Source organism: Stomoxys calcitrans, chromosome 3 (assembly GCF_963082655.1).
Source record: "Stomoxys calcitrans chromosome 3, idStoCalc2.1, whole genome shotgun sequence".
Taxonomy (NCBI): Eukaryota; Metazoa; Arthropoda; class Insecta; order Diptera; family Muscidae; genus Stomoxys; species Stomoxys calcitrans.
This window is the reverse complement of record NC_081554.1, coordinates 125,063,061-125,207,239: the sequence shown is the minus strand read 5'-3', so window position 1 is coordinate 125,207,239 and position 144,179 is coordinate 125,063,061. Positions and strand designations below refer to the sequence as shown.

The 144,179-nt window shown below is 38.5% G+C and overlaps 6 protein-coding genes across 13 annotated transcripts in view; 2 read left to right on the top strand and 4 right to left on the bottom strand.

Moving 5' to 3' along the window:
* LOC106083665 (beta-galactosidase) overlaps positions 1-7,694 on the bottom strand; it is an 18,867-nt gene extending 11,173 nt beyond the window's left edge. Inside the window, exons 1-3 of the mRNA XM_013246815.2 lie at positions 7,605-7,694; positions 5,917-6,086; positions 1,556-1,706 (exon numbers count right to left, since the gene is read on the bottom strand). Of these exons, the coding sequence (XP_013102269.2) occupies positions 1,556-1,706; positions 5,917-6,086; positions 7,605-7,685 (402 nt within the window). The 5' untranslated portion in view covers positions 7,686-7,694. The remainder of the gene's footprint in view (positions 1-1,555; positions 1,707-5,916; positions 6,087-7,604) is intronic.
* A 29,139-nt stretch (positions 7,695-36,833) lies between these two features.
* On the top strand, positions 36,834-39,694 carry LOC131995849 (uncharacterized). 3 transcript variants are annotated; one of them, XM_059365049.1, is made up of 3 exons: positions 36,834-37,684; positions 37,784-39,393; positions 39,470-39,694. In XM_059365049.1, the coding sequence occupies exons 2-3, from the start codon at positions 37,830-37,832 to the stop codon at positions 39,688-39,690; spliced, it is 1,785 nt and encodes a 594-aa protein (XP_059221032.1). In that variant the 5' UTR covers positions 36,834-37,684; positions 37,784-37,829; the 3' UTR covers positions 39,691-39,694. The 3 variants fall into 3 exon arrangements, with proteins under 3 accessions (XP_059221032.1, XP_059221031.1, XP_059221033.1); XM_059365050.1 differs by having other exon boundaries at positions 36,839-36,903; XM_059365048.1 differs by having other exon boundaries at positions 36,834-39,393.
* Positions 39,695-42,345: 2,651 nt separating this feature from the next.
* On the bottom strand, positions 42,346-57,828 carry LOC106083668 (tetraspanin-5). 3 transcript variants are annotated; one of them, XM_013246818.2, is made up of 7 exons: positions 57,618-57,828; positions 57,345-57,539; positions 57,201-57,281; positions 56,860-57,138; positions 45,435-45,545; positions 44,826-44,942; positions 42,346-44,693 (listed from the first exon to the last, which is right to left on the bottom strand). In XM_013246818.2, exons 1-7 carry the CDS (start codon positions 57,702-57,704, stop codon positions 44,625-44,627), a joined length of 939 nt encoding a protein of 312 aa, XP_013102272.1. In that variant the 5' UTR covers positions 57,705-57,828; the 3' UTR covers positions 42,346-44,624. The 3 variants fall into 3 exon arrangements, with proteins under 3 accessions (XP_013102272.1, XP_013102274.1, XP_013102273.1); XM_013246820.2 differs by lacking the exon at positions 44,826-44,942; XM_013246819.2 differs by lacking the exon at positions 45,435-45,545.
* A 16,938-nt stretch (positions 57,829-74,766) lies between these two features.
* On the bottom strand, positions 74,767-75,540 carry LOC131996130 (uncharacterized protein K02A2.6-like). Its single transcript, XM_059365581.1, has one exon. It carries the CDS (start codon positions 75,538-75,540, stop codon positions 74,767-74,769), a length of 774 nt encoding a protein of 257 aa, XP_059221564.1.
* A 7,338-nt stretch (positions 75,541-82,878) lies between these two features.
* On the top strand, positions 82,879-104,310 carry LOC106083680 (COP9 signalosome complex subunit 2). 2 transcript variants are annotated; one of them, XM_059366080.1, is made up of 7 exons: positions 82,879-83,039; positions 83,124-83,318; positions 83,386-83,511; positions 83,578-84,059; positions 103,143-103,475; positions 103,753-103,898; positions 104,146-104,310. In XM_059366080.1, the coding sequence occupies exons 1-6, from the start codon at positions 82,986-82,988 to the stop codon at positions 103,895-103,897; spliced, it is 1,335 nt and encodes a 444-aa protein (XP_059222063.1). In that variant the 5' UTR covers positions 82,879-82,985; the 3' UTR covers position 103,898; positions 104,146-104,310. The 2 variants fall into 2 exon arrangements, with proteins under 2 accessions (XP_059222063.1, XP_013102301.1); XM_013246847.2 differs by having other exon boundaries at positions 104,137-104,310.
* LOC106083682 (protein rolling stone-like) lies at positions 104,044-143,801 on the bottom strand. Of its 3 annotated transcripts, none has more exons than XM_013246848.2 (6): positions 143,659-143,801; positions 117,056-117,166; positions 116,781-116,994; positions 116,619-116,720; positions 104,401-104,587; positions 104,044-104,260 (listed from the first exon to the last, which is right to left on the bottom strand). In XM_013246848.2, exons 1-6 carry the CDS (start codon positions 143,755-143,757, stop codon positions 104,080-104,082), a joined length of 894 nt encoding a protein of 297 aa, XP_013102302.2. In that variant the 5' UTR covers positions 143,758-143,801; the 3' UTR covers positions 104,044-104,079. The 3 variants fall into 3 exon arrangements, with proteins under 3 accessions (XP_013102302.2, XP_059222065.1, XP_013102303.1); XM_059366082.1 differs by lacking the exon at positions 143,659-143,801 and adding an exon at positions 123,786-123,852; XM_013246849.2 differs by lacking the exon at positions 143,659-143,801 and adding an exon at positions 122,075-122,111.
* Positions 143,802-144,179: the final 378 nt, after the last annotated feature.

The window sequence follows — 144,179 nt, the reverse complement described above, 5'->3', positions numbered from 1 at the left end:
TAGACATACACAATGCCATATAGCAAAATAGGTCCGACCACTGCAGTATATACCCAGTACATGACACGTGGTCTAAACCCCTCAACTTTTGTCGATGGGTCTCTTGCAGGTGTATAGGGCAAGGTGTTTCTGAGGTGAGGTGTTACTCTGCTGACCCATCTTTTAGATCCCGGATCCCAAGCCTGCCGTAGAGTAGATGTCTAGAAATTCCAACTTATTCATTATTGACGTCGGTTTTACTTTTTTGAAAGCACCTGCAATGTCAAGAATTGTATATTCCTTGACAGCTGGAGAACCCTCTATGTAGCCGACTAGGTCGTGAAGGGCTGTTTCAGTGGACTTGCCTTTACTATATGCATGCTGCTGGCGAGACAGGCGATCTACAGGGATCTTTGACCTAAGATATGTTTCTATCGACCTCTCAAGAGTCTGCAGCATAAAGAATGACAGACTAATAAGACGAAAATCTTTCGTCTTGGTGTGGTAAGACTTTCTTGCTTTCGGAATGAAAATGGCGGTTTTGAAACCCACATTCCCCGTGTGATGGCTGCTATCTCCTTGTTTTTCGTGTATAAACCTATCTAACACCTCAATTTTTTATTTGATTTATTAACAACTTGAAACGCTAATTTTGTGACTATAATCCGGGTAATAAAAATGTATGCCTTCTCCATTTCTCGACAAATATTTTTCCAATCGCTTTTAGATATCGATTTTGTTAACTGATTAGATTTGCTGAATATTTTAGCATTTTATAAATATTCCTCCAGACAGGTGACTCATAATGTCAATAATCAGTACTTGTAATACTAGATTACCAAAGTTATTAGCTCATATTATACTAATATTGGAAATTTGGAATTAGCGACCAAGGTTGCACTCATCATTATGGATGTTTGCACATAGCAAAAATTGGCTAAAACTTTGACTGATCAAACAACATGGATTCCTAATAGCTTGCCAACAATGCTATTATTTGTCACACAAAAAGTCGATATTCAAAAAAATAATACAAGTGGTTGATAAATCGGCCTTCGTCTCATATCACATTTTGGTCATAAAAACGGAAAAAATCATCAAATGTTACTGATTGACGTTTAACCATATCATGCTGTACGGTGTTCACAAAAAGACAAGCTTAATTCACGGTATCAATTTTTCTACCACCGTGTATAAACCTATCTAACGGTCTTAATTGTACTCCTGAAACATTATAGAGCACAATTTCAAGTGTTAAATTGAAGATCTGAAAGTATGTGTGCTTCGCTACTCATACGGAAGAACAATTCTTCCAAAATTATGAGAAATGTTTATAGGGTTATCACAGTAGTGATCTATCCATTGTTAAATAGACATCGGTTTTCTTAATAGTCCTCATAAAAATATAGGTTAATTGGTTCGTTTGGTGACTATAAACCCAAAAAGCTCTTAGCCTCAATAAGTATGTAAAAATACCGTTTGGTGACTATCTCTGTGGTTTTTTCTCTTTGTGCAGTTGCAATACAAAGAATTCAGTCCTACCAAAATAACTATTGAAATTACTGAATCTACTCACATTATCTCTTTCCGCACAAATATAGGGACCAGGTCGTAGAATGACATGAAATCCTTCACCCTGTGCCAATTGGATAAATCTTTCCAAATCCGCAATTCCGCTCCATAAGTATTCTCCGTCTCGGGGATTGTGCAAGGACCATTCCACGTATCTGCAAAACAAAAACATCTTTGTATTGAATAAATTAAAAGAAAGAAACAGACGGACAAAATTTTTTAAATGAGCTATTGGTAAACGCGGGAAGTACAGGTAAGCTGACATGGAGTGTTACCAATTCAAACGACCAAATTTGTTTTTGTGGAAATATATTTTTTATCGATTCAACAAGTAAAAGCGTGATAAGTTCGCCCGGGCCGAATCATGAAAACCCACCACCATGGATTCTGCTAAATGTTTACACAAAGGATTTGGACCGTAAGTGAAACGATTGTTGAAAGTCGTAACAGAACACCACGTACAAAATGTCAGCCACATGGCATAAAAATTGAGCCTTCCAGGGGCTTGAGATGTCAAATCAGTAGATCGGTTTATATAGGTTATACACCGATTGGTGGTCACGATTGTTGGAATTCATAACATAATTTTACGTGCAACATGTCAGCTCAATCGGATAACAACTGCCGCTTTTAGGGGCCCAAGATGTCAAATCGGGAGATCGGTTTATATGGGAGCTAAATCCAAATCTCAACAGATATTACAATCCCCAACGACCAACATCAATAACAAGTATCTGTGCGTATCGAACAGCTAGCTCTATTAGCAGCTGAAGGCCTACCGGCGAGACCATCAGATACAATTTTCAGCGGTGGTTTTCCCCTCCTAATGCTGACAACAATTGTAAGGTACAATGCTATGTAAAAACTTCTCTCCTAAGAGGTGTGGCATTGCGGCACGCCGTTTGGACACGGCTTTAAAAAGTTTAGTTGAATCGGAATGCAGTCATTGATATGTAAGAAGTTTGCCCCTGTTCCTTAGTGGAATGTTTATGGGCAAAATTTGGAAATTTTAGCTCTACAAGCTCGATCGCCATCGTGATTTCCACAGACAGACGGACGGGCATGGCTAAATCGACTAAGAATGACAAGACGATCAAGAATATATCTTAGACCGGGTCGATCGTATAGTAAAAACCTAAACTACATAATGTATAAGCATGAAAATACAATATGTTTTTTACAATTGTTTGACATTCGACATTTGACATCGAAATATTGCTCTAGGACCCCATAAAGTATATATATTCTTGATCGTCTCGACATTCTGATTCGAACTAGCCATGTCCGTCCGTCTGTCGAAATCACAATAGCGGTCGAATGTGTAAAATTTTGCACAGACACTTAAAATTGATGTAGGTCGTTGGGGAATGCAAATGGGTCATATCGGTTCAGATTTAGATATAGCTCCCATATAAACCGATCTCCCGATTTGACTTCTTGAACCTCTGGAAGCCTAAATTTTCATCCGATTTGGCTGAAAGTTTGCATATAGTATTCTGTTATGACTTCCAACAACTGTGCCAAGAACGGCTATATCGGTTTATAACCTGATAGAGCTCCCATATAAACCGATCCCCCGATTTGACTTCCCCTGGCCTAAAGCCTAATTTTCATCCGATTTGACTGAAATTTTGCATATAGTGTTCTGTTATAACTTCCAACAACTGAGCCAAATACGGTCCTAATCGGTCTATACCCGATATAGCTCCCATTTAAACCTAAATCCCGGTTTGACTTCTTGAGTCCCTGGAAGCCTCAATTTTCATCCGATTTGTCTAAAATTTTGTATATAGTGTTCTTTTATGACTCCCAATAACTGCGCTCGGTCGGTCGGTCAAGAACATGATATAGCTCCTTTATAAATTGATCGCCCCATTTGACTTCTTGAGCCCTTACAAGCCGCGATTTTTATCCGATTTGGTTAAAATTTTATGTTATGACTCTCAACAACTGTGCCAAGTACGGCCCATATCGATCTATAACTGGATATAGCTCCCATATTTTAGCAGAATCCATGGTGGTGGGTTCCAAAGATTCGGCCCGGCCGAACTTAGCACGCTTTTACTTGTTTAGTATTAAGACACCCGGTAGTGGCAACAGGTGCAATACAGGTTGCCAAAAATATACCACTTTTAACATCGTTTGCTTTATAGGAATTATAAATTTTGACGTATGTACAATACCAAACAACTTTTTTCTTGTTTGAAATCAAAAATATAAACCTTATTGTGCATTATATAGAGAGATATAAGCTTCCATGTATATGTCGCCCGACTTGGACTAAAATTGCTTTGTTATACACAACTGTCTACCAGTCTCCACGAAATTTGGCACAGACTATACTATAAGATTCCTAAAATATCCGTTGAATTTTATAGAAATCGGTTGAGATTTAGACATAACTCCCATGCATATGTACGCCTGAAGTTTACTTTAAAAACCATAGCAAGCGTATAAATCAACAAATATTCCCGAAATTTTCAATATTCTCTTCTTTGGCATTTATCACTATGCGACGATAGAAATCGGTTCAAATTTGGTTATGGCTCCCATATATACTATGCACCAAAATTTCTCTTATGGATCCATAACACGAAATTTCCTACATACAACAACACATATTACACCTCCAACAACACATGAAATTTCGTTGCAATCGGTACAGATTAAGGTATACCTGCATAGGCTTTTATTGACAAATCTTTACAATATTTACATCATTTATAGTCTTGCTACCCCGTTTTACGTATTGGATGTCATAAATCTGCATTAAATGTCTAATTTGAACAAATAGGCGGAAAAGTAATATTCAGCTTATAGTGAGAAAAATGGCAAAAAAAAGTATTTTGATAACCTTTGAAACCGTTATGGGTACCACTGCCAGCATCATTATACCCTACACCACAACTGTGGTACAGGGTATTATAGATTTGTGCATTTGTTTGCAACGCTAAGAAGGAGACAAGGTAGACCCATTGATAAGTATACCGATCGGCTTAGAATCACTTTTATGATTCGATTTAGCTATGTCCGTCTGTCCGTCGGTCCGTCTGTCTGTCCATGTACTCTTGTAATCAAGGTACAGGTCGCATTTGTTGTCCGATTTCACAAAATTTTGCATAAGTCTCTTTCCAAGGTCCAAGGACGAACGCTTTTAATTCCGAAAAAACGGTACAGATTTAGATATAGCTCCCATATATATCTTTGCTCTTTTAAAGCTGTAGAAGCCATAATTTTGTTTCGATCCTTACAAAATTTGGCACAGAGTGCCAATGTGTGTGCAAAATTTCATAAAAATCGGTTCAGATATATAACTTTCATCCCATACATATAACTTTCATCTGATTTGACATATTAAGGCTGTAGAAGGCACAATTTTGATCCGATCTTTACCAAATTTGGCACGAAGTACTTTTTGTGACGTCCTAGAATGTGTGCAAAATTTCATCGGATCAGATTTATATATATCTTCCATATATATCTTTCATCCGATGCGCCCTTTTAAAGCTGTAGTAGCCACAATTTTGGTCCCAACCTTACAGGTTGCAGGTAATGTTTTATTTGACGTCGCACTACATGCAAAAAATGTCATCAAAATCGAACCAGATTTAGTAATATTTCCATATATATCTTTTAATCGTTTCGACCTTTAAGGCTGTAGTAGCTAAAATTTTGGTCCGATCTCTGCAAAATTGTTCATGGGATGTTTTAATTGATATCCCTATACGTGTGCAAAATTTTGTCAAAATCGAATCAGATTTAAATAAAACTCCCAAATACATCTTTTATGCGTTTCGACTTTTAAGGATTCAGAAGCCACAATTTTCGTACCATCGTAAGAAAATCGTAGAAATTTTTATTCGATATTTCAATAGGTATCCAAAATTAAAGTCTGACTAAATTTGGATATAAGTGCTATAGATTACGTATTACGTAGACTCGTTGGTGTAGGGTATTATATAGTCGGCTCCGCCCGACATTTGCTTTTCCTTACTGGTTTTTGCATTTTATTCCTTTCAAAATTCTCTAGAGAAACAACTAAAATTTAAACGACTATTCCCAAAGGGGAACAAAATACCAACCCTATTTCGGATAATAAACACGGCTTTCATGGTCGCAAACTCTTAGATCGGTCTATACGGGGACAGTAGTCCATGGTTTCAAATTAAGGCAGTGCTTAGCGCATTCGAGAGGATAAAGTGTTATGCAAATAAAGCAATCCGACTTGGTTAGCCCATGTGTTATTAGAATGGAATAAGGTATTCCTGCCGGTCGTCAAGCTATAATAACCCAGGTTAGTAAACCAAGACTCTAACTCAAAGTATTAATTTGTTCAGTTTTTAATATTGTAATGCTACTACTTACGTGTCGACTACATTTAAGCCGGCAGCTCTCATGGTTCGCAATCGTTTTTGCCAAGCATTTGGATGGGCTCGGAAATAGTGGAATGAACCGGCAACATATTGAAATGGTTTGCCATCCAAAAGGAAGGTGTTCGCCTCATGATCGATGGTAAAACTGCGTTCTACAATTTCCTAGGACGATACAAGCACAAAAATTCCCATTCTATTATTTGATAGATTAAAAGTCAAATATACGAAAAAACTTGTTTCAACTCTAACGAATTTCAAAGGTATCAACATTAAAACAAGTAAAAGCGTGCTAAGTTCGGCCGGGCCGAATCTTATATACCCTCCACCTTGGATCGCATTTGTCGAGTTCTTTTCCCGGCATCTCTTCTTAGGCAAAAAAGGATATAAGAAAAGAGTTGCTCTGCTATTAAAACGATATCAAGATATGGTCCGGTTCGGACCACAATTAAATTATATGTTGGAGACCTGTGTAAAATTTCAGCCAATTCGTATAAGAACTGCGCCCATTGGGGCTCACGAAGTAAAATAGAGAGAACGATTTATATGGAATCTGTATCGGGCTATAGACCGATTCAGACCATAATAAACACGTTTGTTGATGGTCATGAGAGGATCCGTCGTACAAAATTTCAGGCATATCGGATAATAATTGCGACCTCTAGGGGTCAAGAAGTCAAGATCCCAGATCGGTTTATACGGCAGCTATATCAGGTTATGAACCGATTTGAACCTTATTTGACACAGTTGTTGAAAGTAAAAATAAAATACGTCATGCAAAATTTCAGCCAAATCGGATAGGAATTGCGCCCTCTAAAACCTCAAGAAGTCAAATCCCCAGATCTGTTTATGTGACAGCTATATCAGGTTACGGACCGATTTCAACCATACTTGGCACAGTTGTTGGACATCATAACGAAATACTTCGTGCAAAAATTCATTCAAATCGGATAAGAATTGTGCCCTCTAGAGGTTCAAGAAGTCAAGACCCAAGATCGGTTTGTACGGCAGCTATATCAGGTTATGGACCGATTTAAACCATACTTGGCACAGTTGTTGGGTATCATAACAAAACACGTCGTGCTAAATTCCATTCCATTTGGATAAGAATTGCGCCCTCTAGAGGCTCAAGAAATCAAGACCCAAGATCGGTTTATATGGCAGCTATATCAAAACATGGACCGACATGGCCCATCTACAATACCAACCGACCTACACTAATAAGAAGTATTTGTGCAAAATTTCAAGTGGCTAGCTTTACTCCTTCGGAAGTTAGCGTGCTTTCGACAGACAGACGGACGGACATGGCTAGATCGACATAGAATGTCGCGACGATCAAGAATATATATACTTTATGGGGTCTCAGACGAATATTTCGAGTAGTTACAAACAGAATGACGAAATTAGTATACCCCCCATCTTATGGTGGAGGGTATAAAAATATATATATATATATTATTTCCTTTGCTACCGTCATTTTTTTCACACTTAAGGCTTTTTTTCAACTTTTATTCTACGTAAACCTCTTCGCTTTTAATTCAATGGCACACTGATTGCTTGGTTTCACTTAGTGGCTTTCTCTCAATGTAAAGTTTCAACTAACAATTTTATTCTTTTTGACAAAAGCACTTCTTCAAAACTGGATTTGGGTGTTTGTTTCGATCGCTTCAATCACCGACTTACTTCATCTGCCCCGGTATAGCGCAATACAACACTGCCAATTAAGACAACGATCAATGCCCCTGCTAGTCCGGACACTGCCATGGCTAAAATATCTCTGCACCGTAATTTCATTTTTCAGTAGCAAGCTACCGTTTGTTGTGGTGCAAAAAGCTTTAATTGAACTTTGTTAATTAATTCAAAGCTCAAAATGTTTTATTTTGGTTTGTGTTTTTTATTTATGGTTTTCGCCTTATAGTTTGGTCTGATAATTTGCCCATCCAATTAAAAGGTTACGGCGATGGGTGTTTCATTTGTCCGTGGGGTTATCTAGCCATCGAACAATGGTGGTAAATTACAATTCAATCCAATAGTTACCATAAATAATATTTTACAATAACGTTAATATGAATATTGTAATTATTCTATTCAATCGACAAATTTGAATGCTCTTGAAAGCAACAAGTTTGCACTTAACTTGGAGTGTTAAAAAGTTTTAGTTCAAATGCTGATAAGATATTCTCGGCCACAACTATGCAACATCTGAACAGTATGCGCTCGAATATTAAATGTCAGTTAAACTTATTTAAATTTTTAACCGCGGACAAGAAGACAGGGAAAGCAATCCGGGGCACGACAAAGGAGACTGAGGAGCATGCACCGGCAGCGCAATCGGGCGAAAGTGCAGGATGCTGGAAAGGACAGAACTGACATTCCAAGCACTTCTACGGATGCTGGAAAGAGAATCAGACCTCTCGAGGAGCGTAACACTGCTAAGATGACGAAAAAGGAAAAGAGCTATCCGCTTTCAAGTACTCTGGGAAATCCAAGCCAGCCCTCCCGCAATGCAGACCAGACAGTGTCCTGCGCAGCGAGATAAAGTCGGAACAGGAACGAAGGATGCGCGCACGGTCTCTGAGTCTTCATGGAGAACTGTGACTATCAAAATAATGCCGCAGCCTTCACGAAAGGGGAAGATGTCACTGAAAGAGACAAGGAGCCGTACTGATATGACAAATTGGCGAGAAAGCAAAACAGATATGAGCTGACATATGCTGTCATCATACCGGCAGTGCATCCATTGGGATTTCACCGGTCCCAGGTAAAGCAATTGGTAAACGAACAGGTTATCGAATATGTGTTGATCTCTGAAGGGGGTCCACCTATACGTATTATGAGCTGCGAGTTAAGAGGGGACATCTTAACGCTGCGCTTTACGTCAGCGGAATGTATTGATACCGTCAAAAAGCTCGTTGGAAGTATCCATACTCCCTGGGGCGCAAAGCTCGACCTGGTGAGAAAAATTGACATCCACCAGCTCACAAAGGCGATTGACCAAGGGAAGGGGCAGCAAATTTGCGATGGAACGCAGGGTGGGATTTTAATGCAAGCAAATGCAAGGTTTGGCATCGAAAGTCTTGGACCAATTAAGTGCTCATTTTTCATCCGATTTGGATATAGCTACCATATAGACCGATCTCCCGATACAGAGTGTTGAGCATAAAAGGAGCATTTTTTATCCGATTTCGATGAAATTTGACATAGTGGGTTTTGGTTGACCTCTACACCTTTTTGTTGAATTTTGTTCAGTTCGGACGATATTTGGATAAAGCAGCCATATAGACCAATCTCCCGATATAGAATGTTGAGCCCATAAAAGGAGCATTTTTCATCCGATTTCGATTTAATTTGGCACAGTGAGTTTTTGTAGATTTCTACAATTTGCAGCAGTAAGATTTGGTAGACTCATCACATTGATCCATATTTAAATATAGCTGTCATAAAGCCTGGAGGCCACCGTAGCGCAAAGGTTAGCATGAACGCCTATGACGCTGAACAGTACACAAATTTTCGGCGGTGATTAACGCCTCCCAATGCTGGCGATATTTGTGAGGTGCTATGCCGTGCATAAAAGTCAAAGAACTGCCATACGGTGGTACGCTATTCGGACTTATTGATATGTGAAAAGCTTGCCCCTGTTCTTCTCATGGCAAATTTACATTTTTGCCATATATCTCCTAGATCTCATGACTTAGATTATTGAGGCCATAAAAGGAGCATTTACTACACAATTTTGTGGTTTTATGATTGCCATTCAGGTAAAATTTTAACTAATGAGATAGATTTCCGAATGTTTTTTTTTATTGTATTACTTGATTAGTTAAAATTAAAACAAGTAAAAAGGCATTAAGTTCGGCCGAGCCAAACTTTGGATACCTATCACCTCCGATATATATATATATATACGGGCATTAAAAACGTTTCGTCATAATACAGTGAAAAATGCATTATTTATGAACCCTATATATATATAAGAGTCTAACACAACTCATTGTAACACATGCATCGGTTAAAAAATTTACCTTTTATGGGCCCAAGAACTTAAATCGGGACGGTATATGTATATGGGAGCTATATCCAAATATAGACTGATCTGAACCATATAGAACCCTAATATCGATGAGCTTAACAAAGCTCGCTGTGAAAATCAAGTAATAAATGTGCTTTTATGGCTTGACCATACTCTGTGCGAATGTCGAGGGTCCTAACGGTTAATAATTTCACCTTTTATGGGCTAAAAATGTAAAATCGGGAGATCGGTATATATGGAAGCTATATCCAAATCTGGACCGATATGGGCTGTATTGAACAGAGATTTCAAGAAGCCTAACACACCTCGCTATACAAAATTTCAGCGAAATACCTTAAATCGGCAGATCAGTCTATATGGGGGCTCTATAAAGATGTATTCCGATATAGCCCATTTTCGAATTTAACCTGTCTATGGACAAAAAAATCTGTGCGCCAGATAAAAGAGAGGTTTCGGAAAAAAGGAGAGAGGAGAAACGTCTATTACGCAGAAAGAAAAGGGAAATGGAAAGACGTGCGGGTGAGCGAAATGTACAGGAATCAGAATGAAGTCCGGAAATTCTTCCAAAGAATTAAACATAAATTAGATGGCTTTGGTGCAGGCACATCCTCCTGCAGAGACAAAGAAGGAAATCTGGTAACTGGCACAGATAGCATGGAAAGAATATTTTACCCAACTGCTTGTGTCCCACGTTGGCGGCGAAGAGGATACCGCAGAACTAATCAATGATGATCGTATAAAATGTTTATCTCCTAGTCAGAATGAGGTCCAAGTAGCAGTGACCCGACTAAAGAACAAGGCAGCAGGAGCCGACGGTTTACCCGCTGATAAGGCGTATGCATGATTGGAACATCAGCATACTATGTCCCCTACACAAGAAAGGAGACAAGACGGAATGTGCCAACTACAGAGGAATAAGTGTTCTCTTCATCGAATACAAGATACTATTAATACCTAAAGTCAATGAGATAATTGATGCCTATCAATGCGGCTTTAAACCTGATAAATCCACCCTGGACCAGATTTTCACACTGCCCCAAATCCTGAAAAAGACCCGGAAGGACAAATCACCACTACCATGTCTTTGTTGGCTATAAAGTCGCTTCCGATACCCCTTCACTTTTAAAGGTATTTGAAGCCATGTCTGAGTTTGGTATTCCTGCAAAATTAATAAGAATCTGCAGGATGACACTTGCTGATACACGTTCCTCCGTAAGAATTAGAAAGAATCTCTTGGAACCTAAACGAGGTTTCAGACAAGGAGACAGCCTACCGTATGATCTCTTTAATATCCTGCTGGAGAAAATTATACGAGATGCAGATGTGAATAGATATGGCACACTTATCACAAATGAACACATGCTACTCGTATATGCCGACGACATCGACATCATAGGTCGGTCACCGGAAGAAGTAACTACAGCCTTTGAAAGAATCGAAAGAGACAGTGAAAATGGATCTGGCAATAAATGGAGATAAAACGAAATGGATGGTTTCAGCTCCCAAAACGTCTTGTACAACTGAGCAGATAAAGAAAATGGGGAAAGTTGGGAACCACAACTTTGAGATAGTCAGTAACTTTATCTACCTCGGCACCGCCGTAGCCGAAACGAATGACACCGGTTTTGAGAACAGATGCTACTTTGCAGTTTAGAAACACCTCTCGACAGACGAAGATTGCACTATACAAGACACGGATATTCCCCGTGTTGTTATTTGGTTCTGAGGCATGGGTACTTGTAAAAGCAGATGAGGCAGTGCTTGGAGTATTTCATTTTGCGTTAATGGAGAATACAGGCGTCGTATGAACCACGAGCTGCATGGCGAAAGCATAGTATACGTATCAAAATACAACGGCTGCGTTGGCTAGATCAGGTTGTCAAAATGGATGAAGAAGCTCCAGCAAAGAAGTCTTTTGAAGGCAAACACGGTGGCACACGTAAACCGGGAAGATCAGCTATGCAGAAGGTCGTACGGGGTCTTGCAGATGGCATACGGCTGGGCTACACCTAGGGGTCTCAATGTTAACCCAGAGAAGATTGAAGACTGCCTGTTCACAAGGAAGACGAAGGTGGGCCAATTTGACGCACCACGTTTCTCCAGTCGAACGCTTTTGATATCTTACAAGGTCAAATACTTAAGATTGATCTTGGACAAGAAACTAAATTGGAAGTGTCACATTCAGGAGCGTACCGACAAGGCTCACAGATGTTATGCATTATGTAGACGGGCCGTAGGTTCGCCTCAGTAGTTTGGTGGACTGCGACGAAGAAAAATTGCAATGTATCGATAATAGAACAGGTTCAGAGAACATGTTGTCTTGGCATAGGAGGAGCGATGAGGATCACGCCGACTAGGGCACTGGAGACTACTAGATATCCGACCCATTGACATACAGATTAAGAGTGAGACAGCAACTGGAGCTATGGGACTTAAGACTATTGGAGAATGGATAGAGGATAGGAGCAGGACATACCATCGCGGTATAATCGAGGCAACAATAGGAAACCTGAGATCTGTTTTAGACTGTCTGACCATAATACGGTCTTACAGGAGGAGATCCAGGTGATCACGGAATGCGTGAGGTGGTGTGGTATTCACGCGTGGACGTTGAGTATAAATATATTTACGGACAGTAAGCTGGTCATCAGGGTAATAAGAACCAGAACGGTAAGGTTACGAACAGTCTTGGAGAGTAAGAAGAAGATTAATGCCTTCTCTGAGGATGGCACGATCCGCATCACTTGGGTGCCGAGCAATAGCGGAGTAAGAGGAAATGATGGAGCAGACGAATTGGCAGTGTAAGCCAGAGGACTGCCGTCAATAAACATGGTTAACCCGAAGCCTACCGGGTCGACACAGTCCGAGTTAAGGGTGTGGGCGTCGAACACATTTGTAACACTGTGGAATATTGAAAAGGCCGGCAGGACGATGAAAATCTTATGGGTAGATCAGTATCATGAGAAACGACGCCATCACTGAAAGGCATTTTTTTTTTTGAAAGTTTTTTTGATTTTCTCCTACTGTGCGTTGGAACATTTCCTATCTGCACCCTCTTTTTAACCTAACCTAATCTAACCAAATTGCTGTATTCCAAAAAATTGGAGACAGAGCATCATCGAAAATTGCAACAAGTTGATATTTAATAAATAAAAGTAATAAATTTAATAAATAAAAGAAAAGGAAAGAAGAGAAATGTATATTCCACAGAAATGCAACAGTTTACAAACAATGCCACCTCTCGATAGACGAAATTTACACTATACAAGGCGTGGGTAATCTGAAAGCAGAAGAGGCAGTGCTTCGGGTGTTTGACCAGTATGCATTGATGGATAGTATCGGCGTCGTATGAACCACCAAAAGTATGACGACGTTATCATATTCATATGTATGAAAGTGCAACGTTTGCCTTAGCTACGTGAAGTTGTCCATAATGACGAAAGAAGCTCCAGCGAATAAGTCTTTTGAAGGCGATCACCACGCTACACACAAACCGGGACGAATATAGGTCCGAGGAAAAGATCAAGCGGTGAAAGACATCTCGAAACTTGGTGTCAGAGATTTTAGTAGGAACGCAGAAGATCGAGGCGCCGGGAATGCTATTCTAAGTCTTGCTAATGGGACAAATCTTCTGTTTTAGCCTATTAAAGTAAAAGAAAAGTAAAACCACTGTCATTTGGTAGCAATTGTTAGAATTTTTATTTATTACTTTTGTTTTGTTGTTTCTTATACTAGTTTACATTTTAGATGTATAAAACTATACTTGGCAGGGTAAAGAAAAAGAAATTCGAATGGTTAAATATATTTCGTTAAATCTACTGGGTCATTTAATACACTAGAATATTGTAATATAATAGTAATTAAATGCATTCCAAACACTTCATTTATATGTTATAATTGTTCTGTATTTTAATACATCGATTCTTTTGTAGTACGATTCTTTAAAGGGCGAAGAGAATCCTTTGTGCTATTACGACAAAAAAATTTGATTTTCATATATGAAAATAAATTTACTGGCATTTAAATATGTAAGATGAATTAACATTAGTAACATGAGATGCTGCTCTCATGTCAATGATTAAATATTATTTAGCTCAATGATAATAGGTCTACTTCTTATAGATGAACCAGAACGGGGGCCTCAAAGCACCACCACTTAGTAGAGTAGTTTTACACTACTGAATACAATACAAATGTCGCAATTTGGTTATAAAATACCCCCTTTATGTGCTAAAAAGAGTCAATTCGGGAGATGATCGGCTTATATGGGAGTAATATCGGTTATAACTAGTCATAATGGAAGACATTGCGTAAAATTTCAGCCAAATTTGTTAAAAATTGCGCCCTCTATGATATAACTTCTAATCGGGAGATCGGTTTAAATGTATCAACATGGTCCATTTACAATATTAAAAGACCTATATAAATAAGAAGTAAAATGCAAATTTGCCCATGAACATTCCACAAAGGAAATTGGGCAAACGTCTCACATATCAATGATTGCTGTCCAATTCAAGTTTAAGCACATTGATAAGAGGCCTTCTTTTTATAGCCGAGTCTGATTAGCGTGCCGCAGTGCGACACCTCTTTGAGGAGAAGTTTTCACATGTACCAATAGTACCAATGTTTGCAAATTTGCTCATGAACATTCCATTAAGGAACAGCATGAATAATTCTCTCACATCAATGAGTGCTGTCCGATACAAGTATAAGCTATATGATAAGGAACCAGCTTTTTATTGCCGAGTCCGAACGGCTTGCCACAGAAAGACACCACTTAATAGAGATGTTTACACGGCTGATTACCTAAGGTAAATATCTCACAAGTGTCGATCGCCAGCACAACGAGGGGAAACCACCGCGGAACATATTTTCTGGTGTTGTCGCCGGGATTTGATCCGTGGCGTTCAGCGTCAGAGGGGGATATGCTAACCCCTGAGCTAGGTGAATGTCCATAGTGGCATGGGGTGGATTAATATTAATAATTAATAATAATAATTAATAATTAATAATATTAATATTTTCAACCTTACCTAACCTCACAAATGTCGCCAGCTTTAAGAGTGGATTACCAATACAGAAAAAATTTCTAATGTTATTGCCAGATTTGGAACATAGGGGTACAGTATAATAAGCGAATATGCTTTCCTCTGCGCTACGGTAGGAAAAAGAAGTAAAAGCGTGCTAAGTTCGGCCGGGCCTAATCTTTGGAACCCACCACCATGGATTCTACTAAAATATGGGAGCTATATCCAGTTATAGACCGAATTGGACCGTACTTGGCGCAGTTCTTGGGCTCAAAAAGTCAAATCGGGAGATCAGTTGTTGTTGTTGTTGTTGTTGTAACCACATTTTCATGTGATGTGGAGATGGCGATCCTCGTCAAGCTCCTGTAGATGAGCAAGTTCGTTCCGGTGGACTCAAGAAGACAAATCAGGAGATCGGTTTATATGGGAGCTTAATCATGTTATACACAGAATTGGACCGTACTAAGCTCAATTGTTGGAGGTCATAATGGAACACTATGTGCAAAATTTCAGCGAAATCGAACAAAATTTGTGGCGTCCATGGGCTCAAGAAGTCAAATCGGGAGATCGGTTTATATGGGAGCTATATCCAAATCTGACAGTTTATATGGGAGCTATATCCAAATCTGAACCGATATGGCCCATTTGCAATCCCCAACGACCTATATCAATATATTGTTTATTTAAAGGAGCCAAAAACTCGATTTGTCATAGGCACTCAGTATTTATGCAAGAGCCGATGCCGCCCGGCCTCTCACTGAGACTCTCCGCTCGATACCGTTTACAGTCCGCGAATGCCGTTACTGAGTATTTTAACTTAGTGCATTTGTTTGTAATACCCAGAAGGAGGCCAGCTGGACACACTGATAAGTATACCGATCGACTCAGAATCACGTTCTGATTCGGTTCCGCCTGTCTGTCCATGTTAATGTGTGTACAGAGTTTTGGCACAGACATTTTTTTATCCAAGAGACGAAGTCTATTGAAAATGGAAAGAATCCATTCATATTTGGATATAACTCACATATACAAGGTTTTTTCAGGGACGCTACAAAAGTAGACCGATAGGGACAACTACGACGCCATATTTGTTGCCACTCTTTGACATTTCTCTTCAGTAAAGTTTTCCATTTCATAATGGAAAGATATAAAAGCCAACAACGAGTCGAAATTATTAAAATTTACTAATGAAATTCGGAGTCAATGGACTCATCGCTTTCATCGAAAAATCATCTGCAGCGATGAGGCTCCTTTCTGGCTGAATGGCTTCGTCAATAAGCAAAATATGCTTTATTGGTCGCACACGTACTCCATGAGTCATCATTGCATCCCGAAAAAATTGTGTTTTGGTGCGGTTTATGGGCCGGCGGCGTCATTGGGTCGTACTTTTTCAGTGATTATCAAGACCGGCACTTTACTGTGAATAGGAATCGCTACCGTTCAATGATAAGAGAATATGTTTAACCCCAATTGGCCGATATGGACTTGGAGGACATGTGGTTCGAACAGGACGGCGCCAAAAGTCGCACAGCAAATTTCACAATCAATTTATTGGAACCCAAGTTTGGAGAACGTGTTATCTCACGAAATGATCCAGTCGATTGGCCACCCCGGTCGTGCGATTTGACGCCATTAAACTATTTCCTATGGGGCTACGACAAGTCTATGATCTATGCCAGCAAGCCAGCGACAATTGATTAACTTCGTACGAATACCGAACGCGAAATTGCAGCAGTATCGGCCGATTTATGCTTGAAAACCTTCGAAAAGTGTCCGTGGCGGCCATGCAAAAGAAATCGAGTTCCAGGCATAATGGTATCCGTATTCGTGCTCTGTTTAGAAAGATTCAAAGAAAGAAATTGTGTTTAGCGACGAAGCTCATTTTTGACTCAATAGGTACGTAAATAAACAGGATTGTCGATTTTGGACTGAAGATCAGCCAGAAGCATTGCAAGAGCTACAAATGTATCCAGAAAACTCACAGTTTGGTGCGGCTTATGGTCTGGTGGCATCATTGGACCGTAATTTTTCAAAGATGATGTGAATCGTAACTTAACTTTGAATAGTGAGCGCTATCATATGATATCCAAACTTTTTTTGCCCAAAATGCAAGAGCTTGACTTGCATGATATTTGGTTTCAACAAGACAGTGCCACATACCACACAGCACGCGTAACAATGGACTTATTGAGAGGCGAGTTCGGTGAAGCATTTATTCGTGAAATACCGGCCAAAATGTTGGAAATAGTATGCCAAAATTGGACAAAGCGGACGGACCATTTTAGGCCCAGTCACGATCAACATATGCATGAAAAAACATCACACATTAAATTAATATATGGACCCGACTATAGATTCAAATGAACATTTTATGTATTTTTCTAAATTTTATATATATTTTTTTTGCAAAACTTTCCTATAGCTAGTAAAAAACCATCCTTTATAGACGTTCTTTCGATTTGGACTTATATTGCAATTATGTGGTCATTTGTCAATCGATTCACTACAAATTTGACAGGAAGGATTTTCTAATGACTCGGGCAAATTTCATAGAAATCGCTTCAGATAAAGACATAGCTTCCGTATGTATTCATCACCCGATTTTCACTTCTAAAGCTACTGCAAGCGCATTTATTTTCAAAATTTTGTTCAAAGCTTTTCTCGGCGATTTCCACAATATCTAAGGAGTTTGGTCGAAATCGGTTCAGATTTAGATATAGCTACTACATAAATGTTCGCGTAACTTTTTGTAATTTCTAAAAATGTGGTCATTTTTCAACCGATTGTCATAAAGATTGACACATAAAATTCTCTTATGACTGTTGAAATATTTGTTAAATTTTACCAAAATCGGTCAGATTTATATTTAGCACTCTTCATATATACATCGCCCTATTTTCACATACATATATGTAGTTATTACAATTTGAAAACATTTGCTCGAAATTTAATACGGGAACTGTCTCATCTGTAAACCTCTACAGAAGTCCATTAAATTCGGTTCAGAATTAGATAAAGCTCCCAATTTCTGCTTATGGGGTAGGTGTAGGGTATTATATAGTCTGCACCGTCTGATTTTTGCGTTTCCTCACTTGTTTAATATTATTTTTGTGCCTAAAGTGTGGTTTTAGTGCGAAAATTAATATTTGCTGTGTTCTTATACTCTTCACCATAGTATGGGTTCCCCATGGAATGTTCCTGGGCAAATTTTGCATTTGCATTACTATACGATGGGGGGTATACTAATTTCGTCATTTCGTTTGTAACGCATCGAAATATTGGTCTGAGATCCAACAAATCATATATATTCTTCATCGTCATGACATTCTATGTCGATTTAGCACTTTCCGGCCGTCTGCCGAAAGCACACTAACTTTGCAAGAAATAAAGCTAGACACTTCAAATTTTGCATGAATACTTCCTATAAATGTAGATCGGTTGTGATTGTAAATGAGCTACAACGGTCCATGTTTTGATATAGCTACCATATAAACCGATCCCGGATCTTGACTTCTTGAGTCTCTAGAGGGCGCAATTCTTATTAGATTTGTATGAAGTTTTGCATGAGGTATTTTGTTGTAACTTCCATTAATTGTGCCAAGGATGGTTCAAATCGTTTCATAACCTGATATAGCTCCCATATAGACCGGGTATTGACTTCTTGAGCCGCTAATAGGCTGAATTATTATACGATTCGGCTGAAATTTTGCTCGAAGTGGATTGTTTTGACTGCCAACAACTGTGCAATGGGCAAAATCGGTTAATAACCTGATATAGCTCATATATAAACCGATCTCGGATCTTGACTTCTTGAGCCGCTTCTAGGCGCAATTATTATCCGATTTGGCTGAAATTTTACACGAAATGGTTTGTTTCGACTTCCTACAACTGTGCCTGGTATGGTCCAGATCGTTTCATAACCAGTTATAGCTTCCATATAAACCGATCTCCCGATTATACTTTTTGAGCCTCCAGAGAGCGCAATTCATATCCGATTTTGCTAATATTTTGTACAATGATTTCTTCTATGACCTTCAACATATTTGCCAATTATAGTCTGAATCGGTCCATAACGTGATATAGCTCCCACATAAATAGCTCTCCCGATTTTGCGTCTTGAGCCTCTATAGGGCGCAATTTGTATCCGATTTGGAGGAAATTTTGCCCAATGACTTCTACTTTGGTATCCAACAGCCAAACCAAGCATGTGAGTTATAGCTCCAATAGCATAGCATTTTTTAAAACCCACTACCATGGGATGGGGTTATACTAATCTAGTCATTCTGTTTGTAACACCTCGAAATATTGATCTAAGATCCCATAAAGTATATACTCTCGTCTCGACATTCTTAGTGAATCTAGCCATGTCCGTTTCTTTTATGGCCTCCAGCATTCTTGTCAAGTATAGTCTCAATCGGTCAATATCTCCCATATAAACCCATCACCCAATTGTGTTTCTAGACGGCACATTATTTATCCGATTTGACCGAAATTTTGCATACGACATTCAACATCCTTGCCAAGTTTGGTCTAAACCGGTGTATAACCTTATAAATCTTCCTTATTATCCGACCTCCCGATTTTACTTTCTAAGACTAGAGGGTGCATTGTATATACAAATGGATTTATTATTTTTAATTTTCGTAAAGCAAGTTATGTTAACGGTTTTTTTTCAATAAAATCAAAAAAAAAAAATCCAACAATAAAGTACTTTTTGTTTTAATGGTGGGGCACAAAATATTTTGTAGAAAATTAGGATCCCACCTGGATAGGGTTTCGGCTACGAAGTATAGAAATCGAAATGTATTAAAAACAATATTTAAGGAAAATCAAGGTTAGCGTTTGGATATTATTTTCTTGAAGAGCAAACAAATTTATTGAGCTTGCCAATTTGGTTCGGACAGCGGGAAATCTAGTCCAACTGACTTTTCTAAATTGCTGCGAATTAGAGAAATACGACTCTTCATGGGTTTAATACCCTAAATCGGTAATCAGTCTAAATGACAGTTATCGTAATGTGATCCGATCTGGGCCATGCTCAATTTCAGATTTAGCCTTTATTCAACATTTCATTGGAATTTTGCCCTTTATATATATATTTTTATACCCTCCACCATAGGATGGGGATATACTAATTTCGTCATTCTGTTTGTAACACCTCGAAATATGCGTCTGAGACCCCATAAAGTATATATATTCCTGATCGTCATGTCATTTTAAGTCGATCTAGCCATGTCCGTCTGTCTGTCGAAAGCACGCTAACTTTCAAAGGAGTAAAGCTAGCCGCTTGAAATTTTGCACATTACTTTATATTAGTGTAGGTCGGTTGGGATTGTAAATGGGCCAAATCGGTCCATGTTTTGATATAGCTGCCATATAAACCGACCTTAGGTCTTGACTTCTTGAGCTTCTGGAGGGCGCAATTCTTGTCCGATTTAGTTCAAAGTTAGCATGAAGTGTTATGGCATGACTCCCAATAAATGTGCCAAGTCGGGTTCTGATCAGTCTATAACCTGATATAGCCGCCGTATAAACCGATCTCCTGATTTGAATTCTTGTGCCTCTAGAGGGCACAATTATGTAAATATGGTATGACTTCCAACAATTGTGCTAAGAATGATTGAAATCGGTCCATAACGGGATATAGCTGCTATATAAGTCGATCTTGGGTCTTGACTTCTTGACTTCTTGAGCTTCTAGAGGGCGCAATTCTTATCCGATTTGGCCGGAATTTTGAATGAAGTGTTTTATTTTGACTTTCAACTGGTCTAAGTCAGTCCACACCCTTATATAGCCGCCGAAAAAAATCGATCTCACGATTGGACTACTTGGGCTTCTAAAATTTTGCATATGTCGTTTTGGTCTGACTTCCAACAACTGTTTCAAGTACGGTCTAATTTGGTATATAACCTGATATAGCTGCCATATAAACCTATTTTCCAGTTTGACTTTTTGAGCCTCTGAAGGGCGCAATTATTACTCGATTTGACTGAAATTTTTGAGGTGGTGTTTTTCTATGAATGGTGTTTTTCTATTTGAAAAAGTCATTCAAAGAACTTTACAAATTCGATCCATGGTGGAGGGCATATAAGATTCGGCCCGGACGAACTTAGCACGCTTTTACTTGTTTTTATTTAGTTTTGGGAAGCCGTTCTTTTCATCCGTTTTCGGTGAAGTTTAGAACGATAAGTCTTACTAGTCCCTTTGAAATCAGTGGTAAGTGTGGGTTTTACCTTCGGTATGGCTGCCATAAATACACACTGTTGTCATTTGTTAACCGTAGTTTTTACAGTTCGAACATTTTAGCTCGAAATTTGATACGGATTTTTTAATAACCCATTTGAAAACACCCGCCGAGGTCCATTAAAATTGGTTCAGAATTGGATGTAGCTTCCACATTGTACTTATTGAGTATGTGTAGGGTATTGTACAGTCGGCACCGCCCAACTTTTACCCTTCCTTATTGGTTCAGTCCTATCTCTTTATATCAATAGAAAAATTTCTGTGAAAAACTTTAAATTTCAATAAAATTTCGTTTATTCCACATTTCATTGGAATTTTGCCCTTTAAGAGGTTTATCTAAAATTTTAGTATAGATTTTAAAGAAATTACGTTAAGGAAATTTTGAATTTAACTTTATTTTTGAAAAAAAAATCATTGATTAATGAAAATTTAATTGAAATTGCGAAATCTAAATGAAAAGGGGAATTTAGTGTTTTTTCAAGGTTTGACTATTTTGACGATATTTTTCATATTTTTGTCCTATTTTTAACCAATTTCTTGAAAATAAAGGAAAATTGGTTGTTTACGATAGTCGATACTCGTACATTTCTGTTCGAAGTTTAGAATAGAATTATTCGCATTTTTTAAGAGATGACGGACACCATCTTTTAAAAAATGCGAAACTCGATCTAATAAGTCGATTACGGATGAGGAAATTAGACCAAGTGGTGTGCTCTAAAGCAAATAAACAGACAAACGGATGTGACTCAAGTGCTTCGAATATACAAAGTTGATTTTACACTTCTGATATTTGTGTTGCCTCCAAAAGTCGGGATTTTCGTCTAATTTTTTTTCAGATAGTCGGGAGTCGGGATAGCAACAGAAAGTCGGGATAATTCCGACTATCTGACAAGCATATATGTATGTGGAAATGCTGAATAAAACCAATAGAGGTTGGTCAATGTGTAACATTATTTTGGAATAATTTCAACACACACAAACAATATTTGTTCTCATAAAGGGCATATTTTTGACACGTTTTCGCATATATTCGAGACAGTATATTAATTGCAATCTTTATCGGATGACATTTAGATAACACTGCTCTTAAAAGGCGTATTTGCTTGCACTCGATTTAGCTGAAATTTGAAATTTAGAAATAGTTCAATTATTTCGCTTAACACTTATGCCGCAATTATTAACCATATAAAGGCATATCTTTTACTCGTTTTTCATGAAATTTTAAATAATGAGTTGTAGGTACTTCAGATATGTCGACATTTTGATAAAATTGCAATGCAAAGCGATCTCACGGTTGAACTTCTAAATATGTATATATGGACGCATTGTAGGATATCAAGAATGGTGATGAATGATGAGCATTTAGTTCACAGTTAATAATTATATGCCATAAGTAATGTGTCCGTGCTTTAGACTCTTCTACTGCATCTCTATCATTCTAATATATAAAATTTCTATTTTTCAATATTTCATTAAAAAGATAAAAATTTATTCCATGAACGTTGAATCTCATGCCAAAGAAAATATAAATAAATTGATTCTATATTTTTATTTCCTTAATTATATATAAGTATACACTGGTATGACTTGTATTTCTACATATTGAATATTTTATCTTAAATCATAAAATAAGCAATTAAGATATGGAATGCATTTGTGTACAAGCAAATTATATATAAGTTTACAAAAATAAACATTTTTGCTAAAGTTATTTAAAATCCATTTTTTGTTGCATTATTTATATACAGCACTTTTTTAATATACAATATCGACATTCAATCTAAATCTTAATTAAATGTTTTTTGATAAAATTTTATTATCCAAATTGAAGGTTTACTATGATAATCCAACGAAGGAGTCAGCTTAACATATCTTTTTGTTTTTTATTATCATATGTATTTCATTTTCATAAATTAGTATTTATGAAAAACTACCCGAGTCTTTTGACATTGACTTGTTCGGATCTTAGTATACTACTTAAATAAGATATAATAACAAAAATTGTTAGAAAAATAAATTCATATAGGTCCTTAATGTAAGATGCATATGTGAGAAGTTTTCCCCTGTTGCTTAAAGGAAGGTTCATAGGAAAATTTTAATTTTGCAATCTAAGATGCATAAGGGAAAATACCTTTTTTCATACATATCAATTCTTAATTTAACGTTGCAGACCTCTTATTAGGTATTAATTGATTTAACTACAAAACTTAACAACATAGTATTTCAATAAAAGTACTAATTTCGAGTTGCTTACAAACAAATTCAATTTAAAGAACTAAGGAGATTTGCAAAGAATACAATAGATTCTGTTTTAAATTAAAGAGTATTTAGTTTTAAACTGTTGTTATTATGATCATTATTTTCTTTTAACGGAATGACTTTTTGTAAATCTTGTTAATTGGTGTAAATCGAGTTAAAACAAGTAAGAGCGTGCTAAGTTCGGCCGGGCCGAATCTTATATACCCTCCACCATTGATCGCATTTGTCGAGTTCTATGCGCGGTATCTCTTTTTAGACAAATAATAATAATTGAATAAGAACTGTTATCCTATTAGAGCTATATCAAGTTATAGTCCGATTTGGACCATAATTGAATGCTGATTGACATTGTAGAAGTCATTGTGTAATATTTCAGTTCATTCGGATAAAAATTGCGCCTTGTACGGGCTCAAGAAGCAAAATCGGGAGATAGATTTATATGGGAGCTGTATCAAGCTATTGATCGATTCAGACCATACTAGACACGTATATTGAAGGTCATGAGAGAAGGCCTTGTACAAAATTTCAGCCAAATCGGATGAGAATTGCGCCCTCTAGAGGTTCGAGAAGTCAAGATCCCAGATCGGTTTATATGGCAGCTATATCAGGTTCTATATCGATTTAGGCCATACTTAGCACAGTTATTGGAAGTCGTAACAAAACACCTCATGCAAAATTTAAGCCAAATCGGATGAGAATTGCGCCATCACTTGGCTCAAGAAGTCAAGATCCAAGATCGGTTTATATGACAGCTATACCAGATTATGAACCGATTTGAATCATACTTAGCATAGTTGTTGAAAGTAATACCAAAACACCACGTGCAAAATTTTAGTTAAATCGGACGATAATTGCGCCCTCTAGAGGCTCAAGAAGTCAAGACCCAAGATCGGTTTATATGACAGCTATACCAGATTATGAACCGATTTGAACCATACTTGGCAAAATTGTTGGATATCATAACAAAATATGTCGTGCAAAATTTCATTCCAATCGGATAAGATTTGCGCCTTCTAGAGGTTTAAGAAGTCAAGACCCAAGATCGGTTTATATGGCAGCTATATCAGGTTATGGACCGATTTATACCATACTTTGCACAATTGTTGGATATCATACCAAAACACGTCGTGCAAAATTTCATTCAAATCGAATAAGAATTGCGCACTCTAGAGGCTCAAGAAGTCAAGACCCAAGATCGGTTTATATGGCAGCTATATCAGGTTATGGACCGATTAGAACCATACTTTGCACAATTGTTGGATATCGTACCAAAACACGTCGTGCAAAATTTCATTCAAATCGAATAAGAATTGCGCACTCTAGAGGCTCAAGAAGTCAAGACCCAAGATCGGTTTATATGGCAGCTATATCAGGTTATGGACCGATTAGAACCATACTTAGCACGATTGTTGGATATCATAACAAAATACGTCGTGCAAAATTTCATTCAAATCGGATAAGAATTGCGCACTCTAGAGGCTCAAGAAGTCAAGACCCAAGATCAGTTTATATGGCAGCTATATCAAAACATGGACCGATATGGCCCATTTACAATACCAACCGACCTACACTAATAAGAAGTATTTGTGCAAAATTTCAAGCGGCTAGCTCTACTCCTTCGGAAGTTAGCGTGCTTTCGACAGACAGACGGACGGACGGACGGACGGACGGACGGACGGACGGACGGACGGACGGACGGACAGACGGACGGACATGGCTAGATCGACATAAAATTTCGCGACGATCAAGAATATATATACTTTATGGGGTCTCAGACGAATATTTCGAGTAGTTACAAACAGAATGACGAAATTAGTATACCCCCCATCCTATGGTGGAGGGTATAAAAATTATCTTAAGTACATTTTTAAACTGCCATCTTTTGTGTTATATATAACAATTAAATAAATGTGTTTTTTCTCTTACTTATACAGTATTAAGATTGACTGTTTGCATTGCCTATATTCACCATTAGTGCATTTTTATTCAGTTTACAGGTTTTGATTATTTTTTTTATTGATTTTGATAATAAATTTAGTTTTTATGAGTTTTGTTTCTAGCATATATATTTTGTTTTTTTTTTAATTGAAGAGAATAGTTATAAAGAAACAGATTCGTCTTACTTCTTTTTTTATCACAGCTGCATTTCAAGATTAATTCGCAAATGGAAAATACATAAAATAATCAATTTAAAAATTTGCGCAATTAGGTCATAATGTCTTATTTAAGCATATTCATATAGACTTTATTTATGTATAAAGCTCGGTTTTAAGGGACGCTCTAAGATACACATTTGATATTTGAATGTTTGCATTTTGTGAAAGGTGGGCGTAGAAATGGCAGTTCTAATAATCACAAGTTTAAATTACATTTATTTTCAGAGAAACTAAATTTGTACTATTTATTCTATTTTCTAATTTGTAGTGAACATGAATTTCCTACCAAAAATACTAGAAAAGAATACCACTTGGCAGTTTATCCATTCCATGTTCATTGTCCGTGAAAATGTAATCTTGGTTTCGTACTCAAGATATATGACATAGTTTCAGCATATACAAACCAAATATTAACATGCCATACGACAAACTAATGTATGAAAAATAAACGTTTAACCTCTACTAAAATTATAATTTTCCAGAACAATTTTATCCTGGAAATTTTTCATTTAAAGCGGGAATTAAGTTCGTTCACCAGTGGAATTTTTCATAAAACGTTGTTTCAATAATTGAAGTTCAGTAAAGTCTACTCTCAATTCTGATTTTGGCATCATCATTATCTTCAAGCAAAATACTATTTGGCAACCCATCATATGTTCCACTACCAACATTTATTTTGATAAATTAAATTGTTTGTGTAGTTATACTATAAAAAATGCTAGAGCTACATTTGCTTACAATTGCTATTTGTTGACAACAAACGAAAATGCGACTAATGGTACGTTCAGATTAATAAAATATTTTATCCTATCAAAATATTTGATCTAATGAGTCACATTAGACACATTTTGTTTCCCCAAAATCAAATCAAATAGCGTTAACAATTAGATCAAAAAATGCTTTTTATTTGCCTTACACTATTTAATGGTTAACGCTATTTGATTTGTTTATGGGCAAACAAAATGTGTCTAATATCAAGACACATATTTTGACATATTTTGGGCGAAAAGTAACAAAATATAAAGGATCCGATATTTAATTAATCTGAACTTACCTTAAAGCTTATTTGTTAATGATGTTGGCTCCAATTGAAAAACTATCCGTGCACACTCTTATTGAATGTCATATTTCCACCCTGTGAAGAACTTGACAGGCGGTTATACATATCGGATTGCCCCGATGGAGTTCTTCATCGGCAAGCGCTGCCGCCTCAGTGTACAACACATTTCTACAACAACAACAATAACTTTTTTTTAATTGGAGATTCACTGTGATAACTGAACTTAATACCCACTTTTAATTAAAAATTGTTATTACTTTAATGTTTTAATCCTGTTTTTGTTTCTGTACTAACATTATGTTCATAGCGGTACCAAATTATTAAGGTATGAGTCTTGTTGATACAGTTTACGAATTCCTCTCAAGAGAAAAATTTCGAGAATTTCATATCAAGCGATAGTGATGTATATTCCCCCCATCAGAGTATTGACTCGAAAAAGATTTTGCAACCATCAAAAGATGATATTGCATTTTTGAGCCAAATGGTGAGCCAAAGGGTGTCAGAACAACATTGGCAGTTTCAATTACTTACATCGACAATTTTAAATGCGAATTCAAGAAGGAAATTAATCAGTCAGAGTCAGTATAATGATTCGTATAAGTTAATCCGAAACACCAGGCATACAATGGTGACCAAGCCGGTCAACCCGAAGCCCGTAGCAACAAATTGCAACAATACAAAGCCAGCATGATGTGCTTTGGGACCCGCTGACGCACCGATCTCCCAGCAAATGACTGACACTCAACATCAACGACAGCAGCTAACAGAAGCAGCAGTGAACAGTGATGGCAGCGAAAACATTTAGGCTAAGCTAGAATTTAAAGGGTGCAAACATCGCGCACTCCGAACCGAGATTACCAATGCGATAAAAGTTGTGAATGCGAGAAAACTAGTTACGTACAAGTCAATAGAAATAAGCTTGTAGATAACTTAGTGAACGCCAAACAGGGCAGAGAGCAAAGCCGATTGAGTGCAAGAAAACAGGGACCGAAGTACCGCATACGTGAACGAGTAAAATGGTTCGAAAATTTTTGTTTTTGGCATTACCCCATTCGTTAACGAATAAAAACTTTCTACATTCGAGATTATGACATTCGTTAACGAGAGTAAAATTGAGTATCAGCTGTTCGAAATCCACTCGTGAGCTCTGGAGCAATCGAATGGAATTGTTACGTGATATAAATAGTTAAAATAAAAGTAAAAATGTAAGTTTTTGAGTGTAATTATAATATGAAATAAATAATACATATTTTTTCGTATTAAGGAATAATGTATGCAAAATCAATGGGCTACAAAAGGTTGAAATGACTCAATTCATGGCCATCCGAATTTGGCAAAAAAATCTAAATTGTAGCTTAGGGAAGGCAACATCTAAAGAACAAATGATGCCAAATTTTGGAGAAATGTAAGAAAGGCCAATTGCAGCTTTGGTGGTACCGTGGTGGACATGAATGAGCCCTTTGAAGTTTAGCTCAAATCAAGTCAAGTCATATATTTCGGTCGCAGACCAAGAACGTACCAATAAGACTCAGCATCGTCACAACAAGACTCGGCACCGTGCTTTAGCACGTGTAAGCCAAGAATGGCCAAAAAATCATGTTCCGTACTTCATTTGGTCCACAAAATGGCTGTCCAATTCGCCACACACCAATCCGACAGACGTTTTTTATTAAGGCGACTTTTGAGAGCAAGGTAGGAACTACAAAATAGGCCCGTATGGATGCGCTGAAGAAATACATTGTACGGGAATAGACCAGCATACCGGCAGATTACATTCGTCTCCTTGCAATTCGTTTCTTTAACGACTCAGAACAAATGATAATGGAAAATGTGGTAATATCGCGCAAACGTGAATGGATTCAAAATTATTTCCACATATTTTCGTGCTTGAATCAATAAAAAATATTTTCACACTGAAAATGTGATCGTTTGTCAGCTACCCGGTAAATCTAACAAACATGCATTTGTTATTAATAATATAAATGTTTTTTTTTTTTTGATTATTTATTTACGCTTTCTTCGACAGTGACATTGCATCACTTTTATTTACCATTTCTCTGCGAATATGCACAAAGTTATTGTCCTTTTCAAAATCAGAGGACGGCAAGCACAACAAAAGCATGAAAGCATGCTTTTTTACTTATAAACTCTCTTTTGTTTCTAAAAATTTCAATAGATTCATATTTTTTACAAACGCCGGATAGATGTTATTTGTGCATTTGTGTTGTTTTGTTTTGCCACAAACATATGTTAATCAACTCTGATGCAAAAAATAATCGGTAGCCATTTGGAAAATTTCGATACGACAGCTTTCGATTACGGTAATACATCCATTCGATACGTGACGAAATCTCATTCGATACAAAAGCGTACTCGCTTACGTATGCCGTAATTCGGCCTTAGTTCCAAAGCGTTTTTCGCGCTTGTTTGCATTGTTTATGTTAAATTTTAGCATGCAGTAATGTTTTCTATTGTTTTGAAAAATAAAAAAATGCATGTCGACCAAACGATAAGTAAAATTTTTTTCGGCTTTTTATAAACAATAAAATTTACTAAATTCGCTCCTTTTTAGTGTAATTGTACATCATCAATTTTAGAAACACAAATTAACAAAAAGATTATATACATAAAAACAAAACATGTATAAAAAGAATTTTGACGCCGATCAGCGCCGATTCTCGCATTCACTGTGGAATAGACAAATTTTATTCTCGCAGGAAAATAAGCGCTAATAAGCTCGGTTCGGCTCCGCTCGGCGTCTGCGCACTCTGTTTGGCAATTAAATAAAAGAAGCACCAAACCAAAAATTAATCAACTGTCAAACATTTTCATTTTATATAAGAACAAGAAATTCAAAGTGTAAACAAAGAGAATATGAAATTACACCAATCATCAAGTAAACGCTAGTCAATGGATAGGCCGTAGTTGATATAACACCCTCCTGAACTGTTTTTGCTGGCGCATGCAATGGGCAATTAAATGCGTTATAAATTAATGTATACATTTGTGTGCAATAAATAAATTTGTATGCGGAGATGTAGAACGGCTTAATCGTTACCTTTAATTGAATGAGAGCAACTAAGTCACCGCCTGTGTGACGCTGAAAGTGCGGTAGGAGAAGAAGTGCGTCCAAATTTCTGCCATTTTAAAAAAGATCTTAAGTTGGACCGGAAGCAGCCAATAAAAGAATTTCATGACTGCATCAAAAAGCGTCTGTCAGCTTTAAGAAATGTCGTCTTGCAGGTTGTCAACTGGGTTCCATTCTTATCGCAGTTAGTAATTAGGAAATTGAGTCGTCGTAAAAATGCTTGCTTGCGATATAAAACCGTCTACAAAAGGGATAAGAAGTTATGGTAGCGAATTCATTCACCAATATGAAATACTTGGAAACAAAAGGAAGATCGATACAAATAAAGTTTCCCGACCACATTGCTACATCCCTCATTATGATGGTCATGATTAGAACTTAGGATTTCAACGTGGACAGAATGCTGAAGGTACAACTTAATGTTAAGATCTACGTTAAGCTTTTTAAATTAACTATGTTATATAACCCAGTCGAGTCGTTGACTATTTTCGGCAAATCAGCAGTTTAACCGGTTAAATTAATAAACACTGGCATTTCTTGAATTATACAGTCATACTAAAGTGTGCCCCTGTTCCATCTAACTAAAGCAGAGTTTACTATTGGTATTTAACAAATTAACTTTTCTGAATATTCAAGACATCTTACAAAATCCTCAAAAAAGAAGTTCCTTTAGAATGGACAGAAGATTATGAAATAAAATTCACAAACGTGAAGAGAGCACATGCAAACATAGAACCTATTTTTGGATCAGTAGTGACTACAGACCATTATCGTATTTATGAAGAATCCAAGCTCAAAGATAACACGAATGAGGCTTGATTTGGAGGAATACGATTTTTCTATTGAATATCTTAATCGAAATGACAATCACATAATCTACGTGCTATCCTGAATAACAATAAATGACTTGAAAAGCATGAATGAACAAGAGAACTACGTACAAAGAGTCATGACGAGATCGTTGACAAATAAAAATAGGAGAACTACAAAAAGAAATCCTTGAAATAATAATTCATTCATTCATTCATGTCGTCTGTGGCCAGTCATATATTATTTTGGCCTCCGTACTGATCAACAGCAATTACGATTTAGCAATGTTGCAAATATGCACCAACATTTAAAAGCACATTTACACTCACAATAAATAATGCAGATAGGTGTAAATTATGATTAATTATAAAAAAGCCACACCTAATAAGCAGCAAAATAAAAAAGATTAGAACAATAAAGAACATGAAACATTTAATTAATCCTTCGCTCAATTATAGCTGACGTCAGAAGATGTTATAAATTGAATATAACAACGGAAAGTTGTTAAATCATGAAGGGTAAAGTTTCAATAGCATATATACACATTAATGATTTGTTTATAAGTGAAAAATTTTACTTAGGACAATTGTTTCCAAGGCTCGATTAGTTAACCTGTAAACACAACATTAAAAAACAAAAAAAAAATAAATAAAAAATATCACGATGCCCAATCGAAGGAGATCATTGCGAAATATCAAGAACGCTTGAAGAAAAAAGATGGTATTTTATAGGAAACACATGTCCAAAGATACATACAGCGGTCAAAAAAAGTATTCATCATTCAATGTTTTTATTTTAATAAGTCTACAAAAGACAATTGGAATAAAAACATATTAAACTAATGATGCAGTAGTGCTTGTGTGATATATATGTACACAATTTCATTGTTTTTAAAGAAAAAAATAGTATTTATTGGAACAAAAAGGGCCATTTTACAGCTGAACACAAAAAATTAAACAAAAAAAGTATTCATCATTGCAAAAAAACAAAAAAATAAATAACATAATTTAAAAAAATTAATACTTTGTTATTCGACCACCGCGTCTTATAACTTCTTTTAAACGGTTTGACATCGATTGGACTAATTTAGCGGTTATATTTTGGTCTATATTAGTCCATTCCTCCATTATCACCTGTTGCATTTGACTCTTGCTCGAAAAATTGCGCGTTCTCAATTTGCGTTCGAGATGTTCCCAAAGATGTTCAATTGGGTTCAAGTCGGGACTTTGAGGAGGAGTTTTAATGACTTTGGGGCAGTTATACAGCATCCACATCTTGGTATTTAAAGCAGAATGTTTGGGGTCATTATCTTGATAATATTGAAAGTTATTACCAAGCCCAAGTTTTACAGCACTATCTTTTAAATTCCTCTTTAAAATGTCAATGTAATACTTATGATCCATTACTCCATTAATAATTTCAAGATTTCCCGCTCCTGAAGCCGCCATACACCCCCAAACCATTAAACCACCTCCACCATGTTTTACAGTAGCAACTGTGTTTCGTTCTTCAAGCTCTGTATTTGGTTTTCTGTACACTATGACCTTTCCATCGCACCCAAAAAGATTAAACTTGCTCTCGTCTGCAAAAATGACTGTTTTCCAAAATGATTCGGGCTGTTTTACATACATTTTTGCGAAGTTTAGCCTTTTCACTCGGTTTATTTTATTTATAAAGGGCTTCTTACGTGCAGTTCTTCCTCTGTAACTATGCCTTTTGAGTGTATTTCGAATTGTTTGTGTAGTAACTTCCTTCCCTAAATATTCCATAGTGTTTTTACGAAGAATGGTCGCATTTGTCTTCGGAGTTTTCTGAACTTGCCGCACTAACCAACGCACATCTCCAACTGAAAGTGCTTTTGGTCGACCAGATCTTGGTTTATTGTCAACAGTTTTCGTTTCTGTCCACTTTCTGATGATGGATTGTATAGTAGATCGTGGTCTATTTAATATTTCACTGATAGTTTTTTGAGTTAAACCATTCCTGTGGTGTTTTATTATCAAAACTTTTACCTCATCAGAAACCTCGTTTTGCTTACGACCCATTTTGACAAAAACTATATTTTCAATGAAATTAAATATTTGCTGTCAAGGGCAAAGCCTCCTTTACTAAATAAAACAGAAAAGGGGGATTCCCAAATAATATTTGAATTTGACTTTGATGATAGCACATCAATGATGAATACTTTTTTTGTTCTGTTTTTGGTGTTATTATATAAAATTGCATTTTTTGCGCTAATTAAATTTATTTTTTGAATTTATTTTAAAACATATTACGAAAAATAAACTATTGCATAAAACTGCATTATTTGTTTACTTTAAATTTTCTTCAATTACCCAAAATAAGTGAATTTATTATCAATTTTGCTAATGATGAATACTTTTTTTGACCGCTGTATAAAGAATTATGCCAAGTCATGCCCTTAATGACAAAAAAGGCAAACAACAAGGCATCTGCAAGTTTCAATTTCACTAATGCAAACTCTGCAAAAATAATTCAACACCGTGTATTCTTACACCAATAGCCAATTTCCGAAATCGGAAAAAGGCAGTGACGTTAATGTTAAGTCTTTGTAAGGTATTCAATACTTTGTATGCAATATAATACCCATAATTGTAATTCATGCCCACATATTTTCTCAAGTCAGCAAAATGTGCGAAAACATTTGACATTTTACATTCGGTGGCCCCGACTTTTGTTACGAACATCAACCGAGAGGACTATTACCCAGCAACCAGCATAATCCTGATCATTACCGAGCAACCAGCATAATCAATCCCGTCTAAATTTCAATTTTCCCCCATCAGAAATTGCAACTCTTACTTTGGAGAAAAAGGAAAATAATTTCTTGACATCATGCAGCGTGTGTCCAGAAACACCTAGGCAATAATAATTTCCCAACAGGCCCAGTTCCACACAACAATTCTCGAAGACAATATTTCCAGAGGACAATCTTTGACGACATCACTTCTAGGCAAGAGTCTTTAGGAAAACCTTTTGTTCCAAGCAGTTCCAGTCAGGAGGGCCATATAGCAGGAGGGAGTAATTGCCCAATTTAGACAGACAATTACGAACATAGAAAAGGCTCCAATTGACAGGATATCAGTGGAGTTCTACAAGAAGAGGCTTAGAGAGATGGAAGCAATCTGGGCAGATTTTGAACGCAACGAAAACAAAATACGATTGGATCCGACCGCTGAGTCACATCCTCATGTTGTACAGAACGTGTACCAAGCGATAGGAGGGGAACACGAGCAGCCGTTGCTGCTCGTTCCAAAAATGTGGTACCTCAAGGCAAATGGAGAAGCTAATCAGTAATTAAAAATTCACTGAGACCAACTACGACATCGCCCGAAGGTCACTCATGTAGAGGAACGACAACAAGAGGATTTAAGTTTCCACCGTCATTGAGATGATTCTGAACCTACCCAATATGTTCGGCGATTGCAGGTCAGAACAAGAATTCCATGGCAGAATCCTTGTTGGCATTGGAGAACCTGGAAATGAAGCCGAAAGAGTGAAATCCGCTCTTAATCCAGATTTTGACAAAGAGGATGGACAAGATGAGCCATGTATTATATGAGCAGTCGATTGCGAACTCTAAGGAACTCCAGACAATGGATCACTTGCTGAAGGCCCTGAAGTGTCGGGTTGAATCGTAGAAAGCCGTAAACGGTGTGCACAGAAGTAAATTCACCGTAACAACTGCCTTAACAACAACACGGAAATGCCAGATGTGTAAGGGAGATCTCTACTATATTATTGATTGCAAAAGCAACGTCAAAAAATACAAGCAGTAAATTGTCGTAAGCAGTAAAATGTGTATAAATAAGACATGCTAGAAGTGTCAGCAAGAACACAATACACTTCTTCATTTTCAAAGCCAATAGGAGCCAGGGAACTCATCCCCCTCCAATATAGCATCAGTATCATCCGCAGCAGCAGGTTATTTGTCTGGAGACTAAGGTTAGGCCCTCCTAGCCACTGCAAAAGTGATCATTCGATCTGCAAATGTTAACACAGATGAATTCACACCAATTCTGGATTCCAGATCTCAAATCAATATTGTTTCTGAGCATCTAGTTCAAAAATCGTCGCTTTAGTGAGAAAAATGAAAAAAAGAGCCACACAATCTGTGAATATAGAAATGGCTTCAACAGATGGTCGCTATACAACAGACTTGGAGGCTTATATCTTAACGAGGATAATTCGTCCTCAACCAGGTCACAATTTGGACGTGACTGATGGAAAATTTCTCGTCACATCCAGATGGTGAATGCACACTTCAACAAACAACAGAGAATAGAAATCATGATTGGAGCTGAATACATCTTAAGTCTGATGTAATCTGAAAAAATAACCTTTCAGACGATTTACCTGTTCTTCAAAACACTTTGCTTGGCTAGATAGTGGGTGATCAACTAAAAATGAACTGTAGCTATAGACTGACTAGTTATAGGAGATGTGTGAATTTCATTACTACATGCAAGTTAACACATCTCAGTCTCCACAAACCACTGGGCTGCCCTGCTTCTTCCATTACACGTGCCGCTAAGTGAGCACTTTCAATCCATTTTCCACCTATTGTGAAACTGCAATATGATACATTCACACAGCAACTGAACCTGTGCACCAGACATCATCATTTTTAACTTAGAAACTAAATCTAAATTTTGTAAAGTTTTTGCTAAAATGAAGTTGCCCCTCGTCTAAAAGAAAAAATACTAAAATTGCTTTTGTCACAAAATAAGAAAAGGCAACTGGAGTGGAAACTGATAATTTGTGAAGTTATTGATAGAACCTCTCCCTCGTCTAAAAGAAAAAAGATTAAAGTTGCTCTTGTTACAACATAAAAGATAGTACGTGTGTGGTAACTGGTAATTTGTGAAGTTATTGATAAAATGAGGTTGCCACAAAAGAAAAAAAAGATACAAATAGCTCTTGCCACAAAATAAGAAAAAACAACCGGTGTGGAAGCTAGTAAGATTAATTGTGAATGAAATTGCCCCTCACCTAAGAAAAAATATAAAGCTTTTGTCACGAAGTAATTAAAGATAATTAGTGTAAAAAAAAATTGACTAGACAACAATTTCAGTCACTGTTCGCAGAAAACATACGCATGCAGTTGTCTAATTGTCAAGTAAGTTGCTTAAAATATCCTTTCCAATGAATTATATAAGAAGCCAAAAGGGAAAATTCTCAATATTATAAGGTGTCACGTTTAGTCACTTTAAAAACCGCCGCAGCTGCGGCCCCAACTAGCAGGCTCCCACAACCATAGACGATACCAGGGAAATTAGTCGTCTCCCTGATTGTGTGAAGGAGCTCCAAGTCGTTGATGGGAACCCAGTACAATATGTGTCCTGGGTCCATTTTATTGAAAATATTTTGGCGGAATTTTCAATGGTTAGAACCAAACCCTTGTACCTCCCGATCCTCCAATACATAAGGCAAAAAGTTAGGCGTGCAGCCTATTCCGCACTTATATCCTTATATCTTATATATAAAACATCTTCGACAGTAACTGGGCAAGGATGAAGGAATGCCTATTATTACATTATGCGGATAAGAGGAACATACATCTTGAGCACCATTTGCAACGTCTCGACCAAAGAGGCATGAAGATTGATGAGTTTTACGCTAAAGTAAACCATCAATTCCAATTAATCGTGAACAAAGTGAAGATCGAGTCCTGCGCGGAAGAGACAGTTCGAGTTCTCGTGGAGACATAGCGTAATAGGGCATTAGACGTTTCTATTCGCGATCTCAATGGGGACATGCCCAGAATGCAGCTTGTACAACGTCCAAAGACCTTACCGAAGCCTATTCTTTATGTTTGGAGATTCAGAACGTTGACCTGAGGAATTCTTCGATTCATAACCCCTCGGTTAATAATCGAGTCTCGATACCTATTCACAGTTTGCCAAACGCTACGTCTTATCAGGCCAGGAATAAGCCTTTGCAACTGCCAACGAAACTGTACTGGCGCTCCTATGATTATCATCACCAAAATATGGAAGAACATCGCTATTCACAACGTGGAATTCAAAATCCAAACAAAAAATGTGAATTATTTGAACAGACCAAACCCTTTCAAAGGTGGTACCATACTCTTTCGAAAAGGAAAGAGGAACAGGACATATGTGAGAAATCTGGTCAAGGGACGAATCATTCGGCTGTTCAGACTAGATACCGCATGTAGAGTCCCCAATAAACGTACTCAGAAATCAAATAACCCTACGGCGCACATTGGTTCAAGAGTGGCCGAAATTCATTTTTTTCATGTTCGCCGATTTGGATAATTTTTTGGTATTTTGTTGTCAGATAGTTGAATATTATGATTCCGTAATATTAGGCTGATATATTTAGTATTTCTTTGGACAGACACGCTCCAAGTTCATATATGTTCGCTTGTTTAAAATGGCATGCAAATTTACTGTATATTCAATCTTTTGGTACAATCACAGTAAACTTATCATTTGACTTTGTTGTATATTTTCGTAAATGGCAATTGTCATAGATGAGATTTGCATTAAAAAAAGTTGGAAAAAGTGCCACATAAAAAATTTCGTAGAACAAAATATAAACAACATCAAAATTTCAATGTTCATCAACTTCAGTGGACTGCATGTTTTTAGCGCTGTGGAGCGCTGTTTAACGAAAGACGTCAAATTACAGCTTGAAGTCTCAGCTAAAAGCTAAAAAAAAATTCAGCTGCTCATACCTGCTCCTTTCCAAAAGAAACAGTAAAAACTATAAAGTGATAAAGTAAGAAAACGTGAATTTTCGTTCATGCTTGTTGTTGTTGTTGCCATAATTCTTTACTGTTAACAACAATAGAAGATCAAGCGATAGACTATTAGGTGCTGTGTTATCATTCATTTATTATGTTGTTGCATGCAATAACAACTACACATTATGTCTTGCTCTCTTTATTGCACAAAATCTTTTCCGTTAGAGCTTAATAAGTAATACATTAAGTACCAACAACAATATACAGTTTCTGATTTAAATTTCTGCTTTTGGGTATACATTTCTAATATTATTGATATGCTAATTGACATTACATTGGCAAGTGCAGTGATAAGAGGTGTGTTTTTAAGTGATATCAAGATTTAATTTTATTAATTATGGAAAATGTAACAATTTCTTATTTAAATATTTGCGAAATATTAATTGATAACAACAGTGATATTGATGTTACTGTCGAAGTCATTGCAAATAGCAATGAAGGAATGACTGCTGAGGATGTTGAAGTCTTTACTGGATTTTTGAAAAAAAACTTTTTTACAAAGTTCAAAGATAGATGGCAAAAAGCAAGACGCATAAAAACCAGATTTCTTGATCTTAATGAAAATTGGCTGAAAAATGTCTACAAAGTGTGCAAATATACCGCAAACAATGAAGCACCAAGCTGTTCAAATATGGTTAAACGTGGACGTCCAGCAAAAGCCTTCGAGGATTGCCAACCGCGAACAAAGAGGACAAAGGTACAAGATTTTTGTGAAAACACCTCAATGGTGTTGATATCGTCTGCCGCAAAAAAAAGTGAGTGTTTAGACAAATCCATTAAGGCGTTCACCCCGGAGAAGGCACTTGGGCTGATACTTGATGCTTCGTTGTCAAAGCATCAATATGAGGTTTTGCGCAGTTCAGCTAGAGAAATTGGATTCGACATTTACCCATCCTACCATCAGGTACTGGAAGCAAAAAAAAAATGCTATCCTGCAAATGTTCAGGTGCAAGAAAGTTGTAGCAAAGTTTCTCTACAACAGTTATTAGATCATACAGTAACCAGGATTTTGATGACAAAAACCGAGAATGAGGTGACAGAACTCCCCAACGAACTGCAAATGTTCTCAAAATGGGGCTGTGACGGAAGTTCGGGACACAGTGAATACCATCAAAAATTCACAGATCCAAATGACTCCGATAAATATATGTTCTTAACGTCACTTGTTCCATTGACCCTCACAGAGCGTAATAATATGTCAACAATGTGCTGGAGAAATACAGAGCCATCATCAACTAGATTTTGCCGACCGTTAAAATTTGAATTTATACAAGAAACAGCTGAAGTTATAAATTCAGAGGTCAGTCGTGTTAATGACGAAATAAAAAATTTAAGAAATACTGTCGTTGAATTGCATAGCAGAAACTTCAATATTTCTCACACACTGAAATTAACAATGATTGATGGGAAAGTAGCTACTACGATTTCTGGAAGTTCATCTATGGCGGTTTGCTTCATATGTGGAGCAAAGCCCACAGAAATGAATAATTTAGATGCGGTGATTTTGAGGAAATGTTCGGAAGAAGCAGTTGCGTTTGGTATTTCTCCCTTGCATGCGAGAATCAAATTTATGGAGTGCATTCTGCACATTTCTTACCGTCTAAGTTTCAAAAAATGGAGAACAGATAGTTACACAAAAATTGAAATGGCGGCAAATAAAGCTGAAATTGGGAAGAGATTAAAGTTGACACTGGGCATAAATGTGGACGCGGTGAAGCAAGGTATGGGCACAACAAACGATGGCAATACGGCAAGAAGGTTTTTCGAAAATCCAGCCAAAACTGCAGACGTAATTGGAATAAAAGAAGAGTTAATACATAGATTTAAAATTATTTTGGCCGCAATAAATTGTAATGCAGCAGTCGACACTAGCAAATTTCATATATATTGCATGGATACTGCCAAGTTGTTTGTTGATCTCTATGGCTGGTACTACATGCCTGTAACTGTGCATAAGATTCTGGTGCATGGTAGCAAAATTATAGCAGAAGCTATTCTGCCAATAGGTATGTCTCTATTTAAAGGCCCTTATTCAATGATTTAATTTTCATTTTTTACATTTTAATTGATTGTTTGTATCAGGTATGCTGTCCGAAGAAGCTCAGGAAGCGAGGAATAAAGATTATAGAGCCTATAGATTACATCATTCGCGAAGAATTGGACGTGTAGCCACTAATGAAGATGTAATGCATAACCTTTTATTGTCTTCAGACCCATTTATAAATAGATTTCGCTCAAAGCTGCAAATCAAAAAATTGGAGTACGATAATGATGTTAAAAAATTATTAAAAGACTATGCTTAATTTATTTATTCATGTTTTTTCTATGGGAGGTGGCCGTAAAAGTGGGCGGATCAGGTATATATTTTCAGGAGCCCATTCTACAATTATAATAATTACTTTTTGTGAAAATTGAATTGATGCATTAAAAATTAAAAGTGGGCGGATATTTTTCAAATTTCACACAAATGATTCTGAGTGTTTAAAAATGCTATGTGCCAAAAAACAATGCCGTAGGTCAAAATTTAATTTTTACTTTGTATGGGAGGTGGGCGTAAAAGTGGGCGGATCATTTTGATTTTTCCATTTTTTCTTGATTCAAACAAAAAATGCCTATGTGCCAAGTTTCATTGTCCTTCGACAACTTCTTCTATTTTTAGCCGCTCGTTCAATGAACTTGAACCAATGTGCGGCGGGGGGCGAGTTTAGAGTCTAGTCAAAAGCCACACGAGGGTTACAAAAGATTTTTTGTGGCATTGCCTATAATGAATAGTGAATCCCCAACTAATGTGCCAAAGAGAGTTTGAAATCCCAAAGTAAAAAACGGCATCAAGACTCCAAAATTCTCCATTCCCTCACTACAGAATGCTTAAACGAATCACCAAACAAAAGTGATGTAACGAGTAATATCTTTACTCGTTAAAATAACCCTTCTGCGAGTTTAAAAAAGGACTATAAATCCTTACTAAAATAAGACACTTTCCGAGTTAGAAAAAAAAATAGAGAAAAAAGGAGTTCATATATACACTCGAAGAAGTTCTTCAAAAAAAAAAAAAAGGAAATTTTGTTTTCTGCACCTCCAACAATTCCACGCAAGAAAAGAAGACATAAAAAACAGCAAAAGAACGAGTTCTAGTGATTGCAGAAAAGAACACATAACAAACAACAGAAGGACGAGTTCTGGTGATTGCAGAAAAGAAGACATAACAAAAAGCAGAAGGACGAGTTTTGGTAATTGCAGAAAACAAGACCATAATCAGAACCAACTTCTTATACTGATACTGATTACAACTACAATGGCACAAAACCTAGATATTCAAGACCTGACTAATAACAATGGACGCATACCAATAAAAGCTGGAGAATTCAAATCAATCTCACACTACAATAAAATTGTACACATTGTGAACCTGACCGCATACCAAAACATATTGAACACTATCATGGAAAACATCAACACACTCAAAACAACTACATAAGATAATAAACCTCTAATTAACACTATTGGTAAAAATGCCGACCTACTTCAAGGTAAAATAGACAGTCCATATCCCCATTTCAAATCAAAACTGGGATTAGCAAATATATTAGGAAAGGGATTAAAAATAGTAGGAGGAACCATGGACAGTGACGACGGAAAAGAATTCGAAAACAAACTTAAATATCTTTTCAATGGACACACAAACTTAACTGACAAAATGGACAAACTTACACAATTTCATGATCTTATATCCTCACATATACATAAATCATATTAATGAACAACAATAAAAAATAGAAAAAATATTGAAACAATTTCGAAAAAACAATACAAAACAAAATAAGCACTTTAGAAGACGAATTTACATATATGACGCAAGTTTTTTAAATAAATAATGACATTATACTTTTTAAAGTCCATATAGACGACATAGGGCAAATCATAATTCCATATTACATATTAACTAAAACCGAAATAGACCTCATAACAGACTTTGAATGTTATAAAGAAATTAAAGTTCCAGTCGCTTTCATAATGAAAACCTCCTTATCATTTTACAAATACCAAAATTGTCTAAAGAATATTTTTCAAGAATCCATTTTGAACCAATTTCTAATGAATAACAAAACTATGGTACTCAACACAAAAGAAATTTTAGTCGATTCCAAGAATAATATTTATGAACCAAATGTTGAAAACAAATTAATGAAAAATATGATAAAAATTAACAATAAATGTTTAACAAATATTTTAGTGTTTAAAGAGGCCAATTGTTATGGCAAAAATTCCAGCTGTCTTAGTTTTTAAGAACTTCTATTCAAATATCAACCAAAATTGTAACAAAATAAAAATAAATCAAACAGGAAATTGACAAAAATCAAAGAATTTAAAAACATTACAATTAACGACATAGAACTTAAATCTCTTACATTAAAGCAAAAACAATACGAAAATAATATGAATGATATAATACAACACAATAACAAAACTACAGTAATAAGCTTAAGCATTGACGCGATGATAATAGTATTCATAACAACCATAAGCATTGTGTTTATAATGAAACCTAAGCAAAAATTTCAAATTTCGTCGGAGCCTCAAACTAACGATGGGGGTGTTATAGTTACACCTATGTTTGTCATATAAATAATTACGAACCACCCTATTATTTAATTTTCTCTTTTTCAACAAATTGTAAAAAAATTAAATTGAACTTCCGTTCTATACTCATGTAAAAATAATTCCTCATGTATTCCAAAGAATTAGGTCACCATACCCAAATTCTTCGGAATTATCAACCAATAGTTAATGTAGTTCTCACGAATTCTTAAGAACTAAATCACCATACCGAAAGTTCTATGGAATTGCCAATATTACCTAAGCACTTATTCTACATAAAAACTAATATTACCTTAGCAATTATTTTACATCAAAACTCATATTGCCAATATTACCTAAGCATTTATTTTACTTAAAAAATTATATATAAACACAAACATAAATTACGATACCTCAAAGAGTGAAAACCCTGTTTTTTATAATAAAAAAAATAGGGAAAGCTAAAGGGTTCAACTGGTAGTAGTCTTTTAAGGCTACGAAGTCTGACTAAGACTTTAATCTGGTACCACGGGTGTCAGGATCCCCTGGAACGTCGGTTACAGCCTGACAATGGTGAGGCCCCAGTGGGGAGCAACGTGGTGGCTGTGGTTTGTTCCCAAATCGCGGGTAGAGCATAAGCCCAGCGTGGAGTTGCGTTTTCAACTGGGTGGCGTTACCCATAGATCGGAAGGTGTCTTAGGTAGTGCTCCGCACCTAACCAAGCAGGTGAACACGTCCAAATATGTGGGATCAAATTGGTACTCATGTGTGGGTTACCACATGTGGGGGCGTTGGTAAACGCATTGTATTCACCCTTGGGTCTCGCAGGTTTCGGCCGTGATGGCAGCCATATACGTTAAACACGACATTCGTGTTACGGATGTCCTTAGGATACAAATCAGTGCTGAGGCGCTGTCGGTTGAGGGAATGATAAACAAGGGGAGTATATTCTGGGCGATTAATTCGTTCGAGCCCTACAAGTCGATCGGACTGGATGGGATATCACCTGCCGTGCTGCGAAGGGCGGGCCGTGTGCCATAAGGCTTCTGGGGGATTTATTAGGGTTGCGTTTTGCTTGGCTTTGCGACAATTCCGTGGCTGGTAAACCGAGTCACTCCCGGCCCAAGAACTTTAGGCCGATCAGTCTGTTGTCTTAAAGACACTCGAGAGACTGTTGCATGCGACTACTCCAAGGGTCGGCCTGTCGATAGTGCCCTTTACGACGTGGTGGGTTACCTAGAGGGGAACTTGGGTACAGTCGACTTTACTTTGGCGGCCTTCTTGAATAAAGAAGGGCCTTTTAATAACGTTGAGTTGGGGGGTTTATTCGCCGTTCTCTGTTTGATATGCGAGTCCCCTCTTCTGGTGAACTGGATTGATGTTACAATCAAAGGTAAATTTATCAATGTATTACTGGCTGAGTGTTTGATGAGGAAGATTGTGACCAGGAGGATTTATCCTTCCTTCTGTGGATCCTGGTTATCAATGGTATTCAGAGTAAGCTGTCGAGTTAGTCGAGTGTCAATGAGCTTGGGATTAATCCCAGGATGACAGCTGGTATTGTTCACGAGAAGATATCGCGATGTTTTCTTCCTGGGGAAGGAGCTTTGGTCCGCCATTTTTTGTGCCCTTTATCTACCCGGATCGGTCCAAGCTGGATAATGGCAGGGGTTTTTGCTAAATACCTAGGACTTAAGGAGGCACATAGACTTCTGGATGGGTACAGTGTCTTTCAGGCAAAGGTTTTCGCAATCCTCATGGCCTTGAAAGTGATCCTTAGTCAGGAGCGGCGGCCCTCTCAAACTGTCACAATTTATGGGGATAATCAGGGTCCCGAGAGGTCAAGGCCTGTCGGAAGATACAAGGAGCGACCGAGGTTAGAATAAAATCAGGATTTTCATATAACAGGTAGAGGGAACTAAATTTTAAGTGTCAGCACGGATATAACAAAAATTGGTTGATCAATATTACACTTCGTATGCTGTACATCACCTGGAGAGGACGGTCGTATCAAATTAAATCGCGATGGTGGCTAATCTAGACTTTGAGGGAGCCTAAGTAGCGACGGATGAATAAAAATGTAGAGGAAGTAATTTTTTCACATATACTATCGATAGGAAGCAATTAAAATCAAGTCTGAATATTATGTAACTTACATATGTTAGAATTTGTAAAAAGGATAAATTAGATCAAATGTTAGAAAAAGTGTCTCAATCAAATTACAAAGTTTTTTTAAATTTTTTGATGCTAAGCTATTTGTTTTTATAATTTCCACCAAAAAGTTTACTGCAAACATTCAAATACACAACCGTGTGCATAACCATTGATTTTCAATTAGGTACACATAACTAGAAGATAAGGGGCAGGTAGTTGTTTAAGTACATTTTGTAAAATATGGATTGTTTTTCACTTATTTCTTAGTGGTTTCTCATTTTTCAAGAGGTTTTCAAAGTTAGACTATCAAAAAGTTGGCAACGTAATTATTTTTTTACAGACATTAGATTTGCTTACGTACTCAGTAACATTGTTTCCAGATTTTTCCAGGATTTCCACATAGCTATAGAAATAGATCGAAATCGTAAACAAAAACATTAGAAAAGGCATGCACATTGCCCTTTCAGACAGCAACAAGCCTTTCTTAAGGTATATTGGGTAATTGTCAGTGCCATTTGGATTTTTGAGCATTAATGTCAGATCGTAGATTTTGGGTAAATATGACAAAGAGGATCTGCAATGAAAACATGTCGATTAGCACGAAGTAAATAATATGTATATTATTTTTAGAATCAAAAATAAGGGTTATCTAGAACCAAAAAAAAAAACAAATAAAAATAAATATTAAACAACTCATAAAACAAACCTGAAAGAAGATTGCAATAATAGCGCTGGTTAATATTAAAATAAGATTTCTTTCCATCCACTCCTCTCCAGCTTGAACACAGCCTTTATCGTAAATAATCTTTGCAATCTCAAAATTCTTAATTAAACAAAAAATGAAAAAACCAAAAATAATTAAGTCACACAATAAATAATATAAAAATTAGCAATAAAGTAGTAAAAAAAACATAACAAAATATTACTTTAGGTAGAACTAGGGAAATCCCAATGTTTTTTTATGGAGTTTACGGTCACTACAGGCTTCTATTACAAAATAATAGCAAATATTAATAAGCATGAATTATTAAGAATCGTGATAAATCGTCATATCAAATAATAGTAATACTCTTGTCGTTTTTAACTTTTGCATCGAATAACCTTTTTTTGTTTTTGACAACATTAAAATTTCTTTGTGTGTTTTTTACTGCTTTTTAAATCCGGATTTAATGGGTGATCATCTGTTTTCCCTTTGTAAAATCAGCTTACGAGAGCCTTAAATCCGGATTAAATGAGCAGTGTAAACGGGGTTTTAGAGCATGCGTAGACCATAAGCCCCATATTCTTAACAACACCATGTATTATAAATAATGACCTGCCAAAAAATTGTTAGCATTATATATATCCAAATGGAAACAATATGCATTTCCAAATACTCCTCGCCAGCCCTTAAACAACCCCGTTCATAGATATGTCTATCAACAGGCTGTACATTTAAGATTATGTGTTAGATTGGTTAAGCATGTAGTTAAGAATAAATAAAATAGAATACAAATATGACATTAGTTAAATGTATACATAAGATATAATAATGGGTTGAAAATAAATAATAACAAGTAAGAGCGTGCTAAGTTCGGCAGGGCCGAATCTTATATGGCCTCCACCATGGATAGCATTTGTCGAGTTCTTTGCGCGGTATCTCTTTTTAGGCAAACAAAGATAAATGAATAAGAATTGCCATGCTATTGGAGCTATATCCAGTTGTAGTCCGATTCGGACCATAAATGAATTGAATGCTAAACATTGTAGAAGTCATTGTGTAATATTTCAGTCCATTCGAAAACTAATTCAGCCTTGTAGGGGTTTAAGGAGCAAAATCGGAAGATCGGTTTATATCGGAGCTGTATCAGGCTCGATTCGAGCGACGATTCAGACCATTTTTTAAATGTATGGTCATGGGAGAAGCCAATGTTCAAAATTTCAGTCAAATTGGATAGTAGCTTCGCCCTCTAAAGGCTCAAGAAGTCAAGATCCCAGATTGGTTTATATGGCAGCTATATCAGGTTATCAACCGATTTGGACCATACATAGCACAGTTGATGAAAGTGATACCAAAACACCACGTGCAAAATTTCAAATCGGACGGAAAATTGCGCCCTCTAGAGGTTCAAGAAGTCAAGACCCAAGATCGGTATATATGGCAGCTATATCAAAACATGGACCGATTTGGCCCATTTACAATCCCAACCGACCTGCACTAATAAAAAGTATTTGTGCAAAATTTCAAGCGTCTAGCTTCGCTCCTTCGACAGTAAGTGTGGTTTCGACAGACAGACGGACGGACGGACATGGCTAAATCGACTTAAAATGTCATGACGATCAAGAATATATACACTTCATGGTGTCTTGGACGCATATTTCGATGTGTTATAAACAGAACGACGAAATTAGTATACCCTTATCCTATGATGGAGGGTATAAAAAAAAATTTGCGCCTTCCATAAACAAAGATTAACAACCGTAAGGCTGGTACTATTGTATATTCGTTTTTCACAGTTGAAATACTACAAAAATCTCAATGAAAACAAACTTTTAAGAAAATTTGTTCATAAGTAATGAAGGAATGTCCTGCTAAATGAAATCAGCAAGCAAGTAATCACGAAAAAATATAGCGAAAAACGAACATAGTACCAGCCATTAATCACAAAACTTAATGTTAATTTTAAATAGATTTATTTGACAGTTCTATGAAGGAAATCTGTCAAATAACAGACAGTCAGGCAGCCATTAAATCCCTGGAGAACGTATTTCTGAACACATAAACCGCCATCGACTGTCGCAAATCTCTCAACGAGATGGCTGCACAGTTCAAAATTCACCTGAGTGCCGGGCCACAGAGATACCCCAGCGAATTGTAAAGCGGACGAGCTTGCGAAACTGGGAACTATCTTACACACTCCAAGGGAAACTAGAATCTATGGCACAGTTCTATGAAGGAAATCTGTCAAATAAACCTATTTCAAATCTACATTAAGTTTTGTAAATAAGGCCGTAAACGAACAACAATCGCTCGAAATCGAATTTTTTTCGGTTTGTGTATGTTAAATTCGATTTTTCGACTACACATAAGTAACACCATGTTCACACTTGGAGCAGTTCTAGATTTGGGACGCGATTTTGGAAATCTCGTGTTTTGCTGAGAGGTTTGCCATACATTTGTCAAAAACATCCCTGTTGACAAACGCAAATCACTTCAATCGTAGTGTAAACTAGAACTGGCAAACTATCGATAATCGCAACATTCAATATTTTCTATAGTTTCAATAATAAATATCGATAGTATCGATAACAAAATGCTAGTCTAATCAGATGAAAATTGGGCCCTGTATAGGCGCAATGGATACATTCGGTGTCGGATTGCTTTTTTTGCTAAGTTTTGCAAAAAAATTACTTTTGCGATAGTATCCATCGGAAAAATATCAATCGATATTCAGTCAAAAAATTAATTATCGATAGTGCCATCAATATTTTGCCAGCTCTAGTGTAAACGGTCGTTGGGATTATCTCAAATCAAGTAGATTTGGGCTCTAGTGTAAACGTGATTTAAGTCAATGTTTTCATTTTCACATGCTAACGATTTTGGGATTGTCATATGGGTGTTTTTTTCGATTTAACCTGATCTACACTCAAAAAAAGGGGTATCGTAGTATGTAGAAACAATAATAACCCAATGTTGGTATAACAATTTTCCTACGCTTTATGAGAATATTCTCACGAGACTAATCTATTGGGTTGCCCAAAAAGTAGTTACGGATTTTTCATATAGTCGGCGTTGACAAATTTTTTCACAGCTTGTGACTCTGTAATTGCATTCTTTCTTCTGTCAGTTATCAACTGTTACTTTTAGCTTGCTTTGGAAAAAAAGTATATTTGATTAAAGTTCATTCTAAGTTTTATTAAAAATTCAATTACTTTTTGGGCAACCCAATAGTTTTATTGGAAATTTCGTACACAAAATCCAACAACCACCTTTTTTAAATTTCTGATGCATCAAATACAACCAAAAGCTGAAAACTTCATTTAAGGTAAGTTGTATATAAATTTATTTTATAAAGATTGATTTTTAAGATATTAACTTTTTCGTGACACTGGTTTAAACAGCTCACGTACGTTTGGTCTATAATTACCCATGAATCATCTTACAACAACGCTTGCAAATTTTTGAATTTTATTATCAAAATGCGTGCTCTGTTAAGAAAGTTCATCACGCGCTTCTTCCATTTTACGAAGAAGCTCATAAGGTAAGATGATATCCACAGTTTTTTGTCTAAATTCCAAGAGCTTGACTTGCATGACATGCGGTTTCAACAAAACGGTGTTACCAAACGGGGCAAAAAAAAATGTAAGCGCCAAATCATGGTCAACTTTATTCCAATTTAAGTAAATTTTCATTCATTTAGGGTTCAGTTTTTGTGAGTGTACTACCAATTCGAATGTCCAATTGTGCCACTGTATTATGATGTTCTTTATTTCAAAACATTATTAACATATACAATTGTGTTGTGTTTAATAAAAAATAAATGGAATCATCCATTGGAGGCGGATGAGAAGGGGCCGACATTCGAGGTAGTTGTCAACTCGATGCACAAAGGAACGAATGAGATTCATAACTTCGTCCACAGTAAATTGAAATGGCTCTCCAACGGCTCTATATGTCACTCTCGGGATGCACAATTAATAGACGGTTGAACAAGCTGGCGCACCTCTCGGATCATCCACAGTTACGTCGTCAAAAGTAACTGAGGTCCCGTCGTCCCGTCTACCGGGGTTTGAGAGTGACTTAACAGTAGACCACATCTTGCCTTAACAGGTACCTAAGTAATATTGCTTTAAGTGTTCCAGCCACAAATTCCGCTTATGATCGTCGACTACCCGGTTTATTTCCAGATTCAGCTCGCTGATTCTGAAGTTAGTGTGGTTCTTGCAACGAATCCCATCACGCTCGTCTGCGTGCGCCACTGCGAACGAGCGAGCGGCTGCTGCGTTAGTGAAATCTCGGAATTCCCTCCCTCTCGGCAACTAGCACATTTGAGTAGGTGCCAGCTCACTGAAGCACTAAAGCTGCTGGTATATACTCTGAAGCCGATCAAATCGGCTATTCATATAATCTCTTAATCTCTCTCAGGCCCAAATCCCTCTGGAAGCAACCACTTCAGTCGCAGAGTTCTTGGATCTGGATATTCAACAGAATCAAACAGACGAAAGATAGAACGAAACCCACTGCTACAAAAACAACAACAAAAGAAAAAAAAAAAAGACTTTTGGAGCTCCTAGAAGCTCTAATTTTAGTCAAAATTTGCAGAAATATGCATAAGAGAGACGCCCGTAAATTTTTATAGATAGCCTTTCTTGGCCCCTTATTTTATCATAAAATCCGTGGTGGGCGTCTAAGATTCTTGAAGACTAAAGTTTGTATTATTTTAAAATTTCACTTGTTTTCACTTTATCAAGAGACTGGCTTGACATTTGATTCCTATTTCCGACAACTATTTCGATATACATTAACCCATTTTTGAATGGTAATACTTACGTTTTTGTTCGACTTGCCTTTTTTTTTTCGTTTGCAGGCCGAACGAACACCCACGTTCCACGTCGACAAACAGGCTATAAAACAAAAACTTTAAAACGCACATACGTTTAGCTCAAGCACAGGCTAAACAATTTGAATTTTAAAATTGTTCGCTACAAGAAAATAAGCTCAGTTTAAGTTCAACACTTTTCAAAAATTTTAAAATGTTGGTAGATTTCTTTGCCCAGCTGAATCCAATAGGCTTTGCTTCCATTTACAACAGAAAGTAAAAAAAACCCTTTTTAAAAATTAAGGCAAGATTTGGTGTGCTTGGGGAAAAGTCAATGTCGACTTTCGCTGCTTAAAAAAGACAAGATAATCGACTTTAAGTCGAAATGTATATAGTTTCAAGTCTATTTTTAGTGCCGATTGCTTCGACTTTTTTAGCTATGTATGCAATGCTTACAAAAGTGATCTTTGCAGTGAAAAATACCACAAGACTCAAATTGCTCCACACATGCTACCGTTTTCACAAATTGTGCTATCGTACTGAAACTTGGTACAATTCTGATTTTGGTCCCGTTTTATTGTATTTAGGAAAGTAGTATTTTTTATCCTTTTTCGTTGGAGCTTAGAACGTTAAGTTGTATTAACCCTTTCCATATCAGTGCTTAGTATAGTGCCGCATAGGTCCAGCTTTCCTCCCGATGTAACATCTTGAAGGCACAAAGAGTACGTTATTTATCCAATTTTCTGCCCTCCTTTTTATCGAAAGCACAATAACGTTTGTACGAATGAAGCTATCCGCCTTCAATTTTCCAAAGTTACTTGTTACTGATGTGGGTCACTGGGAATTGCAAAATTGCCATATGGGTTCAGATATGTATATAGCTCCTTTATAAAATGGGATTAACTTTAAGTCTCTTGAAGCATTATTGTACCCACCCCCGTAGGATAGGAGGTATATTCATTCAGTCGTTCCGTTTGCAACACATCGAAATATCAATTTCCGACCCTACAAAGTATATATTTCGGATCGTCCTAAAATTCTAAGACGATTTAACGATGTCCGGAGACATCGTTATATTGAGCTGAAATTTGGCACAGATACGTCTTTTTGATGAACGCTGGTTAAGTTCTTGAACGGGCCAAATCGGACCATATTTGGATATAGCTGCTATATAGACCGATTTTCCGATAAAGGGTCTAATGCCCATTATCCGATTTTGCTGAAATTTGAAACTGTGAGTAGTTTAAGGCTTCCCGACAACAAAGCCAAATATGGTTCAGATCGGACTACATTTAGATATAGCTACCATATAGACCGATCTCCCGATAAAGGGTCTGAAGACCATAAAAGATTTATTTATTACCCGCTGAAATTTGCAACAGTGGATTATTTTAAGCCTACCGACATCTGACCCAAATATGGATTAGATCGGTCCATATTTAGAAATGTTGGTTGCCCAAAAAGTAATTGCGGATTTTTTAAAAGAAAGTAAATACATTTTTAATAAAATTTAGAATGAACTTTAATCAAATATACTTTTTTTACACTTTTTTTTCTAAAGCAATCTAAAAGTAACAGCTGATAACTGACAGAAGAAAGAATGCAATTACAGAGTTACAAGCTGTGAAAAAATTTGTCAACGCCGACTATATGAAAAATCCGCAATTACTTTTTGAGCAACCTAATAGCTACCACCGATCTCCCGATAAAGGGCCTGAAGGCCATAAAAGCTTTATTTATTACCCGATTTCGTTGAAATTTGCAACAGTGGGCTATTTTAAGTATCCCGACATCTGGCCTAAATATGGTTCAGATCGGACTATATTTAAATATAGCTGTCATATAAACCGATCTCCCGATAATGGGTCTTAAGGCCATAAAAGCTTTATTTTTTATCCGATTTTGTGGAAAATTTTAATAATACCCAGTTTTAAGCCTCCCAACATCCGACCCAAATATGGTACAGATCGGACAGCTGTCATATAGACCGATCTACCGATAAAGGGCCTGAAGCCCATAAAAGCTTTATTTTTTAACCGATTTCCCTAAAATTTGAAACAGTTAGGTCCTGATACACGACCTAAATACGGTTCAGATCGGAGTATATTTTGATATAGCTGCCATATAGACCCATCCGCCGTCCTTAAGTTATCCAATTTTTACCGGCTTGTGACGAAATGGGATTTACTGTAATTCCTTACTTAAAGTACACTTAAACCTCCCAATAAACACAAAATATATTATAAACCTTATAAATCTTATAAACCGATCGCACGATATGATTGCTTGAGCTGCCAGTGGTCTTAAGTAATATCCTACTTTATTTCTTCAAAATAAACCAAAGAACGGGCTAAAGTGGGGCGAGTTGTCGAATTTAAATTTGATATGTAGAATTTCGATCAAAATCCGTACATATTGTAAGAGCCATAGAGTATTATTCAAAATCGGACAATATATATGGGAGCTATATCTACAATATATCTGAATCGATTTCTATTAAATTTAATAATAATACCGGGAGTCATGAGGGAATCCCTTGGTCCAATTTTCGTGTGAATCCGTTAAAAAATTACCAAATTATTGCAATACTATCCCAAATCGAACGAAAATATGAAATTTCTATGAAATTCACCAATAATGTCGAGACTTATAAGAGAATCTCTCGTGCAAAATTTCGTGAGAATTTTACAAATCGTGAGAATCGTTTCATAATTGCAATTTAAGTCCAAATCGGATGAACATATCAATGGGAGCTATATCTAAATCTGAACCGATTTTTTCCAATTTCAAAGGGTTGCGTCTCTAGGCCCAAGAAAAAAAAATTGCGACCTGTACTTTGTACGCAAATGAACATGAACAGACGGACATAGCTAAATCGAATCAGTAAGTGATTCTGAGTCTATCGGTATCTTAACAACGGGTCGGAAAACATCTGGCAGCTGCATACAACGATGGTCAAATCTGGTCTACACTCAAATGTTGAGGGGTACATGCATCTCGCTGTAACAGCGAAAATGGGAAGTAAAAACGCATTTCTGCGCTCAAACACTTAAATCGGTAGGTCGCTTTGTCCAAACTCGACACGGTTGTTCATTGAAATCGGGGCAAAATAGAACTTTATGAACTCAAGATTTCTTATCGGGATATCGGTATAAAGAGTGTTATATCAAAATTTAATCAAACAGATGATTTAAACAAACAGATCGACGGAAATGTCTAGATCCTTTATGAATAACGAGGATCTAGTGCTTTGTAGCGTTGAAAATGTATAATTTAATGTGTTGCCATGGAAGGTCAACTCTCGGTGGTGGGTATAAAAACCTATACCCCATTTTTGGCTTGCGTAATATTTGGTAGGATTTTTCTTGAATTTTGGTAGAAAATAATTTTCTTGAGGGGCAACACTGATCCCGACTTATAGTATAGAATTTCCCGACTTTAGGACCTGGCAAGCCTATACTCAAATGAAGGGAAGTTGGGAGTAGATTATGAATAAGGCATTAAAATTTGTGTACAAGTATCAGAAGGGGAGTGGGAGACATAGTTTGTATTCTTGCAAAGTGTAGTCTAATGGTTTTTCTTCCTCCGTCGCTAAGCACTGATGATTCAGTAGTAGTCAGCCTTAAATTAAAAAGTCCCATTACTGGCTTGCTTCCCTATATATGGCACATGATTCAGGTATGCGGCCTTCAAACCTTAAGTTACTGGTTGAAACTGCTTCGTAGAGAAGAAGAGCCTTCTTGTAGGAAGTGATGCTAATGCACATCACCAGATATGGGGAAGTCAACCAAAGGGGTGAGCTGCTTATAGAATATATTATAAGTAGCAATCTGGCGATTTGTAATAAAGAAGATAAACCGACCAAAGAAGTCATGCGGTGCCAAGTCAGACCTATACGAAAGATGACTCATCAAATCGATTTTTTGAGTACTAAAAATGCAGTTGTTTCGTATTTTTGGAGCATTTCGTTCGACCAATCGATACAAGCCTTTTTTGAGCGATTGACAAATTGTGTGAGATCCAATGCGAACTAATTTTTTGACGGTCAAATGTTCATGCAATATTGCATTTATGCTGGCCCCACTAATGCCTAAGATTGTCTCAATCTCACGATAGATCCATTGACGATCTTAAAATATCAGTTGGCGCATAGTACCAATGGTTTTTGGGAATAACAACTGATTTGGGACGACCTTCATGAAATTCGTCTTGGAGTGAACTACGAGCTCGGTTGAATTCACCATACCATCGATAAACACTGGTCCTTGATGGAGCTACATCGTCAAAATTTAATTAAGTTCATCGATGCACTGTTTTTGAGTTAATCCACGTCGAAAGTTATAACAAAATTATCGCGAAAATGTTCACGATTGAATTTCATTTTTTGAGCGAGATGAGTCTTTTAAGTTACTGTAAACAACACAAATAGCACTCGTATTTCAAAACGTTCTGAGTACGTATAACCTCTGCCAGTTGGCAGATAGCAACACAAGGGTTGTCCAATCCCGAAATTTTAAATTCAACCCTCGTATTACCAGCTTCTCTGATCATCGTTATATTAGTTTCAGCCTTGGAGAAGAAAATACTGCAGCTGCGGATTAGGATAAATTTCGAAACAAATTCTGCACGTCTATCTCTTCTAGACCAGAAAAGGAAGTGGCAACTGCGCAGGATATAGACATAATGGTCGAGTGGATCATGAAGGCCCTGAATGACTCGTTTGTTTCAGCATGTCCTAGTGCAAAGCCCAGGGGGCAAACAGCGACCGCCATGGTGAAGAAAACTCTTCAACAGACTAGGCTCAAAGTAAATTTGGACAAAGTACTATAAATATTTATAAAGCAGTAACATTCTTCCCCCCTTGAATCAATCTGATTCACCTATATTCATATCAATAACCGCTAACGTGGAGATCGGTCTGCGTTTAACGCCACTAAATGTTTTTACTTCTCTTATTTGGCCATCCTTAGGAGGAAAAACTTTTATAATTCTGCCTTTTAACCATTGACTTCTGATAAGAGTTTTGTCGAGTATAACTACGAGATCGCCAACTTCAATAGGTATTGACTTATTTCTCAATTTTGTGATACAAACAGAAGCAGATATTCTGTTATTCATCTGTTCCATAAACCAAACATAATCCGATTTAGACCAAATTCAGCAAAAATATCAAGACATCTAATATAACTCACTTTTTTAGATTCCATCGAAATCCCGAAATAAATGCGCCTTTTGTGGATCCAGAGCCTTAAATCGTCAGATTGGTCTATATGTATGTCAGCTATACCCAAACACAGTTCGGTCTGTGCCAAATTCGACATCGATGAAAAGGGGTGTAACGTAACTCACTGTTTAAAATTTCACCGAAATTTATTAAAAAAAATGTATGGGCCCAAAAACCTTTTATCGGCAGATCGGTCCATATATAATTCTAATGCTTCAATAACTGATTGTCAAATTCATATTGTACTCTCAAATACCTATCATTTGAGGCACATTTTGACCCGATCCGTCTGATTCAGTTTGGGATGTGGCCTTCCTCCAATAGCTTGATCGTAAATTTATTTACCAGTTTCGTGTTTTTTGGTTACTTTAATGGCGCAAACAAAAATTTTCTTATTAGTTCACCCAAAAAATGCGAAATATGCAAACATGCAAAATATGCAGACATTTTTTTATCGTTTTCTTAACGTACATTCAATGAAACGAATTTCTGCATTTCAAGTTTTTTCCCATGCTCCAAAAAATATATGCATTTACATATGTATCCGTTGTCTACTCATCATCTATTCTATGATGGCGGGTATAAAAATATGCACTTCATTTCAATAATTTAAAGTACTTTCATTTTTCCGTTTACTCCCGATCGCCGTGGGAACAGGTTGGTTATTTAAAGGCGCTTATAACTCGCCTTGTCATATCGAGCATCATAGGCAATCAGTATTTGTGCAAGACCCGGTGCCGCCCCACCTCTAACTAGGGTTCTCCGCTCGATACCGCTGATTGTCCGCGATTGCCGTTGCAGCTACTCCGTATGGAGCATTCCACTATCCGCAACCTGTGAACGTGCCCGGTAGCTCCCAGCTAATACAAAATTTCAGCCAAATTGGATAGGATGTTTCTCACCGGCGAAATTAGTCTAATCAAGCGCCTTTTTAAGAGCTATAACCTTTCATGTGCTCAAGATATTGACGGACTGTCGACTTAGAATGACAAGACGATCGAAAAAACATATATGTACTATATTATTAAGAGAATGGCGATGTTAGAATAAACCCAATACTATGGTAGAGGGTATATAATTATGAAAATTCAAAATTTTCTGTAAACATTGAATTAAGGAATGGCGGGAAGATTTAAAACCTATTCAAGTGCCGTTGAGTGACGCCTCTTCGAGGGGAAGTTGCCAACGTTAGTGAGGGGTTTACCACCGCTTGATAATATTTCCAATGTGATGGTCCGAATTCAAACTAAGGCATTCAGCATCATAGGCATGCATACTGACATATTCGGCACGGCTATTCAGGTGAAAACACACCATAAAATGAGAACATTAGCAAAGTGGCACGCAAGAGTGGAAAAGTGGCCCAAAAGCCAAAACGTATAGCGGACGGCTCAATAAACGAAAGTGGCACACAAGGGCGTTGTCGGAAGTGTCAAATTTGATACTAAAGTGGCCCAATGGTAACATTGTTCGCATTGAATTAAGAAGCTCCAGCGAAGAAGTCCGTTGAAGGCGAACATTGTGGTCCACGCAAATGGGGTAGATTCAAACTTCGCTGGAAAAATCAAATGGAGAAAGTCATCTCGAAACTAGGTGACAGAAATTCGAAAAGAAACGCAGAAGATCGAGACGCTTGGACATTTATTCTGAGTTCGGCCAGTGGAACGAATGTTCTGTTGTAACCAATTAAAGTCTTTCAAGTATTTCTCGGATTAAAATCAAAACAGCTCATTCACCTATCTGGCATCGAAATCAAATGATTTCCATGCAATTGCAGGATTAGAAATACGGGTATTTATGGAAGGCCGACCATCTAATATGCTCGTTAACGTCTATCCCGGTTAGAGCTGGACAACTTTCTTTGGACATGGCAATTTTTTGAATTGATTGTTTAACTACACCTTGTTTTGGTTATTGCGCACAATTATCTTATTCATTTCCAAGCCATTTCTATAATATATAAAGGGTATATGCGAGAAATCCTGAAGTATACTTACGTATCCTTCCTTGCGGACATCATAACCACATTGTTTATTTTTTATCAATTCATGTGTCTGTCGACGGCAGCATGAAAATGGAACTCCACAGGCCTCTCGGCTGCCTATTGCACTAGAGGAGCAATTGAAATAATTATTACTATCCCAATCCTTGGGTCCTTCGATGCCGCAACACTGAAGCCAGTCTTCCTGGATCCAGTCAATGAGATTCTGTTGATCAGGATCTTCACGGTAGTGAATAATGAAGGCACGCAATCCTTCAGTGGCTTGATCCTTTATCTGGAATCAGAGATAATATTTTAAAGGAACTTGTCAATAGGTTCAGCTACGGCCAAACTTACCCAGCCTTTGTCCTTGAGAACCAAATACATAATGCCAAAACATACTTCTACCACAAGCAGAACGCACACCAATATAATAAACTGTTCAAAAACAAATCAAACATAACTCATATGTACGTTTAAACTAGATCTCAAATTACTCACCGTCCCTAATAAACAGGTGTTTTCACGTAGAGCACCCACACTGCCCGTAAAACCAATAAGAAAGGCAACACTACCAATGCAAATAAGAACAAAGGCTGGATCTAACACCAACAATGTAATTTTATTCAAATTGCTGAAGGCATCCTTTTCATTCCACGCCCAAATACCAGCTGCCAAAATAACCAGGCCGGTCATCTAACACCATGCATATGAAAAGAAATGCAAAATAAAAATGTTGTTTTAGCGAATTCCGCAAATGTGGTGTCACCATACCCATAACGCAGTATTGCAAACGAATATTAAATATTTCATGCAGCAGCTAACTTCACGGGTCTCATTACGATATTTTCGGACGGGCATCTTCTATTCCTATGGCTACGACTATTATTGAGATTGCTGCGTCAAATGTGGGTAGAAATTCGGGGCTTCTTAACAAATCCCTTGAAAAATATCATCAATTGTTGTAAATGAGTAAATGACAATAAGCAATGTTTATTTCAACTGACTTGGCAGCACTTATGTACACTAGGTGTCTAATTAAATGCGGAGGACCAATGCCTTTGACAGTTGTGAGCAGCGAGCAAAAAATATATATCTCAAGTAATCTTGTTGATTGAGCTGGTACAATATTCATGTTTCGTGTTTCACAATGAAAATCAATAACATCCCTATTGATTTTCATTGTGAAACATGAAATGATTACCCATTATAGCTGGGTATTCTTTTCAGCTATTCAGGAGGAATGCTGTCAAACTCCAAGTAAAAAATAAAAAACGTCGGCGAAACGCTGGTGGAAAATAGGAGAAAACGTAGTACTCTGTTTACAATGAGGAAAATGGCAAAAAGAAATTTTAGTGGCAACGCTTGAAACCATTGTCGGCATCATTTTTGTTTGTTTTATTGATTTTAATGGTTCGTTTTTTCTTTTTGTTATTTCATTTCTTTACGAAAAAAAGGTTCATAACTTTAATACACACACAAAACCAAAACCAATGTAACTGCTAGCAGTAATGGAAAATCTTTTTGAAAAATATTCGTTACGCAAATAATTATTATTTTCTGGCTTTTCCCCGCACATCTTGTTTACTTTTGATTTTTGATAAACGTCAAAATTTATCAGTGTTAAAAAATGGTCGATTGGCACAGCAAAATGAAATTTTTTTTCGCCAGTGTAAAAAACAACCCCTACGTAATTTTTACATCTCACTCAAGGCTGATTTATAAAGGTGGTCTCTCGCGAACAGCTTTTTACAGCTGGCCAGGTTTGACGGTATTAAGTTGTCAGATCTTCGTTTGCATTCTCTTTGTTGTTATCATCTTTCTCGCATATTCTCTGCTTATGTACGCACATGTATACACACAGGCACATAAATTTCTTTGAATCTGTGGCAAAACGTCGATCAGCTTGATGGCAGATTGCATCATATGATTTATGGTTGTTGTACAAATGAGAATACCTGTAATTGTTTCGCCATGTATCTCACCATGGGAGATTGCTATCATTCGACACACGCTCTATGTCGTTCATTGTCTTTTAAATAAATAACAATTGTTAGCAAATATAGCCCTTCCACTTTTATATTTTGTGAACACACTACGCAAGCAACACAATTTACCAAAATAATGCTGGTGGTAAATACATACCTTTACAAACAGTGAATTAGTATTCAGATCTGTTAGAATGCTTCCCTCCGAACTTCGACGGGCTGTCTCCTCAGTTCTCATGTGGACCACATCCATCGGGAGACAAAGATCCTACCAGTGCGAAGACATAAATACATGCTGTGTAAGCAATGCCTTTTGGGCTGTTATCGCAGAGACCATCCAAATCCCCATCTTGTGGATAGATATCCACCGTCCTAAAGCCTTAATGTAGATCTACATACACGACACCTGTTTAACTGCGCAGCCCATTAACTGTGGACGCACCCCATCTGGGTCTTGACATTCAACATAATCAAGCAGTCGAAAGATAGAACACAACAAACTGCTACAACAACAACATACCTTTACTCATGAAAAAAAGTTCATAAAGTTATTATGTTATCATTCGAATCCAGATTTTTCTGAAAATCGAAATTTTGAATCCTTTATTTTCCAAATGCGGTGGATGGCTTCATAACTTAGATTCTGCATGCATATATGCAAAATACCAACGCATTTCCCAAATAATTGGTGGCAAAATTTCGATTTTGCATAAAAATCCGGAATATAGTTATTGAGATTTTTGCAATGTTTTAAAAAAGTAATCTTGAAAAACATGTTTTTTCACCTATGAAAAACGTATATAGTATAAAACCCCGTTTACACTACTCTTTAAATCCTGATTTAATGGCTCGATTACCTGTTTTCCCTTTATAAAATCAGCTGACGAGAGCCTTTAACCCGGATTTAATGAGCAGTGTAAACGTGGTTCAAGCCTTAAGCTGGAGTTACATACCACGAACATCACTCATGCGTACTTAAGCAATCTAATGAGCCCTCATGCTTTCATTTTGTTTGAGTTACATACCAGGCGCCTTTTGGTGCGCACAAATTTCTAAAAATCAGTTTATTTATGTCATTTCTATAGTCAATTTCAATGGAAATTGGCAATAATGTGGTTTAATATGATTTTAATAAAAGAAATTCTCTAATTTACGGACTGCAAAACAATTTTTGAACAGTAAACATATTCAAATCATGTTTTGCGCCCTGAAACCCGTTCAAAGTTGAGAATTGTGTTACGCGCTATTTTTCATTCCAATCTGGAATATTGTTTAGTATAAATCTGCGGGAATCACAAGCTGTGGCATGTTATGATGTAAAATTGCCCTGGCTAGCTCCACCAGGATGTAGGGTCTCAACCCGTAATTTCACGCGCGAACATATTTTTTTCTTAACGTTTCATGTGTTACATGCCGTATTGGCACTAGGAGGAGCTCGGGGACCAGCTAGCTTAGACGGTCTCTCCTGGGGTGTGTCCATCCCAACCTCTAGCCCAACGACATCCACAATTAAAAATATCAACACTACACACAAACATCTACATCTAATGCACACATCCAGATAGGGAGGAAGGTGTTACCTCCAGCCGCCCGCCCGACCTTGGTCATAAAATTTCCAAATATTTATGTTTTTAATTTATGACCCCTCAAACCGCTCACCCTTCACTTACCCGCTTATAAATTAACCATATTCCCCCTTTTAATAGATTTAGACCTCCATAATATCTTTTACGTTATAAAAATTATGAAATCATTTATTGCTATTAAAATAAAAATTACTAATCTAAACATTAACTAACCATCTTAACACTAATAATAATCATGTGATAATAAATAAAATGTAAATAATGTGTTGGATTACCTAATAATATTTATGTAAAAAAAAAATTTTGTTATTGATGTATTGTATGTATATATGATTTTTTTTTTTGTATCTTTCTAGGTTTTAACAATCTTTCCAAAGCGAGTCCTGCCAGCAGGATATAAACCAAAACAGAAGAGCGGACTGATGGCGATAGATTACGTTATAGCCTTTCTTTCCCTTCTACGTTCTCACTTTAACCGTCACATGTATATTAAAAAAAACTAACTAAATATTTATAAAGTAATACACAAAAGTTTGAATCAATAATACTATGATTTAGCCTAGATAAACATACAGGAACAAAAAAACATCATTATCATAATTAAGCCTTCCATGGCCTTCAAAAATCACTTGAGGGTATAAAAAAAACGCAAATGATGGCAACCCAGTTCTAATTGCATTCGTCCATACAGTCCGGGGAATGTGTTCCACAGGACGTCCCACTACCTGACCTGAAGGAGCTCCCTAAAGTCGTAGAAGACCGTCACTAATTACCCCCTAATATTCTACTGCGTTGAACTAACGCGACTACAACCGTCGTTGACCGCGCTCGAAGATTGTTATAAAAACGGAAATGTACATATTATACCCAATGGTTTTTTGTTCACTATTGACAACAAATATTACAATGATAATAACATCTACAAATTAGACAATAACTTTAAAATATAATAAAAATTAAACCTAGCTAAATCCATATCAAGGCTTGCTTTGCAAATTTATATCAGCATTAAGGTATACTATTTTCTGGTTCTGGGTTCTTGGTCGATTCGGTGTCCTTGATCACAATTAGAACAATGTAGACGTAATATAAATGTGGTTACCTGGGAATTCCGGACGATTCCGTACAAATTTCAAGAGAATCCTCGTGCAAAAGCTTGATGAAGCTAGCACTCTACAATTTTTCTTTTCTCCTCTAGCTTTCAAGCATATAGAGAGATACCCTTTCGGTCTTCTTTGGACACCTGGGCACTAGCTTCTGTCACCATTTATCAGTCTATTTTCCCAGGATAACCTATAAAATCGGAGTTGATTGTTTTACTCCCAGAGTCCACTAACATTCTCCAGTACACTTTCGTCATTGCAAGATTAATCGTTAATTATAATTTCTTTCACTGAATTAATCTTCATATCGATCATTTGCTTATAACTTGTTACAACAATTCCTTGTTTTATTAACTTTTTTATTTCTTTAGTTGAACGATTACTCTTGCAACCACACTTTTAAGCTTACGTACCTTTTCTTATTCTTTTATAATCACTTAAAGCACGTTTACATTAAAACAAAACCCGTGCCTGATGTAAGCCGTCACTGCACTAGCGTAAAATTTCTATAATTTTCTGCTCAACCAATAACTTTATATTTTCACTTTCACTCGTCCGTCTACACTTGCTGATGGAAGATTTTGCAATGGCTCCAATTCCACACATGAGCGTGCGCTTGGCCAAAATTTCCTAAGTCGGCCATTTCTGTCAAATATATATATTATATACCATCTACTATAAATAGTCCACAGTTCTAGCCGTCTCATTCTAGGAGCTATTAGTATGTGTTCGTGCTATTCTAAATTTTGGCTTTAATCCCTTCTCTCGTTCCCACAATCCTTATAGCAGTTTATAGCAGTTTACTCATTATAGCAGTTTACCCAATATAACACAAATGTATGTATGTGCTAACGATTATCCAAATACACAATGCTCTCAACTCCAGACATTCTCCTGAATGAATCAATTCACAATACGTGGCGTTACGATACGCTACTACGTAGTGGCGGAACGCTTCTCATTTCGATGGGGTGTCAAACTGAACCAATCAGGATCCACACACTAAAACATATGATTGGCGGTGCACGCCAATCTCACAAGTATTCTTTTATCCTTAATTTAATTAATTTCTTTCTTTTCTTTCCAGATGGAGCGGCCCCCATAGCACCAATGAGGAATTGAGGAGACCTGGGATGGGAGAAGTATATCCCTCCACACTGAGCATCCCCCTCTCCGCATCGTGGGACATGAGAACAGGGGTGGGAGAAGATCATCCCTCACACGGCAACCCCCCTTTCTCCATCAAGGCATATGAGGGAATTGGCTGACAATAAGGCAACAACAATAAAAATGTCATCCCTCCCTCCTACGTGGGATAAAAATAAAAAAAATCATATTCGCAGCGTTTGGTGGTGGGGGGGGAGCATACAAAAACAAACAAAACAACGCAACAAAAAAAAATCCCCCTCCCCAAATTTGCTCAAAACAAAAAAAAAATATAAACCGAAGGTGGTTTTGAGGCCTCCACCAGGGAGAAAAAGGCCTCCCCCTAGCGAAGCTCCACGCAAAATTTTTTTCCTTTATATTTTCCTCTTCACGAACTCTGCGTTAGACTTTGACCGCAACAAAACTCCGGACATGTCTATTCCCAGTCAACAGGGACGGTGTGCGGGCGACGCTGTCTATAATGATCTCACGTGGGGAACTCCCACACCCTGAGATCCTCAAGCCGGGCATATATGAAAGCAACATTAGGGAAGTGAACTGCGTATCATATCATAAAGATCCAATTACTTCGTGTCTGTTTGTAATACATTGCAGAACGTTATCCACGGGATTCCCCCTGCCGATGGCCACATGACTGGAATCACTTCACCCTAAGGTCAGTCACGGTATCTCCTGGCCTATTGCACTTCGTTTTGGTCAATGCATTATATTGTACGAACGATGGTATTGGCTACACGTAGAAAAAAACTGCATACATTTCGTGGGCATAGTATTCACCACCCTCTATGATCCCATATCCCCATGCAAACATCACATCGAGTGTAGTCTCGATTGAACAGGCGAGAAATAATAAGTCCGAAAGGAAGTCTATTGTCCCCCTGGTACATGGCAAGAAATCTTTAGAATATATCATACACCGAGAAAAAAAAATGCCACTGTGAATTTGATAGTAGATTCAAAGTCATTGATAAAAGGTAACATTAAGTAGAAAAGGTATAATCACTAAAAAAATAAAAACTAACTAAAAAGGATTTATAATTACTAGGGACTGTATAGTCATGAAAAGAAATAATTACAAGAAACTTGGTGTATAATTACAAGTACATAGGTGTATAATTACGATCACCGACAAACATTTTTGGACATAAATTTACAAAAAAGGTAAAATATCACAGTGGGGTTCAGTTATTTGCACAATGCTATCCAGATATAATCAGGTACTCCACAACACGTATGGGACGGACACTCTTATGATAGTTTATCATCTAGTATACCTAACCCTAGTATTGCACCTTAATTATATCACAGTTAGTATTATTGCACTTTATAACTTTATGTCCTTGGCATGATATATTCCAATGGATTTGCCATCCAGGGATTCCAACTCAAACATATTGTTCCCTACCGGTCGGACTATTCTGCACTTTAGGAACCTTCGACAAAACTTTGCATTTCGATTTTTTCCAAAATCGCTTAAAACATTATTCCTCCTATAAACTTCCTGACCCGGTACCAATTTGAGATTTCGAGCCCTCTTATTATATCTTTCGGCGCTCCTTGTATATGCATCATGCATGTTCTTCTCGATCTTATCACGAATCAAATCCATTCTTTCATTTTGACTCAAGGTGGTAAGCTCATGATCGGTCAACGATTGAAGCTTTCTGGTCAATCTATAATCAGATCCATTCGAAAACATGTGAAACCCGAAAAGGGCGAAAAACGGGGTTACCCCTGTCGCTGAATGGACAGATGTTCTCAAGGCGCATTCTATCTCTGATAAATAGAAATCCCAGTCGCGGTGGTCGTTCTCCGCGGTGGTCGTTCTCCGACGCGTTGGATTGAGGAGAATATACTGCCGTTCTAAGGTGCTTTATTCCATACGTTTCAATCATTTTCTCAAAGCCTTTTGCCACAAATTGTGACCCATTGTCACTATGTATCACCTCAGGGACTCCGAATTTGTGAAATACATCCTGGACTAAAAATTGAACAACATTATTGGTAGTGGCGTCTTTCATCGCCTTGAGAAACACAAATTTGGAAAAATGATCCAACACCACAAATATATAGCAATTGCCACTCCTTGACCGCGGGTACTTCCCCAAAAAGTCAATGTACAGCTTTTGAAATGGTCTTTCAGTTATGACCTCCTGTCCAATCGAAGGCATTAAGTTCTGATTAGCAGATTTTGTCTCTTTACACACCTGACATGACCTAATATAATCTCGAATCTGGCGTGTCATTCCAGGCCAATAGAAGAATCTCTTCACCCTTTCTAGGGTCTTAGCAATCCCTCCGTGGGCCGATGTGCTAGCACAGTGTGCCTTTTCTATTATGGTACTCGTGAGATTACCAGGAATCCATAACTTCCATATGTTCTCCATCTCATCTTCGCGATCAAATTCTGTTTTTTTGTATATCATACCATCAGAAACTTTTAAATCAGGAAGCCTTTCTGCGTTTTCTTCAATGGTCTTTATCAATTCTTTGTATTCATCACATCCAAACTCTGTAGTTTCAAAATCAAGTAGATCTTCTTTACTAATCTCTTCCACAGATAAACAAGGCACCCTTGACAACATGTCTGCCACAACATTTTCACTTCCTTTGCGATGTTCTATGTCGAAGTCAAAAATTTGCAATTGTAATGACCATCTGGCCAGGCGACCGTTTAAATCCCTTTGTGACATAAGCCACTTCAAACTGGCGTGGTCGGTTATTACCGTAAACGGCATCATTTCTACATAGGGTCTAAATTTTTTTATGGCCATCACTGCAGCCAGACATTCTTTTTCAGTGACCGTATAATTCTTTTGGCATGAGTTGAGCTTTTGTGAATAAAATGCTATGGGATGTTCTTCATTCGCATTATTAAGTTGATACAAAACAGCCCCAATTCCGTAATCGGATGCATCGCATTGGATGTAGAACCGTTTTGAAAAATCCGCATGTCGTAATACAGGGGCAGTTGTCAAAGCTTTTTTTAATTTTTCGAACGATTCAGTTGCCGCGGGCGTAAATACAAATTTCTTTGATTTCTTGAGGGTGTCTGTTAAGGGCGCTGAGATGGAGGCAAAATCCTTAATGAAACGCCGGTACCATCCCGCGGTTCCTAAGAAACTTCTGACTTCACGCGTGCTTTTGGGTAATTTTATTTTCTTTATGGCTTCGACTTTCTCTGGATCGGTCTTTAGATTACCACCGCCAATGATAAACCCTAAGTATTTAAGTTCCTGAAAGCAAAATTGCGATTTCTTTAGGCCAATCGTCAGGTTGGCCTCCTTCAAACATTTAGCTACCTTACTCAAAAGTCGTAGATGTTCCTCAAATGTGCTCGATATGACCAACAGGTCATCCAAATAAATAAAAACGTTTTCCTTGAGCATCTGCGGGATAACCTTATCCATAAGTCGACATAATCTCTGAGCGGCGTTACATAGGCCGAACGGCATAACTTTAAATTGGTAAAGAGGCCGTCCTGCCACAGTGAAAGCCGTATAGGGTTTACTCTCATCATCTAGTGGGATTTGCCAAAAGGCATATTTCAAATCCACACTACTAATGAAATGTGTCTCATCAATTCGACTCAATATCCCGTCAATATTTTGGAGCGGATATGCATCTTTAATAGTGAGCTTATTAATCTTTCGTGCATCCAGACAAAATCGATTTTTGCCTGGCTTTCTAACGACTGTAGTTCTATTCGACCAAGGGCTCTCACTTTCTTCTATTACCCCTAATTCTAGCATGGTATCAATTTCCTTATAAACTATTGCCTGAACCGCTGGAGAAATGGGATAGTATCTATCTTTTACTGGAACTGCTCCTTCCACCAATTTGATAGTATGTACTTCTCTTGTGGTACGACCAAGACCTTTCTCTTCAAACGAGTCAAAATTTGTAATAACTTCATCCAGCTGATTCTGTTGTTCGGCAGATAACACATGGGGTTTCAACTTATATTCTGATTTAGGGTACAAAAATTCCTTATTAACATGATCAATATTAAGCTCGTCCACGCCAATCACATCAGGAGCTAATCTAAATTTCCTCCAAAAGTCGATTCCTAAATATAAAGATTGTTCCAAGTCAGGACATAGATACAGTAACAGTTGATGCTGCTGCTCTTTGTATTTTATTGTTAAGTCTACTTTACCCAATACTCTATGTTGCTGGCCACCGGCAGTTTTCACGTTGGTCAACAAGGGGTGAATATCGAGATTGATTTCCTCTATAAATTCTCTACAATTTCTACCTAGTATGCTGACTGAAGCACCGGAGTCCAACAATCCTGAAATCTTTCTTCCTTCAATTTCAACTTCAGCAAAAACACGGGGATCAGAACCAACCTCAAATGCTCTTCGAACCGAGTCTACTAGTAAGCCTATCTCAATACGTTTTCTGGCAAACTTTTCTCTGACTTTCCTAATGCGATTAGAAATCTTAATGTTACCGTCATAGTCGTTAAATATTTTATCTCTAGTTTCTTTATAATTCTTCTCTCTCACATTAATTGGCAAATAGTGTCTTAAGCCGGGTTCAAACTTCTCTGGGATTTTCTCCACTTCTGGTACGATAGCATTATCATTTTCCTTATTAATTTTTGCTAATATTACTTTTCGACCGTTACAGGTACTTCGGTCTGGCGTAGGGTTCCTGTTCTCCCCACACCCCGCTTCTGGTTTCCCGCAACAGTACAAGTAGGACATGTAGGAGTTGTTACATTGGGCTTACCACCTCTATAACAAAACAAAGATCGCTTCTGTGATGGGCAGTCTCTAAAAATATGTCCTGGAGTGTGACAGTTCCAACAATTCACCATTGTCTTTAATGCACCTCTTTCCATGTTAATTGCATCCAAATCTTCAGTTGGCATGTACCCAGGTATATCATCTTCATCATTCTCGTCGTCCATGTATACCTCATTCACAAATCTATTAGTGCGTGGTGGTGGCATTGCGTTTCTTATCTCTCTACGGGGAAAATTCCTTTCCGCCTCGTTGCACTCCATTCGCAATTGCTCTACTGACGATATCATCATAGGATAAACAATTCTTCCCAGGCTCTCTTTAACGTTTCTTTTTAGAATCTTGATCATGTCGTACTCTGGTATAGGTTGCAAGAGTTTGGATCGTAGCTGACACATTATTTGAAAATATGCATCAATTGACTCGTTATTTTGTTGCCTTCTATCCGACAGATCTCTCATCAACTCAAACGTGGACCTTACAGTCTGATATTGACTGAATAAAGCATGACGAAGTGATGGCCAATCAGTAAAAGTACGCGATTTAGTGTTAAGCCAATACCATTCATATGCTGTACCCGATAATAAAACACGAAAATCACGAACTACCTCGGACCATGGAATGTCATATTGTGCCTGTAGGCACTCTAGACGAAAAACAAAATCATCGATACTCATCTGAGAGGTATTCCCATTGAATAGTAACCCAAATTTATCTATTCTGATTCTAATTTGTCCATTATTACCATCAGCATTACTAGACCCTGACTCTCTACTACAAGATCGTCTCATCTCGTCATTTTGAACGTGCTGAGTCATTGGCCGATCAGCTGGAAAAGGCATTACATAAGGATTCATTCCGGCCCTCCCATTTGGTAAGCAATTAGAATTCCCTACCTGTATATCTTGTAAATTCATACTAGGGTTATTAACCGATGAAACATCTTGACCCCTACTCGGAAAATTATTCGGGGCACTCGAATCACTACCATCTTTTCTGGTCTTAGATAGCTCTTTCACCATCAAAGTCAAATCCCCTAAAGTCTTTCTCACATCTACCATCTCATCGTTAACCAATCTTCTGACCTGGCCCTCTAAGTTCCTTTGGATCGACTGTGTCTCACTGACAACCAGCTCTCTAACATCAGGCCCTACGTCATCATCCACGCCGCCATGTGCACCCTGACCATCGGGAACAGTATTATTCGGTCTTGGCATAAAAGATGCGCCTCTTTCCTCGTTAGTCACATTAATAGTTCCAGATAGATCGTGGATCTGGCCCTGGTTCGAATTACGGCTATTTCCTTCCATTATGTCCTTCTTTCTATAATATTTCCTTTGCTTCTTCCGGCTGTATATCATGGAAGAGTTCACTTCAAGATCTGTAGATTTTCGCTTACTATTTCCTGTCTTCGACCTGGTTACAACATTCATACTTTAGACTTTATTCTCTCTGCAATCTCCCCTAATTAGTAACTTTACCCGTCCTAAGGGAGTTACAATTTATCCGAGTCTTTTAATGCAAAATATATAAAAAAAATTTCAAATAAAATATAATAATGAATCGATTAATAAAAAAAAACATTCTCATTCGAGTTTTTTCGCTAAGTCTTTCGTTTTAATCCGCAAAATACTTTGTAAACATACGGGGGTTGGTTAATTTATTCGGGTTGAGTGTGCGGTGTCTCTGTATCATGTATCTGACTCTCTCCTGAGAGAGCAATCTCGGATGTGTGTAAACGAAATTACCATACAAATTGAAAAAAAAAAAATATATAAGCAGTGTTGCTTGTGCTTTGACATCTAACATAAGCCAAAGGTCAGTATATTATCTCTACGATACTCCAGTCCTCTAAACACTGTGTTTTGAGCGGTTACCGATTCGATGATTAACTGCTACACCTACAACACCTCAAACTGAAACTACATTCAACTAAGCAACACATGGACACATCTCATACAAATAGAACATCGAACTTCAATGTCTATGCTATAAATTATGACCACCAGTACCTACAGTATACAATAAAAGTATAGCTGAAAGTCACAGCGTAAATACTCTCACTACGGACTTTCAGGTTTTCCCCGAAACGGCTAAGAATACTTGAACAGGTACTTCCTGCTAACCTTCACAGATACTTTGGGCTATTTCATCACGCTATTGGTCTATTGGACAGTGTCTAGCTGTTATACACTCTTACTATCATTTATTTCCAGCTTCAAACTGGTCTAACTTTCAATTGGGCGCCATATTGTTACATGCCGTATTGGCACTAGGAGGAGCTCGGGGACCAGCTAGCTTAGACGGTCTCTCCTGGGGTGTGTCCATCCCAACCTCTAGCCCAACGACATCCACAATTAAAAATATCAACACTACACACAAACATCTACATCTAATGCACACATCCAGATAGGGAGGAAGGTGTTACCTCCAGCCGCCCGCCCGACCTTGGTCATAAAATTTCCAAATATTTATGTTTTTAATTTATGACCCCTCAAACCGCTCACCCTTCACTTACCCGCTTATAAATTAACCATATTCCCCCTTTTAATAGATTTAGACCTCCATAATATCTTTTACGTTATAAAAATTATGAAATCATTTATTGCTATTAAAATAAAAATTACTAATCTAAACATTAACTAACCATCTTAACACTAATAATAATCATGTGATAATAAATAAAATGTAAATAATGTGTTGGATTACCTAATAATATTTATGTAAAAAAAAAATTTTGTTATTGATGTATTGTATGTATATATGATTTTTTTTTTTGTATCTTTCTAGGTTTTAACAATCTTTCCAAAGCGAGTCCTGCCAGCAGGATATAAACCAAAACAGAAGAGCGGACTGATGGCGATAGATTACGTTATAGCCTTTCTTTCCCTTCTACGTTCTCACTTTAACCGTCACATGTATATTAAAAAAAACTAACTAAATATTTATAAAGTAATACACAAAAGTTTGAATCAATAATACTATGATTTAGCCTAGATAAACATACAGGAACAAAAAAACATCATTATCATAATTAAGCCTTCCATGGCCTTCAAAAATCACTTGAGGGTATAAAAAAAACGCAAATGATGGCAACCCAGTTCTAATTGCATTCGTCCATACAGTCCGGGGAATGTGTTCCACAGGACGTCCCACTACCTGACCTGAAGGAGCTCCCTAAAGTCGTAGAAGACCGTCACTAATTACCCCCTAATATTCTACTGCGTTGAACTAACGCGACTACAACCGTCGTTGACCGCGCTCGAAGATTGTTATAAAAACGGAAATGTACATATTATACCCAATGGTTTTTTGTTCACTATTGACAACAAATATTACAATGATAATAACATCTACAAATTAGACAATAACTTTAAAATATAATAAAAATTAAACCTAGCTAAATCCATATCAAGGCTTGCTTTGCAAATTTATATCAGCATTAAGGTATACTATTTTCTGGTTCTGGGTTCTTGGTCGATTCGGTGTCCTTGATCACAATTAGAACAATGTAGACGTAATATAAATGTGGTTACCTGGGAATTCCGGACGATTCCGTACAAATTTCAAGAGAATCCTCGTGCAAAAGCTTGATGAAGCTAGCACTCTACAATTTTTCTTTTCTCCTCTAGCTTTCAAGCATATAGAGAGATACCCTTTCGGTCTTCTTTGGACACCTGGGCACTAGCTTCTGTCACCATTTATCAGTCTATTTTCCCAGGATAACCTATAAAATCGGAGTTGATTGTTTTACTCCCAGAGTCCACTAACATTCTCCAGTACACTTTCGTCATTGCAAGATTAATCGTTAATTATAATTTCTTTCACTGAATTAATCTTCATATCGATCATTTGCTTATAACTTGTTACAACAATTCCTTGTTTTATTAACTTTTTTATTTCTTTAGTTGAACGATTACTCTTGCAACCACACTTTTAAGCTTACGTACCTTTTCTTATTCTTTTATAATCACTTAAAGCACGTTTACATTAAAACAAAACCCGTGCCTGATGTAAGCCGTCACTGCACTAGCGTAAAATTTCTATAATTTTCTGCTCAACCAATAACTTTATATTTTCACTTTCACTCGTCCGTCTACACTTGCTGATGGAAGATTTTGCAATGGCTCCAATTCCACACATGAGCGTGCGCTTGGCCAAAATTTCCTAAGTCGGCCATTTCTGTCAAATATATATATTATATACCATCTACTATAAATAGTCCACAGTTCTAGCCGTCTCATTCTAGGAGCTATTAGTATGTGTTCGTGCTATTCTAAATTTTGGCTTTAATCCCTTCTCTCGTTCCCACAATCCTTATAGCAGTTTATAGCAGTTTACTCATTATAGCAGTTTACCCAATATAACACAAATGTATGTATGTGCTAACGATTATCCAAATACACAATGCTCTCAACTCCAGACATTCTCCTGAATGAATCAATTCACAATACGTGGCGTTACGATACGCTACTACGTAGTGGCGGAACGCTTCTCATTTCGATGGGGTGTCAAACTGAACCAATCAGGATCCACACACTAAAACATATGATTGGCGGTGCACGCCAATCTCACAAGTATTCTTTTATCCTTAATTTAATTAATTTCTTTCTTTTCTTTCCAGATGGAGCGGCCCCCATAGCACCAATGAGGAATTGAGGAGACCTGGGATGGGAGAAGTATATCTCTCCACACTGAGCATCCCCCTCTCCGCATCGTGGGACATGAGAACAGGGGTGGGAGAAGATCATCCCTCACACGGCAACCCCCCTTTCTCCATCAAGGCATATGAGGGAATTGGCTGACAATAAGGCAACAACAATAAAAATGTCATCCCTCCCTCCTACGTGGGATAAAAATAAAAAAAATCATATTCGCAGCGTTTGGTGGTGGGGGGGGAGCATACAAAAACAAACAAAACAACGCAACAAAAAAAATCCCCCTCCCCAAATTTGCTCAAAACAAAAAAAAAATATAAACCGAAGGTGGTTTTGAGGCCTCCACCAGGGAGAAAAAGGCCTCCCCCTAGCGAAGCTCCACGCAAAATTTTTTTCCTTTATATTTTCCTCTTCACGAACTCTGCGTTAGACTTTGACCGCAACACATGCCATCAAAAGTTAATAAAGATCATCGACTTTCAAAAACTTACACGTTGTTTTTCTTTGAGCCACTGTATTAGTCTTACCTGTGAATGTGTTTGGTATGTCCAGATGTAGTGACATACCGAGGTACAATGTCCCCACCCTGTCGCCTTTTGACATTGAAAATACCCTTATTCCACCCAATGTCCCTATTATGACCAGCTTCTAAAACTAAAGATGAGCCTTGCCCCACATTCCTCTTAAAGAAAGCGAACTTAGCAATTCATATTAAATTCGGTATATTTTGGCATAGCCATCATAAATCTTAAGTATCAAAACAAAACAAAAATATAATTAAATTTATATACTAAGCCTATTTTGTTCAAGTATAATTTGAATGAATGACACTAAGAAAATACATGATGAATTTATTAATTCATCCTAGTTTAAAATAAAACGTTCTTTGGAGAAACACCAAAAATAAAAAGCTTTAGAGACCGTTAGATGTCTGCATTATGTTGGAAAAAAAAAAATAAAATAAATGTCTCAATTTATTTTTGCTATTGCTATTTCATTTATGTCCAGGGAGAAAGGAAAAAAAAATTATTGTCGTGGATGATAGAGCTCAATAATCCAGAATACTAAAATCAGAAACTAACCGTTATCATTTTGGCTATTGCATTGTAAAAGTGTGGATGGGAAAACAACAATAACAAAAAAAACCGGTATGACACCTATCAGTCTTTACACCACCAAGAATGTATTCTCTCAAGTCCAAAATTTAAGTTAAATGTAAAAATGTTTCTCACACATACATACACATATACATGTTATGCACCCATTTCATTTATTGGTGATTTACTTTACACTCAAATTCACTATGGGTATGTATGTGTTGTTTAAAGATCAATGTTTAGTACCGTTATGATGAGAAATGAAGGGAAAAGAAAAAAAAAAAAAAACTTAGTATGTATATGGATTATGTATATGCCTATGAGTACTTATATACTACTTTTACTACATGTGCTTCAATTTCATGTATACATCACCGAAAAATATTTCCAATTTGACGAGCTTGGGGGCTCAAAAGCTGGGACGTATGGGCAGCCGCAACTCCCAATACGATTTGACAAATCCAAAAAGACAATGTGCGCCTATGGCGACTTAGGGCTCCTTTCTCTTCCCCTAAGCAGACTCTTCTCAGCGACAAATTCAACGCCTGTTGGAGTAACAGGCTGCGGCAGTGATATGATTTAGTGCAATTGCACTTACCAAGATGAAATGGTAAAATTATGGAGTAGCTGGGCACCTATCACGTCTATGTCTTGTGTAGTCGTGTATAACACAAAGACCGATGATAATTTCGGTCGCCCCCAGAAACACCTTAGTGGTGGCAGCCGACACAGTTTCCCAGCAAAAAAAAATCCGCACCAGGAGGCCGATGAAGTTATCAGAAACCCCTCTGGTCAACGTTCACCTCACTGCGTAAAATTTCTCAACTCCACGGTCGTAAAATAATTGCCGCAACACAGGTGTATGTGTGCAAGAAAATCCAATCGCCTATAGAAGTCAATGGAGAAGATAATTAAAGGTCTTTAATTAAATTCTCTTCACAGGGTCAGCTCATATTCAATCATGCTCACCAATGAACAATTTATGTTCCGTTTAAAAAAAAAAAAATCTTTTGTAACCAGGGTAATGTTTAATTTTCATTCACTGCCCACCACTCTTGGTATTGCAAGTCTTGTTCTGGTCTCTTTGAAAACTCTTTTCGGAATGTCGAAATGCCTTGACTGCAAAATAACTTGGTGCAAGAGTGTTAGTGTACTGTCAACTATCAGGCAGGGTTACCAGATCACCTCCAAAAAAAATAAAAATTTCCCTAATTACCATCGATCCTTATTAACAAAGACATTGATCACCGTGTCGTATTGTAAGCACAAATGGCCGTATCGTACAGCATAAAAGGGGTCAGTAACGATCCGTTTCAAAACTGCTTCGTCTTGAGATTTATAATCGCTAAGCGAACAGGCAGGATCCCATAACGCCCTATCGTGTGGCTCGACCCACGCAGCCGGGCAAACACCATACGACACCTGCACCGTTTCGTCCACTATGTTCATGCTCGCAAATCAGACGCATGGTACTTTCCAATATAATTTCCGCGAAGGTCCTCAATATCATACAATGCGTTACCGATCCTCCTTCGTATTCTACATTTCACGAATTTCGGATTAAACTTCGCGTTTAGGCCTTTCCGAAGTTACTCTGAGAGTGGTTTTTTCGAAACACCTCTTGACCACTCACGAAATTCACGTGTCGCGTCCTGGTATTATAGATCTTCGATGCCTTCTCGTGTGCCACATCAAGGTTGTGCGATATCTTATCTCTTATGGCTTGTAGGCGGTCCGCATGTTCAACTATAGTGTCATCGTTTAGCATATCTAGCTTTTCCAAAACATCATAGGTCGACCCATGAAGTATCATGTTCTGCCCGAAGACAGCCCGATATGGTGCGGTTCCAATGCCAGAATGTACATCGCTTCGAAGAACTGTGAGTATCCTGGGTATATCTCTATCCCAGTTCAAATGATTAGTTTCGTCCCGTAAGAAGTATCTGATTTTGGAAATGATTTCCCTATTGGCTCTTTCTGCGGCGTTAGCCTGAGGCGAATAAAATCCTGTTGTAATGTGGCGAATACCATAAGTTGCGAAGAACTCCCGCATTTCCTTTGACGTAAATTGTTTCGCGTTATCAGTATGGATGTACTGAGGAATTCCGAATGTGCAAAAAAGTTCGTTGTGTAAGTAATCAATGACCCCTATGGACGTGGCAGACTTCATGGGCTTAAGGAATAGAAATTTCGTAAAGTGATCAACCGCTATAAACAGTTGGCAATTCCTCGATTTACTGCAGGGGTAGGGGCCCAGAAAATCGCAGTATAGCCTCTGGAAGGGTCTGAGCGTCCTAAACTGTTCTCCCATTGGGGGTCTGGTGATGCGGTTATTCGGCTTTATCATCTTGCATTAATCGCAATTCCTTATGAACTCCTTAACGTCACTAGACATCCTTGGCCAGAAAAACTTTTGCCTAAGCCGAAATAAGGTCTTGGCGTATCCTCCATGACACCCTTCCGAGTGAGCGAGTTCTATAATACTGTTAACTAGACTTCTAGGTATCCAGATCCGCCATAACGATTCCTCCTCTTCCATTCCATTCCGAAACTCCACGCGCTTATGAACAATGCCATCATAAATTCGTAAATCAGGTAATGTATCGCCACTTCCGACTATTTTCCTCCTCAAGGTGTCATATTCCGGACTATTAAATTCAGGGGAAGTAAGATCGACTTCTAAGGGCACCTGGTTCAGCTCGAGCTCATCCACGTCAACCCTTGATAGGGCGTCAGGCACCACGTTCAAAGATCCCTTCCTGTGCTCCATCCTAAAATCAAAGGCCTGCAACTTCAGGCTCCATCTGGCCAACCTCCCAGATAGTTCCTTTTGAGCCATGAGCCATTTAAGACTGGCATGGTCTGTCACAATCTTGAAAGGAAGGCCTTCAATATAGGGTCTGAATCTTTGAACACAGGTTATGGCCGCCAGGCACTCCAATTCCGTAACCGTATAATTGCGCTGAGCCTTATTCAGCTTTTGCGATACGTACGAAATTGGGTGCTCCTGTCCCTGATCATCCACCTGGTACAGGACCCCACCAACACCGACACACGAGGCATCACACTGTACCACGAATTCCCGGTTGAAGTCCGGCTGGGCCAGGACTGGTGCACTGGATAGCGCCTGCTTTAATCTCGAGAAGGATTCAAGCGCACTTGAAGAAAGTCGAAATGGTGTATTCGATTTCCGTAAAGAGTCCGTCAAGGGTCCCGATAGGTCGGAGAAGTTGTCTATGAATGAGCGGTACCAGTTTGCCATGCCAACAAACCGTCGCACCTGACGTGGCGTCCTTGGCAAAGGAAACTCCACAATTGCCTTGACCTTATCGGGATCGACTTTCAGGGCACCCCCGCCAATCCGATAGCCGAGGTATTTTATCTCCCTTTGGCAGAACTTGCTCTTACCCACATTTATAGTCAGACCCGCAACCCTAAGGCACTGAGCCACCTCGCCCAACAGAGTGACGTGGCTATCAAAATCCGGACTACATACCAGGAGATCGTCCAAATATATAAAGACCCGGTCACGCAACTTCGAAGGAATTGTCCTGTCCATAAGACGACTCATCGTCTGTGGACCGTTACATACCCCAAAAGGCATGACCCTGTACTGGTACAGGGGGCGTCCGGGGACAGCAAAAGCGGTCTTTTCCTTCGAAGTTTCGGATAGCCCCATTTGAAAATACGCATCCTTCAGGTCGATCCCTGTTATGTAGTGCGTATCCTGTAGCCTGCTCAACAGGCCATTTATGTGGGGTAGAGGGTACGAGTCCCTTTTAGTGAGAGCGTTCAACTTTCGGCAGTCGAGGCAGAGTCTGATTTTACCTGGTTTTCGCACCGTCACTATTGGACTGCACCACGGCGAGTTAGACTCTTCGATAACGCCAAGAGCCAACAGACGATCCAACTCACTGTAGACCTCGGCCTGCCTCGGTGGAGACAGAGGGTAGTGTCTAGACCTCACTGGGACAGCGTCGCCAGTATCAATGTGGTGCTCAATAAGACCGGTACGCCCCAGTCCCAACTTCTCAAAAGACGGCATCAGTGAAATGACAGAATCTAGTTTCAGCTTCTGTTCAGGTCGAAGATCATGAAAAAGAAGGTCAGTACCATCACCCTTCTCCAAACTCATCACGCTTGGTACAATGTGCGGTGCGAGAGCATATTCCCTCCAAAAATCCACACCTAAATAGCACCTCTGGGAAAGGGTTGGTACTACGTAAAATACCAAGGTCTTGGTAACATCTTTGAATGTCACAGGAAGCGAGCAGTAGCCCAAAACATGATCCATCGAACCATTAGCACTAGAAATCTTTGACCTGAACCGATTCAACTTCACACCATGACTCGAAATAAAATCCTCACTACCATGACCCAAAACGGAAACATTCGCCCCAGAATCCAATAAGCATAGAAATTCTGTTTCACAAATCGTAACCCTTGCATAAGGTCTGCCGTCGTCCGAATTCGACAAAAGCGAAGTCTCTACTGCAGCACGGTATCGGCACCTCTTCCTGTACCTCTCTCGACATTTAATAACTCGGCGTGATGGCTTGACATGATTGGTTACTGTGGAGGGAAAGCTTCCCTGTGAGAGGCTTTCTTCCAATGTCAATCGCGACTCGGGATCTGGGAAACAGAACGAGGGTCCCCGGTTAACCTCTCGCTCCGACGTCTGTTTTCCGAATGGGAGTTGTCACACTTAGGTGTAGTGACACCTCTTTGTCCGCACTTGAAGCAGAATGTATGTCTGGGTTCATCTGGGCAATATATATAGCTGTGCCCCATCTGTAGGCAATTCCAGCACTTAATTCCGGAATAATCATTCCTCAAACGAGTCACCCTCAACGCCTTGACTTGAGGATCTGGTTCCTCCTCATACTCCTCCGAATCGGACTCTACACGAATCTCATTCACCTGTCGTGCACGTGGCGCCGCATGTGTCATCTGAGACCTATTCTCCTGCAATACCTTCTCAGCTTTCCTAGCAAGGTCTCGAAGTTCGCCCAGGTCCTTTGGATCCGATATGAAAAGCATCGTTCTGAGATCAGGGTAAACGTTCTTCTTCATGATCTCAATCATCGACGAGTCAGTCATAGGAGTCTTCAGTCTTTGATTCATGTGAACAACAACAGCATGATAGACGTCAAAGCTCTCCTTGGCATGCTGTCGTCTAGTTGAGATCCGTAATATAACCTCATGGTCACTCTCAAGTGTGCCAAACTCTCTGGTCATAGCGATCTTCAGAGTAGGGTACGTCAAGTCTGGGTTCTGTGTCGTATAGAACCAATACCAGTCATCGGCCTTGCCCGAAAGAAAGACCTGGAAGTTAGCCATCAAGTAATCGTGAGGACATCTCGAACGCTCAGTCAATGTATCTACTTTGAATAAAAAATCTGCTACGCTCCCTGTCCCATCATAAGATACATTCCAATCCTTGAGATTCTTAGGGAAACTTAAACTCAAATTCGAAGACTGCTCCTGTGGAGTGCTCCTTGCCGTATTATGCATATCAGATGCCGCTGGCGTGGACCTAGAGGCCGGTGTCCTATTAATCGAATCTCTGATACTGCCTAGTTCCCTTCTGAACTCTTCCTGGGTCTCCCTCATAACTTCCCGGAAGTAAAGTATCAATGATCGTGTGGACGCATCATCGTTGTTGGCCGTATGTCCACCTGACGCCAGTGGAACACAGTCGTCTCGAGCCTCTTCCTCCATTTGCGACTCCCTTTGAAAGTCCTCCGATTGAGACAAAGATTCAGAAAATATTTCGCCACGTGGCTGTATAGAAACAGTTGCACCCTGTCGTGGTGGAACCGTTGCCAACCCAGATATCCGGTCTATGCAGGGTAAATCACTCTTCGACCTTCCCCCAGTATTCGAAGAACTTCCTAACTTGGTCTTAGACTGTGCCAATCCCCCTGTGCTCATAGATCTCCTCAGACCACGAGATGCCGGAGATCCTCTTCCCCTACTTGTCCGTAATGATGTATTCAGTCGCGATGCCGATGAACGAGTTTCAGGTCTACTCATAACGTGTTCAATACAACCAAAATTATTATGCGGTAAATAGTATATATATATATATATTATATATAATATATATATATATATATATGCGGTATATAGATATATAAAAAAAAAGATAGTATTCGACTTTGTTTATGTTATGCTAAGAGGAATGTGGGTAGTTCACCTTTCATGAAAGTTTGGTCATAATATCTAGAAAGCACATAGGCATTAAATGAATGCTCTGACTCTTCCTCGTAGCTCTGGCTCATCTTATTCCTTACAATAAAGAAACTTCCCCTATGGATGACTCAGAATATCAAAAAAAAATCTCTGATCGAAAATGCAGATGTGCAACAGCACCTGCCATTAGCCCTGTGTACGCCCTGCCTGGTTCGCCTATGTCCGAAGCCCTAAAATCCAGACAAGTCTGAACTCAATAGAACGAACACAATGTTCCGGGTAAACTGGTTCCCTAACGCAACAAAGGCCTGACATCTCCTGCGTGTCAGTCTGGACTTCTAGTTCGCCAATATATACCATGATGAGTAGCCAATGTGTAATCCACATCTCGATCAGTCTCGCTTACAAAAATGCAAATATCATCAAATAGTCAAATCGCACCGTTTATGTATACATAGTACATCCAGTAGCAACGCCTTACCAATAATAAAAACCTTTGCAATCGATAGTAAAATAAAACACCTTCACAATGGTATGACTTTTACAGTGGCTCATGTTCTAGTCAGATCAAAATCCAACTTAAAATTCTATAAAAAGAAATTCGTCTAAACGGTAAAATCTCAATTTTCAAAAATGATGAAAAATACATACATAAATGTATTTTCGTTGGGCGCCATATATGTTACGCGCTATTTTTCATTCCAATCTGGAATATTGTTTAGTATAAATCTGCGGGAATCACAAGCTGTGGCATGTTATGATGTAAAATTGCCCTGGCTAGCTCCACCAGGATGTAGGGTCTCAACCCGTAATTTCACGCGCGAACATATTTTTTTCTTAACGTTTCATGCCATCAAAAGTTAATAAAGATCATCGACTTTCAAAAACTTACACGTTGTTTTTCTTTGAGCCACTGTATTAGTCTTACCTGTGAATGTGTTTGGTATGTCCAGATGTAGTGACATACCGAGGTACAATGTCCCCACCCTGTCGCCTTTTGACATTGAAAATACCCTTATTCCACCCAATGTCCCTATTATGACCAGCTTCTAAAACTAAAGATGAGCCTTGCCCCACATTCCTCTTAAAGAAAGCGAACTTAGCAATTCATATTAAATTCGGTATATTTTGGCATAGCCATCATAAATCTTAAGTATCAAAACAAAACAAAAATATAATTAAATTTATATACTAAGCCTATTTTGTTCAAGTATAATTTGAATGAATGACACTAAGAAAATACATGATGAATTTATTAATTCATCCTAGTTTAAAATAAAACGTTCTTTGGAGAAACACCAAAAATAAAAAGCTTTAGAGACCGTTAGATGTCTGCATTATGTTGGAAAAAAAAAATAAAATAAATGTCTCAATTTATTTTTGCTATTGCTATTTCATTTATGTCCAGGGAGAAAGGAAAAAAAAAATTATTGTCGTGGATGATAGAGCTCAATAATCCAGAATACTAAAATCAGAAACTAACCGTTATCATTTTGGCTATTGCATTGTAAAAGTGTGGATGGGAAAACAACAATAACAAAAAAAACCGGTATGACACCTATCAGTCTTTACACCACCAAGAATGTATTCTCTCAAGTCCAAAATTTAAGTTAAATGTAAAAATGTTTCTCACACATACATACACATATACATGTTATGCACCCATTTCATTTATTGGTGATTTACTTTACACTCAAATTCACTATGGGTATGTATGTGTTGTTTAAAGATCAATGTTTAGTACCGTTATGATGAGAAATGAAGGGAAAAGAAAAAAAAAAAAAAACTTAGTATGTATATGGATTATGTATATGCCTATGAGTACTTATATACTACTTTTACTACATGTGCTTCAATTTCATGTATACATCACCGAAAAATATTTCCAATTTGACGAGCTTGGGGGCTCAAAAGCTGGGACGTATGGGCAGCCGCAACTCCCAATACGATTTGACAAATCCAAAAAGACAATGTGCGCCTATGGCGACTTAGGGCTCCTTTCTCTTCCCCTAAGCAGACTCTTCTCAGCGACAAATTCAACGCCTGTTGGAGTAACAGGCTGCGGCAGTGATATGATTTAGTGCAATTGCACTTACCAAGATGAAATGGTAAAATTATGGAGTAGCTGGGCACCTATCACGTCTATGTCTTGTGTAGTCGTGTATAACACAAAGACCGATGATAATTTCGGTCGCCCCCAGAAACACCTTAGTGGTGGCAGCCGACACAGTTTCCCAGCAAAAAAAAATCCGCACCAGGAGGCCGATGAAGTTATCAGAAACCCCTCTGGTCAACGTTCACCTCACTGCGTAAAATTTCTCAACTCCACGGTCGTAAAATAATTGCCGCAACACAGGTGTATGTGTGCAAGAAAATCCAATCGCCTATAGAAGTCAATGGAGAAGATAATTAAAGGTCTTTAATTAAATTCTCTTCACAGGGTCAGCTCATATTCAATCATGCTTACCAATGAACAATTTATGTTCCGTTTAAAAAAAAAAATCTTTTGTAACCAGGGTAATGTTTAATTTTCATTCACTGCCCACCACTCTTGGTATTGCAAGTCTTGTTCTGGTCTCTTTGAAAACTCTTTTCGGAATGTCGAAATGCCTTGACTGCAAAATAACTTGGTGCAAGAGTGTTAGTGTACTGTCAACTATCAGGCAGGGTTACCAGATCACCTCCAAAAAAAATAAAAATTTCCCTAATTACCATCGATCCTTATTAACAAAGACATTGATCACCGTGTCGTATTGTAAGCACAAATGGCCGTATCGTACAGCATAAAAGGGGTCAGTAACGATCCGTTTCAATTGGTTAGCTTTTCCGTCAGATGCGTGCGTACATTTGTTGTGTAACTCACACAATAGAAACCAACCCATTTTAATTTTTTCTGACGTGTACGCCGAAGTGCAGCGCGATGTATGTAACTCCACCCTTAATCATACACCGGAAATCTATCCAGAACTTCGTTGTCCTGGGGAGATGTCATTTGCATATAAATTTATATACTAAAATAAAACTGAGCTAATACACTCTCTTTGCATGATGCATAGATAAATTATATATAGATAAGATTTGAACTTCGCACATACACTGGTTGGTGGCGCTTGTGAATATAGATAAATGAGAATTATGGCATGCAGTTTGCATTTACTAAATATGCATTATTTCCTTTTTTGTGTAGGAAACTATGGCGTAATGCACATACATATATAGGGTTTCGGCCGTCTTAGCTTCCAATATATGTATCTATCTTTCTTATATATCTATCTTTCTTATATATATATTTAATTTTTTCCGCAGAGCTGCTTGCTTTGAAGAAAAATAAAGTAATTACCTACAATTATAAGCTTGACATTTGCTGTAAAATATTGAGAGCACAAAATTTCTCCGTTATTTCAATCCTCTTTGATGACGAGCCTTCAGTGCTGCCTAGTTTACCGAAATGGTATCGATAAATTCTGTCATACCATTATTTATCGTTTTACTTGGCTCTGTGCATTATATTTCATATTGTTGGAATACAAGTAAAGTAAGTTTTCTAATTTTTAATATAAATTCTAATTTAAACGGAAGGCTGCCGTTGATTTAACAATGTCTGATAATGATGATGATTTTATGTGCGAGGATGACGAAGATTATGGATTGGTAAGTGCTGGAAATTCGGCATTGTCCAGAAGGAAAAGCCGGCCAATCTTCTGAACAGCAACTGTTTACTCCGATGTTCTGCAGGAATACTCAGAAGATAGTAATTCGGAACCTGATGTGGATTTGGAAAATCAATACTACAATAGCAAATCTCTGAAAGAGGATGATCCTAAAGCTGCTTTGGCTTCCTTCCAAAAGGTTTTGGATTTGGAGAACGGCGAGAAGGGCGAATGGGGATTTAAGGCTTTAAAGCAAATGATTAAAATTAATTTCAAACTAGTAAGATGTTTAACTATTTCCCAAATGTACTTGGTTTTAATAATTTTTTTAAACTTCCTGTCTGCAGAACAACTATGAGGAAATGATGGTTCGGTATAAGCAATTACTAACTTATATTAAGAGTGCAGTCACACGCAATCACTCGGAGAAATCTATTAATTCTATTCTAGATTATATTTCTACTTCTAAGAATGTAAGAAACCATCCACTCGCTGCTGCTGACCTCATTGTGAAATGTCTAACAAATTCTTATTTGCAGATGGAGCTTTTGCAAAATTTCTATGAAACTACCTTGGAAGCTTTAAAAGATGCCAAAAATGATCGTTTGTGGTTTAAGACCAATACTAAATTGGGCAAACTATATTTTGACCGCAACGAGTTTGGTAAATTGCAAAAAATCCTCAAACAACTGCATCTATCTTGTCAAACCGATGATGGCGAAGATGATTTAAAAAAAGGCACTCAACTCCTAGAGATTTATGCATTGGAAATCCAGATGTACACAGTCCAAAAAAATAATAAAAAGCTAAAAGCGCTATACGAGCAATCATTGCATATTAAATCGGCCATACCGCATCCATTGATAATGGGTGTCATTCGAGAGTGCGGTGGTAAAATGCATTTGCGCGAAGGTGAATTTGAAAAGGCACATACGGATTTCTTTGAAGCATTTAAGAATTATGATGAGTCTGGCTCACCGAGACGTACGACATGTTTGAAGTATTTGGTGCTGGCAAATATGTAAGTAAATTCCTAAAGCACTATTGGAGATAAATAAACCACGTCGACCAGTTGAGGGTTAGAAAAATTTTACTACAAAGATCCCCAAGATACAGAAGTATAAATTAGTTTCATAGGGGAATTTTTATAGTTCAGAAATTGTGTCTCCTTTCTTTAAATTCGTTGTCTCCAATGACAACCAAGAAGAAATTGCTTAAGCAGAAACTCACAATGGTCTTTAACTTTAAGAATTTTGGTTTGCTTATCTAACTGGAGGCCACCGTAGCGAAGTGGTTAGCATGTTCGCCAATGGCGCTGAACGCCTGGGTACGAATCCTGAATCAGAGAAAAAATGTCAGCGTTGCTGGCGACATTTGTGAGGTCCTATGCCATGTAAAAACTTCTCCCTAAAGAGGTGTCGCATTTGTTTCGTATTTAGTAGATGGTGATGACCAATTTGAGACAACATTCATGCAGACACGATTAAAGTTTAAGCTCAATGCTTTGAGCTCCGATCTGTGTGGCGTTCATCTTCATCACGAGAAGCTCAGCTGATATCTACCGGACGCATTTAAGGGTTGCGGATAGTAGAATGCTCCATATAAGGAGTAGCCTTCAACTGTAGTCGTGGACAATCATCGGTATCGAGCGAAACAAACTCTCTCACTGGGGAATTCGAAGCTTAGTTACTTTTAAAAGGGAGTGACTCAGAGTGGCGTTCTCTTTCTTATACAGTTTAACCTCTTCCTCACAAAAATCGCTCAAACCCGTACTAATGATTATATGTTTTATGCAGTTTATGTTTTATGCCACGGAGGCCACCGTGGTGCAGGGGTTAGCATATCCGTCTGTGATGCAAAACGCCTGGGTTCAAATCCCGGCGTGAACATCAGAAAAAAATTGCTAATGCTGGCTTCTTTTGAGGTATCCTGCTATGTTAAATCTTCTCTACATAACGGTGTCACTTTGCGGCACGCCGATCGGACTCGTCATAAAAACGGAGGGGCCTCCGAACGCCACACATATCGGAGCTCAAAGTTCTAACCTGTTTGGTGCTTATGTTATCCCGTGCCGGATTCTTGTTTGAAACCATTTTTGTTATTTCACTCCGCAAGAATATTTTCGGGAAAAATTTTAAGTCACTCAAGGATAGCTACGATAGTGTTATCCAGTAGGCGGTTGATGATCTGCGTCTGTTTCCAGTGGAGCGGTAGATCTAGAGCCAGAGAGTAGGCTTAGCTGGTCTTTGCAATCCATTCCAGGCTCCCCTAGAAGACAGCTGACTGTCAAGCAGGGGCTTTAAACGAAGACACCTGGTTCGCGAGAGGGCCGAACCATTTTTATCTTCGCATGTATATAATTTGCCTTGGCCATCGGCCTTCTCAGGCAAGCCAATTCGCTCTTTAAGGGTTTGGAATAATGAAAGACGCATCGATCTCACGTTAATTGAGAGGCTTGGCGCAAATAATCCCAAAACTCTCATCGATAAGGAGAGAGGTTCCCTTATTTGGACTCTTAGATTCGCTGAATCGGCTACCCCAAAGGCTACACGTCTAGGTTCAGAAACGGCACCGCAGTCCGCCAAAAATCTGCGGTCACCTGGAGGGCATCCCATGCCCAAAAGAACTAAGGCGAACTATAGTAATATGACAGCCGGTTGTACGTACTGGATTGATTCGATGGATTCCTTCATGGGCTACAACAACAACATAGTAATAAGGTTCCAAGGACCTTACGCTTAAGGCTATATTCCACTACATGTTCTTGTCTTATGACATGCCACTTTTTATGTATCATTGGTATTTCATTACATATGTCAAAATTGTCAATTTACATACGATAAATTGTTTTTGTTAGCACACTAGTATGCTATTTTTGGACGACATAACCTAAAAATATGACCAAATGCTGATTTTTTATGGCTACAAATTGTTAAAGTTTTGAAAACAATTTAATTTGGGGTTGCATTTATTCTGTTTAAAACAAAATTTATTTATTTATTCGTATCACACTATGTGTGCAACTTTAACAATAGCAAAATTTGACATGTCATAAGACAAGAACATGTAGTGTGATGGCACCTTAAGGACAGCTTGGTGATTGTAGTTGTCGAAAGGAGAGAAGAACACGGCTGCATACTTATGTAGGCTTATGATGCAGGCTGGTATCGGGGCCGATGTTGTTGTGGTTGTAGCAGTTTGTTGTGTTCTATATTTCGTCTGTTTGATTCTGTTGAGTATCCAGGGACTCCGCGACTAAGATGAGGTGCGTCTAGACGGATTTGGGTCTGAGTCGAGTGGGTCTGGCTGGGCAGTTAAACAGGTGACTGGTCTTGCTCTGTAGAAGTTGAGGCGGCTGCATCAACTGGATCGTTATTGAGCCAGACCGAACTTAGTTTGCCGGGAGAGGTCAATTGCTTCAGGTGCAATGGGAGTTGGTTCTTCTCCAAGGACTACATTCACCCGATAGCTATTTACCGCATCTGCAACCTTGTCTGCATCATTATTGTTCAGACCCGCTTGATATAGAGGTTTTCTCTTGTAGCGCTGAACCTCACGCTCTAGATCATGTAGATCTACCTTAAGGCCACTGGTTGGTACCTATCCACAAGATGGTGATTTAGATGGTTTCTGCGATAATAGCCCAAAAGGAATTGCTTACACAGCATGTAGTTATGTCTTCGCAGGGGTAGGATATTTTTTTCCTGATGGAGGTGGTCCACATGAGAACTGAGGAGGCAGCCCATCGCAATTCGAAGGGCGGCATTCTGAAAGATCTGGATATTATTCCACAGCGTGTTACAGAGCTGTTACAGCCTGACGCCACGATCGTACAATCGTCCGCATATGATACGAAGTTCGAAAATCAAACAAAAGGGTGAGCTGCTTATTGAATATATTATGAGTTGCGATCTGGCGATTTCTTCCCTTTATTACAAGGAACAGGCAAAAGTTACTAGATGTTACCTTTGCATCGGAGGATATAAGGGGAAGGATATGTGATTGGGTGCTGTTGAATGACCACAGCTTCTTTGATCATCGTTATATAAGTTTCAGCCTTGTAGAAAATAGTGCTAAGAATATATAAGGGCGAGCTGAGAAAGGATCAGAACAATTTCTGGGCGAAATTCTGCACCTTTGTGGAGGTTATATCTGAGGCCTCTAGGTTAAAAAATATCCTATCCTCGAGACCTTTTACGGTGGTATATATTCAGAAGTCAGATTATGGATGGATAAGGTCTAGTGAGAAAACACTACCACTAATCGTTGATTCACATTTCCCGGGAAACTTGCCAGCGGACAACGTGGCGCCAGAAGATCTCACTGGTATGCATTCGTCGGAAAATTGTGTCTGAGACAAAAACCAGACAGCCATTAAATCCCAGGAAAACGTATTTCTCAACAAGATGGCTGAACAGTTCAAAATTCACCTGTTCTGGGTGCCGGGCCACAGAGATATCCTACGAATTGTTGTTGTTGTTGTAGCAGTGTGATGTACACTTAGGAGGCAGCCCTTGCCGATGGAGAACTCCATCGGGTCAATCCGGTACGTACAACCGGCTGCCATGGGATTGTGAGCAGACGAGCTTGCGATACTAGGAACTACCTTACACATTCCAGGGAAACTGGAATCTGTGGGTATGCCTCTAGCGATATGTAAGCTAAGTTTTTAGATTCAGGACCGAAGGGCAACGAATGATAGATGGTCAAAATTATGTGGCCTAATCTAGCCTTGAAGAAGTCTGCCGCTTTGCTGTCAATGGCTAGAACAGACGTCTCAGTCATTGTGACCGTTATGACAGCATATTGTCTGATCGTAAAACATGCTGACACACTGTAGGTTTCCAGTAACGACTTAAACAGGATGGCCATTTGTATTTAAATGTGCCAATAACTCGCCTTGTCATATCGAGCATCATAGGCACTCAGTATTTGTGCAAGATCCGGTGCCACCCGACCTGTTACTGAAACTCTCCACTCGATACCGCTGATTGTCCGCGACTGCAGTTACAGATACTCTATATGGAGCATTCCACTATCCGCAACCTGTGGACGCGCCCGGCAGCTAAGCTTCCCTTAATATGGTCTCTGCGATAGCAGCATTGTGGCTAAATGTTATTCCACTGTCGCTCAACAGGCGAGTCCACAACGGCGGTGCATAGTCTAATACTGACCAGCCAATTGCTTTCTTTGAAGTCAACAAGGTTTCTTGAGGAACTTGTTTATACTTCTGACCTTGTCACAGCGGTATGTGCGAAATTTGCAAATGGCTACATGCAAATGTGGCTACAACAACAACAGTGGCTGAAGATTTGGAGGCGAATGTCTTAAAATTTCTTGCAGCGAAATCAATGTCAAAATCGGCGAGATAGCAGTTCAACCTCACCTAGATTTCATTAACGAGGAGGTGCATGATCGTACAATCGCCCGTAATCCAACGTTTTATCGTCGGCTCGAGGAACGTGTTTGCGATTTTCTGACCATATCGAAAGCTTTCGAAAGGTTCAGAGTCACGAAGTCCATTCTATCGCATGGTATCACCTGATATAGACAATGTATTGATTGCGTGCGAAGCAGTCGTCGTGCTATGCGATTTTCACCTTCAAGCACAGCATTTATTCGGTAGTCTTTCTAATCCTCGTGATATTTTTTAGACCCGCTTACAATAATATGTAATATTGCGTGTGTGTGTGTGTGTGCGTATTTGTCTATTGCTCGATATCATGGTCATCCAACCTGATGACTCTGAGCGGTTGTTGCCTAATAGACCATCTGCATTTCCAGGCTTCTCTCTAAGACTTTTCATCCTTAATTTCATTTACGACTGGCGCTGTTCAAGGTTTATTTTCCAACCTGGATTCAATCGGAAATCGTATAAAATTTAATAATAGCTCTCATATAAATGTTTCAGCTGACTATCACTTGAAGAATTTTTGAATGTGCATTTATCAACCGATTTTCTTAAAATTTTGCACAATGTATATTACTACGGCTTCTAATATGCGTGTGTCATGCCATGCCATGTTGACCAATGTTGAAATAATGTAGTTATTTGTCCAACGGTCCTCACAAAATTTGACTTAGAACACTTAAAATTTCCGCTCGATTTCATAGAAATCGGTTCAGATTTAGTTATAGCACACATATCGCCTTACTTTCAATTCTGGATCCTTTACAACCCCTTTTATAAAATAAATTAGAAATTTTGCCGAATAGTTTCTTTCATTCTTACTTTCTTCTTGATGAAATCGGATCAGTTTTGAAATTAACGTATTGTCCGATTTTACATTAATCACACAACTGTCACTCAATATATTTGCTAAACTCAACATTTTCATCATGGTTACGTACACGAACAAAATACGCCTGTAAATCATAAAAATTTACTACCGAAACTCGGTAACGGTGACTGCCACTTTAAGAGTAATACCATCTTCATTGACGAAGATAATTTTTGGCATAATGGGTTCGTCAATACGCGTTATTGGTCTGGCGAAAATCCACATGTGCTTCACGAATCAACACTTTCTCCACAAAAAATAACTGTTTGGTGCGGTTTGCATGCCAGCGTCGTCATTGGGCCATACTTCGTCTTCGACGATGCCGTGAATGGACGAAGCTACCGTGAATGGACGAAGCTACCGTACCATTATTTTTGGCCTGAATTAGAAGATATGGAACTGGACGACTTGTGGTTTGACCAGGATGGTGCCACACAGCACACGTTAAATCGATTTTTTGAAAGGTAAGTTTGATGATAGTGCTATCTCAAACAATGGCCCAGTTGATTGGCCGCCTTGATCATGTGATTTCTTTTGGACTACCTCAATTCGTTCGCCTATGCCAACAAGTCGGCGACGTTGGAAGAGCTCCGAGCCAAAGCGAGAAATAGCCAGTTTTTGGCTGAAATATGTAACCGTGTCATCGAAAATGGGGTCCAATGTATTGACAGATACAGAAGTGCCCGTTGTAGCTATATAAACGAAGTCGAGTTCTAATAGATTGTGTTGATGGGCTTTTCGGTCATGTTTTTGTAATGAATAAAACTAATTTAAATTATTATTTTTCCCGTTTCGTAGGTTCATTTCTGACATCCTCAGGGGGTGGTTACTTTAAATGTCTATTGCAAAATAAAGTAGGCTATGAAATTACAATTTCTTGTGAGTTCGTTATTAAGCTTTTTACTTACAATTTGTTAATTTTTCTTTCACTTATATTTAGAAAATAAAAGGGACTGCAAAAACACATTTTGTACAAAAAAATAATTAATTGTCAAAAAACTTAATCTAGTATTACAGAAGGTATTTTCCCTTTAAGCTATTGCAACCGACTATTGTAGTTTGGTGTTGCCTTTAGTGGAAAGCCATGATTCTGTAGGTTTTCCAGTATACATCCTTTGTTTTCAATCCTCTCTTTGTCCAGTATTTTGACGTTCTTAAAATCAATGCCAATGCTGTCTTTTCCTTTTCTTATGTCTGCTTCATGTTCGCTCAATCGCACAACTAATCTTTTTGTTTTTCCCACATAAACTTTGTTGCATTGCTCTTTCTTTGAACTAGAGTTTGTTATGATATAAGCAGGGGTGCGAAATCGAGCAATTTTTACTCTGACTCCGATTTCGACTTCGAGCATCTAAGAATTTTGAGAATTTTTTTTTTTATTTTTTGAGCTATAAAAAATTACCGATTTTCGACAAACCAGTTTTTCTCAAAACATTACCAAGATGCCGGCAGAATTCTTTTCTTTTTTGACTAACTAGCTGACCCGGGCCCGCTCCGCTGTGCCTTCTTTTACTTTATATGGAACAAAAGTTTTCTTGGAATATTTATTTTCGACAATTAAATATATTTTAGTGAAATACCATGCTAACTTGACTAACAGTTTAACAATATAAGTGCCTTTAACTGAATCCCATATGATCTTTATTAGTCTACGAATTTAAGTTTGGATGTAAGGTGTACTCCATTTTTAAAATACTTCATTTCAGCCCGATATTTTCATGATGTCTGATTTAGTGGTGTTTCCGGGGGAGAGGTGGTCACCCAGATACTTGGCCCTGAAAAAATGTCAGCATCGTGCTCTTTCAAATACCATTTATTTAAACCCCATATTGCCATTGGCTTAAGAGGAGTTTACAGGATGAGGCGTCCCTCAAACACATGTCCCCAAAATAGGTTATCAAATTCGTTTTGTAATCTCCAATAACTTTCATTTGAGCCACTTATTGGCATGGTCGAAAATTTTTTTCCCTTTGGGAAAGGGGGTATGCCCTTAATACGTGGTCCTACATTTGGATATCAAATTCGTATTCTACTCCAAATACCTTTATTTGAGCCCCATATTGCAATGGTCAGTAAAAAATTGCTGTTTGTGGGGTATTTTGGAAAAGGGTAGACCCCCAGAAAATTGGACCCGAAAGTGGGTATTAATTCCTGCTCTACCCCCCAATATCTTTCATTTAAGCTCCACATTGACATGGTCGGTAAATATGCCCGATTTAGAGGTGTTTTCCGGATTGGGGTCCCGGAAAATATATCAGCAACGTGCACTATTCTCATATATCTTTATATCATTTATTTGAACCCCATATTGCCATTGGCCTCAAAATTGGATATCAAATTCGTTTTATAATCTCATTTAAACTCCTTATTGCAAAAGTCAGCAAATATGTCCGGTTTGGGGTATTGGCCCTAAAAACTATGAATATTTAGTTCCACTCTCTTTAAGACCCAAATTGTCTTGGTGAGCAAATACGTCCTATTTGGGGGTTGTTATGGTGGTGGGACGTCCTCTAGACAGTTGGCCCCTAATGTTGATATCAGCTACGTGGTCTACTCCCACATACCTTTAATTTGAGCCCCATATTTCCATAGTCGGCAAACATGACCGGCTCGGGCGTGTTTTGGGGGATGGGCGGCCACTCAGTGAGTTGACCTTGAAAATATATATCGTACTCGTGTTCTACTCTAAAAACCGTCTTATTTGAGCCTCATATTGCAATAATCAGAAAATACTTACTATTTTGGTGGTGTTGTTGGGGTGGCGTGGCCCCATAGACACTTTTCCCGAATATTGATAACAAATTCGTGCTTTACTCTCAAAGGCCTTTCATTTGAGCCCCATATTGCTATGGTCGTAAATTTGCCCCGTTTGTGGGATTTGGATATCAGATTCGTATTCTACTCGCAAATACCTTTCTTTTGAGTCTTATATTGCCATGGTCGGTAAAAATGCCCGATTTAGGGGTGTTTTGGGGCTTGGGGTGGTCCCCCTAGCACTTGGTCCGACAATTGGATATCAGATACGTTTTCTTATCCTAAATGTCTTTCATTTGAGTCCCATATTGTCGTGATTGGTCTAAATATATGTTTGGTAGGTTTTAGGATGGGGCAGCCCCCCTAGGTATCCCATCCGAAATTTGGATACCTAATTTTATTTTTAGGGTACTATATGAGATCGCATAAAATTTCGCTTAAATCGCACAAACCATCTCCGAGATCTGGCGTTTCTGAAAATTTGGGTAAGGGGGAGTGTCCGCCCCCCCCCCCCCCCCCCCTTCAGATATCAAAAAATGTAGTACCCTATTTTCGTAGTATCCCTGTAGTACCCTATAATGACCACGGGGTCATTATGCACCATCTGTGAAAATTTCAAGAAAATCGGTCCAGCCGTTTCTGAGTCTATAAGGAACACACAAACATACAAACAAACAAACACAAATTGATTTTTATATATTAGATTTCATTCGCCCGCTTTACGCCAATCCAAATTTCATTAGATTACCACATTTCTAAATCGAGATATAGAATATTCCTAAGGCAGTTCTAATCTTGGGTATTTTTCTACCCAATCATCGTTAAAAGGATAAGTCAGTCTACCCATATTCGCCCATCCGTTCAACAGATAGTCGAAATCGCGATTGCGTTCGAACGAATGAGTATTCGTATGAAAATTTTTGATACATTAATCCTATTAATGTAAGTCGTTGCAAATGTATCATTTGGTCCAGTTTGATTTTAGGTTATAATACTAAACAATTTTAAAATACTTAAAAATAGTTTCGTACCACGTTTCTGAGGACGGACTTTGAAACTGTTAAAAAACTGAGCATTTTTGTTATATTTGTTAACCCTACACCACTCTGTCATACAAAGAAGAGATATAGTCATAAAAAGAGGAGAAATATAAAAAGAAGAGAAACTTCGATAGGCGAATTTAACAAAATATATTTCTCTTCTTTTTATGACTATCTCTTCTTTGTATGACAGAGTGGTGTAGGGTTTACAAATATAACAAAAATGCTCAGTTTTTTAACAGTTTCAAAGTCCGTCCTCAGAAACGTGGTACGAAACTATTTTTAAGTATTTTAAAATTGTTTAGTATTATAACCTAAAATCAAACTGGACCAAATGATACATTTGCAACGACCTACATTAATAGGATTAATGTATCAAAAATTTTCATGCGAATACTCATTCGCTCGAACGCAATCGCGATTTCGACTATCTGTTGAACGGATGGGCGAATATGGGTAGACTGACTTATCCTTTTAACGATGATTGGGTAGAAAAATACCCAAGAATAGAACTGCCTTAGGAATATTCTATATCTCGATTTAGGAATGTGGTAATCTAATGAAATTTGGATTGGCGTAAAGCGGGCGAATGAAATCTAATATATAAAAATCAATTTGTGTTTGTTTGTATGTTTGTGTGTTCCTTATAGACTCAGAAACGGTTGGCTTAGATGTACCTTCCATGTATTTATGTTGCCCGATATTCCCTTCTTGATCCTTTGCCAGAGTATGAATGTACCGATATTCTCAACATTTACACAATTATTTGCTCTATTACTCCTAAAATATGTACAGATTTTAGTCGACATTCTTCATAGAGACAAGATTTTTTTTAATATTATTTTTCCAAAATCAAAATTTCAATGCAATTTTTTAAGACAAAACTTCAATAACATTTTTTCTAAAGCTCAAACTTTTAATGAAATTTTTTCTAAAGCATTAACTTTTAATGATTTTTTTTAAAACACAATTATCATTATGAACGTTGAGTGGAGCGGACGTGTTTTCATTCCGCTCCTCAAAGAAAAATATCCGTGTCTCAGAATAGGTACTACCTATTACGAAAAAAATTTAACGCCTTTTTGGAATAGGCTCAAAATGAACTCCAAAGACCCAACACCTGTGGTGGTGGCATCATACCGTAGCATGTTGTCCACCCCTCCTATAGGTGTGGGTGCCTTGGCACATGTAGTTGAGAGTAATGCCTCAAGCGCACAACTAGTCGTCAGACAAACTAATAAGGAAGAGACGGATAAATCAGAGGGATGCACAGTTCGTCCTTTAAGTAAAGGTGGTGTTTCCGACTCGGATTCAGACAGCGACAATGTCAATGAAACAGTCATCGCAGCCGAATCGAGAGATGATGGCAGAGGTGCTATGCTCACAAGCAGACCGGGAAAGCGATCCAGGCCACGACAAAGGAGACAGACGAATATGTACCAGCAGCGCAATCGGGCGAAAGTGCAGGATGGTGGAAGGGATCGAACATTCGAAGCACTTCTACGGAAGCTGGAAAGAGAATCAGATCTCCCGAAGAGCATAACACTGCTATAATGCTGAAGAAGCAAAAGAGCTCCCCGCTTTCAAGTACTCTGGGAAGACCAAGTCAGCTTCCCCCGCAATAGAGACACCAGACAGTGTCCTGTGGACTGTGACTTCTCGGGTTATCGAACATGTATTGAATTCTGAAGGAGCTGTGAGTATAAAGGGGACATCTTAACGCGGCGCTTTGCGTCAGCGGAATGTATTGATACCGTCAAAGCTCGACCTTGTGAGAAAGATGGATATCCCACAGCTCATAAAGGCGACGGTCTGATGATGGAAGTCTTAAACAAGCAAAAGCAAGAGTTGGCCGTGAAGAATTTGGAGGTTCTTCATAGGGAGGAGAAGCAGGAAGGAACTCTCCTTGTGGTGGGCATTGATCAAGTCTTCGTGACAAGTTTGGCTAAGACTAAAGGCATGGCGTACTACGGGGCCATGACAGTCTTTTTCAAGATTGGGAAGACAAGGATAGGCGAATATCCACATATTGAGCCATCAGGCAGTGCAGTGGGGGGACACTTATCAACGCCTAACGGACAGGGACCGACGACGGCGACAATTCCATTGCAGCCGGTTGTACATGCCGGATTGACCCGATGGAGTACTTCATCGGCAAGGGCTGCCGCCTCAGTGTGTAACACACTGCTACTACAACAAGAAGGACGAGATAATCACCGACTCTCTCAATATTGGGAAAACTAGGATAAGCGAAAACCCTAATGGTAAAACATCAGGCAGTGCTGCAGAGGCGAGAAACCCAACACAGCCTAACGAACCGGGACCCGACGACGGAACCATCAACGACTTTCTTGAGATTAGTAAGACTAGGATTGATAAAGATCCTAATGCTGAAACATCAGGCAGTGCAGTGACAGAGAACTCAATGCCGCCTAACGCACAGGGAGCCGACGATGAGACCATAACCTAGTCCATAAAGAAGTCCATTTACTCAAGATTTGGAAGACTAGCAAGGCAAAGGTCCTAATATTGGAACATCAGGCAGTACAGGGACGGTAGACTCAATACAGCCTAACGAATAGGGACCAGGTGATGGAACCATTACCGACTTTCTCAAGATTCGGAAGACTAGGATATGCAAAGATCCTAATATTAAAACATCAGGCAGTGTAGTCACTGGAAACCCAATGAAGCCTAAAGACCAGGGAGCAGACGTTAAGACTAACACCCACTTCCAAGATGCCCATCTAATGGACGACCAATGATTGAGGTCATCCAGATAAACCTCCACCGGAGCGAGGCAGTTTCTCACTTTCTGATGGATAAATCAGCAAGGGTAAGATCCATATTGCCTTAATTCAGGAGCCATGGACGACCCGGAACAAAGTTACTAGACTGAACCATATAAACTTCCATTTGTTCTATGCTAAAACTGGTACTCGACCTAGGACCTGCGTTATTTGTCATAAAAATTCCTTATCAGAACATCGCTACATTAGGTTTAGTATAGCACGGTCAGCGCCGGATCCGATAAGCTTCCTTAATAAGTTGAAAACCAACTGGACAAATTCGGAAGACTACTCAGAAGAAGACTTGGGCAAGATAATTTAAATTGTCCAAGCATAGAAGAGATTGACGACAATGACAATAGGTTTACGACTGCACTAGTGGAGTCTTTCGAAGATAGTTGTACTCTTCGGGAAAGGAAATCAGCCCAAGAAAAACCCTGGATAACGGGGGAGATTCGCAACATTGAGAAAGAGGTCCGCCGACTTTTTAACAGAGCACGTCGTAAAAAAACGGAAGTATATTGGGATGTACTATGTAGACGGGCCGTAGCCTCGAAATGGGGCCTGAATCCGAGGATAGTCCACTGGATCTACAGAAGCGTGATTAGACCAATACATAATTACGCCTCAGTAGTTTGGTGGACTGCTATGGAGAAAAAGTGCAACATAAGAACCATACAACAGTTTCAGAAAACATTTTGTCTTGGCATAGGCGGAGGGATGAGGACCACGCCCACTAGGGCACTGGAGACTATTCTAGATATCCGACCCACTGACATACAGATTAAGTGTGAGGCAGCCACTGCCGCTATGAGAATTGATTGAGGATGGGAGCAGCTCATACCATCGCGGTATGATCGAGGCGACGATAGGAAACCTGGAAGGAAGGGAAAAGGTTTCTGATCGGATACCTGAGACGTCACTTGAGGTCGAGTACGAGGCATTGCTGCCATCGGCACAGTCTTGCACTGACGGAACCCTATTATTGCCGTCTGGAAGATCATATTACACGTATGGATCAAAGCTAGGAGACATAGTGAGCCTGGGGGTCTACATTAATAACTTATACGGTCCAGTGGCGGAGATCCGTGCGATCACGGAATGCGTGAGGTTGTGTGGTACTAACGCCCATTGCCCATAAAGGCAATAACAACCAGGAGGGTAAGATCACGAACAGTCTTGCAGTGTAAGAAGGAGATTTACGCCTTTTCTGAGGATGGCATAACCCGCATCGGGCCATAACGGAGTAAGGGGGAATGAAAGGGCAGACGATTTGACAGTGTACGCCAGAGAACTGCCGTCGATAAACCTTTCGGGTCGACGCAGTCCTATTTAAGGGAGTGGTAACACTGTGGAACAGCGAAAAAGTCGGTAGGATGGCGAAAATCCTACGGCGTGATCCGGATCATGAGAGGACAAGGCTATTACTGGAAGGAAGTAAGAAAGAGGTCAGTATAGCTTTTGGTTTCATAACGGGGCACATAGGACTACGAGCTCACTTATGCAAAACCGGTGCTGCAAGTGATAGCATGTGTAGGGCATGTGGGGAAGATGATGAGACGTTGGAGCATTTCCTATATCATTGCCCGTCTTTCGGCCCAACAGACACCGGTACATAGGTGAGGACACAATAGCAGACATGAACCAACTTAGGGGAGTGGTATGGAAAACAAATAAGGAAGGAATCACGGAATTCCTAACTTAATTTTTTTCTTTTTCGAGGCTACTTTTTAGTTTTTTTGTTTTTAGAGCGCACAACAAGCCTGGCTTAGGCTTATGTCCATTGTGACACGGGGCGGATTTATACATGCACCCCCTTTTCAACCTAACCTAACCTTTTCCAAACACAATATTTTATTTATTTTTTTTTTGACAAAATTTAAGTTAAATGTTTTCAAAGAATTTGTCAATGAAATCTTTTTAAAAGACAATTAAAAAAATCTAAGCTCAAATAATATTTCAATAATATTTTAAATAATATTTCAAAGAAAATTTTAAAGACATTTTGATATTTTTCTTAAATTTTTCTAAAGAAAAAATTTCAATTAAAAGTTTCTCTAAGAGCAATTTCCCTAAAACTTTGACAAGTTTTATTATATTTTACTTAACTGTTTTTCAATTCATACTCGGTGTCTTTCTGTATTTTATTACATTTTTTTATCAACATTTCAATGGAATGCATTTTCATGACATGATATATCTAAATGAGAAACGAAACACGAATTTCATATATGAAATATTGATAAATTATTTAAATAAAAACCAAAAAGATCTCGAGCTTGAATTTAAAAAATGCAAAATTGAATATCGAAGTCTACTATAAAAATTACAACATTCTATTATTTTATTCTACAAAACGTTTAGAATCACCTTTTTTTGCTGAAACATTTTTACTACTTTGTCCGAGAAAATTATGTCGTCTCCGGGCAAAATTGCTTGAATCCTACTCTACAGGCTTAGATATAAGTTGAGTTTAATTCCATTTGATTCCTTTTAACTATGGAAAAAATATCGTCCAGGTATTTAGAAATGTATTCTATAGGTATGTCCTTTAATCTAAGTTTCTCTATCACGTCGTCAAGTAGTTTGGCAATAGGTGGTGACAGGGCATTTCCCATCGGCCTACAATAGGTTTGATGGTAAAATTTGTTGTCATATTGGAAGTAAATGTTGTCATTCAGAAAGAATTGAAGTACATTTGAACCTCGATTATCCAGGCCTCTATCCACTGTTAACAGGCATGCTGTTCTTTTGATGTTGAACCTCTATTAACCGTGCTTTACCTTTATTATCCGTGTGTCAATAATGTTCCCTCTATTATGTCTTTATATTATATTTCGTTGAAAACAGATTTTGCTATTTATTGCCAATGAATTTGGACAAATTATAGCATGGGACTTTCATCGAGCATGTTATTGGTCTAATATGAATTCCAACTATGTTCATTTTGGTGCCTCAACTGCAATTTCTGATCTCATTTTTTGAACTTGGTTATATTTCCATTTTTAAAAAGGTCAGTGGCTATATTGTTGTTCGCAGTTCGTAACTTTAAGTGGGATCGGACCTAATGTGTTTATATGTGATTCTGTCCTCCAATAGTTCATTCATCTTGTTTTTTTATTCGTCCCTATGCATTACCACCGTTTTGTTTCTTTTATCTGCGGTAGTAATGCGGTAGTATCGTTTCTTTGTGTTTATCTAAGTATTCTTTAGTTCTCTCATAAATTTCCATTGTAAGTTTTTCTAATTTATTGTTTGATATACTTCTACGGTGATTTGCGGTTCTTCCTGCGATTTTTGCCCTCGTTATTTCTTTATCACGTTCATCCTTTAATGTCTGAATCCATTGTTCCATATCTGCTTTCAGTGGTATTGGCTTAAACTTTTTCCGGTGCACTAGTAAAGAAAATTTTTTTCCACTGACAGTATTCATGTCATTTCCTCATTAAATTCTATGTTCGTGGAATTTATAAACCAGTTCTCTTTTAGTTTCAATTTCAAATTTCAAATTCTGGTATTGTAGTCTTCTGATTTTGGATAAATGCATGTTGTTCCTAATATTAAAGCCTCGATTGCGTTGTTACTCCTTAAATTGCTATAGTTTTGTTTTGTTCTGTGCCCTTTTTATACCCACCACCGTAGGGTAGGGGGTATATTCATTTAGTCATTCCGTTTGCAACACATTGAAATATCAATTTCCGACCCTACAAAGTATACATATATTTCGGATCGTCGTAAAATTCTAAGATGATTTAACGATGTCCATGTGTCTGTCCGTCTTTCCTTCTGCCCGTCCGTCTGTTGTAATCACTCTACAGCCTTCAAAAATTGAGCTGAAATTTGGCACAGATACGTCTTTTTGATTCACGCTGGTTAAGTTCTTGAACGGGCCAAATCGGACCATATTTGGATATAGCTGCTATATAGACCGATTTTCCGATAAGGGTCTAATGCCCATAAATGATATATTTTTCATCCGATTTCGCTGAAATTTAAAACAGTGAGTAGTTTTAGGCCTCCCGACATATGACCCAAATATGGTCCATATCAGACTATATATAAAGCTGCCATATATACCGATCTGCCGATAAAGGGTCTGAAGCCCATAAAAGCTTTATTCATTACTTGATTTCACTGAAATTTGAAACAGAGGGTTATCTTAAGCCTCCTGATATCTGACATAAATATGAATCAAATCGGACTATATTTAGGTATATATAGACCGATCTCCAAATAAAGGGTCTAAAACCCAAAAAAGCTTTATTTTTTAACCGATTTCGAAAATTTGGAACAGTGGGTAGTCTAAGTTCTCCCGACATCCGTCCCAAATATGGTTCGGATCGGACTATATTTAGATAAATCTGCCATACAGACCGATAAGGGGTCTGAAGCGAATAAAAAGTTTATTTTTTATCCGATTTCGCTGAAATGTGAAACAGTAAGTAGTTTTGGGCCACCCGCTATCCGATCTAAATATGGTAAAAATCGGACTGTATTTAGATATGGCTGTCATATAGACCGATGTGCCGATTATGGGTCTGAAGCTAATAAAAGCTTTATTTATTACCCGATTTTTTTGAAATTTGAAATACAAAATTCAACAGTGACTTATATTCATTAGCCCACTCAATATCCGTGTCGAATTTGGGTGCATAAGTTATCCAATTTTCACCGGATTGTGACGAAAGGGGGTTTTCATATATACGAGATGGGCTTGGGTCTCCAAAGTTCGGCCCGGGCGAACTTAATGCCTGTTTACTTGTTATTTCTCTTATATTGCTATGCGTCTCTATTACTTCTACGTTGAGTACTTTTAGTTGGAAGTTATACTAAATTTTTCACTTCTCTCTTTGTCTTTAAAAGTTCTTCTTCGTATTGCTCACTTTGCTCAACTATGAAATCCTGTATGTTGTTGTTTTTCGGCGGGCCCTCCGAATGAATTGTAATTTTTGTTATTGACCAATTTTTTAATGTGATTTAATAGATTGTTTTGCATGTTCCATTCATAAATGTTTTGATTGTACATCAAGCCGATAGTAAAGTTTTTGAAATATCTCAAATGGTTTGGGTTTCATTAAAAAAAAAAATTTATTCCATGTTGAAAACCCGATACATAAATCTTACTTACTTTACTTTAATTAGCTATGGCAAAACATTTGTTCCACCAGCTGAACGTTGAATACCGTTCCCCTCGCCTCGATCTTCTGCGCTCATTTAATAATCTCTGATACCAAGTTTCGAGGTGTCTCCCAACACCTGATCTTTCCATCGGGCTTTTGGTCGTCCCGGTCTGCGTGTACTACCGTGTTTGCCTTCAAAAGACTTCCTTGCTGGGGCTTCTTCATCCATGATAACAACATAACCTAGTCAACGCTGCCGTTGTAATTTATATATATTGGGTTGCCCAAAAAGTAATTGTCGGTAATATAGTCGGCGTTGACAAATTTTTTCAACGGCTTGTGACTCTGTAATTGCATTCTTTCTTCTGTCAGTTATCAGTTGTTACTTTTAGCTTGCTTTGGAAAAAAAGTGCGCGAAATTTACATTGTTTACATTTGTTTGTTTGGCGTCAATTTTAATATGGGTACCACATGTATTGAAAGAAATTCATTTAACAAACCGAATCAACGCTTGTGATATGCACCTTAAACGCAATGAATTGATCCGTTTTTAAAATGAATCATAACTGGAGATGAAAAATGGATTGTTTACAACAACGTTAGTCGAAAACGATCATGGTCCAAGCATGGTGAACCAGCTCAAACCACTTCAAAGGCTGATATCCACTAAAAGAAGGTTATGCTGTCTGTTTGGTGGGATTGGAAGGGTGTGGTATATTTTGAGCTGCTTCCAAGGAACCAAACGATTAATTCGGATGTTTACTGTCAACAATTGGACAAATTGAATACAGCCATCAAGGAGAAGCGACCAGAATTGGTCAATCGTAAAGGTGTCATATTCCACCAGGACAACGCTAGACCGCACACATCTTTGGTCACTCGCCAAAAACTGAGTGAGCTTGGCTGGGAACTTTTGATGCATCCACCATATAGCCCTGACCTTGCACCATCAGACTACCATTTATTTCGATCTTTGCAGAACTCCTTAAATAGTAATACTTTCGGCAATGATGAGGCTATAAAATCGCACTTGGTTCAGTTTTTTGCAGATAAAGGCCAGAAGTTCTATGAGCGTGGAATACTAAATTTGCCAGGAAGATGGCAAAAGGTTATCGAACAAAATGGCAATTATATATTTGAATAAAGTTCATTCTAAGTTTTATTAAAAAATGCATTTACTTTCTTTTAAAAAATCCGCAATTATTTTTTAGGCAACCCAAAATATACATATATAAATCTATTGCATCAAAATCGGTTCAGACTATTTATTGCTTCCATTAGAAATGCATTGTCCGAGTTTCACTTAGAAGCCCGCAGTCACTACATCACTCTTCAGAAAACCTCAAATGTCAATTTCGATAAAGCCATGGGATTGCATCATATAACGATATGGCCTAGTTTACATTTGCAAATGTAAGAAGAGAAGGTATAACTTACGTTAATAGTTATAATTTATTACAAAACTTCTAAGATAAAACCCAATTTCTTGTTAAAAGAAACAATCAAATTACTATGTGCTTGTGAAAATCCAAAAAACCACCAAAATCATTCTCGTTCTCTTTTTATAACGGTACGTTGTACAGTCGAGGTGTCACCCAACACCTGATTTTTCCATCGGGCTTGTGGTCGTCCCGGTTTGCGTGTACGAGCGTGTTTGCCTTCAAAAGACTTCCTTGCTGAAGCTTCTTCATCCATTCTGGCAACAAGACCTAGTCAACGCAGCCGTTGTATAATATTCATAAATCTGACTTATTGCATCAAAATCGGTTCAGACTATATATTGCTCCTATTAGAAATGCATTATCCGAGTTTCACTTAGAAGCCCGCAGTCACTACATCACTCTTCGGAACACCTCAAAAGTCCATTGAGATAAAGCCATGGGATTGCATCATGTAACGATGTGGCCTTGTTTACATTTACAACTGTAAGCAGAGAAGGTATAACTTACGTTAATAGAAATAATTTATTACAAAACTTTTAAGATAAAACCAAATTTCTTGTTAAAAGAAACAAACAAATTATTTCATACTACAATAGTTGTTGTGAAATTCCAAAATACCACCAAAATCATTTATATAACGTTTATAACTTATATGTATGTATATGAATTTCGTTTTAGGCTTATGAAATCTGGTATTAATCCATTTGATTCTCAAGAAGCTAAACCCTACAAAAATGATCCGGAAATTTTAGCCATGACCAACCTAGTAGTTTCCTATCAAAATAATGACATTAATGAATTTGAGTCAATATTGCGAACAAATCGCAGCAACATTATGGCTGATCCTTTCATACGAGAACACATCGAAGATCTATTACGCAATATACGCACACAAGTCCTAATAAAATTGATAAGGCCGTACAAAAATATTGCCATACCATTCATAGCCAACGCATTGAACATCGAACCATCGGAAGTAGAAAGCCTTTTGGTCTCATGTATACTAGATAAGTAAGTATAGACAATATGAGAAAGATTTGATTTCTTGAGCCTAGTACTTAGTTCATTCGCACGAAAATCGTCTGTCATTTGAATATGAAATATGCCGCATTCTTTGGACTGCATCCCAGTTCGTGAGCCTTAAATTACATTTGGAATTGGTTGAAGCGAAAATTTGGCAAAATAATTTTTTTTATAATGCGACAATTGACATTTGTTCGGGCGAAAAGTCGAACTCAGTACTAGGCCGTAAACTCAAAGCATAATTTTAATTCTGTTTAATTTCTAGCACGATTCAGGGACGCATTGATCAGGTAAATCAAGTTTTGCAATTGGATAAAGAGAATAGCACCGGCTACCGCTACAATGCCATCGAGAAATGGTCCAACCAAATTCACTCATTACAAATGGCTGTTATAAACAAAATGGCCTGAGGTGAGGGGGTCTCTATCGAAGTAGAGTTCTTTTTTACCCTATGATAAAAAATATGTAAACATTTCGCATATGTTTTTAACATTTAAATAAATTGAAGTCCAATCATAATTCTTATACACACCAAGATTTCGAAAACACATTGCGATATATGTATATTTTTTTATTGATGTAGGCTTATGTTTTAAACGCTTATAGTCAATTTGGAATTTCTACATTTACAATAAATATAACTTCTTAGTTTATATAGACAGAACAGCAGGAAGCAGAATACTAAAACTAATACCACACATCCAACAACGATTACTGCGGCCCATCCCGGTTTTGACCAGTCTAGAATTTCGTAGATGTACGCATTACCACTCCTAAAAAAGTTTTGGAAGGAAAATGAAATAAATAGTTGGTGTATTTGGAATTGTGATATTTTATTTAATTTTCAAAACGTTTGAGTTAAGGTTTAATTTATAGGCATTGCATTTTTAATGCGTATTCATTGCATACTTACGGGTCAAGTCCGCCAGCATAATAATATATAACAGAAAATACTCCATATAGGACACCCAAAGAAAGTGGATAAATAAAATGCAGTAATCGTGTAGGAAATGCAACCAACATGTGATCTAAGACCATTAAAATCGAGTTAAATCCATGGGCCCATAGATTGTATAAGTCTGAAGCATTAGCATTGTCAGCTGCAAATAAACATAAGAGAAAAAAACGTTATGCAGGTAAGCAGCAGCAAATTAGGAAGTAAAACAGGATTTTCAAGTACTAAGTGGCAACAAAACATTCTCTAGGAACCCAACAAGACATGTCGAATGATCAATCTGCATATCAGTTATATGAGAATTGATTTCAATATGAATTATAACGGGTGATATTTTATGAGTTAAACTTTTCGGGTTGGCAGTGCTGATTGATAATTTTGTACAAACGTCATCTGTGAAAGTGTTCACTATACTCTGCCGTTTCATCATCATTTCATTAGTGAGGCTAATTTCTGACGTCAGGAAAAAACGATAGTTTAGCGGTCTGGTGGCATAATAGGTCATTTTTTTTCTCAAAGACGAACCTGGATATTGAGCAACGGCGAACGTCTAACCATGAACGTTACGAGTACTGTCTGTTATACCATCCGAATCTCAGTTGGGCCAGAGAAGTTCTGGTCCTCCCGGGCAGGTCTTTGTCGTTGTTGTTGTAGCAGTGTGTTGTACACTGAGGCGGCAGCCCTTGCCGATGAAGGACTCCACCGGGTCAATCCGGTAAGTACAATCGGCTGCCATGGGATTGAGGTATTTCTCATCATATGCAATGGGTGGTGGGCGCCCACCAAGGACTATATTCGGTCGGTATCATAAGATCGCACTATTTACTGCATCTTGGTGGATATCCTGTAGACTTGGTCCATACCGGGGTCGCATAGTTTATCACCAGTCGCCCGATAGCCAACAGGGTTTCCTTGCCCATTTCCCAGGTGCTGCCAAAGATTTGAAGGCTCTGTTGTTCCTTGCTATTTCGCAGATCGCAGAAGATTGGGCCGACATTGAAAGCCAGTTGTCGTGAGTTATGAGTTTGGTATCTGTTGTTCATTGAAGGCAATCGCGACCTGGTATGTGCTCCCCGATGTATTCTTGAGCGATCTCACTGTTGGCCACAATCTATTTGTTTGTGTTGTGGATATTGAATGGCGATGCTGATAAGGCACAAAAGCCAGGTTGGTGACGATTGATATAGAAACGCATATTACATCTGGGTTGAATTGCAGTTAGGCAAAAACAATAGGCTCAATGATGAAACGACAGCGATCCCATGTGTTGAACTATGCACAGACAGGACCTGGTGTGAGTGGTAACAGAAACATCATAATGAAATATCAGGCATCAAAAGTAAAATCGCAGGCCGGCCTTAAAGTAGAACGATGAAATAAAGTCCAAAAAAAGGACATAGAAACGGTAGTGTATACAACCACAGGCAAACATATAAAATATCACATTTGTATCACATCCATAACACATGGAAATCCGCAATTTCTCCAGGTGTAATTTATATATTAATCTGGGTTGTGGCGATTCTGGTCAAGCTCTAATATGTTAGCAAGCTCGTTCCGGTCTAAACGACCGATCGCCCCGGGAACATGATGGCCACCGGTTATTTAAAGGCGCCAATATCTTGCCTTGTCATATCGAGCATCATTGGCACTCAGTATTTAAGCAAGAGCCCGTGACCTCCGGCCTCTAACTGAGGCTCTTCATTCGATACCGCTGAATGCCTGCGACTGCAGTTGCAGCTACTCCGTATGGAGCATTCCACTAACCGCAAGTTGAGGACTTGTCCGGTCAGCTAAGCTTCACGTGATAACGAAGATCACCGATTGAAGCTCAATGTTCCATAAACATACATAACTGTAACTATTTAGATTTGACCCTCGGGTTTTTGGCAACAATGCTATACAACTCATAGTTAAACTTTCGAATTATTAATAATTCCTTGGCGGTCAAATACACAGCACTTTGCTCCGGAGGTAACTCTAGTGCCAAGGTATACCAAACATGTGTCGGAGTAGATCTAGAGACAACAAGGCATCTTCTGAGCATCTGGTTTTGTAACCTCTCGATCTTATTTTCGACCCATTTTGGTGAATGAGCAGTAGTAGACCTCGAGTACTCAATCTTTGATCTAACAAAACTCCTATAGACATTAAGAGCCGCCTTAGGACGCAGTCCGCCAATGATGGACAAAATATATTTGACTCTACTCCGCACGTCCATAGAAATTGATTCATAGTGGTCCTTTACAGTCAGTGATGACTATATAATCGTTCCAAGAAATTTAATTTTCCTTGTCGCACAGCATTACCGTCAATAGATAAAACCACAGATTTGTTACTCGATTCAGCGAAATACATAGAGTTGCACTTTTCAAGATTGAAGAAGGGATTCAATTAAGCACATCCCTCCTTAAACCTTGCTGTTTTATCCTTCAAGCTCATCAGAGCCAAATCAAAATCAACATTATATGGCACAATTGTAAAATACCATTATAAAAGGCAACATCATCACCACACAATCTCAACGTTTTGGATGATAGAAAATTTACTAACCTTAGGATTATGGAGCTAAAATGAAAGGTATTTAAGTGTAGAATTCGAATCTGATATCCAGATATGGGACCAAGTGTTTGGGGGGCCGCCTCTCCGCAAAAATATCCACTAAGGGGACAAATTTACGACCATAGCAATATGGGGCTCAAATGAAATGTCTTTAGGAGTAAAGCACGAATCTGATATAAATATTCGGGAAAAGTGTCTATGGGGCCACCCCACGCCCACAACACTACCCAAATAGGAAGTATTAGCTGACTATTGCAATATTAGGCTCAAATAAGAGCGTTTTTAGAGTAGAACACGAATTCGATATATATTTTCGAGGCCAACTCACTGAATGGCCACCCATCCCCCAAAGCCTGTCATGTTTGCCGACTATGGAAATACGGGGCTCAAATAAAGGGTATTTTGGAGTAGACCACGTATCTGATATCAACATTATTCACTAACTGCCTAAGAGACGTCCCACCACCATAACAACCCCAAATAGAACGTATTTGCTCACCAAGACAATTTGGGTCTTAAAGAGAGTAGAACTAAATATTTATAGTTTTCGGGGTCAATACCCCAAATCGGACATATCTGCTGACTTTTGCAATAAGCAGTTTAAAAGAGATTAGAACACGAATTTGATATCCAATTTTGAGGCCAATGGCAATATGGGGTTAAACTAAATGATATATAGATATATGAGAATAGAGCCCGTTGCTGATATATATTCCGGGCTTAGTGTTTGGGGGACCACTCCAATGCCCAAAACACCCCTAAATCGGGCATATTTACCGACCATGTCAATGTGGAGCTTAAATGAAAGGTATTGGGGGGGTAGAGCAAGAATTGATACACCATTCGGCAAACAGCAATTTTTTACTGACCGACGCAATATGGGGCTTAAATAAAGGTATTTGGGAGTAGAATACGAATTTGATATCCAAATGTAGGACCATGTATTTAGGGCATCACCCCTTCCCCAAAACACCCCCCAAAAGGGTAACAATTTTTCGACCATGCCAATATGTGGCTCAAATGAAAGGTATTTGAGATAAGAAAACGAATTTTAAAACTTATTTTGGGGCCATGTGTTTGGGGTACGCCTCATCGTGTAAACTCCCCTAAACTAATGGCAATATGGGGTTTACATAAATCGTATTTGAAAGAAGAGCTCGATGCTGATAAATTTTCAGGGCCAAGTGTCTTGGGGACCACCTCACCCCCGAAAATACCCCTAAACTAGATATCATGAGAGTATCGGGCTGAAATGAAGTATTTTAGGAATGGAGTACACCTTACATCCAAATTTAAATTCGTAGAACAATAAAGATCATATGGGATTCTGATAAAAGCACTTATATTGTTAAACTGTTAGTCAGGCGATACACTATTTTCGTAGCATGGTACTTCACTAAAGGCTCATTGTCGAAATTAAATATTCCAAGGAAAATTTTGTTCCATATAAAGTAAAAGAAGGCGCAGCGGAGCGGACCCGGGTCAGCTAGTTGTTATATATTGGGTTGCCCAAAAAGTAATTGCGGATTTTTTAAAAGAAAGTAAATGCATTTTTAATAAAACTTAGAATGAACTTTAATCAAATATACCTTTTTTACACTTTTTTTCTAAAGCAAGCTTAAAGTAACAGCTGATAACTAACAGAAGAAAGAATGCAATTACAGAGTCACAAGCTGTGAAAAAATTTGTCAACGCCGACTATATGAAAAATCCGCAATTACTTTTTGGGCAACCCATTATTTCATAAACTTCCCACTTTCACATCATCTTACTTTGTTTTCCCCTCCTTGTGTCATTTCGAAAATATGTCCATCAACATGGCATAGAATGCACCGCTTCCCAGTACAATTCCCACCACTTCGACTTGCAGTCCCTTTTTGTGTGCCCAAGGCGCCCACAGTAACATGCTGCCTTACGGCCGTATAAAACTTAGTAACATTCAATACAGTCCTTTCAAATATTATCCATTTTGGATGGTCATCACCAGCAAAACCAAATTTCACAGTCTTCGTAGGATGAAAAACCCCCAACTCGTTAGCATCTCTTCGAGTAAACCTTTTCACCGATATAATTTTGTTCGCAGAGATGGCATTTTCCAAAATGTCATGCTCAGTCCAACATAAAGGCACGTCTCTAATTATCGCAAACGTCTCCACAAAGATTTTTCCTCTTCTTAGGTTCTTGTGGATCATTCTCGTCCCTTTTTCTGATCTTCTTTAACATATCTCCAGCATTCATACCATCACACTCATCAATCATCGTAGTGACAAAACCTTTCTCATAACTCACATTGCCTACGATTGCATCTGCAACATTCACATCAGACATTATGTTCCTTTCTGGAACTTGTCGCATTATCACTCTTCGCACCTTTAATATTTGTGTCAGTGCGACGCACAATCGAGGACCCAGTCCTCTCATTCAACACGTTCATTCCAGCCGCCGTACCCCAAAACTCTAAACCATTCACCAGTGCTGCTAGGTCTTTTTCGCAAAAATTCGTCAAAATTTACGAATCGTCACAAAATCGTCACTCTCTCAAATAAATCTATAAAATCAATAAAATGGTGCGATTTTGGAAGGGCGGAAGGCCACTAACAAGTCCATCAATATCCTCACTTAAAAAATTTTGAAGGTTGTTTATATCTTTTATCATATTTAAAAAAATAAATAAATACAATACATACATTTTTTATAATGAGGGCATAATTTTTATTGTAAAAGTAAAACAAACGATAACAAAAAATGTGTAATTCTGACTTAAATTGGTTGAAGAGCTGATAATATTTAGTTGCGTTATTATTTAAAGGGTGTTTACATTTTTGCAGCCGATGTTGAATATGAACCATACCCAAACGTCAAGCTTTTTTCTGCATTTCATTTGACAGTTCTTAATTTCAGAAATTCAGACTACTACGAAATTTCAATAGTGGAAATATACAGGAACGGGCAGCGTTAATGTTATACAAAATCAACATCGGCCCTTAACATTTAAACACCCTTTACATTAAAATTTGTCAATTTCAACATAAATAGATCTCGAAAAAATCGTCATTTTTTATATGTGTTTCAAAAGGAATATCGTCAAGTGTTAAGTGCCAATTTGTAGACAAAAAATCGTCAAAATGACGTAAAATCGTGACGTCTGGCAGCTCTGCCACTCACACCAGTCAATACAAGAATCCTTAAAATTCTTCAAAAATGTAAAAAATACCGCTTTCTTGCAACTCAGGCACTCTTAATGCCAAAACAGACTGATCGCGTTGGTAGCTTTGTTTTTGAGCGTTGTTTGCAGCTCTGCAAACAAATCCCACAAAATCAACGCTCAAAAGTTAAACAATTTTTAACTTTGATGCTTAAAAATGCTTCTTCACGTATGGCAACACAGAATGACGCTTCCAGAGTTGTATTTTTAATGCGCGCTCATGGTATCTAACTCCACCTTTAACGAGATTAAATAACGATACCTACGGGAAATGTGTAGTCAATTGCCCTAAATATACCGGTCCAAAACTGGAGAATTAGGTACTTGTCCTATAGTATACTATAGGGAATGAAAAGTTTTAGTTGTCATAACTTATGATTCTTAATTATTTTTTAAAAATTCGCTTAATTATTGTTTAAAATTGGTAATTCGTTAAATATATTCTCTAAATAATGTTATTTCCTTTAAAAATACTTGATACTTGCAAAGTATATTCATCGTTTTCGAACGGTCCAAGGACCTATCCTACGGTGTTAGCATGGTATCAATTTGTCACCTTGAGCGACAAACCTTTATAAAAGTGATAGGTTTTTCCATGTAAGGGGACAAGAATTGGGACCGGTCCCTATCACCACAGGACCTATCCCGTGACAGGTTTGGGACCTGTCCCGTTTCCGTAGGGATGTTACACAAGCATAAAAAGCTCCACAGACAGACAACCTCACTCCACAAAATTTCAAACGGGAGTGTGCACAATCTGTTGGCACCAGAGCCAAGTATTTTTCGACTTGCTCCAACCATATTTTGCATTTGCTATATTTGACCAACCTGTCAATCTCTTCATTAAGTTCACTTATTCCAGTGTTGCCAGGTTTGGCCAGGCAAAGTTCATCACATTCCTCGGTCAACCTCACTGCGTCGGTTTGAAAATTTGATCTGATGGTTGGTATTCGATTGGCTGGGATGAATCACGCAGCTGCTACGTGATGATTTAGCGGAGACTCCTTGTCCTGAAACAGGACTAGTATGCATCTTTCTGGTTAACGTATGTTTGGCGTTCGGAGATTATGAAGTCATTCGGACGACGAGGCTCTATGATATTTGGTCAGAGGCGAGGGGGACAATCGCTCGGCATGACGTCAGGTCTATAAGGCTTGCGTCTGTATAAGGCGTCGTTGTAAATGGTGCAGGGCGGGGAGTTATCTATACGTTCCGCCATACCGGTACCTCTCTGGTCTTTCACATGTTCTAAGTGCCAGGGTGCATGGAAAGCGTTGAAATCTCCCATGATTATCCAATTCTCGCCCAGGAGCAATGAGATGGAGGTTGGTCATCATCATCAGTGAGGTGCACCACGTGTGATGGCTGGATCCAACACCTAAGAAGCCGAAATTGCTCATGCCTTCCTGGGCTAAGATACTAGAGGCTGGATTAAGTGGGTGCATGTTGCGCGAACCAATCCTCATTAACGTCAAGAACTGATCTGCCACCAACCTCCATATCATTGTTCCTGGGCGAGAATTGGATAATCATGGGAGATTTAAACGCTTTCCATGCATTCTGGCACTTAGAACATGTGAAATACCAGAGAGGAACCGATATGGCGGAATGTATAGATAACTCCCCGTCCTGCACCATTAAGAACGACGCCTTAACCAGACGCAAAGCTAGTAGACCTGACGTCATGCCGAGCGATTGTCACCCTCGCCTCTGACCACCCTATGGTGGTGGGTATAAAAAGATTAATAACTTTTGTTGATGCAGGCAAATGCAGCTGATACGTTTTGTGAATTTTTTTTTGCTGATCCACTTAGAAGTCTAGGAATAGAATATAGATGTCGACCTGTTTCTCTTAGGTCTTTTCCAGGATTTGGCACAGTGTGAATATCTGGTCCAAAGTGGATTAGACCAATTATCTCATTTTCTTTTTAAATCGTTCATAAGTGCGCTCGCAAGTATATTGTATGGGATGGGAAAAAGACTTTTTCCACTGTTATTAGCACATATTGTCTTGTATCCTTTCTAGTGTACGGGGCATAAGTTCCAATAATCGGTTTTGGTTTTTTTTATCCAGATAGCGTAGAGGAGTTTATGCATAGCTATATCGGCGTAACTGGTCTTAAATATTCCAGCTTGAAACACATCTGCTGCTGCTGCCTTGGTGGTCGTTGGTTTTCAGTCGGGTCACTGTTACTTGGACTTCATTCTGACTAGGCAGTAAACATTCTATATCATCATCAATGGTTGGTTCTACTGTGTCCTCGTTTCCGCACGCACTCTTACACGCACGTGTTTTCTTTCTGCGCAATAGACGTTTCTCCTTTTCTCCGGATAGCTCTGATTCCACGGTTACTCTGTATGCCGCATTCTTGGTTCAGTAGCTTTGCGTCACTCTCGGTCGTATCATGGTTTTCTTAGGGAACGCTTCTGGTTCGCAAGTACGGATTTCGCGGCATTTTCCATGGAGTGGGCCATGGTTTACCATTGCGCTGTTTTATTATCTGAACAAGTATAGCTTCCACCAAGCACTTGGGTCAGTCTAGTGGACTATGCCTTTACCATTTGTTGCGATTGCAGCTTTTTCACGTCCAGCTTCCGTGCTGTGCCACATCGTACTTTACTCGCCACGCTTTTGGGGCAACAAGTTAATGGTCCGAATCTATACTCGCTCCTCGGATTGTTTGCAAAACTAACATGCTGGATGTATGCTTTCCGTCTACTACAACGCGATAAACTTGGTTTCTACATTCTTGACCGAGGGACAACCATGTGGCCTTGTGAATTTAACGATGTTGAAATCTGCTGCTGCTAACTACCATGTTCCTTGCCGCGGCGAAATCTATTATCCTTAATCAACATTATCTCGTGGAGGCTAAACTTTCCGATCTCCGGACCTTCCTTCCTATCTTGGCATTAAAGTCTTCAAGGTCGAATTTAAAGGCATATACGGGGTAGCGTTCATCTGTTCTTCCTAGGAGCTCATAAAATATATCATTGGTCTGTTTGTCCTCGTCTTCAGTCGGAGCGTGGGCACATATAAGATTAATTTAAAATAATTTGGCTTTTGGCGCACTGTCTCAGGTCTGTCATCCACCGGAGTAAATCTGGATCAGCCAAATTCATGTCTTGTATTATAACAGCTATTGCACATCGCGCCACCCTTCGGTGTTGTTGTTACTCCTCTACCATTCCATCGCACTTTCTGCAAGGCGGTAATGTCGTCCTCTTTTATATATCGATTGGTAGATAGCATGGAGCAGTTGATCACAGGAGGCGTGCATTACTCGCAAATCCCCTAGCTGCGTCGAATAGATTTATTAGATGTGACGATACGTTCGGAAAATCTAATCAATGAGGTTCAGGTTTGGTGGGTCTCCATGGAACACTCTTTCTCTGACCATAGCTACATCAGGTTTAGAATATAGAAACAAGTTGAAAACCAACTGGACAAAATTCGGAAGGCTACTTAGAAGAAGACTTGGGCAAGATAATTTAGATTGTCCAAGCATAGAAGACATTGAGGAAAATGTCAACATGATTACGTCTGCACTTGTGAGGTCTTTCGAAGATAGTTGTCCTCTTCGGGAAAGGAAATCGGGGAGATTCGCAATATTGGGAACGAGGTCTGCGAACGTTTATTGGGATGTGTATTACACACGGCTTAAGGAATACAATAAAATAACCAGAGCGGCAAAACGTGCCTCCTGGAAGCTTTTCTGCCAACAGGTCGATAGCGTTAATGACGCCGCCAAGATAAAAGGTTTCTCTCAAAAACCCATGTCCAAACTGAAACTTTAGTAGACGACATGGGAGTGAGAGTAGAGACAACAACATGTCCTCACATGTTGTGGCTTTTGATAAAAACCTCTTTTCCCCAGGATACGACGGGACTCACGGATACACCGGAATCTTGAAATGATGATGTTTATCGAAGGTTTATAATTACGTAATTTATGGTGAAGGAATCCTTGTGGAGATTCAAGCGATTTAAGTCACCTGGACCTGATGAATATTTCCGGCGTTACTACAGAATGAGGCCGACTACTTGACGTTCCTCCTAGCCAATATTTTCACAGCGTGCATATACTCCGAAAGCCTGGCAGGAGGCAAGGGTGGTATTTATACCCAAGCCCGGCAAGGCAAGTTGTGCGACACCAAAGGCCTACAGACCTAAAAGCCTTACGCCCGTTCTACTCAAAACCATGGAACCATGATAAAGGAGGCCACCGTAGCGCAGAGGGTAGCATGTTCGCATATGACGCTGAACGCCTGACTTCGAATTCTGGGAAGACCATCAGGAAAAATTTTTAGCGGCGGTTTTCCCCTTCTAATGCTGACAAGATTTGTGAGGTACTACGTCATGTAAAACTTCTCTCCAAAGAGGTGTCGCACTGCGGTACGGCGTTCGGACTCGGCTATAAAAAGGAAGCCCCTTATCATTGAACTTAAAACATGAATCGGACTGCACTCATTGATATGTGAGAAGTTTGCCCCAGTTCCTTTGTGGAATGTTCATGGGCAAAATTTGCATTTGCATGACCAGTACCGGTGGTCCTTAGAGACTGGATAGCCCATATGGTAAGAAACAGCTGAATAAATTGTGTGTCCCATGACATAAATATAAGGGAGAAAGTGGCACAAGGCACAGGCGGCATTTTATCACCACTCTTATGGGTGACCATCATAAATGACCTATTACGGATGCTGACTGAGGAGGGATTTGAACCCGTTTGCTACGCAGACGATTTTATAATATGATACATACTTACTTACGCCTCAGTAGTTTGGTGGACTGCTATGGAAAAAAAGTGCAACATAGGGACCATACAACAGGTTCAAATAACACGCCCACTAGGGCACTGGAGACTATTCTAAATATCGGACCCATTGACATACAGATTAACTGTAGGGCAGCCACTGCGAAGGAAGGCGATGGGAGTATGAATTGAGGATGGGAGTATGAATTGAGGATGGGAGCAGCTCATACCATCGCGGTATAATCGAGGCAACGATAGGAAACCTGGAAGGAATGGAAGAGGTTTCCTATCGGATACCTGAGATGAACCTTGAGGTCGAGTGCGAAGCAGTGCTGTTAGCGGCACAGTCTTGCATTGGCGGAACCCTAGTATTTCCATCTGGAAGATCATGTTACACCGATGGATCAAAGCTGGGAGAAAAAGGGGGCCTGGGGGTCTACATTGAGAACCCAGGGACTGAGATCCGTTTTAGACTGACTCACCAAAATACGGTCCTGCAGGCGGAGTTCCGGGCGATCACGGAATACGTGAGGTGGTGCTAACGCGAGGACGTCGAGTGTAAACATCTTTACGGACAGTAAAATGGCCATAAGGGCAATAACAACCGGGTGGGTAAGATCACGAACAGTCTTACAGTGTAAGAAATAGATTTGCGCCTTCTCTGAGGATGGCAAAATCCGCATCGTTTGGGTGCCGGCCATAACGGAGTAAAGGGAAATGAAAGGGCAGACGATTTGGCGGTGAAGACCCGACAACTGGCGTCAATAAACTTGGTTAACCCGAAGCCTTTCGGGTCGACGTAGTCTGAGTTAAGGGCGTGGGCGACGAATGCGCATGCAACCCTGTGGAACAAAGAAACGATCGGTAGGACGGAGAAAATCCAATAGGGGGATTCAGATCGTGAGAAGACGAGGTTATTACAGAAAGGAAGTAAGAAGGAGGTCAGTATAGCTATTGGTATCATAACGGGACACATAGGACTACGAAATCACTTATGTAAATCGGTGTGGCAAGTGATAGCATGTGTAGACCACGCGGAGAAGATGATGAGACGTTGGAGCATTTCCTTTGTCATTGCCCGGCTTTCGCGTCTAACAGATACCAGCACTTAGGTGGGGACACCATACCAGACGCGAACCAACTTAGGGGCGTGGAATGGTAACAATTAAGGATTTTGTAAGTAGCATGGAATTTCTAACCTTTTTTTTCGAGGTTACTTTTTCTTTAGTATTTAGAGCGCACAACATGCCGATTATTGACTTAGATGTATGTCCATAGTGGCATGGAGCGGATTAACATCCGCACCCTCTTTTCAACCTAACCTAACTGCTGTTTTGGAAAACTTGTCTTAAATACTATGATTCACCTTGCTAGTCCGACGGATTGTTGGATGGAAATATCCTTTTCACATCTAACTTAATCCAACGAGGGCGAACTCAGACCTAGTAACGAAGAAATCCTGTTTAAACAGGAGGTATTTAAAGAGAAATCGCCAATACCACAAGTGTCCAGCGCAACTAACCAAGAAGTATCATGTTCGGATAATGCCTCTTCCATATTTTGTGCTGGACTGCATTTGAACTCAGGCTTTTGGCGCGGATTTGACTATCTTAGCTCCATGAGCTTTTATGTAGATATCAATATGCACTCACTTGGAAATATGAACATCCAATACATAAACGTAATCACTGTCGCCAGTACCAAAACTGACCAATGGGATGCCCAGTAAAATTTCAATACTGTACTGTTATTTCCTGCAATGAAAATTATGTTATGAGTCACTTGTAGTGCTAGTTATGTTGACAAATTCTTACCATAAATATCTGGCTTAAAATGATAAATAGTGACTAAAATTGCAGAGAAAAGGCTTATGTACATGCATAACAGGAAACCCCAATTGGTTAGATATATGAACCACTTGCCCTTGGACAAATATTGTATTAAACTTCCCAAGACTCCTATGCAAAAGCAAATGGCTAAACCCCATCGGTAGAGTAACCATAGATAGGACTTTTGTGATGTTTGCCACTAAAAAAGAAAGATTGGGAAGATATTTACCTGGTTAAAAATTAATAAAACAACCATTCACCTGTGATTTGAAAAAATCATCAATAGGCTGATGTGATAGGCCAAACTTTTCCTTTTGGAATTCCTTGGCTATGGGATGAAATATTCTGTAACATAAACCAGGCTTGTGCATCTAAAATAACAATAAGAGATTGTTTCCAATGAAATGTGTTGTATTCAATAAAATATTTTGGAATCTTTTAAAATATGCAAAATGGTTTTGAAAATTTTATCGACATCTATCAGCAAAACCTCTCTTTGCTAAATAAACTTCCTCGTAAGGTGGTGTCTATCTTTAGGCGTAGCTTTTTACATAAATAGGAAAAAAGTAAATATATTGGTTTTGAATACTAAATAATTCACTTTATAACACATATTTATTAATGAAGCTTTGGCAATGTTGGTAAGGCGAATCTTGGTCCTTCCCTTTCTCATTTAACCTGGCTGAACTCCTCCTCCGGCACCTTTTTTTAATATTGAGTAAATTTACTTTATAAAGTATTTCTTGAATAAATAAATACAATAAATAATAGGTTATGCTAGGTCAGGTTGAAAAGAGGGTGCGGATATTAATCTGCCCCATGCCACTATGGACATACACCTAGGAATTCCGTGCTACTTACATAATCCTTAATTGTTTTCCATACCACGCCCGTAAGTTGGTTCATGTCTGGTTTTGTGTTCCCACTTAAGTGCCGGTATTTGTTAGCCGAAAGCCGGGCAATGACATAGGAAATGCTCCAACGTCCCAACATCTTCCCTATATGCCCTACACATGCTTTCATCTCCCGTACTTTCATTGTCCCGTTATGATGCCGAAAGTTATATTGACCTCCTTCCCTCCTGCTGTTCCTTCCAGTAACAGCATCGTCTTCTCACGATCCGGATTTCCCTATAGGATTTTCGCCGTCCTGCCGACTGTTTCGCTGTTCTACAGTGTAACGTTTGCGCTCGTCGACCAAGCTCTTAACGCGGACTGCCTAGACCCGAAAGGCGTCAGGTTAACCAAGTTTATTGATGGCAGTCCTCTGGCCTTCACTGCAAAACCGTCTGCTATTTCAAAATCGGGAGATCGGTTCATATGGGAGCTGTGTCAAGCTATAGATCGATTCAGACCATAATTCACACGTATGTTGAAGGCTATAGGAGAAGCCGTTGTACAAAATTTGTACCAAGTCAGATGAGAATGGCGCTCTCTAGAAGCTCAAGAACTCAAGATCCCAGATCGGTTTATATGGCAGCTATTTCAGGGTATGGACCGATTTGAACCATACTTCACATAAATGTTGGAAGTAATACCAAAACATCACGTGCAAAATTAAATTGGATGAGAATTGCGCCTTCTAAAAGCTCAAGAAGTCAAGACCTAAGATCGGTGTATATAGCAGCTATATCAGGTTATGGACCGATTTGAACCATACTTAGCATGGTTGTTGGAAGTGATATCAAAACACTATGTGCAAAATTTCAGTCAAATTGGATGACAATTGCGCCCTCTAGAGGCTCAAGAATTCAAGACCCAAGATCGGTTTATATGGCAGCTATATCAAAACATGGACCGATTTGGCCCATTTACAATCCCAACCGACCTACATCTATAAGAAGTATTTATGCAAAATTTCAAGCGACTGGCTCTACTCCTCTGCGTGCTTTTGACAGACAGGCGGACGGACATGGCTAGTTCGACTTAAAATGTCACGACAATCGAGAATATATACCTTATGGGGTCTTAGATGCATATTTCGAGGTGTTACAAACAAAATGACGAAATTAGTATACCCCCATCCTATGGAAGAGGGTATAATAATTATGTAGAAAGGAAACATAATATAAATAAACTTTAAAATCTAAACAAAACATTTGACGTTCTAGTGGGGTTTGAATACAACTCTGAAAATAGAAAATTTTGTCAGCTGGGCTGGGACTATATCTTCTAATTCTTCAATGGCGCAATCTTGGTTAATGAAGAATGGCGGCGTCATATGAACCACAAGCTGTCTGACGACGCGTCGTGACGTTGATATAGTAAGATAAGGTTAGGTTAGGATATTAATCCGTCCCATGCCACTATGGGCATACTTTTTTTCTATTGTTATAGTTGCACGCATAGTGTGGTATGAAAATCACTTTTCAAATAGCACTCTTATGTTTATACCCATCACCATAGGATGGGGGTATACTAATATAATCATTTCGTTTGTAACACCTTTAAATATTGATATAGGAGCCCAAGAAGTATAATATATATTCTTGATCGTCTCGACATCCTGAATCGATCTTGCCATGTCCGTCCGTCCGTCTGTCGAAATCACGATAGCGGTCGAACGCGTAGAGCTGACCAATTGAAATTTTACCCCGATATTTATAGGTCGACTATGGATTACAACTCGACTACTGTTGCGTTGCTAGGGAACAAAACTACAAAGTTAAAAATTTGTTTAAATTTGAAAATTTTTGTCAATTTCAAGTATTTTTAAATTTAGCTACTGAGAAATTTGTAAAAAGTATGTAATTCAATACAAAAATGGAAATTTCTCTAACAAATTTGGCCGTTGACAACGCAACTGAAGTTGGGTTGCCATCCATAATAGACCTATAAATATTAATGTAGGTCTATTGGGATTGCAAAGCAAATGGTCCATATAGGTTCAGATTTGGATATAGCTCCCATATAAACCGATCGCCAGTTCGACTTCCTCAATTTTTGCCAGATTCCAGTTCCCCTGGAATGTGTAAGGTAGTTCCTAGGATCGCAAACTCGTCTGCTCTACAATTCCTAAGATATCTCTGTGGCCCGGCACCCAGAACAGGTGAATTTTGAACTGCTCAGCCAACTCGTTGAGAGATATGCCACAATCGAGAACTTTTTCTTCTAAAAAAAAAAAATAATATCTCCTTAATTCCTCCTTGAAGAGTTCCTCTGCTGCCCCATATTTTTAGATCTACAGTTCTCAAGCTTGCATTTTTACGGTAGTATTGATGCCAAGAAACTCCAGCTGCCTCATGATTGAGGTCGATTTTAAGTTGAAAGCACCCTCAAAGTCAAGAAAAGGTACCATTGTATTCCTTGACGGCGAGAGAACCCTCTATGTAGGCGAATAAGTCGTGAAGAGCTGTTTCAGAGGACTTGCCCTTACTATATGCATGCTGTTGCCGAGACAGGCGATCTTCAGGGATCTTGGCCCTAAGATACATTTGTTTCTATCAACCTCTGTAGATTCTTCAGCACAATGGATGCCTTACCAATAGACGAAAATCTTTCGTCTTCTTGTAGTTAGGTTTTCCTGCTTTTGGAAAGAAAATGACCTTAAACATTAGGTGTAGCATCCATCCCACAGGTATGCTGCTGATACAAGCAGAGTATATCTCCCTAAGCCAAAGAGCTAGTCTATTGGAAACAGGTTGTAATTCATTCGGAACTGCGACACTACCAATTAGTCGATCTTACCATGTCCGTCCCTCTGTGGAGATCGCTAAAGTCTAGACGATTGAAGTAATTCGCTTGTCATTTTTTACATAGTTCCCATCGATGTATGATATTGGGGATTGTAAATGGGCTAAATCGATACATCTTTAGGTGTCGATTCCATTTGAACTGATCTCCCGATTGGACTTCTTGAGACCCAAGCGGGATCAATTCCTATCCGATTTGGCTGAAGTTTTGCACGATGTTTTCTGCTATGCCAGTTTTTAGTTTCTGTCATGCAAGAATGTATTTTCTTAGCTCAGCCTTATAGACGTCCCAATCGTGTGGTGCCCTTGTGGCTTTCGCCCTGTTGAAGAGTTTTCTGCGGCCCTTCCTTAAAACAACCAGTTCATGGGTCCACCGTGGCGGTCGCTGCTTGCTCCTTGACTTGGCTCTAGAACATGCTGACACAAGTGAGTCATTCAGGGCCTTCATGGTCTGCTTGATCATTCGCCTTTCTTCTGGTTAGCCGAGGGACGACTTCCGAAGTATTTTGCCCAAGGTATCCAACACATCGCAGTCGCACATTCTTAGGCTTAAATCTTTCGATACAAAGATAATGTCTAGTACCTCCAGTCTGTTTTTGGTAAAAACGACCGGATTATTGCCTTTATTACAAATCGCCAGATTGCGAATTCAAATTTAGCCCATGAACACTCCACTAAGGAACAGGAGCAATGGAGGCCACTTTAAAGCAGAGGTTAGCATGTCCGCCTATGACGCTGGACACCTGGGTTCGAACCCTGGCGGGACCATACCTCCACACATCCATGGCTCCTGGATAAGAACCAGGTTAAATCCATCTGCCGTCAAAAGGACCTTTAGTGCCGCCGAAGCGGCCTTACAATGGTGGATATTTGTCTGCAGAAACCGGACCATAGTCAAGTTTCGTTAGTCTGTCTTCTGAGTCCGCCAGGAGTTCTTCCTCACATTCGTTCGATCTTTTTGAGTTATTTCTGAGTTCGGCGAATGGAGCTAACGTTCTGAGATAGCCAACTAAGTATGTCGTTTACTTTCAAGATTAGGTTTGAAAATGTTACTTGATGACTGATCAATTATGTTCATATGCCTGTGAGATATTCCAAAAAAAACTAAATATTCTTCAAAAACAAAGAACATTTGTTTTAATTTAAGCCTTTTATCTGTTTTAATTTTTTTTCGGTCTTAAAATCCTATTGAGATTCCATTGCAGGATATTGTTCGGCTTTAGACCATTGTTTAATGCTTTCCTCCCAAAGGATAGCATAGCAAAAAACATTTAAAACAAAATTAATACAATACACAGCTACACGGCGCAAAATTTTGGATATTTGTAAATAAGGCACACATATGCTCAAATCGAATATTTCTTAAAATTAACCAAACGTTCCAATAAATACTTTGTGATCAATTTTTATGTTTTCGTTAATTCATTAATCCTTAAATGCCCTTGTAGGCTACGCGCGTTCATAGTTTCATCTATATGTATCGTTTCTGATATGAAATATTCACTTGCACTTTTTTTATTGCTTCTTGTTTCTATTATGTGTTTATATATTTGTTTTTAATTTTTATTGAGGTTTATAAATTGTTTACCTTGATTATTGTCCAAGCAGCCCCCCAAAGAATATCGCAATTCACTCGAAGCCTATTGCCAGTTAACTGAAACCAAATTCGTCTGGCTAAGAGTTCCATTGCAAGCAATTTTGATTTCGCCTTAAACAAATTCGCTTATCAGAATCCACTTTAGGTTGTGTTCTTCTATGGAGAGTAGGTGTTGTCGCGCCAATCGTTTCAATACTTTCACGGATGAACCGATATGTGATTGTTATCAGACGTTTGTCATGATTACAGTAATAGCAATCAAAACGAATTTTCACTGAGATATGATTTCTGGCAAACACATGTTAGCCTCTATAAATATATTCTCAAGTATTGCGGAATTATTTACCAACCTATATTGGTCTATCGCTTCGTACAACAGGACGAATTGATATACGGAAATAGGAGGAAACTAAGTTTTCACTGTAATCAATAGTCTGACGTCACATTTTTTTAAATGTGAAAAAAATGTTTGGGAGAAATCGTCACGCAGGAACAATGTGTTTCGTTTCCCAAACCAAGGCATCCTAATGCTTTTCTAATTAATATTTAAAACTAAGTTAGTATGCATGTATGATGGAAAACAAGTAAAAGGGTCCAAAGTTCGGTCGGGCCGAATCTTATGTGCCCTCCATCGTGAATTGTAGTTGCCAAGTTCATTTCCCGATATCGCTTTAAAGGCAAACAAAGGATAACGTATGAGAATTGCTATGCTATTGCAAATGTACCAAATTATGAACCGACTGGGGCCATACTTGGTTTGGCTGCTGGAGATCACAGTGAAAGTTATTGTGCAAAATTTCAGCCGAATCGGATACTAAAAGCGGCCTCTTGAGGCTCACCAAGTATAATCGGGAGATCGGTTTATACGGGATCTATATCAGGTTATGAACCGATTTAGACCATACTTGGCACAGTTGTTAGAAGTCGTAACAACATAACACTTCATGCAAAATTTCAGCCAAATCGTATAAAAATTGAGCCCTCTAGATGTCAAGATCCAGGATCGGTTTATATGGTAGCTATATAAAACCATTTACAATCCCAACCTACCTACACTAATAGGAAGTATTTGTGCAAAATTTCCATCACCTAGCTTTACTCCTTCGAAAGTTAGCGTGCTTTCGACAGACGGACGGGCAAAGCTAAATCGTCTTAGAATATCAAGTCGATCAAGAATATATATACTTTTCTGGGTCACACATCCATATTTCGATATGTTCCAAACGGAATGACGAAATTAGTATACCCCACTATGGTGGAGGGTATAAAAACACCATGCTGCAAAAACTTTTATTTTATGAAATTACCTTTGCGAATGTGACTTCATTAGGAATTGGATCATCAGTTGCTAACGTCAAATGGCTTTATATGCTCCTTTTTTATAGAAATTTGTTTTAAAGTGGCAAAAAAAAGTAAAAACAAGTCAAAACCTGTAATGAACCAACTTAGGGGCGTGTCATGGAAAACAATTAAGGATTTTGCAAGTAGCACGCAATTCTTAATACAGATTTTCTTTTCGCGGTTACTTTTTTAGTATTTAGAGCGCACAACAAGCCGATTACTGACTTAGGTGTATGTTTATAGTGGCATGGGGCGGATTAATATCCGCACCCTCTTTTCGGCTAGGTTGAACCTAAATATATATTTTACACAAATTTAATGCAAGTAAAAGCGTGGGCCGAGCCGAAACTTGGGTACTCACCATAATGGATTCTGCTAAAAATGCATTATTGTTAACTCATTTGTATTTTGATAATTTTGAAACGATCAAACCGGGTAATGAGTGGGGCTTCTATGGTCTCAAGAAATCATGTTGTGGTGTTGGATTTTAAAGGGCCTATATATAGGAGGAGAACACAAGTGTACTTCATGTACCAAATTTTGGACAAATCTGGCAAAAACTAAGCCTTTTGAAGCATTAGAAGTCAAATCCGCAGATCGGTGTATTTGGGGTCTATAATATTTTTTAAACTATCTATTGGGTTGCCTAAAAAGTAATTGCGGATTTTTTAAAAGAAAGTAAATGCATTTTTAATAAAACTTAGAATGAACTTTAATCAAATATATAATTGCCATTTTGTTCGATAACCTTTTGCCATCTTCCTGGCAAATTTAGTATTCCACGCTCATAGAACTTCTGGCCTTTATCTGCAAAAAACTGAACCAAGTGCGATTTTATAGCCTCATCATTGCCGAAAGTTTTACCATTTAAGGAGTTCTGCAAAGATCGAAATAAATGGTAGTCTGATGGTGCAAGGTCAGGGCTATATGGTGGATGCATCAAAAGTTCCCAGCCAAGCTCACTCAGTTTTTGGCGAGTGACCAAAAATGTGTGCGGTCTAGCGTTGTCCTGGTGGAATATGACACCTTTACGATTGACCAATTCTGGTCGCTTCTCCTTGATGGCTGTATTCAATTTGTCCAATTGTTGACAGTAAACATCCGAATTAATCGTTTGGTTCCTTGGAAGCAGCTCAAAATATACCACACCCTTCCAATCCCACCAAACAGACAGCATAACCTTCTTTTGGTGGATATCAGCCTTTGAAGTGGTTTGAGCTGGTTCACCATGCTTGGACCATGATTGTTTTCGACTAACGTTGTTGTAAACAATCCATTATTCATCTCCAGTTATGATTCGTTTTAAAAACGGATCGAATTCATTGCGTTCAATTTGCATATCACTAGCGTTGATTCGGTTTGTTAAATGAATTCCTTTCAATACATGTGGTACCCATATTAAAATTGATGTCAAACAAACAAATGTAAACAAAATTTCGCGCACGTTTTTTTCTAAAGCAAGCTAAAAGTAACAGCTGATAACTGACAGAAGAAAGAATGCAATTACAGAGTCACAAGCCGTTGAAAAAATTTGTCAACGCCGACTATATTACTACTATATTACCGACAATTACTTTTTGGGCAACCCAATAGTTGGAATTCGGCGTGAGTATTGGAGGGCGTAAGGGTACTTCATGCACTTAATTTCAGGCAAATTGGGTGAAAACTGAGGCTTCTACGGTTTCAAGAAGCCAAATCCGGGGATCGGTTTATATGGGGGCTTCATTAGTTTATAGACCGGTTCGTATCATGCTTGGCACGGATGTTGAAAGTCATAACAAAAGACCTTGTGCCAAATGGAAATTAAGGCTTCCAGGGGCTTAACAAGTAAAAACCGGTGATCGGTTTATATGGGGGCTATATCAGTTTGTTGACTGATTTGGAGCAGAATTTCTTTTGCTAAAATGGATAAAAATAGAGGCTTCTAGGAGCTCAAGAAGTCAAAAACGGCGTCGGTTCTTATGGGGGATATATCAGTTTGTAGAGCGATTTGGAGCATACTTGGCACATATATTGGAAGTCATAACAGAAGTCTTTTCGCTAAATTTCAGCCAAATCTGCTAAAAATTAAGGCTTCAATGGACTCAAAAAGTCAAAACCGGGGATCGGTTTATATGGGGCTATATCCAAATATGAACCGAAATGGCCTATTAGTAACCCCCCACGACCTACATCAATAAGAAATATCTGTGCATTAGGGACATAACATGGTGTTAAGATCCTAGGAGCCGCCCAATCCCCAAAAACATCACCGTGTGTGAGGTGTTTGGAGGGTTTATGCGAGTACGAGTAAGACATCCTAAATTGGTATCGTTTTAGGTCTCCTCATTCCAGAAATCCCGTAAGCGGACATGAAGACGACACCTCGGAACATAATGGGACTCAAAGATAGATATTTGAGATTATAAGACAAATTTGAAAAGGTTTGTTTGCTCCCCTAAGATAACCCATAAACACGAATTTGGTAAATAAATTGGGGTAAACAAAAGTAAGGGAGGCCCCACGCTAAAAAATACACTCATCGAAATTTTTTATTTAAAAAAAGCGAATCCCGGCGAGACTATCAGAAACAATTTTTCGACGAGGTACTATGCCATGTAAAACTTTTCTCCAAAGAGGTGTCGCATTGTGGCACGCCGTTCGGACTAGGCTATAAAAAGGAGGGCCCTTATCATTGAGCTTAAAACTTTCCTTAGTGGAATGTTCATGGGCAAAATTTGCATTTGCAATATAGCAAACTGCCAAATAACAAAGCAAACAGCCAACGATCGCCACCTCACACACACTCATACTCATAGACACACACGTTTCTAGCGGACAAACAATCACATAGACACATACTTTTTAAACGCACCGACTCTCATACAAGCACACACATTTGCCTGTCTTTTTTTAATTTTCAGAGAAAACCAAAAATAAAAAAACCCACGCAGATAGACAAGACACATTAGGTCTGGCTGAGCAGTTAAACAAGTGATGTATGGCGTGTGGTCCCTGGCCATAATCGGGACCAGGCGGCTGCATTAACCGGATCGTAATTGAGCCAGAACCTCTCTGGTTTACCGGGGGATGTCAATTTCTTCAGGTGCAATGGGAGGATCTCCTAGAACCACATTCATCCGGTAGCTTTCACCGCATCTGCTACCGTGTCTGCATGAATGTCGTCTATGTCCGCTTGATCTAGAGGTTCTCTCTTGCAGCGCTGGACATCATGCTCTAGATCATGATGATTTGGATGGTCTCTGCAAGCTCAGAAGGTATTGCTCGGACAGCATGTATTTATGTCTACGCACGTTTAGGATCTTTGGAGATGGTCCACGTGAGAACTGAGGAGACAGCCCATCGCAGTTTGAAGGGCGGCATTCTGACAGATCTGTGTATTATACCACTGCATGTCACAAAGCTTACGGGACCACACTGGCGCTGCATAACTTACCACAGACCGGCCAATTGCTTTGTACGTTGTCAACAAGGTTTCTTTGTCAGCACCCCAAGTGCTGGAGGCAAAAGACTTAAGTACCTTGTTTCTACTTTTGATTTTGTAGCAAATTGCTGTGGAATTTGAGGAGAATTTGTAAAAGCTGTCAAATGTGACGCCTAGTATTTTGGTCGGAATCTCTCCATCGACCATCACTTTCAGCTCCCTACGCACCTCATGCGTGTAGTTATTGAACAATGTGGCTGAAGATATCTTCAAATTTCTTGCAGCGAAATAAGAGGTAAGTTCGTGGAGGTAGATGTTAAACCTATTGCAGATATCATTAATGGGTGGGGGCCCGATGTCATGATCGTACAATCGTCCGCATATGATGCGATCTCTATGCCGACTGGTGGCGGTGGAATGGAGGATAGGTAGAGGTTAAACAGTGCAGGAGCACCCCGCCTTGGGGAACACCCTTTTTCAATCTACGGTGTTTCGATTTCTTGTCCCTAAATTCCACAAATGACTGGCGATCACACAGATGATTCGCGACCCAGCGATTCAGACCTGCCTGGAGGGACGTATTGGCGATGTCCTCAAGGAGTTTGGCATGGCTGGCCATGTCGAATGCCGCGAGGACCGTACTATTGAAGCCACGGCAAATGTGCGCGGTGATGGCATGCAGAGCAGTTGTTGTGCTATGCAGTCCTCTAAATTCATGCTGATGCTCGGATGGAAATTCTGCAATGAGGCTCAGGAAGAGTAGTCCCTTAAGCGTCTTGGCTACTGACGAGAGTTTGGAGATCAGTCTGTACGACTCCCCTTATCTCGGATCCTTTCCAGGCTTCAGTAGCGGGATCACTCTGCCCATCTTCCAGCCATCAGGTGCTATACGAGTGTTCAAAGGCTGGTTGAGGAAGATACTCGACTCCAGGTGGATCCAGATTCTTCAGCATCTGTGTAGAGATTCCGTCGGGCCCAACGCCTTGGATGACTTGACTCCACGGATGACATTCGTTACTTTGTGATGGTTGCTCTTCGACTCGAAGACCACGGATACGACGAATGACTCTTCTCCAATCCCTGTCACTCTCGAAATGCACAATAAATTGACGGTTGAACAACCTGGCACACCTCTTCGGATCAGTCACGGTTACGTCGCCAAAAGCGAGTGAGATCCTGTCGTCCCGTCTACCGTGTTTGAGAGTGACTTAACAGTAGACCACAACTTGCCTAAACCGGTACCTAAGTTATTGTACATTGCTCTAAGTGTTCCAGCCACAAATTCCGCCTATGTTCGTTGGCTACTCTGTTAATTTCCAGGTTCCGCTTACTAATTCTGGGGTACGAGAGGTCCGTGCAAAGAATCCCATCACGCTCGTCTGCGAGTACCACTGCCTGCGCCGGGAAATTGGGCCGTACTTGGGAAATTGGGCCGTACTTGGGCCGTACTTCGACCGGCTGGTATAAGGCGAGCGGCTGCTGCGTTAATGATGTCTCGGAATTTCCTCTCGGCAACTATCACATTCGAGGGGGGTGTCAGTTCACTGAAGCGACGATTGGTGTACTCTCTGAAGCCGACCCAATCGGCCTCTTTTGATTGATAAACGTTCGGCACTCAGAGGTTATGAAGTCGGGTGGTCGGTCGATGGTGAGAATTATGGGGGGTGGTCTCATCCAAAGAAATGACGGCTTGCCAGGTTACGTCACTCAGGAGATCAGGGGATGCAATAGAAATGTAAGGCGAGCTGCTACACCTCCTCGTAATCCAAGTAGGGGCATCCTCATTCACCGTGCAAAACGAGGAGCATTCAATCTGCTTTGCCAAAGCTATGCCCATCTGGTCGTTGCCCAGAGGAGAATGCCCTGAAACGTAATGCACATTTAAGTCTCCTAGAACCAGACGATTAAGGCCAGATAGTAGCCCACTTATTGTAAGTCTGGCCGTTAATTGGGACACAGCTACAAACCGGCGGTATGTACACGTTGTATAGCTTTATTGCTATCCGCATGCACTCCTTCTAGGGTCTCTAGCGCCAGACGCAAGCGATATGGGTCTATACTGCACGAAGGCTAATCCCCCACCTCCAATCCTTGAGCGATCCTTACGTAGCACATTGTACCCTATGCAAGCTCCAGGTGTTGGTCAGCTTTGTCTCCTGGATCGCTGCAACCAATATGTTCTTCCGACTCATAAAATCCACAATCTCGTCGACCGTTGCAATTCAATTTAAAAATAATACAATTCAGTGTGACTATACTTCCCTAGTGATGTAAGGCTAGAGCAAGATCGGAAATGCACCCACTCCATGCACCTGTTCCACCTCACCGATATCGAACGATGATGGAGACCGTTCTGGCAAACCGAACAGAACCAGGGCTTCTTTTCAATCCCGGCACGGACCAGAAGCGTACGGAGAAATAATAATTTAAACATAAACAATTGACTTACGCTATACTTTATAATGTGCGTAAGAAATTTCTAAAAACTAAATTAGTTTCGTTAATGAAAATTTATGAAAAAAGTCATTACAACAACATTTAAAAGTCAGTAAAGGTGTGGTGTTGCCAGAAGCATTTGGCTGCATATCCGCATCGAGATTTCGAATTCGACCAAGAATTAACATCAGCGAACAGTGTCAAATGGATCATGGTGCTTTACATACCACCCCAACTAGAATAGGTTGTAAATCACACATCTGAATTTGAACAGGGCTCTTAAAGACGACTTGATTCACAAGCGCAATAGAAAACAAATAAAATTTTACTTCCATTATTCAAAACCAACAGTGCCAATGGAAACAAACAAAAAACTCTTTCGCTCTTCGCAAAGCGTCACATAAAGCACTTGTAGACCAAAACAAGTAAAAAGGCGTTAAGTTCGGCCGGGCCGAACTTTGGATACCTCCCACCTCGGGTATATATGTAAAACACCTTTCATCAAAATCCAGTGAAAATTGCATACCTTATGTCCCACAGCAGTTACAACGAAATATGATCCTATTTGGACCAAATACTTGTAAGTACAAGTCAATGTTAAATTATGTATAACAAAATATTGGTCTTTTTAGTAGCTATATCTAAAAATAAACCGATCTGAACCATATACGGATGTCGAAAAGCCTAATATAAATCAATGTGTCAATTTTCAGTTAAATCGGATTATAAATGCGCCTTTTTTGGGGCCAAGACTTTAAATCGAGATATCGGTCTATATGGCAGCTATATGCAAATCTTGATCGATCTAGACCAAATTGCAGAAATATATGGGGAGGCTTAACTTAAATCTCTGTCCCATATTTCGGCATCATCGGACAATAAATGCGGCTTTTATGGGCCCAAAATATTAAATCGAGAGATCGGTCTATATGGCAGCTATATCCAAATCTGGACCGATCTGAGTGAAATTGACGAAGGACGTCGAGGGGCCAAACACTGTCTCACTCACTGTCCCAAATTTCAGCAAAATCGGATAATAAATGTGACTTTTATGAGCCTAAGACCCTAAATCGTAGGATCGGTCTATATAGCAGCTATATCCAAATCTGGACCGATCCAGGCCAAATTGACGAAGGACTGACGAAAGACGAAGGATTTAACTGTCCCAAATTTCAGCAAAATCGGATAATAAATGTGGCTTTTATGGGCCTAAGACCCTAAATCGGCGGATCGGTCTATATGGCAGCTATATCCAAATCTGGACCGATCTGGGCCAAATTCACGGAGGATGTCGAAGCGCCCAACGTAACTCACTCTCCCGAGTTTCAGCAAAATCGTCCTTCGGTGGTGGGTATAAAAATGCCGTTTGAATTGGTAACACCTCGTTCCTGCTACCCTTTAGTGCGTGTACATGATGTTTCATTTGATCAAAGTTATAATTATGACATCCAAGTTGTTGAGGTTATAAATTAACTTTTGTGTCAGCCGTTGGGACATTCTTTGCATGACTTTAAGTGTGTCAATTCTTCTCACACAATTTAAATGCACTTTTAAAGTTTCAACATTTATGTTTATTAAATTAATTTGCATAAATAAAATTAACATAAGTGAATGACTGCCGCTTGGCCTAACAACTCGCGCAGCCGTACAGAATCAATCGTCCTACGGGATATGCACGTATCAATAAAAATTGCATTCACGTTAGTAGCAGGGCTGAAGACCTGGTCTGCCTTATTCATATACAAATATTCATAAATGATACGTTTGTGGTTCATTCACATGGAACAGATTAAATGTCTTCCATTGAGACACTGTGCGCCTCGATTGAATTTGATCAATTTGATCTTTTCGATACTTGGGGGTCATGGGTGTAAATAGAGTAGTTGCGTTTGATAGGGACAAGAACTTGACTGCTACGTATGAGGAAGAAAAGTGATCGAAATTCTTTTCATCGTGATAATGTTTTCTATTGATTACTAATTTGCGGTATTCGTAATTTTCCCAATACTTGTTTTCAATTAATGCAACAAAGGAAAATTCACATTAACATATTTTAAACATTTATCATCATTTAGATTTGCGCCTAGGGCATCGAGAAACCTTGTGAGTGGTGGCCTAGCTGACTACATAATTTAATGAAACTTTAAGCTCCAAATTTCGATTTATTGATTTATGACGCAGATACATTTTTGCTGTCAATTATGCTGACATTATGTCGCATGCATTGATAGAGCATATGTTGTAAATCCGAAGTGTAAAGTGTAAAGAACTGTAATTTAGACAGTATGGCCTGTTTTTGCCCCTTTTTTAATTGAAATGTAGGAGAATAAGGTATTTTGAAGCAACAGCAATGGGCTTAAGATTTACACCATTGCTCGTCTGTATGTTTTGCTAGTTCACATGCTAAATGCCTGATAGGCTTTAAGATTGGCTTGAAGTAACATAACTGCTTTACCCGCCATTCATTTTGGTAACATTTACTAAATCAATACAACAAAGATTAAAGTGTCTTAAAGCAAATACAACGCATATTTATCTCACGCATTTGAAATATTAGAGGAAAAACTTTCACGAAGCTAAGTATCACAGCTTTCTACTAAACTGTGAACCGTTTTAAGTACAAAAATATTATTTGAAAAATTTTACATTTGTAATTTTTGAAGAAAATGCCAAATAAAAAAAACTATAGAAACTTACATTTATTTGAATATTGGAATGAATATTTCCGAGAAACCTGAATAAAAAAATATACGATGTTACGTGGTCCTTTATGCGGCTGGGATGTGACCTGGGGCACCAGCTGTTCCTTGTCGTTTCTCTGGGATGGATCCAAACCTGTCAATCCCTTTTAGAACCGTAGCAATTATAAAATCAAGAGGATACTTCAAAAACAAAATGCACAACTACTAAAACAAGCGAACAGATTTCCATCAGTGGGAGGTAGATGGACATCTCCAGCCGCATTGCCCTTTCATGTTCATGAAGCTTCCTCAGTACATGTATATAACCCCTAATTCCGCCCACACCACGACAACTTACCTCACATCACCCTCTTTAACTCAAATTAGCACATCACTATCATTTTTCCTTCATGTATTATTTAAAAACATAATTTATTTCTTTGTACTAACATATTTAAAATAATATTTTTTTTTCGTCATTTAAACCTGGTCTAAACATAGTATAAAATAGCACAATAAATAGCATTTTTTCAAATAAATTACACTACGCTAGCAACCCATAGATATGCCTGTCTAAATGAACTCACTTACATACATGACGGAATATCTACACTAAAAAAGTTACCCAATGGTTGAGTTAACAAAAACTACTTTCGAAGAAAGTTGAACTTCACATAGCACTAAAAACAATTTTATTCATTTTAAGTAATTGCATTTCTAAAATATAATTGCGTCAAATGAACTTCGTTATGGTTCAACGTTAAATAAATGGAACTAAGTTATTCTTTATTCAGTGTAAATGATGAATAGTCGTGAAAGATCATTTGAACTGAACTCAATACAATTGATGGAATAAAATGTTTACTGTATGTTAATACATCTGTACAAACTTTTTGCAAAATCTCTGCTTCTATTCCATTCAGTTTTAACTAATAGGCATGAAGTAATTCTTTTAATGGTTGATGTACTACAATATTTATTCCCCTTTGTTTTATTTTATTAATACATTTCGAAATAACACTTTGCTAATACATATTTCGTATATAATTATACTTTTCACTCAATTTTCCAAGGGCGTCATCATAAATAGAGAAGACATCTTACCTACTAATAACTTCTTTCTTTTATAAAAGTTTCTCCGCTTCCCGGAAATTTCCATCAATGGGGACGGTTTTATCTTGTATACAACCGAACAACAATTTTGCCACAATTGTGAATGGCATCTCACAGCTGATTTGACCATATGATAAAAAAATGATTTCTCTGTTGGGAACCGTACCATTCTCCTTTCATGCACATCAGTTAACAACACTCGTGGCACCTGGCGAATTTGTTGATTGAATTCGATGATATTCAATGACTTCCAATTTGGCAAACCATTTACACGTGTTAACTCTCTCTAAAGAACAACAAGGCAGCAGGAGCCAACGGGTTACCCGCTAACTACAGAGGAATAATTTCCTCCCCATCGCATACAAGATACTCTCGAGCGTACTGTGTGAAAGATTAAAACCTAAAGTCAGTGAGATAATTGGGACCTATCAATGCGGCTTTAGACCTGGTAAATTCGCCCTAGACCAGATATTCACACTGCGCCAAATCCTGGAAAAGATCTGAGAACGACAAATAAACACCTACCACCTCTTTGTTGACTACAAAGCCGCCTTCGGTACTCCTTTACGTTCATAGGTATTTCAAGCCATGTCTGAGTTTGGTATCCCTGCAAAATTAATAAGACTCTGCAGGATGAAGCTTGCTGATACGCGTTCCTCAGTAAGAATAGGAAAGAATCTCTCCGAACCATTTAATACCAAACTAGGTTTCAGACAAGGAGACAGCCTATCGTATGATCCCTTTAATATCCTGCTGGAGAAGACTATACGAGATGCAGATGTGAACAGATATGGCACACTAATCACAAGAGAGCACATGCTAATCGCCTATGCCGACGACATCGATATCACCGCCGACGACATCGATATCACAGGTCGGTCACCGGAAGTAGTAACTGCAGCCTTTGAAAGAATCGAAAGAGAGTCAGTGAAAATGGGTCTGGCAGTAAATGGAGATAAGACGAAATGGATGGTTTCAGCTCTCAAAACGTCTTGTACAACCGAGCAGATAAAGAAAATGGAGAAAGTTGGGAACCACAACTTTTAGACAGTCAATAACTTTATCTACCTCGGCACCGCCGTAACCGAATCGAATGACACCAGTTTGAGATTAAGCGAAGAATAATACTGGCAAACAGATGCTACTTTGGACTAAGTAAGCAGTTTAGAAACAAGGGCACCTCTCGACAGACGAAGATTACACTATACAAGACACTGATACTACCCGTGCTGTTATATGGTTCTGAAGCTTGGGTATTTGTGAAAGCAGATGAGGCAGTGCTTGGAGTATTTGAGAGAAAGATTCTTCGTAAAATATATGGACCAGTTTGCGTTAATGGAGATTATAGGCGTCGTATGAACCACGAGCTGTTTGAGCTGTATAACGGCGATAGCATAGTTACACGCATCAAAACACAACGGCTGCGTTGGCTAGGTCATGTTGTCAGAATGGATGAAGAAGCTCCAGCAAAGAAGTCTTTTGAAGGCAAACAAGGTGGTACACGCAAACCGGGAAGACCAAAAGCCCGATGGAAAGATCAAGTTGTGGGAGACACCTCGAAGCTTGGTGTCAGAGATTTTAGAATGAGCGCAGAAGATCGAGGCGCTTGGAACGCTATTCTACGTACGGCTAGTGGAACCAATATTTTGTCGTAGCCAATTAAAGTAAGTAAGTAAGTAAGTAACTCTTGGACGTCATGGGTTCGGGGAAAGCTGTTGAATAACCGCAGCTTTGCAAGGGCAAAGTCCAGAAGGCAGCCAAAATAATATGTGTGCCCCTTTATCAATGTGGGTAGACCGATTAAAGTTGAAGCTCAATGATAAGGGGCCTCCTTTTTTTTGCCAATTTCGAACGGCGTGCCGTATAGCGACACCACATGGTAGATAAGTTCTAACATGGCAAGCAAGCATTAGTAACGGGGTAACCACCACTGAAAATTTTTCTGATGTCCGCCTATGACGCCGAACGCGTGGACATTCTAACCTCTGCGCCGCGGTGGCCTCCACGAGTACAAATAGAATTGTCAAATACAAAATAAATTTGTGTTTATTCGTAGTACTATGTGAATGTCTCCACGTTGACCCTAAATATGTTGATAGGCTTTTGCTGATTCAATTAAATCACCAAATTGTTTACATTAATTGCATTACGTTTGATTGCTTTAGAGATGAAAATAAGTTGTTTTTATAAAACGTAATCTGTAAACCCAAGTGAGGTAATTCAACAAATATTGTCCATACTTTGCTTTATAAAGTACACGACAATAATGGTGGTGGGATAGGGTGTAGACCAGCTCGGTCTTTATTCGAATAATCGATTATTCCTGAAGGGAAATCAGTCCAAGAAAAACCTTGGATGACCGGGGAGATTCGCCATATTGGGAGAGAGGTCCGCAGACTGTATATCAGAGCACGTCGAGCGTTAACGACGCCGCCAAGATGAAGAAGCTTCTCTCACAAGCTCATTTCCAAACTAAAAAGTTAGTAGACGAAATTGGAGTGAGAGCAGAGACAACGGAGGCCATGTTGAGGTTTTTATAAAAACGCATTTTCCACAGGATACGACGGGAGTCACCGGAATCTCGGAATAATGTGGTTGGTCGAAATCTTATCATTACAGAATTTAAAGTAAAGGAAGCCCTGAGAAGCTTCATATCACCCGGAACTGATGGAATATTTCAGGCGTTTCTACAGAAGGACGCGGACTGTCTGGCGTCCCAAATAGCCACTATTTTCACAGCTTGCCCAGGACTTACATATACTCCGAAAGGCTGGTATTTATTCCCAAGCCCGGCAAAGCATGTAATGCGACAACAACATTTATACCTAAGCCCGGCAAGGCATGTAATGCGACAACAAATGACACTAACCTATTACGAATGTTGACTGAGGAGGGATTTGATGCAGTCTGCTACGCAGACGATGCCATAATATATCTAGGGGGTAAGGAACTAGCTTTGCTGAAGGGCCGAAATGGTGTTGCAGATGGCATACGACTATGCTAGATCAGGGGTCTCAATATTAATCCGGAGAAGCCGGATATCTGCCTTTTCACTAGGTTGACGAAAGTGAGCCATTTTAACGCATCACGTTGCTTCAATAGAACGATTTCGATATCTGACAAGGTCAAATACTTAGGAGGAAACTCAATTGGAAGTGGCACATTTAGGAGTGGAGCACGACGAAAGTCCTAAGGGGAAATCCGGATCGTGAGAAGACGAGGCTTTTACTGAAAGGAAGTAAGAAGGAGGTCAGTATGCAGCAAGTGATAGCATGGGCAGGACAAATGGGGAAGCTGATGAGACGTTGGAGCATTTCCTATGTCATTGCCCGGTTTTCGCGGCTTACAGAAACTGGCACTTAGGTGGCGAAACAATATCAGACATGAGCCAAACGTTAGATATAGTGTTATGGGGCGGATTAACATCCACCTTATAATAGGTTGGATTGGCATCATTGTTTCTCCAAAGTGATAGAATCCTTTCAATGCTGCTATCGATAATAACACAACAATGGGGTTTAGCTTTGAAAATATATGTTTGCATTAAGTTGAGTTTTAAGTGCAAGCACTTTTATCTCGAGGTTCAAGTATTATATAAGTATTATATATTATAAAAAATCTTTTTAAATAACCCATACTAATTTTGAAAAACGTCGGTTTTTAGTATGTAACGCAGAAATTTGTTGAGAACACAGAAAATATTAAAATCCCGGTTTAATTAAGAAATTTGTATATTCAATAAAAGATTTTGCTGAAAAGGGTCATATAAATAAATTTGTATTTCTATTTATGACGATCTGATTAATCGAATTAACCCGGTTATCCATTCAATAAACCAACTATTTTGAAAATCGTTTATTCTTTCAAAAAAATATTTTACTGACTTAATTAAAGCAAATAATTGATATATTTTCCATAAATATTTATTTATACCCACCACTATAGGATGGGGGTATACTAACCCAGTCATTCCGTTTGTAACACCTCGAAATATTGATCTGCGACCCCATAAAGTATATATATTCTGGATCGTCTCGACATTCTGATTCTATTTTCGAAATGACAATAGCGGTCGAACGCGTATAGCTAGCCGCTTGCAATTTTGCACAGATACTTAAAATGTATGTTGGGGATTGCAAATGGGCCATATCGGTTAAGATTTGGATATAGCTCCCATATAAACCGATCTACCTATTTGACTTCTTGAGCCCCTGGAAGCCACAAATTTCGTTCGATTTGGCTGAAATTTTGCGCATTGTGTTCTCCTATGACTTTCAACAACTGTTTCAAGTACGGCCCAAATCGGTCTATAACCTAATATAGCTCACATATAAATCGATCTCCCGATTTGACTTCTCGAACCCTTACTACCCGCAATTTTTGTCCAATTTAGCTACAATTTTGCACAAAGTGTTTCGTTATGACCTTCAATCAAATCGGGCACAAATTGCGGATGGTAAAGACTCAAGAAGTCAAATCGGGGGATCGGTTTATATGGGAGCTATATCAGGTTATAGACCGATTTGAACCGTACTTAGCACAGTTGTTGGAAGTCATTACATGCAAAATTTCAGCCAAATCGGACAAAAATTGTGGATTCCAGGGCTCAAGAAGTCAAATCGGTAGATCGGTTTATAAGGGAGCTATATCTAAATATGCACCGATATAACCCATTTACAATCCCCAACGACCTACATCAATACTAAGTATCTGTGGAAAATTTCAAGAGGCTTACTTTACGCGTTCGACCGCTATCGTGATTTCGACAGACGGACGGACATGGCTAGATCGAATCAGAATGTCGAGACGATCCAGAGTATATATATTTTATGGGGTTCCAGATCAATATTTGGAGGTGTTACAAATGAAATGACTAGATCAGTATACCCCCCTTCTATTTTGGTAGGTACAAAAAACTATTAATTTTGCGCCCTTTTTTCCATGTGTGTTATATGTGAAGTTCTAATAGACCTTAACATATCAAATATCTATTAGGGTCCTTGACGCCCGTCCTAAATATGGCCCAGATCTGACCATAGAAAAAAGACTGCTGATAAAGCAAATACTGACGGCTAACTGATCGCATATTATTTTGTTGTTATTTCAGCAATACTTCTGGTGTTTTAGCAAACATTTTTAGATTGTAGGTAGAATAGCAGGTTTATAGCTGAGAAGTCTGTTGTTTGCTGAATATACAATATGTATGCTGCTCCGTTTATAATGGGATTGTTAGGAGTCATATTTATAAACTATGTGTCAAGCCTCATCCATCAGATAACGATGGTCCATGAAATTCGAGCACAATTTGAGCACTCATTAAAATTTTGTTTTTGGAAAGGCAACAAGTAAGATACCCTAAACAACATTGTGTGTGGAGGCTCATTTGTCGAATTAAAATTTGCTTTTATTTGATATGGAGAATTTTGACCAAAATTTTATTTAAAAAAATCAATTTGTGTTTGTTTGTAGGTTTGTTTGTTTGTTTGTGTGTTCCTTATAGACTCAGGAACGGCTGAACCGATTTTCTACTAATACCGATATTTTCACTAATGGTGCATAATGATCCCGTGGTGAAAATAGGGTACTAAATTTTTTTAATCTGAAGGGGGGTGGACCCTCCCCCTTACCCTAATTTCCAGAAACGACAGATCTCGAAGATGGGTGGTACGATTTAAGCGAAATTTTGTGTGCTCTCATATAGTAACCTACAAACAAAAATTTTATATCCAAATTTCGGATGGGGTATCTAGAAGGGCGCCCGACCCCCAAAACCTACCAAATGTATATATTTGAAAGGTATTTAAGATTAGAAAATGTATCTAATATCCAATTGTTGGACCAAGTGTTTGTGGGACCACCCCAACCCCCAAACAACCACCCACCCACCTTTGGACATATTTACCGACCATGGCAATATGGGGCTTAAATAAAAGGTATTTGAGTGTAGAATACGAATCTGATATCCAAATGTGGGACCAAATGTTTCGGGGCCGCCCATCCCCGAGAACATCCGCCAAAGAGGATAAATTTACGACCATAGCAATATGGGGCTCATATGAAACTTCTTTGGAAGTAAAGCAAGAATCTAATATCAATATCCATATAGGAAGTATTTGCTGACCATTGCAATTTGAGGCTCAAATAAGAGTTTTTTTAGAGTGGAACACGAATCTGATATATATTTTCAAAGCAAAGTCACTGAGTGGCCGCCCCATCTCCCAAAACACCCCCCAAACCGAACATGTTTGCCGACTATGGAAAAATGGGGATCAAATAAAAGGTATTTGGGAATAGACCATGAATCTGATATCAACATTCGGGACCAACTATTTAGGGGACGTCCCACCACAATAGCAACCCCCAAATAGGACGTATTTTCTCACCATGACAATTTGGGTCTTCAAGAGAGTGGAGCTCGCTTTCGATAGTTCTAAGGGCCCATACCTCTTAAATGAAAGGTATTTGAGATTATAAAACGAATTTGATATCCAATTTTTAGACCAATGGCAATGTGGGGTTCAAATAAATGATGTGTGAGAGTATTTCACTATGCTGATAATGTTTAGGGCTAAGAGCCTCTGAGTGTCAAATGACAGCTATTGGGGAGTAGAGCGCAAAATTTATACCCACTTTCGGGACCAATTTTCTGGAGGTCTACCCCTTTCCCATATGGGGCTCAAATAAAGGTATTTGGGAGTAGAATACGAATCTGATATTCAAATGTGTGACTATGTATTTGGGGCACCGCCCCTTCCTCAAAGAGTATAAATTTACATGGTAATATGTGGCTTAAATGAAAGGTATTTGAGATTGGAACACTAATTTCATAACCAATTGTTGGAGCCATGTGTTTGGGGACGCTTTATCCCATGAACTCCCATGAATAAATGGTATTTGAGAGTAGAGCCCGATGCTGATATATTTTTCATGATTAAGTATCTGGGTAACCACCCTATCACCCAAAAAACGCCTAAATCTGACATATATATTTATCGACCATTGCAATATAGGGCTCAAATGAATGGTATTTGGGAGTAGAGCACGAAATTGATACTCACTTTCGGGACAACGTTTTTGGGTTTCACACTAAACCCTTATCCCATCAACCACCACCCTGAGTGCCTTCCCACTCCCAAAATCCCCATGTGAACATCGGGCTCAAATAAAGTTTTTTAAGAATGGCCCTAATGGCGATTTCATAAATCAATTAAGATCATATGGATTCAGATAAAGGCTGTTATATTGTTATACTGTTAGTCAAGCGATATACCATTTCCGTAGCATGGCAATTCACTAAAAGCCCTTTAATTGCCGAAAATTAATATTCAAAGGATAATTTTGTTACACATAAAGTAAAAGAAGGCGCAGCAGAGCGGGCCGGGTTCAGCTAGTATACAAATAAAAATAAGTTTATTCTAATATGCATGCTTCTTTGAACCGCTGAGTGGAGCGGACGTTTTGTTATTTCGCTTGTTAAAGGTGGTTATTTTCGTAAAAAAGTTTAGGTCACTTAAGGATAGCTGCAATAGTGTTATCCATTAGGCGGTGGATGATATGCGTCTGCATCCAGTGGAGCTGCAATCTTTTAATGAAGAAACCTGGTTCGAGTCTTCAAGACAAGGCCGAACTTTTTTTATCTTCTCATGCCTATAATTTGCCTAAGCCATCGACCTAAGCGATTGGAATAATAAGGCTAAGGCTAAGGGAGCTTTCTTCTTGGTCATGCGACGGCTATTTCAGGCAGTGTGGATTAAATATTACCTGTGCCGCTTTTCGATACAAAGTAATGTACCACCATTTCTGATAGAACCTATATTAAGATAATGAACAATATTCGGCACAGATGTCAATGAACTTAATACAACGGGTTATGCGAAATCAAGAAAAAAATGCGCATTTTGTTGATCCAGAACCTTTAATCATGAAATTAATCTATATGTCAGCTACACCCAAATGAAGTCCAGTCTGTATCAATTTTGACACCGATGTTAACTATTTAAAATTTTAGCGAAATTTAATAAATTGGCCATTTATGGGCCCAAGACCTTTTAGCGGGACATCAGTCTATATGGAAACTATATCCAATGGTTCAATAACTGATTGCCTGATTCGTAATGTACTCTCAAATACCTTTCATTTGAGGAACATATTGACCCGATCTGTCTCAGTCAGTTTGAGATGCGACGCTCCTCCAATAGCATGATAGGAAATTTATTTAAGTCTCTATCACACTACATGTTCTTGTCTTATGACATGTCACTATTTATGTATCATTGATCATTTGATCAAAATATCAAAATTTAACATGTCTTAAGACAAGAATATGTAGTGTGATGGCACCTTTACCAGATTCGTGTTTTTGGGCTACTTTAATAGTGAAAACAAAATTTCGCTTACATCAGCTCACCAACTCCTATATCTGGAGTTTTGTGATGTCAAAAACTACTCAAAATATGTCAAAAATATGCAAAAACTATGGAAAATATGTAGTTGGCATAGAATATGCAAAAATTTCTTAGTATTTTTTTAACGTACATTTGATGAAACCAATATCTGTGTTTTAAATTTTTTTTCCCGATGCTACAAAAAATATACGCGTTTGCAAGTGTATCTGATGTCTACTTATGGGTGAGGGTTTTAGGATCATTAGCACCAAGCTTCATAATAAACGTGAGATCTATCCGCCTTTTATTATTCCAATCGCTTAGGTCGATGGCTTAATAATAGGTCACTGTGTGATTTATTTAGTTTGGGGACATAAATAAATGTAGACCGCCATACCCCCAAAATTATGACGTTCAGCGTGATAGAATAAGGGGCTTATTGATAAGGGGTCTTCATTTCCCAGACAAGTCCAAACGACGTGCTGCTGGGCAAAGCTTTTTGTTGGACATGGTTGAAAGCGTTACTACAAAGATCTGTCGCCACTGCACAAAAATTTAGACCGACAAATAAGTTCTTTAGCACAAAAAATAGTTGAAAATGGCAATTTGATTAGATTTAAAAAAATACAAAATGATGACTATTTAATAGGTAGTCAAATAGCCTTTTGCAGATAACTACAAATGCTACTCAAAGTGAGTAGTATTAGCATTTAAAATAGTACCATCTACTGGCTGTTTTCAATTGGATTCAGAAAACAACCAGTAGATGGCGCTAATTAGGAGAAGCCAATAATGAACAGAGAGAGGGCAGAGTGGTTAAAATTTATCATACAGCATTTATATTTGTTATGACAACCTATCGGTTCTTTGAATAAAGGAAAATAAAATAGGAATTTCATTACGGTTGTTTGCGGTACTATTTGACTCTCCCCCTTACCCTAATTTTCAAAAACACCAGATCTCGGAGATGGGTTGGGCGATTTAAGCGACATTTTATTTGCACACTTACAGTAACCTAAAAACAAAAATTTGGCATCAAAATCTAGGGTGGGGTGCCTAGGAAGGCCGCCCAACCCCAAAACCCGCCAAACGGATTTATAGACCAATCACTACAATTTGGGTATCAAATTAAAGGTATTTGGGAGTAGAAAACGAATATGATATCCAATTGTGGGACGTAGTGTTTCGTCACCCCACACCAAAAAATAAAACCCCTCAAATTGGACATATTTACCGACCATGGCAATATGGATCTTAAATGAAAGGTCTTTGGGAGTAGAATACGAAATTGACTTTCACTTTTGGAACCAAGTCTGTGGGTGTCCACCACACCCCCAAACAGAATATTTACTGACCATTGCAATGCGGGGTTTAAATAAGATGTATTTGAGAGTAGAAAAATCCACAGGAACGGACCGGGCAGGGCTCAGCTAGTATATATATAAAATTTTAAAGCAATATAAATGTTTAATTTTTTATATGCAATTTAATCCAATGAAATAAAATGTTTTTTATTCATGTCAAAAATATCAATTGTGTATTTTTATTCAAACAGTAAAAAAAGTTGCCTAAAAGATTTTAGAACTTATCATAAATCTAAATTGTTAATCAATAATACAAATACCTTTATAAGACCGATTTCAGCAATTTTTTTAAATTGAACGTACAAATTTCTTAATTGAACCTAATTTTTAATTTTTTCTGTGTAGGAACTAGAAGGCATCAACCTTCTCATGCCCTTTTAATGTGTATTGATTAATTCACGCCCTATTATACAGTACCCTACTATACAAAAACGAAAGCGTGTATAAAATGCATTGTCACATCTGGCTAGTAAGCTCTATATACATATATTCTTTTTGGGGGTAGTTGAGTTTACACAAAATAGTTAGTGTTTTCATCCCTAATCCCTAACCGACTCTTCAACCAGGTAAAAGTGACTCACATTCGCACGTGGCAAAGGTTTTGCATGTATTTTGGCTACAAAAAAGTGTCTGTCTTCAAAGTGTGCATGACAGCTGCTAATTTGAAAGAGAAAGGAGAGATTGCTTGTCCTTGCACCACCACCACCAACATTGTTGCAACAGTCGAATAATACAGTGTGTACCAGCAAGAAAAAAGCTGTAAACAAGTAGGGGAAGGCAAAAGTCGGGCGGAGCCGACTATACAATTACCTACAACACCGAGTCTACCTACCTTTCCATCGGGCTTTTGGTCTTCCCGGTTTGCGTGTACCACCGTGTTTGCCTTCAAAAGACTTCTTTGCTGGAGCTTCTTCATCCATTCTGACAACATGACCTAGCCAATGCAGCCGTTGTATTTTGATGCGTGTAACTAAGCTATCGTCGCACAGTGGGCCAAATGGCAAAAAAATTGGAAATAAGTCTACAACTTTTTATCTGTTGATTTTAGCCATACAAAATGTTCTAGACATTTGTAGAGGAGGACATAGGCTTTCAGAAAAGTGCTGTTGTTGGTCCATATCTTTAATACAGGGTGAGCTACAGGGTGTGAAAGTTGACCACTTTTGACTTCTCCAAGCTTCTGGGGGCCATAACTTTTGATCTACTCAACCGATTTACATGATTTAGGACTCTAGAGAAAGAGCTTGACAAGATCTAAAAAACTTATGCATAAAGTACCATGCCATCGTGTACTGTTAAGGAGTTATGAATTGTTTAATTTTAAAATATGAAAATTTGGCCTTGGTTTTTTTC

Coding starts and splice junctions, on each gene's coding strand:
- LOC131995849 (XM_059365048.1), top strand. CDS start 37,725: ATGGAAAATGTAACAATTTCTTATTTAAATATTTGCGAAATATTAATT. Junction 39,394..39,469: donor AGAAGCTATTCTGCCAATAG/GTATGTCTCTAT, acceptor TGTTTGTATCAG/GTATGCTGTCCGAAGAAGCT.
- LOC106083668 (XM_013246818.2), bottom strand. CDS start 57,704: ATGCCCGTCCGAAAATATCGTAATGAGACCCGTGAAGTTAGCTGCTGC. Junction 57,540..57,617: donor TTTGCAATACTGCGTTATGG/GTATGGTGACAC, acceptor GCATGGTGTTAG/ATGACCGGCCTGGTTATTTT. Junction 44,694..44,825: donor TTATTGCAATCTTCTTTCAG/GTTTGTTTTATG, acceptor TTTTCATTGCAG/ATCCTCTTTGTCATATTTAC.
- LOC131996130 (XM_059365581.1), bottom strand. CDS start 75,540: ATGATAAAGCCGAATAACCGCATCACCAGACCCCCAATGGGAGAACAG.
- LOC106083680 (XM_059366080.1), top strand. CDS start 82,986: ATGTCTGATAATGATGATGATTTTATGTGCGAGGATGACGAAGATTAT. Junction 83,040..83,123: donor ATGACGAAGATTATGGATTG/GTAAGTGCTGGA, acceptor GATGTTCTGCAG/GAATACTCAGAAGATAGTAA. Junction 103,476..103,752: donor GTCTCATGTATACTAGATAA/GTAAGTATAGAC, acceptor TTTAATTTCTAG/CACGATTCAGGGACGCATTG.
- LOC106083682 (XM_013246848.2), bottom strand. CDS start 143,757: ATGTTGTCAGAATGGATGAAGAAGCTCCAGCAAAGAAGTCTTTTGAAG. Junction 117,167..143,658: donor ACCAAAAGCCCGATGGAAAG/GTAGGTAGACTC, acceptor TTGTTATTTTAG/ATGCACAAGCCTGGTTTATG. Junction 116,721..116,780: donor TTTTAAGCCAGATATTTATG/GTAAGAATTTGT, acceptor TTTTCATTGCAG/GAAATAACAGTACAGTATTG.